Source organism: Cupressus sempervirens, chromosome 9 (assembly GCF_028749045.1).
Source record: "Cupressus sempervirens isolate cs-2001-9-10 chromosome 9, ASM2874904v1, whole genome shotgun sequence".
NCBI classification, from domain to species: Eukaryota; Viridiplantae; Streptophyta; class Pinopsida; order Cupressales; family Cupressaceae; genus Cupressus; species Cupressus sempervirens.
In genome coordinates this window covers 555952353-556096531 of record NC_143126.1, presented here as the reverse complement: position 1 = coordinate 556096531, position 144179 = coordinate 555952353, and the positions used below count along the sequence as shown (strand labels likewise).

At 34.1% G+C, this 144179-nt stretch overlaps 1 pseudogene; it reads right to left on the bottom strand.

The window, feature by feature from the left end:
- Nucleotides 1-43394: 43394 nt before the first annotated feature.
- On the bottom strand, nt 43395-103846 carry LOC149539862 (uncharacterized; annotated as a pseudogene).
- Nucleotides 103847-144179: the final 40333 nt, after the last annotated feature.

The following is a 144179-nucleotide window of genomic DNA, read 5'->3' as shown; positions in this document are numbered from 1 at the left end:
CTTTGTTATATTAGAGGCTTAACAAGTGGTAGAGGTTCAATCTTGATCATTATGTTAATGACTAAAATGAATTATTCCATATATACTAAATAATGTTAAAATAATATCCATCAAATCAAATTTATGAATTTATTTGAAATATGGTATTTGACAACTTTATTACACAACTTGACTTTAATACACAACAATATTGATAAGTGATGGAAGGAGAATGTTGATGTATATTTTAATGGCTTAAATGAACAACTTCATCCATACTACGTAATGTTCAAATAATTTCCATCAAATCAAATTTATGAGTTCATTTGAAATTTGGTATTTGACAGCTTTTAATACATCACTTTGTTACACCATGCCTTTGACCAATGATAGATTTAGAATCTTGATGATTATACCAATGACGACAATGAACTACTCCATCCATACTAGATAATGCTCAGATAGAATCCAACAAATTAAATTTATGAATTAATTGGAGATTTGGCATTTGGCAACTTTGTTATACTAGAGATATTTATGTGTATGGAGATATGGAGAAGCGTTGGCTGCCGGCTGGGCTAGGGTTTTTCCCCTAGCTTGTTCTTGGTGTTTGATCTTTACTATTTTTCTGTTTTGTTTGGATTGCTAGCTACTGGACATAATTTGCGTCAGTGTTTTTTGAGATCTTCTGCAGTCAATTTTGGATTGGGGTTTTATTGTTTGCATGGCAGGACCTGAGATTTCTTCTCCGTTGGTGAGAACAAATGGTTCTTCTCCAACTATGCATGCAATGCGATCTGAATTGTTTTATTTAGGGGAGAGCTCCAAGCTGAAAAAAGTTTATGGTTGTTTTCCGCGTAGCCATGATCGCCCTGTTCTGGTTATTCCTCCAACGGCTGTAATGGAGGACATTGATTATTGGACCAAGCATGCTTTGATATGCAAATTTCTTGGAATCCGAATTTCCCTATCTGCTCTTGAGGCATGCATCCGCCGCTCTTGGTAGGTGGAAGGCGATATGGAGATTATGTTGGCAAGGAATAGTTATTTTTTTGTTGTATTCTCTTGCATGTCTGATCGTGATCATGTTTTTGAAGGAGGCCCTTATTTCTACAACCATGTGGGGTTATTTGTCAAACCTTGGCATTCAGGTTTTAATTCTGCTGAGGATCTCCCTTCAACAGTGCCAGTTTGGGTTTGCTTGCCTCGTCTTCCCTTGGAATTTTGGCGTGAAGACATCCTTCAAAAAATTGCTGCTTTGTTGGGGAAGCCGGCTGCAATCGCACATCAATCCCTCGATAAAAAGGTTATTTCTTATGCTAGAATTTGTGTTGAAATTAATTTGAATAACCCATTACCAGATTCTTTGGAAATTTGTCTGGGGGATTCTTCTTGGGTGCAGCAGTTAGATTATGAATCCCTCCCTTTCCGTTGCCGGATTTGTCATGAGTATGGTCATTTACTATGGCAGTGCCCCCGTAACTCGAGTTTCAAAGGAGTGGATCGTTCTACAGCTGGCAATCCTGGTGGTTTGGCAGATACTACAGGGAAAGGACAATCTCAAATGGTTAATACTACCAAGGGGATGAATCCACAAGATGCTATAGGTAAGGGTAAGGCTCAAATGCAGGATAAGGATGGATTTACCCCTGTTCACCCTCGAGCCTTTGAAAGAAAGATTATTTGATTCAGGTTTTAACCGCTTTGAGGTGCTGGATAGTATGGTTCTAGAGGAGGGTATTCCTCCTATCTCTTCTGATCTAGTTTGCCCAGATGAGAGATCTGTTCCTAATGATGCTTGTGGGGCATCTCAAGTTGTAGTATATCAAAACTGTGAGGTTCCTGTAGCTCCTGTGATAGAGGCTTTGGTGACTCCTGCAGTGTTGGAAGATGATGATGTTGTTTTGGCTGACTTGGTTAAGGATGTGCTACCATCAGGTAAGGGCAAGGGATCTCCTCTCCCCTTGGGGTTGCTGCCTCAACCCTTTAAGTGGGCTTCTTCTACTCCCCCTCTAAGGAGTGGGCACAAAACAGACCAAGAGAAGATTAAACTCACAGGAGATATATTGATTGAGTCTGGTTCAGTAAAACCTTTGGATTCTCATTTTCCCAATTCTACCCAATGATGATTATTCTCTCATGGAATGTAAGGGGGTTGAATAGCATCCCTAGACAAAAGGCTATTCATAACTTGGTGGTTGATCATAGTCCTGATGTTTTTTGTATCCAAGAGACTAAGCTCTCTGTGGAGTCTATGGTCCAACATGCCTCTAGTATTTGGTCTCGTGGCCAATGCCAGTGTGTTGGGGCAACAGGCAGTGCTAGTGGTTTAGCTATATTTTGGGATCCTCAAAAAATTTCTCCTCTTGGCTAGATGTCTTCTCGCTCAGCTCTCTCTATGGTAGCTTTTTCTCTAGACTCAAGAGAGGTAATCATGGTTACTAATGTGTATGCACCTATTGATCTTGTGGGAAAGGAGTAACTTTGGGAACATATTCAATATGTTAGAAATTGTCATCCTTATCATCCTTAGGTGTTAGCAGGGGACTTCAATTCAGTTTTAAGTCTGGAAGAGAAGCATGGTGGTTTGGCTAGATTGGGGCCTTCTTCTGCTCTTCTTCGGCAACACATATCTCTTTTGCATCTCTCTGATGTTAAGCCTTCTAATGGCCTCTATACCTAGAATAATCGCAGGACTGGTGTTGCTGCTATCTCAGAACATCTGGATAGATTTCTTGTTTCTTGCTTCTAGCTTAGTGGCACCCTTACTATCTCTTCAGAAATCCTTGATTGGAGGGGTTTAGATCATTGGCCAATCAAATTTTCCGCTATAGGGGCTTATGTTCCGAAGCATCCTCCTTTTAAGTTCCAGTTGATGTGGCTTCGTGACTCCTCTCTTCATGATTTTGTTTTTTGTTGGTGGAAAGATGGTGATCCTGCATATGGTACTGCAATGTTCTCATTTTCTAAAAGGCTTCAATATGTTAAAAGGCAGCTCAAGATATGGAATAGGGAATGCTTTGGGAACCTTCACTTTATGAAGAGGCTTGCTCAAGAAAATCTTGATGTCATCACAAGGGAGATTAGAGATCGAGGTTTCTCAGAGGATCTTGGCCAGACTGAAACCCTTGCTTCTAGAGCTCTAGAAGAATGGGAACTTCGAGAGGAAATTTTTTGGAAGCAAAAGGCTCGAGTTGATTGGCTCCAGGAAGGTGATCGAAACACTGCCTTTTTCCATAAAATAGTGCAATCTCGTCGGAATCAGAGCACTATCTCTTCTTTGGTTAATTCTCAAGGTATCCAATTGAATTCCTTGCCAGCTTTGTTCCAGAGGCTATTTTGTACTTCTCTACCCTCTTCTCTGAGGACTCTCCTCCTACTGATAATGAAGAAAATATTTTTTTGTCCTGTATTCCTTCCCTTATCACTCAGGAAATGAATGATTATATCATGCGTCCTATCTCTTTGGAAGAGCTGGAGGAGGTGGTCTTTGGCATGCCTAAGGGGAAGGCTCCTGGTCCTGATGGCTTTCCAGTTGAATTCTTTCAGGAATTTTGGGACATCATTAATCATGATTTGTTGGAGGTGGTTAAAGAATCCTATGCTAGCAAGCAGATGCTTCGAGCTTTGAACTCTACATTCTTGACTCTTATTCCTAAGAGAGAGGGTGCTAATCAATTGGAGTTTTTTAGACCAATTGCCTTATGTAATGTGGTTTACAAAGTTATTACTAAGCTGATTGCTGAGAGACTGAAAAGGTGGCTTCCCATTATTATCTCAGAAGAACAAGGTGGTTTTGTTGCTGGCAGAAATTTTTTGGATGGGGTGGTTATTGCTACTGAGGCTATTCACTCTATGGCTACTTCAAGGGAGAGAGCCATGTTTGTTAAGCTAGATATGGCTAAGGCCTACGATAGAGTTAAATGGAGCTTCCTAAGGAGTATTCTTCTTTCTTTTGGATTTAGCTCTGACTGGGTGAGTTGGATTATGAGTTGTGTTACTTCTGCCTCTTTTTCTGTTCTTATTAATGGTCAACCTTCACAACTATTTGGTGCTTCTAGAGGCCTCTGCCAGGGTGACCCTCTCTCCCCATATCTATTCATCATCATGGCTGAAGGCTTGGGCAGATTCATTAAGCATCAGGTGTCCCAGAATTTTATTCAAGGCTGGCGGTGGGGTAATGGCTTACCTTCTCTTTCCCATCTTCAATTTGTTGATGATTTTGTTCTTGCCGGTCTTACTAGGATCAAGGAAGCTGAAGCCTTTCAACATGCTTTGGACGTTTATTTGGCAGCTTCAGGCCAGAAAGTTAATGAGCACAAATCTTTCATTTACTTTTTTAACACTCCTGATTCTATTCAGCACAGGATTGTTGGTATCCTACGGTTTCAGATAGGTTCACTTCCTTTGACTTATCTTGGTATTCCTATTGCTGTTTCCAGGCAGCCACATCTCTTCTGGAAAAATTTGATTACCAAGCTTCAGGATAAGGTAAATCATTGGACTCATAGATGGCTTTCTACTGCTGCCCGGGTTACTCTTCTTCAAGTTGTTATCCAAGCTCTTCCTACTTATAGAAGCATGGTTCATGCTGCACCTATTTACTTTCTCAAGGAGTTTGATGCTCTTTCTCGACAATTCCTTTGGAGTGGTAATTTGAGTAGTACTAAATGGAGCTTGGTTAATTGGGCAACTGTTTGTAGGCCTAAAAAGGAGGGTGGTCTTGGTCTTCGATCTTCTCTATTGAATAGTCAAGCTTTGGCTGCTAAACTTTTTTGGCGATGGTGCTCTGGACAACATCAACTTTGGGCTCGTATTATCACTCATAAATATTTTCATGGTGCTGATCCTTGCTCTGTTTTTGCTCTTCCTCTTGAAGGTCGTGGCTCAATGGTTTGGCATACTTTGAAGACAGGTGCGATGTTGGTGAAGAGGGGTCTGTTCTAGATATGTAAAGGAGGTTCTCAGGCTTTGTTTTGGTCTGATGCTTGGGATGGATTCCCTTCCATTTTATCCATATACCCTCATCTTCAGCCTCTTTGTGACTCTTTTCTTGCCGCTGGATGGGATAAAGTGGCTCATTACAAGACTCCTTATCAATTGGGACCTGTTGTTGGTTACAGATGGAAGCATTCCTCTGATTGGCCTCCTGGAGGTACAGACATGGATCGTCAGGAACTTTCTCAAATTTTGGCCTCTAGAGAGTGTTCTTCTTTGCTTGGTCCAGATGTTTTGGCTTGGGGCGGTACCTTGTCTGGTAAATATCATGTCTCTGCTGGGTATCAGGAGATAACTAGACAATTATTTGGGGATGCTGAGGTCCCTTGGTGGAAGCAAGTTTGGAATAAAGTTTCTTGGTCCAAGTGCAATTTTTTCATGTGGCTAGTGGCTCACAACCATTGTCTTACCTGGGATAATCTTTGTAAATGTGGATTTCAGGGCCCCTCTTATTGTGTTTTGTGTGGTAATGGAGAGGAGTTTGTTTCCCATCTGTTCTTCCATTGCTCCTATTCTACTCAAATATGGCACCTTTGGTGGAGCGCTTGGGGTTGCTCTTGTCGACATGCTTCCTCTTTGCCTGAGTTCTGGGCCCACTTGGGTAGTGCTCCCTCCAAGTCTTCTTCTCTCCATGCTGCTTGGATTGCTGGCCCATCTTATATGCTTTGGCATATCTGGTTGGAGAGGAATCATCGCATATTCCAAGATGTTTGGCTTGGTGTTTTGCATCTTTGGTGGAAAATATCACATTCTCTTCAGGAAACTATTCTTGTGAAGTGTGAGCTTGATGGGGGTATGGATCCGATTGATCTTGCTATCTGTAATCGCCTCAATTTTCATCTGCAGGATGGGGTTGCAGCTCATAGGTTTCCTTCTATGTCCAGGTAGCTTCACCATCAGAGGAAGGGTCGGGTTAACCAGGATGGGCACTGGACTCCTCCTCCCTGTGGAGTTCTGAAAATTAACACTGATGGTTCTTCCCGTGGGAATCCTTGTCCAGCTGGTATTGGCGGAGTGGCTCATTGTAGTTCTGGGGATGTTAAATTTTTCTTCTTAGTTCATAAGGGTGATTATACTAACAATCTCATGGAAGCTCAGGCTATTTTATATGCTGTGGAACAGTGTTTCTTGCGGGGATGGAGTAAGATTATTTGTGAGCCTGATTCCCAGGTGGTGGTGAACATGCTTTCTTCGCAAGAGCTTGAGGATGTTAGTTGGCAGAAGGCCACTGTTGTTAAGAAGATTCTTTTCTTCTCTTCCTCTTTTCAGTTCATTAGGTTCATGTATATTCCTCGTGAATGGAATAGAACTGCTGATTGTTTAGCCAAATGGGCTTCTAGTCATGATCCGGGTTGGAATATTAGGGATAGAGGGCAACTGTCCTTTGAGATGGTGCAAGAATTTGATGATCTTGTTGCTCAGGATCGAGCTCCTTGTTGAGCTCTCCTTGTTGTATTCCTTTCTGTCTTAATAAATTTTTACCCAAATTTTTGCAAAAAAAAACTTTGTTATACTAGAGGCTTAACAAGTGGTAGAGGTTCAATCTTAATGGTTATGTTAATGACTAAAATGAATTATTCCATCTATACTAAATAATGTTAAAATAATATCCATCAAATCAAATTTATGAATTCATTTGAAATATGGTATTTGACAACTTTATTACACAACTTGACTTTAGTACACAACAAGATTGACAAGTGATTGAAGAAGAATGTTGATGTATATGTTAATGACTTAAACGAACAACTTCATCCATACTACATAATGTTCAAATAATTTCCATCAAATCAAATTTATGAGCTCATTTCAAATTTGGTATTTGATAGCTTTTAATACATGACTTTGTTACACCATGCCTTTGATCAATGGTAGATTTAGAATCTTGATGATTATGTCAATGACTACAATGAACTACTCCATTCATACTAGATAATGCTCACATAGAATCCATCAAATGAAATTTATGAATTAATTGGAGATTTGGTATTTGGAAACTTTGTTATACTAGAGGCTTAACAAGTTGTAGAGGTTCAATCTTGATGGTTATGTTAATGACTAAAATGAATTATTCCATATATACTAAATAATGTTAAAATAATATCCATCAAATCAAATTTATGAATTCATTTGAAATATGACATTTGACAACTTTATTACACAACTTGACTTTAATACACAACAATATTGACAAGTGATGGAAGGAGTATGTTAATGTGTATGTTAATGACTTAAGTGAACAACTTCATCCATGCTACATAATGTTCAAATAATTTCCATCAAATCAAATTTATGAGTTCATTTGAAATTTGGTATTTGATAGCTTTTAATACATGACTTTGTTACACCATGCCTTTGACCAGTGGTAGATTTAGAATCTTGATGATTATGTCAATGACTACAATGAACTACTCCATTCATACTAGATAATGCTCACATAGAATCCATCAGATGAAATTTATGAATTAATTGGAGATTTGGTATTTGACAACTTTAAATACACAACTTGGCTTCAATAGACAAGTTTGACAAGAAGTGGAAGTGGAATGTTGATGTATATGCTAATGACTAAAATCAACAACTTCATCCATATTAAATAATGTTCAAATAATTTCCATCAATTCAACTTTTATGAATAGATTTGAAAATTGGTCCTTATTAGCTATAAATACATGACTTTGTTACACCACAAGTTTGAGTATTGGTAGAAGTTGGATCTTGATAGTTTTGTAATGACTAAAATGAACTACTACATGTATACTAACTAATGCTTAAATTGTATCCATTAAATAAGATTTATGAATTTGTAATGTCCCCATATTTTATTTAATTAATTTAAATAATAATTGTATTACAAGGGAGAAGCTTCTAGAGTGTGTATTAATTATTGGAGAGAGGGAAGCATCTGGTAATTTAATTTTCTAGAAGCACAATTAATTATTGTATTGCAAAGGAGTAGTTTCTTGAGAGTCCATTAATTATTGGAAGGGGGAAGCTTCTAGTACTTGCAATTAATTAATATTTGATTTTCTTCTAGAAGGGTGTAGGAAAAGTATAAATAGAGGTGGGAGAGTCATTTTTGAGCAATCAGATGATTGTGAATTGCATTTGATAAAAGCTTGGAGTTGTGAGTTAGAGATTTGGTCTTGGCATTAGAGGACGTTCATCCTCTCTTGTAACATTCTAGATGTCATTCCCTTGGGGTTTGGCCTTTGGAATACATTACTATGTATTTGATTTTATCATTTTGAGAACTAATATTAGTCCAGTAGTAGTTCAATCTTCAATTTGCATAAATTCCTTCTTGCTCATGTTATGTGGATTGTGAAAAGACATTAAAATCACTTTAGACAATTGATTTAATTCTTGGGAATTTCTAGGGTGCCCATTACAATGGTATCAGAGCTTGCTTGCAAAGTGTTTCATCAAGTTATAACCAATAGGTGCCCATTATAGTGGTATCAAAGCTATTCCTAGGATATTCATTACAATGGTATTAGAGCTATAAGTCTTGCCATCCTGTGGAGATCTTATAGGAAATTTGGGATAGCCGAATAGAGGGAAAAGTGTTTGACAAAATGTGTATTAGTCCAAATCAAGAAAATGTAATGTTCAAGTTACTAGATATATTAGAGGAGTAGAATAGACGAATGGATATGATGCGATCGGAGTAGAATAGGCGAATGGATATGATGTTGTAGCTAATGGCTAGATAGATGGGCATCAATATTGAAGATTTGTATGTTGCTCCAGTATGGGAGGTACTTGCTTCCTTAGGTGGGACCAAGACAAGTATAGAGCCACCTAGCTATGATGTTGGTGATGTGGGCATTTCAGCGGAGTCAATAGATGTGGGTTTATACTCTAGTATTATTGATTTGCAATCTAGTGTTGAGTCATGTATGTAGAGTCAGGAGCCCACATATGAAGATTTGTTAGGGGATGGTGATGCAACAATAATGGAATTAGGAGAATGCAAGGATACTGTCATATCAACAACCACTTTTGTGTCAGTTAAACCATCCAACGAGGAGTTTAATAGTATGCATGTGGTTTATTTCTTAGAAATGCTTGGTTACACTAAGAAAGTTTAGAAGAACAAGTTACACAAAGTTTGTTTGCAAAGCTTGACCAAGTGGATAATAGGTTCCAAGAAAAGTCAATGCAAGCTGAGCAAAAAATTAGTTGGAACCAAGTAAAAGTCTATTCTAGTCTATGCCGAGAAAAATAGTGGTTGTTGAGTAAATTTTAGTTGATGCCGAGCACCAGTAAACTTTAATTCTTGCCAATTAATTTTATAGAGGATGTTGAGCAACATAGTATGTGTCGAGCATCAGAAGCCAGATAAAGTTGAGTGGCTGCATTATTTAAAAGATAGTGAATTTGATGGATCTGAGCTGACACATTTGTTTTCTTGGATTATGTGAACCAGGTGGAAGATAAGATTGATGAGCTGGTGGCGCATAATTCAATGTAAACCATTTTTAGGTAAATTCAAAGAGGATTCAAGGAGAATTTTTTAGAAGAGATATGGAATATGGGGTAGATTCATTGTATCCTACCTGATCTGTCTTAACCCTAAATTGGACGATGGAGAATGAGCGGCAAAAGATCTTAATTTCCTATTTATAGGAATGGCTAGTCAAAAGCAAAGGTTGTCATGTGCAAGAACCTAAGGAAGACAAGAAGTTAGGGGTTTTGCTTCATCAAGTGACCTAAGAAAATATTTTGCATTGGCATGTTAAGAAAGAAGGCTTAAGGGTATGAATGCTTGAAGGGTGAACAAGCTATTAGAGCTGAAATGTGTGAAGGCTAAGCAGAATGAAGGACTGAAATAGAGATATGTAATCTGCAAGTGGAGTTGTAAGTTGTTATCAGATCAAGCCTTAGTATTACTCTCTAATAATTGTATTAGTCTAGAGTAAATCCTTTGGATTAAGATTAACCTAATAGTCATTTGAAAATCCTTTAACTGGGTGACATTCCTAGTGAATGGTCTAAAGTCCTCTAACAAGGCTCACTGTTAACAAGGTGATTGAAATTCTTTAAAAAGGTCACATTTTAATAATGTGTATTTTAACCTTTTTAAAATGGTTTGCCTTTCATAGGGCATCACTTCAGAAGAATGAAAAAGAGTAGTATGTTACTAGTGGTTTTTCCCAAATTGGGTTTCCACGTAAATCATTGTATCAAGTGTGTTGATGAACCTATAATATTTCATGTTTACATTTATGCAAACTTTGATTTGATGGATGCATGCATGATGAATAATATTTTATGGGTTCACCAAGTTGTGAAAAAATTTATTTATACATCTAGACCTTGGATAATTGATTCACCCCCCTCGTCTTAGTTATTCTAAAGTATTCTAACAATTAGTATCAAAGCCATCTACTTAAGAGCACTAGTTTGAACGTACTAGAAGCACAAAGATCAAGATGTCAAAAAGAGAAGTACCTAAGCTCAATAGAGATAACTTTCCTACATGGAAAATTTTGATAAAGCTACATCTTAGAGAACTTGGAGATCATGCACAATCTATCATTACTACTAAGCATGTTAATCTTGTTGGAGCCCAAACTGTTAAGGATATGAAAAAGTAGAAAGAACACAACTAGGCAAGGCTAGAGATTGCCTCTACCCTAAGATATGCTTAATTTGATGATATCAAAGGTCTTGATAGTAAAGAAGATGTGGGATGCCTTGACCACCATCCATGGAGGAGATGCAAATGTTCTAAGAGCCAAAGTTGAAAGTCTCAGAGGTAAGTTTGATGATATGAGAATGGAAGAAGGTGAAAATGTTGCTCAATATGTTGCAAGGATAAAAGTTGTTAATGCAATAAGGGGAGCTACTAGTAATATAGATGATGAGACTATACCAAGCAAAGTTTTAAGGACACTATTGCCTATATATTGTATTAGAGTTTTTGCAATTCAAGAACTGAGATGTATACCAAGGAATAATCTATCACTTGAAGGTCTGATAGGTAGACTCACTACTTTTGAGTTATCTAACTTTGATAATTACAAACATGAAAATATTGAACTTGCTTTCAAGGCTAAAGTGCCATTGAAGGAACCTGATGAGAAGAAGAAGAAGAAAAAGATAAAGTATGTGTCTAGTGACAATGATATAGATGAGGAGGATGTAGAACAGCTGTAAGCACTACTGGCAAGAAGATTCCACAAAGGTAAAGGCAAGTTCAAAGGTAAATTACCTATCATTTATTTCAATTGAAATGAGGTTGGTCATATTGCTACTAGATGTCCATAGAAGAAGAACTATAGAGGTGATGACAAATACAAGAGTAGAAAAGATGAAGATAGTAAGGACAAAAGACAAAGGCAAAAAGTCATGCTATATTGCCGAAGAGGGAACAAAAGATGAATTTGATGAACATGATGATGAAGTGGCATATGTTGCAATGAAGGATGAATCTGATGAAGATGAAGCAACTACAATTGTGACTTGTGTGAACAAGAATCATAGATGGATCATTGATAGTGGTTGTTCACATCACATGACTAGAGACAAAAGTAATTTCATTACATTGAATTGTTATGATGGAAACAATGTAAGATTTGGTAATGACACACCATGCTTGATAAAAGGAAAAGGTTCTATCAAACTCACATCTAAGATTTTATGTGACAATGCTTACTATGTTGAAGGAATTAACTATAATTTGTTGAGTGTGTCACAATTGAATAATTTAGGATGTAAGATTGAGTTTGAAAACAAGATTGCTAAAATATATGAAACTGATAGAAAATTGATTGGAAAAGGTGATCAAACTAGAAGTAATCTATTCTATCTTGACATAGAGGATGCTACTTGTCTATTTGTAAAGTTTGATGATGTATGATTATGGCACAAGAGGTTATGTCATGTTGATTTTGATAATTTGGTTAGCATCCGTAACATGAGAAAAGTTAGAGGTTTGCCTAAGTTGAAGAAGCTTGATAACACAATGCGCAAAAAATGTCAGTTAGGCAAAATGTCAAATTCAAGTTTTAAGAGTAAAACTCATACCTCTAAATGAATACTAGAGATTGTTCATACTGACTTGTGTGGACCAATTGATGTGCAAAGCTACAAAGGAGATAAGTACATTATGTTGCTTGTTGATGACTATTCTAGAATGATGACAGTTATGTTTCTAGAAATTTGATGTTTTTCAAATGTTTAAGTGGTACTTAGCAAGAGTTGAGAAGGAAACAAGTAAAAGCTTGAAGTGTTTGAAATCTAATAGAGGAGGAGAATTCACATCACATGAGTTTGAGATGTTTTCTAATGACAAAGGAATGAAAAGATAGCCATCTGCTCCTAGAACACATGCACAAAATGGAATAGATGAAAGGAAGAACAGATCTATAATGGACTATGCTAGAACACTCATGATGGAGATAAATGTTTCTTTAAAATATTGGAGAGAAGCTGTAAGTACAACTGTCTATACCTTGAACCATGTACAAATCAAGAAACCTACTTATTCAACACCTTTTGAACTATGGTATGGATACTCACCTAAAGTAAAATATTTTAAGGTATTTGGAAGAAAATGTCACTAATACATTTGGCATCATTTTGCAATGGCTATATGTCGCAATTATGACAGAAATGTGTCACCATTGCGACAGTCATAGACGTCGCTATTTTTTAGTTGCAAATTATGATGTCTATCCTATACGATCACAATTGTGATGCCTATCCATCACTATGCAACCACTTTATTGTGACATTAACCCCATCGTAATTCTTGTGGTTGATGTTGCAATTGCGACGAACACCTTGGCAATTGCAATGATAGTTGGGCGTCACCGCTATATCAACCCCTTCGCAATGCTTGTGGTTGTTGTCGTAATTGTGATGGACACCCTGGCCATTGCGACGACAGTTGGGCATTGCCGCTACAGAAAAGCCATCGCAATGCTTGTGGCTAACGTCGCAATTATGACAGACACCCTTGCAATTGTGGCGGCAGTTGGCTATTGCCGCTACAGCAAACCCATCGTAATTTGTGTGGGTGACATCGCAATAGTGACGGAGACAAAGTAAAAAAAAATAAAAATTTGTTGGCTTCTAGCTACGTCAAACCAAATCAAACCTCCTATACCCTGTGTAACTTCATTTGGTCACATCTTATATTTGGGCAGGATGGTGTCTTATTAGTGCTCCTTCCATTATTTCATGATATATTATTATCAGGCCATCCAATCGGCTATAGGACAAAGATGATTCCTGAACAATCAAATTAGCAATATGGTCAATCTGCATTGTATTTGGACACTTGGTTTGAGGTTCATCTCATCGATTCTTATTCATCATAGGATCTTTATCTGATTAGACCTCGATAGAAAACATTGAGATTTCCCAAGCCCAAGCCCAAATCGTGCAGGCTTCAATCTCCACATATCATAAAGCCTGTATATAGAGTTGAGCATCCCATAGATAGAAGCTTCACCTACATCAGCTCTTGGATGGTGTGAGAACGCTCAACTCTATATACAGGCTTTATGATATGTGGAGATTGAAGCCTGCACAATTTGGGCTTGGGGCTTGGCAAATCTCTATGTTTTCTATCGAGGTCTAATCAAATAAAGATCTTGTGATGAATGGGAATCGATGAGATGAACCTCAAACTAAGTGTCCAAATGCAATGTAGATCGACTGTATTGCTAATTCGATTGTTCAGGAATCATCTTTTCCCTATAGCCAATTGGATGGCTTGATAATAATATATCATGAAATAATGGAAGGAGCACCAATAAGACACCATCTTGCTCAAATATAAGATGTGACCAAATGAAGTTGGGTAGGGTTTAAGAGTCTTTATTTGGTTTGATGTTGGAGGTAGTTGAGAATGATGTAGCTAGAAGCTTCACCTCCCTTGTCTCCTCCCTTTGCCTCACTCCTTCTCAAGCCTTAATATGTCATACTTATGTTGCTTAAATCATTGAGTACTAAATTTTTTTCTAAAATTGATTCCTTACATTTCTCTTTTCAGAAGCTTTCTTATAAAGATAAACTATGATAGAAACAATCTCTTGAACATGCACACATTTTTTCAGCTATGGTGGACTAGGAATGTGCAATATATATTTTGTGCACTACAATATCATGTAGTGAAACTGATTATACAAATATAGAAGTAGTGAAACCATGGAAGAAAAAGCCATAAAAGAGCATAACATAAAAACCATTATTGAACTCTTGTTATAATTAAAAATTTCATTAATACTTACTTTTAAGGTTTCAGAGGTGTGCAACAATTCAGATCCCCTATCTTTTATTTCCTGAGTAGTAGGCTTTATGTTTTCCAAACGTATAATTTCTCTGCCAATTTTCTTTAACACCTTTTTAATTGAACCGATCAGGTCATCGATCTCTGCTAAATCAATATAGAAAGGGTCTTCCTTAGGGGGGGCTGCTGAGGGACTTCAGGTTCCTTTCCCTCGCTTCAACCACTGGCCCTCTATGACAATAATAGTATTAGTATTATCAAAATTACTCCAAAACAATGAAGAAAACAACATTAAAAAAATAGCATTTTGCTTCTATCTAGTTTGCACAATTACAATGAGTTTTACCTACTCATGTGTAGATGAGCTGGGAACATCGCTAGCATCCCCTCCGGGTGGTTGCTCCATATTGTGCCCCTATGTCAAAGATCAAGTATAAAAATGTTAGCCAAAAATTTATTGACTAAATGGTATGTTGGAGTCATTGATTAGAATTTGGTTTAATAGTATGTACCACCCCCATGATAGTAGCCTCATTTGTATCTATGCAATTCAAATTGTAATCAATAAGAGCTTTTCCCTTACACGTATTGATTTTATCGCACAGATGAATACACAATTTCCCTCACGCGCCTCAAATATGCAATTGGGTTGCTTTATAGTGGAACCAGGTCATGTACTATTTATAAAACCTGCAATATTCCTTGTTGCTTTTGGCCTTCCATCAATGTATATAGCCACACTTTTACTTTGATTATTGTCTTGCTGTTGTATATAATTTGTCGAGAGGACATACCTACGCATACTTTTTTAATATTGAACAATATGCATCCAACTTTTGTAATCATAACATGGTCCAACATACTCCATCAATTTAGAAACTTTGTTGTAAGACACCTTTATGCCGTCCATAGAAAATAGGCCCAAACCATGTAATGCTGATGGTGCTATGCGATATATCCTCTCGTTAACACAAAAATTAGTGTTTATTGGAGGAAGTTCCTTGGGTACCCAATGTTTCTGTAGATGTTGGTACCTCAAGGACACCTTGATGTCACCTTCCATCTCATCATCATAAGAACATGACCTCCCTTGAGCAAGGAAAAATTTCATGCATTTATTGAATTTCCTTCTAGTCCTTTGACCTCTAGTTAATCTCCCTATTCTAGATAAACTGCATGTCTCACTTTCCTCTTCTATTCCTATATTTCCCTCACTCGAGGAAGATACTTCTGACAAATACCTATTCGTTGGTACTTGCAAATGGGAGAGATCTTAGAATACATCAATCTTACTATTGATAAGTGTATTAAATAGACTGTCTATAACGAGTATTGACTTATACCTAACGATCCATGAGACTGTGCGGGATGCTCCTGAAAGGGGTTCAGTTTCCTGCAAATATAATTCAATTATCGTGAGCATAATCACATCATAATTATAATCACATCCATCATAAGCATCACATAAAAATTAAAAACATTAAAAGGTACACAATATAACACTTAAGTCAGGCTCACATTATAAACCTACTATGGAAGTAAGCCTAGTGAAGGGCTAAAACTGGGTTTTTGTATCAACTGATGAGTTGAGGGCTTAGGCACCTTGGGGACATGCTATTTGAAGTTGTTTGATGTGTGTGGAGGTGGAGGAAACACCTAGTTAAGGTGAAGTCAAGTTTGGCGCCTATTTAGGCATTGTGAGCATTTAATAGTTTGTTGATTAGATTGCTTGGATGAATCCATTGGATAGATTGAGGGACATTCATGGGATTATTCCAAAGATGTAGAACCTAAGGTGGCATAAGGATTTGGTGTGCACTTTGATAGGTTATGGAGTTGGCTTGGATCAAGGAGAGGGATCTTATGAAGATGCTTGGTTGGTGTTGTGAGAACACTATGGAAGTCCCTCTTGTTATGAATGATTGCAAGTCCACCTAGGGTCTCTACATCACCTATAGAGGTAGAATTATTAACCAAAAAATTGGGTAAGCACTTATATTATGTTTTTCCTATGAATTTTATTCTAGGTACAACTCCCTTTTATAGATATTTAATGAATTCCCTTTTCTAAACTAAACACTTACAAATGCTTTTGACCTAAAAGAAAATAAGGCTCAATACATTCACGCATCAATATGTGTTTTAAATAGTTTTATTTAATTAATTTAGATTAATAGTTAATTTAGATTAGCAGTATTCTATTTGTAGTTGAAACTTGTAGCTTTTAAATAGATAATGAATAAACTATGTAACCATATAAGAAAAATATATTTCTATCAAGAAATGAATACTAAATAGATTAAGGATTGATGGCATACCTCTAAATTTCATCATCATCATCCTCCTCCTCGTCATCATCATCATCATCATCATCATCATCCTCATCATCATCATCATCATCATCATCATCCTCGCCATCATCATCATCATCGTCGTTATCATCATTGTCATCGTCATCGTCATCATCAACATCATCATCATCAACATCAACATCATCTTCATCATCATCATCAGTAGCAGCAACATCGCCATCATCATCTTCTTCTTCTTCATAAAAATTTGTGTCAGGAACATCATCCAATAATTGTCGATTGTGATCACCATCTACATCATCTTCTACTTCTTCGGTATCTTCTTCTTCCATCACATTATACTTTATTGGCCTTCCTCTCGGTTCATGTCTAACAACAAATGACCAACCTGGTTTATGTGGAGCCTCTGAGTAAAATACCTGCTCACATTGGCTTGGAAGAACATATGGCTCATCCCCAACTGGCTCAAACAACCTTGTATTAACCATTGTAAATCCATTATCATGTTCAATAATAGTTCTATCAGGATCATTTGGATTAAGTCATAGCCTGTACCATTTGACAATGAAGAGTACTAATTTGAAGGAACTAAAGTCACACTTAGGTATATCATCCAAAATTCCATAGTATCAATTTTTAGACTCTTGAGGATGTAAGTCATTTCTAGATGAAATATTAGTCACTTGAAAGACTACAATTATTCCTGAATCACAAGTTTTCTTCGTGTCATCCAATACTTTGATGCAAAATTTTTGACCATTACAGAACATAGCCTTGTGGTGTTTAACCTGCAATAATATGTGAAAAATGTCAAAATTATTGTATCGTGAGTTGATAAACATACATGTGATTAATAAATTTGTACGTACCTGGAAATCTCTTAAACCATGTGCTAACATTGGAATCTCCATTACAATGAGCTTCTTTAACCAATGAAGATACACCTTCCCATGTTAATGTGTGACCAAAATGTTGACATCATTCAATCCATACCGTCATCCAATCAAGATTGTTTGCAATATACAAATGTAGTGCATCCCACTCTCGAGCACCTGTACAAAAAAAAAAAGACAACTTAAAACCGATTTATTTTGAAGATTAAGAAATAATTTATTACAATAACATCTTATAATTTATTACCTCTCACTTTCCTCAATGTACCTTTGCCCATCAAGTACTCCCCTTCTAATTTTTTAAAAAGCTCGAGATCTCAAATGCGATCTACATGGATATTTGATGCAAACTTAGGAAGATATTCAGTAATGTACACCATAGTCTGGTATACCATATAGCCCTCTACCATAGAACCCTCAGGATGTGCTCTTTGTCGAACCAAAGCCTTCAAAGATTTCAAGTGCCTCTCAACCATCCACATTGACCTAGTATGTACAGGTCCACACAATTCAATCTCCTCAACTAGGTGTATGAGGTAGTGTTTCTGTGTATTGAAAAAAGTTGGAGGTAGACACTTTTCCATTTCACATAGTAAATGAGGAATTCTTATCTTCCAATAGTTTATATCTTCTTTATGGATTTCTTTAGATGACAACCACCTACATTAGGAGATTCAAGTCACAAAAAATATATAGATACAAGACTTTACAAAATAATATACAATAGATTACATAGCAAGAAAAAAAAATTGCAAATATAATAAATATATACAACAAATTGAATAGATATTACTGCTTACCTCATGTATTTTCAAAGATCATATATCACTTGTTTGATGTTATTGTTGAAGTGCTCTAGGAGAGATAGAGGAAGCATGTACTGCAGTAATTATAAACCAGTCATTTCATTGTTTTCTAACATAACATAACGAACAATACACGTAGTTTATGAATATATTGTAAATACAGAAGAACATAACTTACCTTGACGAAAGTATGCCAATCATGCATTTTGAGCCCTGGCCCAAATTCACTTTTTTTATATATGAGATTGTTTATGTTCGCAACAAATCCTGTGGGAAATCAAATTTTTCGTATGACTTATTTTATGGCATCACTTTGCTGCTCCGTTAATAACCAAGGAAGGGCACTTATAAATTTGATCTCTGTTGCTATTTGAGTGAATGAAATTCTTCAATGCATTATTGGATTCATGAATTTCATTACAAATTTTGACAATTTTTTTTGTCACGCCTTCCATCCAATACTTTCCACAATGTCTCTGTTATATTCTTTCCAATATGCATAGTATCAAACAAATGCACAATTTGTAAGTGCTCGTAGTAGGGCAACCTACTAAATTGTCTGGGATAGCTTTTTAGTCCCTTTGGAAGGTTGTCAGTACTACCTTGACGACCTTCACGATCATCAATTACACAATTAGTAAACAAAAATCACAATAGAAATATATAAATTACGAACATAAACTATTAGGTGGAATGACATTACCTTGACGATCAATTCTATTATATTCCAACTTCCATAGGCGAGGTGTCATTCTTTGTGGCTTTGATGTAGTCTCTTATTTCCCATTGAAAAGATGGTTTTCCATACTTTGATACTTATGATTCCTATGGAGAAAGTGTCTACACTCATCAAACACCTGCTTTCTTAAACTTTTTGAAGGATGAGATTTCATCTTTGGACCACAAACTGGACATGCAAATTTTCCCTTTGTTTGAAGACCTACAAGATAATGATATAATTGGATTATTAAATATGTTGATTTTTATAATTAGAATTATTGTGCACAACTTGAATTCACTATAACATACCACAAAAATGTGTTAGCCCTAGGGCATCATATATTGTCCATGCAAGTATTGCATGGAATTGAAATTGTCTTTGTCATATTGGTCTAGACACATCATACATAGTGACACCGTTCCATGACTCCACCAACTCATCGATAAGAGGCTCAATATATACATTCATATCTTTTACTTGATATTTACCTACTTGAATGAACAGTAACATTACATAATTATTGTGACCGTTTTACTACAAGATTTGTAAGTACATGTGAATTAATAACTATCAAATGATAAGATACCTAGAACAATCATTGCCAACATAATGTGCTCCCTCTTTATTTACATCCACGGAGGAATGTTATTGTTGATAACAAAAATAGACCACATCGAGTAAACAGATCTCATCTCTCCAAATGGATTGACACCATCCGTTGTTAATGAAAGCCTGAGATTTTGAGGTTCTTCTTTGAAGTGTTGCCACATTTCCTCTATGTGCATAAATGCCAAACCATTCATAGGGATTTGAATAATTTCATCTTGACTTCTATTGCATGCATGATAATCCATAAATTGAGCCAAGCTACTACACCTAAATAATTGTCGCATCCGTGGAATAATAGGGATGTAATGAAGAACCTTTTGAGGCACCTTTTTTGTTAGTCGATCTGTTTGATATCTACTCGTATGACATACAGGGCATTGTGTTGCAAATTCATATTTTTATAATATATAATATGATCATTGGGACAAGCATGTATTGCTTCATACTCCATTCCAATATCTTTCATAACAACAAATAATTCTCGATATGAGCGAGGTAGAATATTTGATGGTGGTAACAGAAACTTGCCTATCAATCTACAGCAAAAAATACAAGTTGTTAATATAAACAATATTAGTGGTACATTATTCACCCTTTGTTAACTATAAAGACATATATGACATACCTTAACATACGTGACATTGTTATGTTGGATAAACCATTCATAACCGTGAAGTTCAACAACAACAATACAACAGAGAGAAGAGTTGTTTGGGAGTCTTTGTATAGGGGCTTGTATGCCTTCTCAAGTAGAGGTACATCGAGGCTATCATCATCATCATGATTAGATACGCTTGGACTAAATGTGTCATGGATCAATGTATTTATACCATCATCTTCAATTGTGTTTTTTGGCGCATGATCATCATCTTCCATGGGATCATTATCTTCACCTTGGATATTCGCACCTCCATGTTCCTCCACTTTGAAAACCATATTCTTTGGATTGTTGTGGTTCATATCATGTACTTCCCTAGGGAGATCAACCTATATAAAATTGATTAACATAAATAAACCATGATCATCAACTCATCATCAAGTGATTTTATATGTATATAAATTTTTAAAATGATATAATGAACAACTTACCAGTGGATGATAGTCATGCCCCACTTCAATGTGACCATTCTCCCTACAATGTCTCTTAACTATTTTGATTAGCATTCTTCTACAGTTTAAGCCCTTACAAATTTTGCAAGGACAATAACATTTTCCATCACCTTTTCTTTTCAAGTTAGACCAGAATCTAGCGATTGTCTCCCTATTTTGTTCTTCAGTTATATTATCTGACATGATCATTCTTTGCAGGAAGCAAAAATTGGGCTATGAAAACTTCGGTCTACAACTTTCACAAACCAAGCAAAACTGTCGAAAGTACACAAATCTTCTAAAAATACTTTCTTTGACTTTATTCCTAAGATATTTAACCCAATCACCTTTTATAGCATTCAGTCAATTGCTCTAGGAAAATTTGTGGATAAGATTATTTGTAAAACTTTGACCAACCACCTGAAGGTCTTATTTCAAGAGACCTTACAACATTAAGCCACTAAAAGCAATTTCAAAACATATAAGCTAAAAGTCTAGTTAAAATATACATTAGATTAAAAAATATACAATTTTCATACCCGAGCACGCGGCTATAACTCATGCAACGACCTTCTTGCTTAGCTGTAGAAGCTTTCCAGCAATCAAATTATACAAGCTACAAGGCCTAATAGCAATTTCAAAACATATAAGCTACAAGGCAAGACATATTACATGACATGGAAAAAGGAACAAAATTTACAAGCTTTAGCAAGACATATTAAACGACATCATAGTGCTAGAGAGATCACAATTATATGAGTCAAACATAGTCATGAAAAAGAACATAAATTAGTTATTATATGCAATTAAAAGATATATAGTTAGATAGGGACATCCATAGGGCATATTGAAAATGGAGCAATCAGATCTAGTAGGGGTGAAATAGGTGGCCAAACACAAAGGATCATCATAGTAGTGACAGATGCAGATGGAGATGTAGACGAGATGGATCGATGGTGGGCAGTGTCAGTGGGGTTGCATTTTGGAGTTGGATTTGCCATCATGATTGCAATGTTGTGCTTTCACCTAAAATCAAGGTACAAGTGTTTTACTTTGATGGATAGTTTTATCCAATATCTTTTTGAATGTTGAATTCATGAAGGTTTTTATGTTGGTCTTGATGTATTTGAATTTTTATATTTAACTTCTTACATACAGTTAGAAGTCCCACGAAGTAGTTGTTATATGGGTTGAACTAATTCTTCCTCTCCTTTATTTTATTGACCAAACTTCTCAAAATTAACTGTTCACATATTGCATTTGATTCTAGTTTTCCCTAAATGCTTGCAATTGAATATTAAAGATATAACATTTTGTTAACAATCAAGATAATTCTGTGCAATCAGATTTTATTCAAGAAGCAACTTCTTATCACTTTGAAAGGTGACCAATATTTGGTGGATCTACACAATAAAATATATAATTCTTGCATAATTTCGATAATGAGTAGAATGTATTTGAGAATTTCAAAATACATTTCAATTGCCCTAGATACATATTCTTGATAGAATCTTCTTAACAGTCTGCATTTCAAGAGTGCAAACATAAGAGCTTATTTGTACTAAATTAAATATGATTAATGTTGTTTGTTGATATTCTTTCTGCTGAAAATTGTTTTGGAGCTTTGGTTAGCAATCTGTAGCAATATATTACAAAGATTACAACAAGTAAAGCATGGAGGCTCTTCAATATATTTCCAGTGACACGAAATTTGCAACTGTCTTGTTAACTGGCTCTATTAAGCTATCTATATGTCTTGCCAATAATATTTTAGTATTTGTGGAATTTTCAAAGAATGCACTAAGTGATGTCACTCCTACAAATCTGGTCAGATGTTCTCAATTGATTATTTTGAATTTGACTCAAAATTATTTCAAAGGTGGGGTACTAGAAGAGTTAGGGAATCTTCCTCTACTTGAGACACTAAATCTGAGTAAAGAAAAAATTGCAAGCTATTATTCCTCCTCCTATTGCAAATTGCACAAAACTTCGAGTATTTGACTTGCAAAACAAAATTCAGGGGTGTATCTCAATTTTGATTGGAGAACTAGTAGAGTTATGATTTCTCAGCTTGTCTTTTAATGAGTTGTAAAACATTCTCTCACCAAAGTTGTTTACATTCAAGAATCTTCAAATTCTAGATTAATCTCATAATAATTTATGAGGACTGATTCTTGAGAGTTCAGGGATGTCGAATGATACGGAAAATGTGACACAAAGTGAAAAACATAGAGACAACATTTAGAATCTCAGACTGGATTTCACGTTGGCTCCATGTTTCAAATAATGTTTATGAATCAAGAAACATTTTGGATTAAAGGACTAGTAATGCCATACCCTAAGATTATCAATGCCTTCCAAATTCATTGACTTTTTTTTACAAGAAGCTCCCAAGAAATATTCCTAAGGAAATGGAAGAGCTGAAGGATATAATTGCTCTGAACATTATAGGATTGTTTTATTCAATATATTTTTCAACATTGAATCCTTGAAGGATATATTCTGGATACCATTTCAAGTTTGATACCCTTGAACATCTTCACCTCTAATGACTAGGTGTGTGGAACAATTCCAGACACCAATTCCAATTTTTGTCAGATTAGAAAGTTTGTTGCTTTGCTCTAATATTGTTCCTTCCATATTAGATTTTCTAAAAATCAACTTACAAATAACATCTCTTGCAGTTGGATTCCATAATTTGCACAATTGCAATAGTATCTAGTGTTGAGGTGTTTTAATAATATAATAAAATGAAAAGATGAAACAAGGGAAGTGTGGATACTCACAAAATAATACAAAATGAATGGGGGCAATCCCCATGTACAAGAAATTCAGAGTTGGCTAAAGTGTTTGAATGTGTATAAGAGAAGGGATCCAAAATACTAGTTGCACATTTGTTATGTCATATTCCTTCGTAAGTCTTGTCCAATACCAAAGAACAAGAGGCCTTTCTGATGGATCCCTCATGGCTTCGAAGAACTAGTAAAATAGGGCCTTCCTTTCATTAATGCTCACATAACCAGAATATTGAGCAAAACCTACGAGGGGTTGGCTTGGGAGGCTTTCCACTCTGTCTGCTTCTTTAGCAGCTCCATTTCTCCCCTTCACTAGCAAAACCAAAGCCAACTCAAGTCAGAATGTGAATAGGAGTCCAAAAATGGCCTCGCCTCAAACTTGCCCTAAATTATCCATCCATCCGACAGTGCGTCTGGTAGCGGAGAATAAGACAGTGGTGAGCTGAATGAGGTGATGTTGTATAAAAAATTAACCAAATGAGCAATTTTTTTGCTTTTTTTTCTCTTATATCCCATTAGTGTCGCAATTGCGATGTCATCAGGCTATAATTGAAAAAAAAAAGCCAAAAATACATTACATTTTCCCGTCATCGCAAATTGACCCCTAATATATTAGTGTGTTACATTCTTAAAGACTTTAGGAATGGTAAACTAGATGCAAAACGTGAGAAAAGTATATTCCTAGGATATTCTACAAGAAGTAAAGCTTACAAGTGTTTAAATACTAACACTAACAAAGTTGTGGAAAGTGCAAATGTAAATTTTGATAAATATACAGAATTATATGAGGCTGGACCTATGAAAGAACTAGAAGAATACAAATCATTTGTATACTTTTATGAAGGTATGCCTACTGAAGAAGATGCTGGAAATCAAGCTACAAACCAACAATAAGTTTCAGTGACTACCGAGTCACACACCGTGAATGTCGAGTTGCATTCAAGAACTAAGCTACACTCAGATGCCGAGTTACAAAATGAAGTTGAAGCACATTCTAATTTTGATATTAGTGTACATGAAAGAGATGTTGAATTACCTGACCAAGATGTACATAGTGACTCTGAAGTTGAAAGACAAATTGAAGAAACTAGAGCTGAACCGTTATTGTTCAAATATGTCAAAAGACATCATCCTACTACACAAATTATTAGAGATAAAGATGCTAGACCAATGACAAGAAATAGATTAAGAAATGACACATGTTTGCTAAGCATGAAGGAACCCAAGTCATTGAGAGATGCATTAGAAGATGTGGACTTGAGTAAAGCTATGGAAGAAGAGATTGAACAAATTGAGAAAAATGAAAAACGGACTCTAGTTCCTAGACTAGAAGACAAAAATGTGATTGACACTAAGTGGGTATTCAAAAATAAGCTAGACAAAAATGGTGAAGTCACAAGGAAAAAAGAAAGATTAGTTTGCAAAGGATATGCACAAGAAGAAGGAATTGATTATGGAGAGACATTTTCTCCTGTTGCTAGATTGGAAGGAGTAAGAACTCTACTTGCTTATTCTACATACAAAGGTTTTAAAGTTTATCAAATGGATGTTAAATCTAAATTTTTGAATGCCATATTAGAAGAAGTTTATATAGAACAACCAAAAAGTTTTGTTGATGTTAACAATAAGAACATGGTATGTAGACTACGCAAAACTCTACATGGTTTGACACAAGGACCAAGAGCATGGTACGAGAGACTTCATAATTATCTTGTGAAGATTGGATTTGAAAGGACTGATGATAACAACAATCTGTACATGAAGATAGAGAAAGGAAAAGGTATTTTGTTATCTAAAATTTTTCTTTGATGATATAATATTTGTAGGTCAAGATGCTCTATGTAAGACTTTTTCAAATGAAATGAAGCAAGAATTTGAGATGTCTATGTTTGGAGAGATCAATTTCTTTGTGGGTTTGCAAGTATATTAGATGAAACATGGTATATACATCACTTAGTCAAAGTATGTCAAGGAAATATTGAAAACTTTTGGATAGGAGGATTCCAAACCAGTAAGTGCACCTATGGTGACATGACACAAGTTGTCAAAGAATGATGATTCAGTTGAAGTGAATCAAACATTATGTAGGTCTATGATTGAAAAATTACAATGTGTAGTACATAGAAGACCTAACATTGCATTATTTGCAGGGATAGTTGCAAGATTCTCTACTAATCCCAAGGAGAGTCATTTGATGGTAGTAAAGAGAATAATGAGATATTTGAAAAGAACATAAGAGTTTGGTCTATACTATAAGAAAAATGAGAAATTTGAATTAAGAGCCTATACTAATGACGATTGGACTAGAAACATTGATGACAGAAAGAGCACCAGTGGAGGAGCATTTTTCTTAGGCAAGAGGTTGGTTACATGGACTAGCAAGAAACAAAATTGTACCTCACCATCTACTCCTGAAGTTAAATATTTTGCTACTGCTGTAAATTGTACAAACATTGTATGGATCAAATAACTACTCAAAGGTATGAAGGAAGACATCATAGATCCAATGACACTTTATTGTGATAATACAAGTGCTATCAATATATCAAAGAATCTTGTGATGCACACAAAGACTAAGCACATTGCAGTCGAGTATTATTACTTGAGAGAGTTAGTTCAAGATAAAGAGATGAAGATGGAATATGTCAACACAAGAGAAAATTGTTAAGATCTTCACAAAAGCATTACCTAAGGATGCTCATGAGTATCTAAGAGGTAAACTAGGGGTGATACCCCTATCAAAGGCTATCTAAGTAATAAGAGGAGTGCTCTACATCAAACAAGTTGATTTTCATATGATACAAATTGATGTAGAGGATCTTTCTTTAGGAGCTACCTAAAATAATCAAAGAGCTGAAACTTCAAATCAATCACAAGCAAGGTGACAAAGGAAGAAATTGAAGAAACTTATATCTACATGTTAAGATGACTAGTCTTTGGCATTGTTGTCAAAGAGGGAGATAATTGCTGATCAAAGGAAATATAAGAAAGAGGGAGATAGTTACTAATCAGAAGAACAAAGAAAGAGAAATTCTAACATCTACCTTGTACAAGGGGGATACAAGAAATAATTTAGAGGGAGTTATAAGAAAGAGTTTTGTAACCTATTTAGAAGATGGAAGTTGTTGATAGAGGGAAAGATTTGTTGCTAATAGAGCGAAAGATTTCAATACAAGGGAATTATTTTCTTCTTGTTATTTTGTTGGTATTACTATTTTAACCTAGTCAGTTTGGTTGAACAAATTTGGTTTTCCATTTGGTTGATCAATTTAGTTTGCCATCAATGCCAAAGAGGGAGATTGTTGAGAATAGATTTCAAAGAAGACTATTGTTGAGAACATACAAGTATGATTAATATGTTTCTATAATTTTTTTCTCACTAATGTCAAACTTTCTATTTGCTAGTAAGATAATTTCTTAAATGATTTAAGTACTATCACTTATTTGATTGATGAAGAGGATTTGATCAAAAGATGTAACAATAGTACGTAGAATAAAGGTTGAGTTATGATTATGTAAAGGAGTACAAGGATTAGTTAAGACAATGATAACATGATGTATTGATAATCTACTTAAGGTTACAAAGGCTGGTTACACTAAGAAAGTTTAGAAGAATAAGTTACACAAAGTTTGTCTCCAAAGCTTGACCAAGTGGATAGTAGGTGTCGAAAAAAGTTAGTGCAAGCTAAGCAGAAAATCAATTGGAGCCAAGTAAAAGTCTATTCTAGTGTATGTCGAGAAAAATAGTGGTTGCCAAGTAAAGTTTAATTGATGTTGAGCACCAGTAAACTTTACTTCATGCCGAGTAATTTCACAGAGGATTCCAAGTAACACAATATGTGCCAAGCATCAGAAGCCAGATAATTTTGAGTGGCTACATTATTTGAAAGATTGTGAATTTGATGGATCTGAGTTGACAAGTTTGTTTTCTTAGATTATGTGAACCAAGTGGAAGATAAGATTAATGAGTTGGTGGAACAAAATTCAAGGTAAACTATTTTTAGGTGAATTCAAAGAGGATTCAAGGAGAAGTTTCTAGAAGAGATATGGAATATGGGGTAGATTCATTGTATCCTACCTAAGTTGTCCTAACCCTAAATTAGACGATGGAGAATGAGTGGCAAAAGATCTTAATTTTCTATTTATAGGAATGGCTAGTTAGAAGAAAAGGTCATCATGTGTGAGAACCTAAGGAAGAAAAGAAGTCAAGGGTTTTTCTCCATCAAGTGATCTAAGAAAAGAGTATGCATTCACATGTTAAGCAAGAAGGCTTAAGGGTATGAATGCTTGAATGGTGAAAAAGCTATCAAAGCTGAAATGTGTGAAGGCCAAGAAAAATGGAGGTCTGAAACATAGATCTATAATCTACAAATGGAGTTGTAAGTTGTTATCAGATCAAGCCTTACTATTACTCTCTAATAATTGTATCAGTCTAGGGTAAATCCTTTGGATTAAGGTTGACCTAACAGTCATTTGTAAATCCTTTAACTGGGTGACATTCCAAGTGAATGGTCTAAAGTCCTCTAACAAGGTTCACTCCTAATAAGGTGATTGAAATCTTTTAAAAAGGTCACATTTAACAATGTGTATTGTAACCTTTAACAGGGTTGACCTTTCATAGGACATCACTTCAAAAGAGTGAAAAAGAGTAGCATGTTACTTGTGGTTTTTCCAAAACTGGGTTTCCACACAAATCATTGTGTCAAGTGTGTTGATGAACTTGTTATGTTTCATGTTTACATTTTTGCAAGTTGATTTGACAGTAACCTCAATTATTCTAAAATATTCCAACACTTAATCTAGACTAAATAATCTTCAAATAACTTGTATTAAATGAAATGTATGAATTCATTTGAAATTTGGCATTTCATACTTTCAATGAATGAGTTTTGTTACACCAAAGGCTTGGCTTGACCAGTGGTAGAAGTTGAATTTTGATGGTTATGTTAATGAATAAAATGAGTTAACTACTCCATCCATACTAAATAATGCTCACATAGTATCCATCAAATCAAATTTATGAATTCATTTGAAATCTAGTATTTAGGAACTTTAATAATCAACTTGACTTTTATACACAACAAGATTGATTAGTGGTGGAAGTTTAATGTTGATGGATATGTTAATGACTAAAATCAAAAACTTCATCCATACAAAGTAATGTTAAAATAATTTTCATCAAATCAAATTTATGAGCTCATTTGAAATTTGGTAGCTTTAAATACATGACTTTGTTACACCCCAAGTTTTCTCAAGGGTAGAATTTGAATTTGGATGGTTATGTTAATGACTAAAATGACCTAGTCTATTCATACTTGATAATTCTCACATAGTATGTATCAAGTTAAATTTATGAATTCATTGTAAACTTGGTGTTTGGCAACTTTTACATACTCAAATTGATTTTAATACATGACAAGTTTGAAAGATGGTGTATGTGGAGTGTTGATGGATACACTAGTGACCAAAATGAATAACTTTATCCATAATAAAAATCTTCAAATAATTTCCATAAATGCAAATTAATGAACGCATTTTAAATTGGCTATGTCACACCTTTCAAAATACATGAATTTTTTACACCACAAGTTTGAATATTGGTAAAAGTATAATCTTGTCTATCCATACTAAATAATGCTCAAATAATATCCATTTAATAAAAAAAAAAAAAAAATTCAAGAAACTTGGTATTTGGTAACTTTATATACACAACTTGACTATGTTTAACAAAAAGTTTGACAAGTCGTAGAAATGGAATCTTGATAGTTATATTAATGACTAAAATGAACTAATCCATACTAAATAGTGCTCAAATTATCTCAATCAAAACAAACTCTTGAGCTCATTTGAATTTGTATTTTTCATATCTTGAAAAACACAACTTGAATTTGTTAAACAAGTTTAACAAGTGGTAGAAATTAAATATTGATGGTTATGTTTATGAATAAATGAACCACTCTATCCATACTAAGTAATTTTTTGATTACTAAAAGTGAGATAGGTCTTGACCCATTTTTAAAAAATAACACCAAGTCTAGTGGGTAGAAACTTCAGGGTTCACAAGAAGTGAGACTAGCCAAAACCAACACCAGGACCTAAATAAAAAATAAACTAAGAGCAACACCAAATACAAAAGAAATAAAAAATTGAATTACCAAACCAACCGAGATGAACCAACTAAAAATGCAACACCTAGCACGAGCCAAAAACCTACAAACACACACGAAAACTAAGCTCCATCACTGCAACCATACCCATCACAAGATCTCTACTTTCTTAGCTCCTTGAGCTTCTATAGGATGAAAGGATTCTTAGAAGAATGAGAGGAAGCCACAACCCCTAGGATACCCTCCTACTTAGTAATAATATAAAGACTATCCTCTTTACCACAAGTTTCCTCTCTCCTTTTTTATTCCTTTACTCTAGCTAGCATTGAATCTTGCAATGGTCTTTTCCATTCTATCCAAGGAAGCCCTCTACTGGGTACCTAAGTCCTTGATTTGATTTCCCAACTAAACTTGGGACTCTTTCATAGACACTAGAGCAATGAGGATCTCAATATTCTCTTCCTCTAAAGGCACTATGGCATGAATTTCTAAAATGTTCTCTTCCATCATTTCCTAATCATGCAGTTTCTCCTTGAAATATCTACCCACTTCCCCCAAAGCCTCATCTCTCTTTCCTTTGGTCTAGTTCTCTACCTTACATTAATTTTCTAGAAGAGCCTCAAATTTTTTTATCTTTTTTCTCAATTTTGTAGCTGAAAGAGAAGCCACTTTGTAACAAATTTGAGTCTATTATGGCACATGCACCATGTATCCAATTTAGGGGCCATGACTCCATGATCAATACCTCCACCATTAGCTTTAGGTAGTAGGATAGGGGAAGTAGACCAAGGGATATGACAATCCATAGGATAGTTGAGTAGATTTTGTGGGGAAAGAGGAAAAAATGAGGTGAAAGGCATATTGGGTACATAATAAAGGGGAGAGTTGTGTAGGGTCAAAGATAACTCCATAAAATAGGAAGAGGCATAGGATGATTCATCTAATATTTTCATAATGCCCTATTGTTTCTCTTATTGAGTGACATTCCTATGCTTAGCTTACGATCCATAACTTCACCTTAGTACCCAAAAGAGAAGGCATATTTTATAGGCCCTGTGGAGCCTACAACTATATGGTTAGGGAAGAAACAAGTGTAAAGTCCAAAATATTGATCTCAATAGATAGAGTAGGGGTAGGACTAACTTGAGGGGTCAAAACATAGTGAAACTTGTAAATCCTAAAAATAAATATTTTGTGAATAACAATTCCACCCTTAACCTTAGCCAAGTATAAATCGACTAAGGGAAACAAAACTTCACAATTCTTTCTAAAGTAATTAAACATGGGAAAAATCTAGGAATGAAAATGCTTGTACCTTACTACAAAAATGACAAACTTGATGACAATTCTAGCCACCACTTTCCACTCGCAATTCTAGGAATGAAAATGCTTGTACCTTAGCTACACATTGTTGAAACCACTTTGTAATTTTAAAATTTGCTCCCCAATCCACGCACAACCAGAAATATTCTTTGAAGGACATTTTTCTTTTCCTAGGTATTTTTGAAGCCTCCATAAATTTTTTTATAACTACCATAATAGATTTCAACATCACCAAAAATGAAACACCCTCAAATGTGATGTTACCATCCTCCCAAGTTTCAACAATTTTTGTTGACAACTCTAGGTTAAATTACTTCATTCATTCCACAGAATTCATCATTTTCTATTTTAATAATCTACTAGATCTTGGAGTTACTCTTAAAATTCTCACAACTATTAGGTTTAATTTGATACTTCTCCTCCCATGGTAACCCACAAACCTCGTTTCTCAGAGAGTGCAAAGACAAAAACTTAGAAAACATAATATACAACTAAACCAAGTGTTAGAGTACTAAATTTTTTCTTATTAATTAAATCATATTGATTTAATTATTAAGTCACCTATTATCTCTAGTTTACTTAAGCTATTATTTGGGCATATAATAATTAATTATTTTATTAATTATTATCGTGCAACCCAAGTTAGTTACATGTTAGGGTTTTGATCTCCTTTTATAAGGATTTATCTTTTTGCAATTTATTCATTCACTTTTGACTATAACAATCTCTCTTTTTAATTATCAACGATGTCTCATCTATAGATCTAGAAATTCTAACCTCCATAGCTTTTGCTTCTCTCTTTCTATGATAGGTGTTTACATCTAGGTAATTCTTAGGAGCTATGGGGTTGATCTTCCATCATCTTCAACATGGTAACAAAGCTCTAGATACTCATACCCCTATTTTGTTTATGAGAGGTTTGACTTGCCTTTCAAATGTGTTTTTTCTTTTAAAGGGGTTTTTTTTCAAAGTTTTTTTTTGTATTGGATCTGGGGGTCACCTTTTTTGGTGCACTTTGAGCCCAAATGAACCTCACCGTTGAGCTTAAAGCACCAAAAAAACCCCTATTTTCATATAAAATTTCTCTAATTTGGGAACAACTGGAATCTGAGGCAAAAAAATTTGCTCCCAAGTTGGGCACGTTTCTTGAGGTGGCAATTTTATGACTTTTTGGCATGAAAATTGATAATTTCTAGCACAAAATTTGAGTTTTTTTGGTACAAAATCAAGATTTTTTGGTACAGAAATTGAGACCATTTTTGGTACAAAATTGATAGGTTTCCCAATGTGATTTTGGTATAGAACCAACATACATCTCGAGCCACTGTTTGGTATGGAACTTACACACTTTTCAATATAGTTTGGGGTAAAAAATGGCATGCCTCTCAAGGTGATTTATGTACTAGTGGGCATGCTTCTTGAGGAATTTTGGCATAGATCCCAAGGCAGTGATTTTTTTGCCCTTTTGGCTCTTTTTTCTTCTACGTGTGGTTTTCTGGATTCAACTTGGTCATTCGGACTCCATTTTTTGCAAACAAGATATTGTCGAAAAGTTGATTCCTAGCCTATCGTGATGGTGCAATTAATTTGAAATTTTGATGTTTTTTGGTTGTCATTTTATGCAGTCAAAGTTAGAGGTTCTATTTTGCACTCTAGGAGACATATCTTGAAACATTCTATTTTCCAGAATTTGCTCCAAGCACATCCCATTTTGTTTTTTTTTTTGGTTTTTGTATTCTAGTGGATATCTAGGTTGTTTTAGATTTGAAGATTGATTTCTTTTCTTTAGATGATTTTTCATGGGTTGTACTCTCTCTTGTATTAGCCTTATGTCTCTTTTGATCTTTGTTGACATCCTTTTGTAGTATTTTTTACAAATGGATTGAGATAAAGTGCCACTCTTGCATTTCAAGATCTTGCACATCTTTGTATTTTGTTGTACTCACACTACATTATAAATTTCCTTGGGAATTTCATGTTGGCCATATTCACCTTATTCCTTTGTCAAGTGAATGTCCCTTCCATGACATTAGCCTCATGACATGTTGATGACATATGCCCTAATTATAGTTGTTTGTACTTCTTTTGCACTCTTGATGTTCTTGGTTCTTTTTTCTATAGTAGATATTGCATTCATTTTGAGTTTTCATGTCTCACCTCTCAACATTATAGAGGGGTTATGTTGGTTCTATTGCTTTCTTGGTTCGAAGGAATAAGCTACGTATTCCATTTTTTATCCTATGTACTAGGTGATTGTAGTGGCTAGATACCTATATATTTTAGTGAGATGGATCATTTACCATATAAACATTCTTTCTTTCTTATTTCTAGAGGCCATGAAGATACCTTCCATCTTCTATTGATCATCTCTTCAGATTTAGTCTTCTCTACCTAGTCATGTTCTATATATAGTGGAGGTTCTTCAAATCAATAGTTTGGCAATGTTTGCAGGTTCATGCTTTAGTGGTGTTCTTCATGATCATCTTTTGTTCCTATCCTCTTAGACATTCCCTAGTATGGAGGCTTCTTCAGTCCTTCACAAGTTCTTTTTAGCATTATTTCCATCTTTTTTTGGAGTAGGGATTTTCTCATATGGTTTTGTCTATTTCTCCCCTTTTTAGAGATTTGGTTATACTTGGGTACCTCATCAAGCCTTGTTGTTGAGACCCAAGTTTACTTTCAATAGTAGTTTCTAGGTTTTTAGCTACTCCCTAAGTTTATCTAAAGTGGGGGTGTTAGAGTAATAAAGTTTTTTCTTATTAATTAAATCATATTGATTTAATTATTAAGTCACTTATTATCTCTAGTTTACTTAAGCTAAACTTTAGGCATATAATGATTAATTCTTTTATTAATTATTATCATGTAACCTAAGTTAGTTACCTGATAGGGTTTTCATCTCCTTTTATAAGGAAATTGATCTTTTTGTAATTTATTCATTCAGTCTTGATTATAGCAATCTCTCTTTGGTCTCATCAAGAATGTCTCATCTATGGATTTGGGAATTCTAGCCTCCAAAGAATTTGCTTCTCTCTTTCTATGACAATTGTTTGCATGTAGGTGATTCTTGGGAGCCATCTTCCATCAACTTCAACACAAGGCTATACAAAGTTGTAGTCAAGAAGGAAATACCATAAACCAAGTAAATAAATAAATTTAAAAAAAAATAAACGAGGGAAATGTGAAAGGAAAGCCAACCCAAAACCTAAGAAAAAATATAAAATATGACCCCATTTACTATCATTAATTACATTATAATTATTAAAAAAAGGAAAATACCTTGCATTATTACTACATGAGCTTCCAAAGGAATCAAATGCATCTCTTCCCAAATATTAAGTATTTGGTGTAGTTCCCAAAAATATCAGCCTGTCTACAGTATCGTTACCTTCCCAATAGATGTGCTAATAGGTAACTTCATATGCTATATTGAATAACCAAAAAGTATTGCTAATGATATCCCTTCCATGTTAGCCCACATCATCTTTTTGATTCAAATATTTATTACATTGAGGGCATTTCCTTCCACTACAATTTTCTTGTAACCCTTTTCATGCACAATTTTGACACTATGAAAAAAGGATAACATCTCTGCCATATACAACATCAATATGCCTATATTAATAGCATACACAATTAGCACATTGCTTCTAGAGTTCTCAATAAGGCCACAACTTCCTACCTGATGCGCATTTCTAAGAAATAATCATATTCTCTTTGATATTATGAGTTAAAGTATCCAACAATGAATTATCTTCTTTCCTTTTTTCTCTTAATATACAATTGTTCCTTTATTTCCATATTGCCTAGCTCCTATAAATAAGTGAATTCCACTAGATTTATTTTGAAAAGGGATGGTTAGAGAGAGGATCCTAAGAATTGTCCACCTCTAAATGGTTATTACTCAAACACCATTAAAAATTAAAAAGGTCTAGAATTCATTATTTGATTTCCCAAGAAAAAAGATACAAGAAAAGAACATATGAGATATTTTATCCCTTATGTTCACATAAAACATATTTATTAACCAACTAAATTCCTCTCTTTTGAATATTATCCAAGGCTAGGATTTTTTAATGATAAACTATCCACTAAAAATTTGATTTAGGAAGGACCTTTAGCTTCCAGTTTTGACTCGAGTCAAACTCTTGAGGTCATTTAGGGTAGAGGATATCATATACTAATTTCATTATATAATCTTAAAAAGTGGAATTCCTCCAAATTATAATATCCTTTTAATCTAATATGTAGAACTCGAGTGAGGATAAAGAATGTATATGATGCAGAGGGACTAGGGCTCTAACACTTAACCACTCCTAATTAAGGATATAATCTTTGAACCATCCAATGGCTCCTATTTTCTTGATCTTTCCACCAATCTTATCCTCTAAGACTCTTACCCAAACTTGTCTCCTAGGTATAGTTGGGTTGGTGTAGATTTAATCTCCTTTATTAAGGCACTAGTCCTACTAGCCCTTTCTTCCTTCAGAACAATAACCCTTGCTTAGGATCTTTCTCTCTAACTTCTTTGGTTTCTACTAAAGTTGTAGATACCCTTCATATCCTTCTTGACCTAGCCTAGCACCTCTAGTCACATCAACAACCATTAAAACTCACTATCTTCAAATAGGGCTAATTAGGCCTATTTGCTTTATGTCTAGTAACATTGCTTTATTCCATTCTTCAAATTCTTCCAAATATCCCCGTGAAAGATCTTGGGATTCTAAAAGCTATCACCTAGCACTTCTAGAATTCAAATTTATAGAACCTCAAAACACACACAACCCTCACTAGTAAATTTGAACTCAATTTTTGACGTATTTTGGTAAAAATTTTGACCCAAGTTGGTTAAAATTTTGACCAAGCAATTCGTGGTAATTTTTGTCATCGAAATTTTGACCAACTTGCAGGTTGGTCAAAATTTCAACCAATACATTCATCAAAAAAATTTAATTTTTGCTAGCTCTGATTTGTCATTGTTGGTTGAAATTCTCACCAATGTTTGGTCAAAATGTTTTTAGAATTGGTGGAAATTTCAACAAATTCTTGGTAGAAAACTATCAAAAATTGATTGAAATTTCCACCAATGTTTGGTCAATTTTTTAAATAATTGGCAGAAATTTTGACCAATTCTTGGTAGAAAACTATAAAGAATTGGTCGAAATTTCCACCAATGTTTGGTCGATTTTTTTTTATGTCATATCAAGCAATCATTTCTTATCCAAGCAATTTAATTTACAACCTTTTAAATCTTTGTAAAGATAAAGTTGAAGCAGGAGAATTTTTCTTCTTAAAGGTGTCCTCTGATTGTAAAGTGTCCATTCCATTATTTGCTTCTTATTCAACAAATAATGAAATGGATTCTTTACAATCAAAGGACACCTTTGAGTAGAAAAATTCTCCTACTCCAACTTTATCTTTGCAGAGATTTAAAAGGTTGCAAATTAAATGGCTTGGATAAGAAACAATTGTTTGTTACTATTGGAAATATAGGAGTAATTGAGAGGGGGGGTGCATCAGTTACTGCTAAAATACTTCCCAGATCCCTTGGATGTTAACAATAAAATTGATTACTGCTGTTAGAAAATGTTGGAACTCGGTAAATGCAAATTGTGGTTTACTTTTAATTGATCTTAAACATTCACAGTGATTAACTTGCAAGCATAAGAGAAACAACGTGAAAACATGAGACACTAGGATTTAATGTGGAAACCTAATATGGGAAAAACCACCAATGTAACTAGTTACTATTTTCACTCTTCTAAAGTAAGCCCTGTTAGGAGCCAACTTGGTTAAAGGTTACAAAACAAACTGTTAGGAGTGACCTTGTTAGAGGATTTAATCACCTTGTAAGGAGTGACCTTGCAAGATGTCTTAAAAAAATTTAATGGAACTATCACCTTGTTAGAGGATTTACAACTAGCTATTAAACCAACTCTGTTAAGAGATTTTGGATCATTGCTACAATGGTAAGAAAGTAACAATGAAATGACTTGATTGTGATGCAACTGAATTGTTGATTATAGATCTCTATTCTACTTCATACTAGATCCTTCTTGATTGAATAAAGCTTTTCTGCTCCACAAGGATACCTATTTATCCTTCAAGTTTTCTCACACTCTTCACTTTCTTAATTCAATCAGCATACTTGCACACACATTAGAATCTCAACTTGACCTTTCATTTATACAATTCAAATTATCAAGTCAGCTCAATTACAAATTACAAAAACTAATAATCATCACCATAGTCAGCTACAAACAATACTTAAAATAATTAAGCTTCTTATGTCAAAACAACAAAATCCTTCATTGGCCGACCCTTCTCAGTAAATAGTGGTTCTGAGATGATTTCCTATGTTAATTAATAGAAGCTTGGTTAACACTGTGAACTTGCAAGATCCTTTGCAATCAAGTGAACTTGGTGAACACTGAATCTATCCAACTTTCCTTCACTAACTATGAGAAATTGGTTAACACTATTTCTTACCAGAATTCTTTCGATGCCTGAGCGAGCTCAGTAGACACTATCTTTGCAAACTAATCTTTCAGTAACACTAGGTAGACAAAAAAAGCTATCTTGTTGACCAAGTGAGCTTGATAAGCACTAACTAACAACTGATATGACATTTGGGTAACATCAATGACAACATACAATTAGACAATTGTATCTAACAATCTCCCTCTTTGGCATTGATGGCAACATAACATGTCATAACACAATGAAATTTGAGAACAAGACTTTTTCTGATAGAAAGTTTCTCTCTTTTAAATCTTTACCAAAAATTTCTTCTTTCATGCAGTAATCTCCCTTTGTGAAGGAATTACATAACTTCTTTTGAGACTATACTTCTCTCTTAAAACAAATTTCAAAAAGATATGACAATAAACATCTCCCTCTTTGACAACACATGCCAAAGACAACACATACCAAACTAGTATCAATATACCTTGAGTACTGATTCATATGCAATATTCTCTTTTGACTATGTTGCATCAACTAATTGATCTTCAACTTGGTTCCTGTTGATGCATCACTAAAACTTTATTTAGTGGGCTTCAGATAGGGGAATGACCCCTAACTTACCTCTTAGATACATGAATGCATCCTTAGGTAATGGCTTGGTGAATATGTCTGCAATCTATTCTTTTGTATGAACATATTCTAATCTGATTTCTTTATCTTGCATCAATTCTCTGAAAAAATGATATTTTATAGAAATGTGCTTAGTTTTGGAATGCATCACTGGATTCTTTGATATTTTAATTGCACTAGTATTATCACAATACATGACAATTGGTTCTTTGATCTCAACTTTCATGCCTTCCAACAACTATTTAAACCAAAAAATATTAGAATAATTCACCACTACTACAACATATTCTGCTTCTGCTATGGATTGGGATGTGCAGTTTTTCTTTTTGCTTGTCCAAGATACCAACCTTTACTAAGAAAGAATCCTCCACCACTTGTACTCTTTCTGTCATCAAGATTTCTTGCCCAATCAGCGTCAGTCAATACCTTTAGGTCTAAGTTACCCCTAGGTTTGTACCATAAGCCATAGTCTTCAGTACCTTTTAGATAACTCAATATTCTTTTGATTGCCATCATATGATTTTCTCTGGGTTTAGCTGAGAATCTTGTCACTATCCCAACTACTAAAGCAATATTAGGTCTTGTATGAACTAAATACTGTAATTTTCCAATCATTGATCTATATAAGGTCTGATCTACCTTTTTTGAATCATCATCTTTGATAAGCTTTAGTCTAGTACACATGGGGGTTCCAACTAGTTTAGAATCTTCCATTCCAAAATTCTTGAATATCTCTTTGATACTTAGATTGAGTAATGTAGATACCATTCTTGCTTTGCTATATCTAAAGTCCAACAAAGAATTTTATCTCACCAAACATAGACATTTCAACCTCTTTGTTCATTTTTTCTAAAAATTCTTTACATAGATCATCATTCCCTATAAATAGAGTGTCATCCACAAATACCTTTGCCAATACAATCTTGTTATCTAGTCCTTCCTTGATGTACAAACTATTGTTATCATTAGTTCTTTGAAAACAAATTTGTATAAGGTAGTTGTGCAACCTGTCATACTATGCTTTAGTAGCTTACTTTAGACCATACAATGCTTTGTTTAATTTGTAGACCATGTCCCTTTTTCTAGATCAACAAAACCTTCTAGTTGTTCAATGTAGACTTCTTCATCAAGAATACCATTAAAAAATGTAGATTTAACATCCATTTGATGTACTTTGAATCCTCTGTGAGTAGCATATGCAAGTAGAGTCCTAACACCTTCTAATCTTGCAACAGGAGCAAAAGTCTAACCATAATCAATTCCTTCTTCTTGAGAATATCATTTACACACCAATCTTGCTTTGTTTCTTGATACTTGTCTATCTTCATTTAGCTTATTTCCAAATACCCATTTTGTTCCAATCACATTTTTATCTTTAGGCTTGGGTACAAGAGTCCAAGTTTTGTTCTTCTCTATTTGCTCTATTTCTTCATTCATAGCCTCAATCCAACTTTCATTTTCCAATGCATCTTTAACATTTCTAGGTTCAAAATCAGCAAGTAAACATGTACCTTTTATCTTACTTCTTGTCACAATACCTTCTAATTTATCTCCAATAATTTGATCTAGTGCATGATGCCTTCTGACATACTTAGCCAATATAGGCTCTTTGCTTTTTGAATAAATTCCACTGTCTTCATTTTGAATTTCAACTTTTGGCTCTAGTTGCTTAGACTCAATAGGCATAGGCTTGGTAGCTTTAGAATGTGACTTGGGTCCTTGTGACTCAGTTTGAACTTCTTGCAACTTGGTAATTGAGAAAGACTTAGGAGTAGAAGTCTCCTTAATGATAAATGTGTCTGGTAATCTATCAGGTTTGATGTAAACAAATTTCCTATAATCTTCTGGTTCCTTTTTGTTTTCTTCTTCAGTCCTTTATGCAAACTCATCAATTCTTACATGTGCACTTTCTATGATTTTATGAGTAGACAAATTCAAACATCTATATGTCTTACTTCTACAAGAATATCCTAAGAATATACCTTCATGACCTTTCACATCAAACTTGCCTTTTCTAAATTCTTTTAAGATATAACATTTACTTCTAAATACTTTTAGGTAGCTTACATTGAGTTATAGCCATACCATAATTCATAAGGAGTTTTATATGAATCCTTCTTCAACTGTACTCATTTTAAAGTATGAATTGCAGTGTTGATGGCTTCCTTCTAGTATTTGATAGCAACATTCTTTTCAATCATTAGAGTTCTTTCACAATCTATGATAGATCTATTTCTTCTTTCAGCTATTTCATTCTACTCGAGAGTACTAGGGGCTGATACCTATCTCTTAATTCCTCTTTAAATGCAAAACTTATTGAATTCATTGGAGATGAATTCACCACTTCTGTCTGATCTTAGGATTTCAATCTTTTCCATGCTTCTTTATCTATTCTTGCTAGATACCATTTGAATTTCTCAAATGCTTTTGACTTTTCTCTAAGAAACATGACAGTCATCAACGAAAAGAATAAAAAAAATTTCTCCACTATACCTTTCTATTCCAATTGGCCCACATAGGTTAGTATGCACAATTTCCAAGACAACTTCAAACAGATAGTTTTTCTTTTAAAACTTGTCTTTCCCATTTTGCCAATCTAACAATTTTTGCATAAACCAACATTTGGTTTCTTCAAACTAAGATACCTCTCACTTTTCTAAATTTTCTTATCTTGACCATATTATCAAAGTTTACATGACATAATCTTCTGTGTCATAACCAAATTTCTTCTATTTGAGGAATAGAGCATGAACAATCACCCAAATCAAGATAAAATAGGTTACCTCTTGTTTGTTTGCCTGATCCAATCAGATTGCCTTTGTCATCTATCAGTCTTGCCTTTCCATGCATGAATTACACCTTGAATCTAATGTTGATTAGTTGTACCATAATCAATAGATTATGTTTTAGTCTGTCAACCCATTAGGCATTGTCACATACAAGTTCTTTGGTTAATGAGATTTGGCCTCTCCCTTTTAAACAACAAGGTTCATTGTTTCCAAACCTTACACTACCACTATTATAGTCTTCAAAGTGTTCAAACTTTGTTTTTTCTCTAGTCATATGATGTGAACATCCACTATCTATGATCCATGTGTCATTCTTATTGACATGAGAGATAAGTGCCATCTTATCTTCTTCTTCATCAAATTCATCTTTCATAGCAATGCATACTATTTCATCTTCATTGTTATTAGAATCTTTAACCATAAAAAAAGTCTTCTTACCTTTGTCCTTGAATGATTTGTGATTTTTGAAATCCTTCTTTCCATCACACTTGTGACTTTTCTTCTCATCCTTATTTTCTTTGTTTGGGCACTTGACATCAATATGACCAATTTCTTCACATGAAAAATAAATTACAAGAATTTTACCTTTTTATTTTCCTCTAACTCTAGAATATTTCCTTGCAAGTAAAGCTTCAACAACTTCAAGATCACTATCAAAACTTTACTTTGATTCTCCTTCACTTTTTGACTGAATGTCCTTTATTTTCTTTCCCTTCTCCTTAAATGAAAGCTTGGCCTCAAATGCAAATTCAATATTCTTTGAAGTTGGAACATAATTGCCATAGTTGTCTAGCTCAAAAGCTATCAATCTTCCTATTAAGGTATCTAAAGTTATCTTACGATTTGTCTCACACCTCCTTTCTTGAATAACAGATACTCTAATTGCATAGATAAGAAGTAATGTTTTGAGAACTTTACTTACTACAGTTTCTTTGTTGATTTCTCCTCCGGATGCTTTGATTGTAGTGACACTGGCTTTGATTCTTTCCACATACTTGGCAACATTTTCATCTTCTCTCATTCTCATATGATCAAACTATCCTCTAAGGCTTTCTTCTTTGACTCTCTTCACATTGTCATCACCACCATAGATGTCTTTTAGCTTGTTCCACATATCAAAAGTAGTTTTGTAGTCCTTAATCTCATCAAATTCATCATAGCTAAGAGCAAATGCGATATCTATCATCATGGTGTTATGGTTATTTTTCTCAACAATATCTCCAACAGGATAATGTACTAGTAGGAGTTGTGTATTCTTCATCAAGGTATTTCAATCCTGAATCACTAATGGAAGCTAGATGAAGTCTCATGAATCCCTACCATGCTAAAAAGTTATCTCTATTAAGCTTTGGAATTTCTCTCTTGTAAGACATCTTGATCTTTAGCTTAGGTCCTTGAAACCTTTCTTGCAAGCACCAAAAAATCTAATACCAATTGTTGGAAATATAGGAGTAACTAGGGGGGCAGGGGGGTGAATTAGTTGCCACTAAAATATTTCCTAGATCCCTTGGATGTTAACAATAAAATTGATTGCTACTGTTAGAAAATGTTGTAACTTGGTAAATGTAGACTGTGATTTACTTTCAATTGATCTTAAACATTCATAGTGATTAACTTGAAAGCATAAGAGAAATAACATGAACACATGAGACACCAAGATTTAACATGAAAACCCAATATGAGAAAAACCACAAATGTAACTAGTTACTATTTTCACTCTTCTAAAGTGAGCCCTGTTAGGAGCCAATCCCGTTAAAGGTTACAAAATACACTACTAGGTGTGACCTTGTTAGAGGATTTAATCACCCTATAAGGAGTGGCCTTGCAAGAGGTATTAAAAAAATTCAATGGAAATGTCACCTTGTTAGAGGATTTACAACTAGCTATTAAACCAACTCTGTTAAGAGATCTTGGATCATTGCTACAATGGTAAGAAAATAACAATGAAATGACCTAATTGTGATGCAACTGAATTGCTGATTATAGATCTCAATTCTACTTCATACTAGATCCTTCTTGATCAAATAAAGCTTTTCTACTCCACAAGGATACCTGCTTATCCTTCAAGTTCGCTCACACTCTTCACTTTCTTAATTCAATCAACATACTTGCACACACACTAGAATCTCAACTTGACCTTTCATTTATACCATTCAAATTATCAAGTTGGCTCAATTACAAATTACAATAACCAATAATCATCACCATAGTAGGCTATAAACAATACTTAAAATAAGTAAGCTTCTTATGTCAAAACAACGAAATCCTTCATTGGTTGACCCTGCTCGATAAGCACTTGTTCTGAGATGATTTCTTGTGTTAATTAATAGAAGCTTGGTTAACATTGCAAACTTGCAAGATCCTTTGGCAACCTAGTGAACTCGGTGAACACTAAATCTGTCCAACTTTCCTTTGCTAACCATGAGAACTCAATTAACATAGTTTCCTACTAGAATTCTTTCAATGCCTAAGTGAGCTTGGTAGACACTTTCTTCATAGAGTAATCTTTCAAGAATGCTTGGTAGACAAGGAAAACTATCTTGTTGATCAAGTGAGCTCGGTAAGCACTGACTGAAAATTGATATGACATTTGTGTAACATCAAAGACAACATACAATTAGATTATTGTATCTAACAGATACAACATTGAACAATTAGATCATTGGCATGAATCATTACAAGACACTTACCAATTAATATGTTGCTTATATTTATGGAACCAACTGCAAATGCATCGAATACAACTGAATCATTGAAGGAGAAAACCTAGGAATGGAGACCAAATCTAAAATTCTAATAAAAGAGTTCTTACAATTTTCTTCTTCATCTAAAGAATGATGATGTGCCTTGCAATAAAAAATAATCAAATCTTGATCACTAGTAATATATGTGTTATTTGTGTTACAATTTGGATGCCACAACAAATGGTCTTCGAATGATGTAACCAGCTCTCCTCAAAAATTCCATACAACAAATCTACAATTACAAAATGTCAGGAATAACTTATTTTCATACAAAAAAATGAAAGTTGACGGTGTCATAAACTATGTTCTACTTACTTCAATCAACTATGCATTTCGAACCTATCGGCCACTACCTCCATCAATAACTTATTTAAAGGCAATTTGCAATCAATGGGAAGAACATATCTAGAGTGAGCTAAACTAACAAACTTTTCTTGGAACAGAAGACACATTATCACTCAAAAGCTTACATCAAGTATTTGAAGGTTCTCATTTTCTTTCTTTACAAGAAGCTTCTTGTTGAACTGATCAATGAAATCAACTTTTTTACTGTGATGTGACAGGTGATTGAATTCTTTTAAAATAGTACCATCCTCTATGGACAAAATCTTGAGAGGAACATGCCCACTAGCTCTATTGAATATTAGTAACATAATCCCTAGACTATTAAGGAAAAGGAGAAAAAAGGATTAGAAGAATGCATGTAATTCAAACAATGAAAAAAGTAGAAGACCAATTCATCCACCACAACCATGCAATGATTTCATTTCCTGAGACTATTCAATTCAAAGAACTTGAGAGCTCTATTGACCAAATTAAATTTGAGAAGCAATCCTTACCTAATCTTTATCTCTTGGAGATGTTCATCTAATATTGAATACAAAATGGTATAGTTCTTCAAATCAAACACCTTATAAATTCTATTAATCATTGATACAATATCATTAGAGTTTAGGCAAAAGAAATTCAACCTAAAAGCCTTACATTGGTTTGATTTCAATCACAAGCTTACCCATCTTGAGTAGAATAGGTTAGGACCTTTCCATTGACATCATCAAACTCCACAAATCTAGGCAACTTCAAAGACTCTAACTTGAACAAAGTAAATCCTACATCTAGTTGACCGCTCTGAATATATCTACCAATTTTAATGTCTTTATGATTATTGAATAGATTACCAATTTATAATGATGCACTTGAATCTAATTAGGGGTAGTTATATATAATTATAAAATGTTCCATCAAACACTATGACTTCAGATCCTAGAGCAATACATACTCGATAGGTGTTGTTCTACATTTAAGTGAGCTGAAGTCATCTGAAACATATACAGAAACTATGATGAGTGAATCATTGTTCTTATTATAAAGGAGGTTGCAAATCACTTCATCTGGGCTTATGTTCAAGAAACATACTTTCTTGTTTTCCTCTATCAACACAAAACATTGTGTTAGATAGCATAGAGAAACAATCATGGAGAATTCCAAAGCTTAATTGGTATTTGGGTAAACACTCTACTCAGCTCTACTAAATGTTGCACAAACACCAGATTGTGCCAAAGAAAATACAATATCATGTGTTGCAACAATTTCTATTATTTTTTATCTCTTCTTTAGAAACTATAGTTTCAAAAGCCAATGTGCCTTGGGATCATAAGTTTCAAATTCTTCCTGCAAAATGGAGAAATGATTAATTTGGTATTTTACAAATTTACTGATTAGTTCTTTTTCTAGGGCAATGCATCTTTGAGCACTCATGATCAAAACTGATTACTTATAAAGTGTCTCACACTTGAGGATTCTCGCCAAATAAAAGTGAGCAATAGAAGCTCCACTACTTATAAATTTGTCATCCCACTACTATCCAAAAGAATCAAGTAATTTGTTTTCTATAGAAGAAGCATGGAGAAACATCAACTATTTCTTGCTGTAATAGACATTACATCAGTGAGTCATTTCTTACTCAATTTTAAACTTGAATTCATCTCAAAACATTCACATCTAACCAACCATAAATCTTCAATCTTGAGTACCTAAATCATTGCTCAATTCAAAAATATGGGACACTTGTGCTGAAACTTGTTGTATGGGCTTTTAGTTTTAGTCACATGGCACTAGGAGGGCTTCATATTACTCCATCTCCAATCTCTCCATAAAGGACCCAAAACTTTCGTATTCAGTTTTAAAAAGTAAATTAAGAAATGGAACTGCTATGCTATAGCTAAGAGACAAGTTGGTTCAAAAATATAAAAAATACAAATCATTACCTCTTTGTTGTCTCCTAATGCTACTCTTGCCTACCCACATTTTTTCCAAGCCTCGCTAGTTGATGAATTTGATTGTATTGCCTTACCAATGCAAAACCAAAAAATTAAATCATTCAATGTAGTGACAATAAGAATACTCAATTGGATGATAGTATGTAGTGTTTACTTTTCAGCCTTAGAAAAATCTGAAATTGCAATTTCAAGCTTTCTTTGAAATGCATATGCAGTTCCTCTTCCAATTAATACCTCAGTAGATGTTGGATTATCCCTTAATATCTGCATACTTCATGTATCATATATGTCTTTATACACTATATAGGGGAAGTGATATACCACTTTGAATAATCCTGCTTAGTTGGTCTTTATAACGCTTTCTATGCCATATGATACAATGGAGGAAATAGACTACTAATATCACGCCAATAGTCACACCAATGGAAATCCCCACAATCACCTTCTTGGATTGAGTACTCATTTCCCTAATTAGATCTAGGTTGTAGGAGACATAGAACTTAAGCAAACCTTAAATCTTCTTGTGACCTGTAATAAGAACAAAAATCAATAACATGACCATGATAAATATATAGCATTTCACAATATTTGAAATAATTAGGACTCAATGCATGTACAATTACTTGACAATCAATAATTGCTAACTCAGATAGCTAAGAAGATATCATGAAATTGACTATTTCCTTTCCATCAAAAAAGCTAAAACAAATTGAAACTATCTAAATAATAATATCAGATTTTCACAATCCATTGAAGATTATGAAGCTCACTTTTGAATTTACTTGAGTGTATTTTTTAGCATCGTAACTATCTCAAAATACACACAATTGAATCTAGAAGCAAACTCCATAATTATCTAAATAATTAAAGGTTAAACAATTAACAGGAATCATCCATTTTAGTTGCCACTATTTGTTTCAAACAAGGTCACTGTTTAGACTATTGATAATTGTAAATTTGTTAAGTGCATTAAATAATGATTTCAAATTTTATATAATAACAATTTTGGTAGAAAAGTCTTTTAGATTGTGGATAGACATTGCCAAAAATGCATACCCACATCCCAAAGGCATGAAAACATAGTGAGTCAATCTTGGAAACAAAGAAGGCCCTACAAAATTGGATCCATATGCAAGAATCTCATTGCAATAGATGAGATTTGTGCAAGACATTTTCTTTAAAAACCTACCTCTAAGTGATAGTCATACTTCTAGATAGCAATCATGTTAAAGACTATTTAAAGCAAGCAGTATTGTGACTAGCTATCCCTACATTTGTATACTAAAGAATCTGGAAAAGAATCCTATTTTGAGCAAAAAATGGCACCCATTAATTTCAAAGTCAATGTAGTAGGTTGCATCACTTATTTGACAATACACCAGTAAGAAACCATAAGAAATTACAAACCAGTTGAAAAATCCTTTTTTGAAACAATGTAGTGAATCTAAGATTGACTGCAATAATACACTTCACAAAGAATGTAGTGAATCTAAGATTGACTGCAATAATACACTTCACAAAGAAACTAATTCTTAATTTTCAAGATTCAATATGTATAAACACCCAAATGTTAAAATGCATAATAGTTCTCATACCAACACATACTTATAGAACTAACTCTACATTAAGAGAAATCTGCATTTATCATTCAAACCGCAATAAAGCATTTTTGAATCTTAAGATATTCGATTATGAAATTTAATTATACTTTTGAAATAGAGTTAATGGATCTCAAAGAGAGATTCTTATCTAGTATATTTGTCAATGCATGCATGTTGAGGTATTGCCACTATGCATGCATATTTGTCAATCCATTATGTGGAGATATTGCTGCTATACTTGAACGATTATCATTGAGCGGTAGTTTAGTTTATCATTGAGTAGTAGTTTGCCAAAATTCACCTAGACAAACCAAAATAGTTCTACTTGGTCTTTAGAAGACATCGCCACAAGAGAAGAGATATGAACTAACTTCCTGATTCTACTTCCAAGATGACCAAGAACTAAAGGTTTTGCTAGATGATCCTTGCACCTATGAAAAGGCTCAACACTCAAGGCTCAAATGCTAGCTTTTCTAACTTTCATAAAATGAAGTTTTCCATATAATTCCTACACTAACATAATATAGCTAACATGATGTTTGTGTAATATTAACTAGCAGTTGCATGTCTTTTTCATGTAGCAGTAAGCTGATAGGTTTAGGATTTTTATCTTTAGGAAGAGATTAAGTAGGAAGATTGAAAACATATCAAAATAAGTTTGTTTCTAGAATACAAAACAAAACTTCAAAGTTTGTAAAGGAAACTAGAAAAATGAGTTTTTCCCATGAATGCACTTAGCCTTGGGATAAAAAGTATTCTGGACACTGCAAGATGGCCATTTTGAGCATGGGCATGGAGAATGACACAGTTAAGTTTTTAATCCAGACAAACAACGCAAAGGCTGAAAAGCACACCATAAGGACTTGCATGGAGGGTATCTAAGAAGATGTATGTGGATATGTTTTTTTGTAAGTTCAGAATATACAAAGCATAAGCATACAATTTCTGAATATAAATTCAGACAATCGGAAATATTTAATGCAACAAAGATCAAAATAGCTAGAGATGAAAATCTACAGATAAATGAACACAAATAAAATTACTTAGAGTTGTTAAGCTACGAAAATCAAAATAGCTACATATGAAAATATTAAGACAAATGAACAAAAATAAAATAACTCAGAGTTGATAAGCTATTCAAAATAGGTGAAGATGAAATTATGAAAACAAATGAACACAAATACAGTTACTCGGAGTTAATAAACTATCAAAAAAGTTATATATATGGTGTTGATGGAGCTCCAAGCTTTTAAGATTTTATAGTGTATAGAAAAGAGACATAAAATTTCCAAATATAATATTTTTAAGTGAGCACAAAAACTCTTCAATAGTCGCTCTGAGTTTATTCAGATCCGATTTTACTGCATTCCAACTTCAAAAGCATAGAGTTCCATTGAAACAACTGAAATAATCTTATGGATGTAAGTCTTCAATAACATAGATTTATAGAAAGAAAAATAAAAGTTCAAGTATGATGGTTTCATAGCCAAGTGGTACTGAGGGTATATGCTATTCACAGTATAGAAGATTGTGAAATGAGATATAATTAATAGAAAAGCTAATTCAAACATTTGGGAGAAAATTAAAAAGCATTAATAGTCTTCAACAAAAAACACTCTTCTCTATGGTCTTCTGTGACTGCAACAAAAGAAGTTTGACAAATATAAAATGATGGAACATAGTCTAGTTGGATGAAGCCATCACATTTTGATTTTAGGAAGTGTCTCTTAGTCCAAGCATGGCACATGGCTATCTTAGAAACAAACTAAAAATTCCTTATTTGCAGGTCAGAGACCTCATTTGGAGTAGCCGAGTCTTTTTTAAAGTTTGCAGAGTGTCTCTTTTTACCAAGTCTAAATTGGCTTAATGTAGCGGGCTAGTGGGCTTGCAAAAGGGAAAACTGCAAAGAGCATGAATAGATTTCCAAACAAGAAGAAATACCTAGTTGTCTTCAGAAGTTTGCATGTAGTTGCCAAGGTAATGTGTAAAACCTTCATACACATGATAGAAGAATGAATTTGTGCAAAAGCCTCCTTTTGCTGCTCTTTCCCCAACAATTCTATATGTATGGGTGTTTCTCATCGTGGCAGTGGGTGGACGAAAAAAAACTCACCGTGAATCTGATTCTGTTCGACCATATCCCAAGATCAATTGTATAAACCCTATGTCAGACTTTGCAAGAACATGCAGATTTAGCTTCTTCTAGTGATATCTTTGCAAGAACATGCAGATTCACCTTCCTCCAGTGATCAATATCACTATAAAATTTATGAGCAAAGCCCCAATATTACCCGCATGTGGGCGAGAATGAAATAACATAAAACAATAATATCACACGACTATAAGCCTATAAGCCTGCGCCAATATATAAGATTAACATACTTTTTCTTTCTTATGACCTGAGTTGGTCAAAAATTTGACCAACTTGGGAAAACTTAGGACATTTTTGACCAATATGGGGATGAAAAGAAAAAAATAAAATAAATCATACCTTTGGTTGAAAATTTTGGCAGAAAAAAAAGTGCAAATGTACTAGTGCCTGTTCACCCTCGAGCCTTAGTTTCAGGCTATCTTTCAGGCCTCTGGATGAGTTTTCACCAAAAGACTTCTAGATCCTTTCAAACTTCAAGTAAACCTATCCAACCACTTTCTCTATCAAGGTAACTTCCTACGGCTTCTAAACATGTCATTGGACTAGCATGGTTTGATAATGGGTGTGCTCTGTAATAACATCTTTACACTATCCTATCTTACCTACTCCCAACAGTCAGCCTAGGGCATCACTTCATAACTTGAAAACCAATTGAATAAAAATGAAAAGGAAAGAAAAATCCATATCTATAGAGTCTAACCTATCATCCCACAAGGTTTCAAACATTTTCCACCATGGATGATTAGGTTAGAGCCCTTAATATGACAACCCTGTGAATGGAAACCATAGACCAGTCAACAATAAAACTTCCACAACACACCAACCTTGTAACTTCAGACTAAGTTTTTATATGAAAAAGAAAGATGAAATACCACTCTACAAAAACAAGAAGTCATATCATCTATCCCAATCCATACACAACTATACTAGGTCATTAAACTCTACAAAAATAATGAAAAACATAGTAAATTATCCATACAACAGGCTCACATGTGTGTAATCTAACTAAAAACATTATAAACTTCCAAATTATGATTCCTGTGCTCAAATACTTGAGCATGGGTGGTTACAACTTTCCAAACTATCATTTGCAACTTTTTTCAATAAATGCAAAAGTTGCTCAAGCAACTTTGCAACTTTTGAGCAATTTTTGCTCTTTACATATTTTGATCAAATGGGTCCATCTAGGACTATTCTAGGAACCTAGTTAGGATTATTAGGACCTATTAGTTACCCAAATACCTTATTTGCCCATCCCTAGCAACTTTTGACCTATTGAATAACTTTTGACAACTCTAGGACCTAATGAACAATTTTGATTCTTTTACAAACATATTGGGACTAGTTGAATTCCAAGGACCATTGGAATTTATTAAACACATACAACCTCTTAAATAAACCTTAAAAACTCAAAAGAATAAAAAGAAGGGGGTGCCCTACACTAGTATAAGATATAAATAAATCCTTATAAGACCATTCTCAAACCAATTAATGTCAATCTTCTACCTCAAGAGAGAAATTGAAGTATTACATTTTTATGTGATGGGAACACTAGGTATAATTCATTAGGAGGTTGATTGACCTAGGGATCCAGCCAAAAATCCACATTGCAACTATTAATTATTTTCCATAATTAATTTTGGGTTAAAGGAAAAATAGTTTTTGAAGATTATTCTAGATGTTGGAACCATTTGGTAGAGAAGCTTTAAGAATGATAGTAGACTTGTCTTTGGTCAAATATTTTTCCCTCATCATGCTAACCCAATCAACTTAAGAATTCACAATATTTGAGCTAAATTTAGTAAGAAAACTAATATTAAGAAGATGAGTATCTCTTACATCCATGCCTCTTTGATCCTTAGAGGAAAAAAAATATCCCAATTAACCAAGGATAGGTGTTTTTTCTCCTCTACGCTGGCCCATTTAAAAACTTCAATTATATAACATCCATCTTTTTATATTAAGAAATAGGCCCATATGAAATAGGGTCATAATGTAATGCAAAGTTCTTTGAATAATCTTAGTGAACATTTTGAGCTTTTTTACACTGCTAAGAAATGAATGTTTCCAAGTTGCCAACTTTTATTGAATTATCTCAAGGAATCTTGACCAAATGGAATTATTGCTTTTACTTATCAAAAATGGCATTCCTAGATAAATAGAAGTAAGGAAACCAACTTGGAACCCCAAAAAGATAGCAATCTAATTACAATATAATAAGAGTATTGCAAAAAAAATATTTTCTGGAGTTTAGGCCATTGACCAGAGACTAAGGAAAAATTATTCAAAAGCTCCTTCCAGCTATTATCTTCCAAAATAGTAGCTTCCCTAGAAAATAATGTATCATCAACAAATTATTGACAAGATATGATACTACCAATCAAAGAGGGTCTAATACCTTTGACAACACTAATAGAGATTGATCTGCAAAGATATATACCAAGAACATCAGCTAAAATAATAAAAAGATAACAGGAGAGAGGATCATCTTGCCTTAATCCTCTAGAAACCTCAAAAATCTATTTCAGGGAAGTGTTGATGAGTACCAAAAATTTATGAATTTTGAAGAACACTTCCAATAGTGTAAGAATATTTTCTTGAAACCCAAATTTCTAGAAATCTACCATAAGGAAGTCCCTTGACACCATATCATAGGATCTTACGATGTATGATGAGATTGTAGCTTCTTGCAGTGGGTTGGAGTTGTAAGGGATTGTAGATTGTAATCAGGTTGTAATCTCTAAATAATAAAAATATTAAACTTGTTGTTGATGAATGTAGCCCAGGGATTGGGTGAACCACATTAAATTTTTGTGTCTTTTGTTATCTTCTCTACAATTTATTATTTTATAATATTGGTTATATTTACATGTAATTGTTATTTCTGTCTCTTTAATCCTTACAAGTGGTATCAAAACAAGGTTGTTTCAATTCTCCTCTATAGGAAGGTCTCACAATTGAGTGGGAGTGATGGAAAATGAGGGTAAGGTGAAGGTTAGGAAGTTTTGTGGGAAAAAATTCTAGCTTTATATAAAAGGAAAAGGGAAGTATATCTTTATCAGAAGGATTTATGGTAGCTATTGCAAGGAAAATCCAAGAAACTTGAAACTATGATATATGAGAACTAAGATATTTTGGGCAAAAAGGCACTTGGAAGTATTCATAAATGCATGGCATAATTGGTGGCATTTACTTTTAGAAAAGAAAATATGAATGTGGAGTTGATGAAAACCCTAATAAAGTTGTATGAAAAGCCCTCCACTTCAAATAGGGCATTTTTCATGAAGCATTTATTCAATATGAAGATGATAGAAGGTGGATCAATTGCTATACATTTAAATGAGTTTAATAAAATTACCATTCAATTATGTTCTATTAATGTTAATTTTAATGACAAAATTAGGGCTCTCTTTCTTTTATGTTCTTTTCGAGAAAGCTGGAAGGACTTGGTAATGACTTTGAGTAATTTTGTTTCTCGATGTAATACCTTAAAATTCCATGATGTGATTGGTGTTGTTCTAAGTGAGGAAACTCATAGAAAAATTTTAAGTGGATCTACACCACAAAGTGTTTTGAATGCACAAAGTAAAGGAAGAACGAATGAGAGAGCAAATGATTTTGGAAATCATAGGAAATCAAGAAGAAAATAAAAGGGAAAGAGGACCAATAGATTGCTAGTACTATGGGAAACTAGGGCATAGGAAGAAATATTGTTGAATTTGGAAGAACAATGAAGGAAACAAATAAGAAGGAAAAAAGGAGGCAAATGTGGTAAGTAATAAATCCAAAGATGACTCTTTGCTTCTTTCATTAGAAAATGTTGATGATTCATGGGTTTTAGATTTAAGGGCTTCACTTCATGGTACTCCCCATAGAGGTTATTATCTTGATTATATCCAAGGGAATTTTGGAATAGTTTATTTGGGAGGTAAAAAACCTTATCAAATTATTATAAAAGGAAAAGTTAATATGAAGTTGTACAATGGGAATCATTGGCCACTACATGAGGTAAGACATGTTCCAAGGTTGAGTAGGAATTTAATATCAGTAGGACAACTAGATAATGATGGTTTCAAAATTAATTTTAATTATAAAAATTATAAGGTATCATCACTACAAAGTACTTAGGTGATGTATAGCTTAACGATGTAGGAGTTATTTCGGTAGTTATAACTAAGTTTGAGTGTTAACTAAGCTGTGTTAACCAAGTTTCAATGTTAACTAAGTAGTACTAACCGAGCAATTTTAACCAAGTTTTACTATTAACCAAGCAGTGTTAACTAAGATTTAGTGTTAACCAAGAAGTGTTAATCAAGTTCTAGTATTAATCAAGTTCATGTGTTAACCAAGTTGTAGTGTTAACTGAGTGTTCCTTCATGTGTCAAGTGAACCTAATATTTGTTGATACTCGGTAGTGGTTTTCTAATGCTTGATCATGTCTTGGTTCCAACTTTGCCCAAGTTGTCTGAGTTTAGTTTCTAGGGTGAGCCAATCTTGGCATTTAATTTGGTTGTATGTATTCAATTTATGTTGTAAGCTGAATTGTGGCTTAAATGTGCATTTAATGAAAGGGTTTATTTAATTTATAACATACTAAGCTAACCTATGGCTTAGTTGGGTATAAGTAGGCGGTCTTGTGGAGTCTTAAGTATTAATGATCCAACTTGGAGAAGGATGAAGTAGAGGAGAAAAGTTTGAAAAGAGCTAGTAGCTATGGCTTGAGAAACATGGAGATTTCTCGGTGGCTTGTGAGCACAAGTTTAGTTTTTCCTTGGAGGTTTATAACAAATTGTGGATCTAGACTAGCTAGGGTTTGGATTGGATCTTGAAAATCTTGTAGAACTATTAGTTTCTTTATTTTTGGTTGTAACCGAGAAGACCTTAGAGCCCAACACATTGAATGTAATTGGTTATTTTATGAATAAAGAATTGTGTTTGGTATCATATCTTATTTCTTGTGTTCTTTTTCTACTATATATCATTATTCTCTAGGGGCTAGGACATCTCCTTTTGGGATTCTCTTGCCTTTCTGTACATCATATGGTATTAGAGAAAAGGTTTTCCTGAGCATGTAGACGGATCATTGAAATTATGACAGTTTACACTAGGACCTCAAGTGAAGATTATTTGATCGAAGGTTGGATTTGGCTGATTTTTTATGAAGGATTTGCAAAAATATTGGAAGAGGCCTCTAAGATAATTGGACCCTAGGTAAATTGAAGATCTATGTGATGTTGTGGAAGAAAGGATCTCAAAGAAGATTAAATAAAAATTAAAATCTAAGATGGCACTGATGAAGAGTGATATGATTGCTGAAATCATAAGTGATATAGGTGTTGGAATGTCTTAATGGGAAGAGTGCTTCTGAGAGGGGGGGTGAATCAGAAGTACTAGCCTTTTTTAAAATCAATTTTAAATCCTTAATAACATATAACTAAAATTAATCATGCATGCATATAAACATTAAACAATCATGAGAAGCAAACATGCATCACCACATAACACTTGAGATTTTGGTGACCTAGAAACCCTCCAGGAATAAGAAGGTAAAATTGGGGTGGGGATGATACCCACAAAATTACTGTAGCAATTGATTTCAACCACTTCTAATGGTTTGCCTTGTTAAAGGCCTACCCTGTTAAAGGCTACAACACACTGTTAAATGTGACCCTGTTAAAGGATTTCTACACCCTGTTAGGAGTGTGCCTTGTTAGAGGACTTAAGAAAATTCAACTTAGAATGCCACCCTATTAAAGGATTTACATAAGGCTGTTAAACCCACCTAACTCAATAGGATTTCCAAATTCCTAATACAATTGTGAGAGAGTATTAGAATAATACACCTAATCTAATGCAATCTCTAATGCTGATCTCAGGCTCTTGATCTACTCTTCTATCACTGATCTCTACTAGATTTGATCTACTAATTGTGTTCCTTGTTCTTTTCTAATCAACTAGATGTGTAAATTTCATCCTTTCCACTAAATCTTTGACACCAATGTTCTGCAACGACCTTAATAATAGGCTATGATTTTCCTTCTTCTCATGACTTCAAATATTCCTACTCAAACCCTTGAAATTCACCTATTGGTTGCATGCAGTCTCCAATTTTCTAATTGGCTGCATGAGGATTGCATAGGTGGTTGGGAGGATTTGATCTTATCCTTTTATCCTGTCATGAGTTATGCATAACCGTTTTACATCTTGGCTTGTGATTGCACAAAATTTTATATTGATCTTGCATTACTTAGCACACGAAGTAATATTGATGCTCGGCACCATCTTTTTTGGATTGCTCAGTATCCACTGTGTTTCTTGCATTACTCGGCTCCTATAGAATTACTATGTCACTCGGCACCTATAGTATTCATGTGTTACTCGACATATATTAACTTCCTATTTTTCTTGGCACCTATTAACTTCTACTTTGCTCGGCACCTATTAACTTCTGCTTTGTTCAACACCTATTAACTTCTGCTTTGCTTTGCACTATTTGTAACTCGACATGTGTTAAATTTTTGGCTTGGCTTCCATTGTATACTCAACATGTATAGTGAAGATGGTTAAGTGTGTTGACACTCATTTGTCAATCTTATTTATTTGATCAACAATCTCCCCCTTTGACATGAGTGTCAAAAACACTTAACTGATCATTCATGATATAATCCTTATGTGTACATTCTTCACTTACAAATTTAAAAATAAATATTGTGAACAACAATATACCTTATGACTCCCCCTGAGTTGATCATGTCATGAATTCTAATGTCTTGTGCCATTATGCCTGCTGTCCTCTGTTTCTGACCTATTCTTACCTTCTGATCCTATTTAATATATCTCCCCCTTAGAATATTATCCCTTAGAATATTATCTCCTTCATTATCTCCCCTTTTTTGACACTTATGTCAAAGGGTTCTAAACAGTAATGCCATGCTTAGCCAAAAATGTTTTATTTACCTCAAGGAGTATTTTGAGAGCTGCATCCCAGTTATTCAATGCAATATCCAATGACTTGTGTTGGATTGCAAGCTTTGTTGCTAGATCAACAAGTCCTTCATGTGTAGAAATATTTGAATCCTTCTTGAGGACTGTTTCTACATACATTTTCTCCTTTTGTAATATCTCCAAGTGAGGAGTGATTGAGGCTTGTATTTGCATTAGCTTTTCTTTAATAGTGGCCTCTTCTACTGATAATGCAACTAATTCCCTCTAAGCGCGAAGCATTTGAGTAAAATGCTTCTCACTCTATGTAGGATTTGAGGGTAGTTGCATATTGGAGAGCTTAAGCTTGCTCTCAAGGTTCAAAATTTTGTAATTTATTTCTTGTGTGAACCTGGAAAAATCACACAATTTCCTATAAAGGGAAAATATGTTCTTTAATACAATCTTTACCTTATCCAATTTCTTGGCTAGATCAACCTGTCCCAAAATAATATTATTAGCTATCTTCTGGTTGACCTTGCCTAGAAAATTCTTTTCTGACCATTCCATGAGTTTTACATTTGTATCATGGTCTGCATTATTTACATGGTCAACTATATCAGATAGTTACTCAAGGATTGGCCTGCTTGAATCTGGAGGTTGTAGGCTGAAGGCATCCATGAATATATCTTTGATCTCATCCATTGCTTGCTTATATTTGAAGTCTTTCCTCAATGCCTCTTACCTCCTTCTCTTGTCCAATGCACTTTGTATTTCATTCATCTTTTTCTCAATTAAAGTGCTTGAATCATAATAGGGTATTTGAATTTCTTCATCAAGCTCGGGAATACCATAATGAATGGTCCTGGCTACTATAGTAGAACTTGAGCTTGGTGTACTGACTTGTACAGTCAACATGTCAATACTCAGCTGCTGAACAAATTTGGTAGGAGTACCTATTTTTGGCAATTCAACCAAAGTTTGTATTGCAGACTTCTCCTTATCCTACATTTCTTCCTTATCCTCTTCTTGTACCACTGCTATTGGGGGTGTACTTGTTATCTATACTGGTGTACTTGTGACTTTCCCTGCTATTGCACTCAGCTCCTGATGAGCTTGCATGGCTATTCTTGGTGGTTATGGAGGTGGTAACAATGAAAGTCTAGTAGTTTGAGTTATTTGAGGTGGTTCTTGTGGTGGCACCTCACCTTTCTTGATTTTATCTACTAACTTTTGGAGCTTATCAACACTAACCATTATGGGACTTGCACACAATTGTGCTTGAAGATTTGTTTGGTCAAGGATCTTAGTGAGATCCTCTACAGTTAATGGGTTGATGTTTTGACTTGTGGTGTCAGTAACATCCTTAATCTTTATGATTTTTGTAGGTGTGATGGAAGAGTGAGGAGGGCTAGGAGGTGGTAGTTGTGTGTCTTACACACTTTGATCTTGCTGCCAATCAATACCCCTATCTTCATCTTTTCCTTCCTCCTCTTCAACCTTTTTATCTACTTCTATCTTCTCTTCTCTTCTCTTTCTTCGCTCTTCTGGCTTTGCAGTAGCTTCTTCTTTGTACTCTTCTTCAAAGACATCTTCAATTTTTCTTATATAGATTCTTCCATGATCTTGTGATTCTCTGTACAACTTCTTCTATTTTGTTTTGGGGTATGGAGAATGCCCTATACTTAGGTGTAAACCTAGTGTTATGCCTTTTGACTGCTTTAGTTATATGTTCCCTTGTCAAATCAGGCAGTAAGCTTGCTAGGTTGATTCTCTCATCCCCTTCTCCATTTTCAAACAAAAATACCATCTGTCTTCTACAATTTTAGAAAATTCTCTTGGAAATTGTCCATCTAGTTCAAGAGGTGTATACTTGAACTATGCCATCATTGCATAGACTGATTCTTCTATCCTATTTTGTTCCTCTTTGGTGAACTTATTGAAATCAATCTTTTTCATGACACTTAAGTCTCCATTCCCAATTTTTTCACATAATGTATCAATTGAAGACTTACCTTTTCAGACTGATCTTCCTCATTAGTATTAGGTTGAGCCACATATCTTTTCATTTTCTTTGGATCTTCTTGTGCCTTCTTGGTTGGTTTCTTCTTTGTAGCTTCCTCTTTGACTTTTTGTGTGGAGGCCTTTTTTGTAGCTCTGGTTGTTGGCTTCTTGGGTGTTGGCATGATAGCTTTCTTTGGTTTAGGCTGAGGAGCAGGAGGTGTCTTTGCCTTTGATGGGTGCTTCCTTAGCTTCTTCTTCCTCATCACTCTCATCTTTTTCTTTCTCATCATTAGCTTCCTCTTCATCTCCACTAATTTCTTCTTCTTCTTCTGCTGCACTTTTTTCTTCAACACCAAATTTCTTCTTTATCTTTTTCACCAGCTTCTCCTTCTTTTTCACTGCTATGGCTGTTTTGAGTTCTGTAACAACTCTTGATCTGACAATTTCATATGTTCCAAATGCCTTTGTATTTTTATCCATCTCCTCTACAAGTAGTGCTATGATGGCTGCTGAAGCTTGGTCAACATCAAGCTCATATCCCAATGGTCTGAGCCATCTTACTCTTGGAAGGACTACTTGGATGTAAGTATAATCAATGTCAACAAGAAATCATATGTCATTTACATGTTTGTTCACCAATGAGATTGGTATCCTCATTCTTTTCTTCATTTCATTGTTGAAATCATCAAAATATATAGTCATTTGATCATCAAAACTATCTCCCATTTGTGCAATAAAATTATTGATTTGATCAACAATTGTTTTGTTTTGACTCTAGTTGACTTTTCCAAATGAAGGGAATTCCTTCATCACATAAAAGAACATACAAGCTAACACTGACCCAAATTTGCATTGCACCCCCTTGGATTTTCTAATAGCTCCAAGATTTTCATTAATGTATTGCAACATGAGCTCTGCAAGGTCATAGGTGTGGTCTTTCTTTACAAGCTTATATGCCACATCCACTACTATCTAGGGTACACTATTCAACCTGCTGGATTGATAAAATTTGTGTGATATGATCCTCATAGAAAAATCTAGAAGGGATTAAGTAATGGTGTCTATGGTCAAGCCTTTGTTATTCCATTTTGCAACTGTGTTTTTCTCAATGTTTTCCCTCTTGTCACTTCTGAGTGTCTTGGGCCATTTTAGGGTTGGAAAACCTGTTACCCTATGAACCATTTTCTTAGTAATCTTGACTAGTTCTTGCTCTAACAAGAATGATCCATCACGGATTCTACTAAGTACTATGTGTATCCACTCAGTTTTGAATACGATTGGAAAAACTAGGGGCTTGGTTAAACCCTTCTTCTCTACAACTAAAAATTCATCCTTCAATATATTGTTGTCACAAAGTTTGTCAAAAGCATTAAAGATTTCCAAGTCTCCTATGGCACCTATTTTGCAGTTATAACACCTTCACACATCCTGAACCATAACAACTTTATCAGGGATGGTGGATAGGGCACCAGTGGGATCATTTTTATATGCAACTTTTGGTATTGGCCTCAATTCGGGTTGCTTAACCTCATTGCTGACAAGTTAAATTTCATGGCTCTCTTTCCCTTTGGTGGACTTTAAACCAGATGCCATTTTTAATCGAACTATGGCTTGATGTTTAAAGTAAACTTCACAAACTGTACAACTCGAAACCTGAAGAAAATACTTCGTTAAATGCTTAAATTGCTTGGGTAGATGCTGAATCACTACAAATTGCTGGTTGGATGCTTGAAAATCATTCAGTCATGCTCCTAGTAATTGCTATTCATTTGAATGGCTCAAAATGAATCAATTTTCACCTTTAAGTGGCTCAAAAACCTTGCATTTAATGTATTCTTGTACCTGCACCTGCCACTCGACTTCCAAAGGTTTTTCAACTCGGCATCCACTTGGCAGCAATTCTCACTTGGCATCTTCTGATTTTGTTGATAACTTGGGAACCTTGTAGTTTTATTCAGCTCCCACTAAACTTCTTGACTCGGCATCCAAAGTAGTTTCACTCGGCAACCAAAGAAAGCTCGGCATCATTATTCAAGTTTTGTCTTAGCATCTTATCTCATGCAAATTTATACTTTGCAGTGCTTCATCATGGTTTAGGGCCGATGTATGATACTTCCTTATATGTATCAGCCCCATAGGCTCATCTTGTGATTAGTTGGATGAGATATGATCACTTGACCTCTTGGGTGAAGTGACCCTTTCATTGGATGTACTTGGTCCATCTTTTTTTCTCCATATCTTCTTCATGTTTTTTCTAATGTGTTCCTCATCAACTTTTTCTTTACCCTTATTTACTTCAGTCTTGGGTGCCTTGGCCTTTGTTCAACAATTCCTGCTGACATGTCCAATTTTCAAGCAACTGAAGCAAGTAGTTTGGTTCAACCATCTTTCATAGTTCCCTTTGAAATGTGTTATTATGTAGTTCTGGGGTATGTGACCATACTCTTGACAATAGTGACAGCTCTGCCTTGTATTGTAGTCCCAATTGTAATGGTGTACATAGTTGTCTCTTCTTACATGTTGATTTGGTGTCCATATAGGCTTTGATCTACATTCAAAGGATCTATGTCCATACTTCTTGCAATTATGGCAGTTTCCATCAAATCTTTGTGTCCTTGTGAATTTAGACCTATAGTCTTGTGTCATGTGACCTTGCATGTTGCACTTGTGATAGTAACCCTTACTTTTGGGTGTGTTTGGATGATTGATCCTTCTACTCTTGCAAACATTAGTAGTATGACCCTTTTTATTATAGTAATGACAAGTGGGTTTAGAATTCTTACCTTTGTCACTTCTTTGCTCAGCACTCTTTGATGATTCCCCAACTTCAGTGCTACTATATCCAACTCCTGATGTATCATGGGTTGATCTTGGGGATTTCAGCAAGTGTTCAAAGTACTTGATAGCTTCACTTGACTTGTTGAGATTATATAATATTTCTTTTTCTCTCTCCAATTCATTCTGCAGTTTTTCATTCTGCATCTTCAAAGTAGAGATCTCAATATCTTTCATATTAAGTTCATGGTGAAGGTTCATCAGTTGGGCAAGTGTATCCATTTGCATGTTTGAGATCCTTGTTAGTTCAGTAGACTTTTCTTCAAGTCTATTTGCAAGATTCCTTTTGTCATCTTCAATCATGACTCTGTCCTCAACTGCTCTTTTCTTTTGCTCAGTGATTTCACATAACATTATGGCCTGTGATTCATGTTCCATCTTCAGAGTTCTTATCTCTTCTACTTGAACTCTATTTTTCTCCATCAGTTTTGTTATTGCTGCATCAAATTCTTTGGAATCTCTGGCAAATACTTGTGTGGTGTCAATCTCCTTGTAGTGATTTTCAGCTATAGCTATTTCCTTCCTTCTTTTTAAGGATTTTCTTAATTCCTCTCTAGCTTCCTCTACCTTGTGTAGAGCGAGATGCACATTTATTACCTAGTTCTCAATGATCTTTCCAAGTTTGAAGACTTCCATCTTCAGATCTTTTCCTCCAAGTTGTTAGGCTTCTTCTTGAGAGAACTTGGCTCTGATACCAATTGTTGGAATGTCTTGATGGGAAGAGTTCTTCTAAGCGGGGGGGTGAATCAGAAGTACTGGCCTTTTATTTATTTATCAATTTTAAATCCTTAATATCATATAAGTGAAATTAATCATGCATGCATATAAACATTAAACAATCACGATGAGCAAACATGCATCACCACATAACACTTGAGATTTTGGTGACCCAGAAACCCTCCAGGAATAAGAAGGTAAAATTGGGGTGGGGATGATACCCACAAAATTACTACAACAATTGATTTCAACCACTTTTGATGGTTTTCCCTATTAAAGGCCTGCCCTGTTAAAGGCTACAACACACTGTTAAATGTGACCCTGTTGAAGGATTTCTACACCCTTTTAGGAGTGTGCCTTGTTAGAGGACTTAAGAAGATTCAACTTAGAATGTCAGCCTGTTAAAGGATTTACATAAGGCTGCTAAACCCACCTAACTCAATAAGATTTCCAAATTCCTAATACAATTGTGAGAGAGTATTAGAATAATACACCTGATCTAATGCAATCTCTAATGCTGATCTCAGGCTCTTGATCTGCTCTTCTATCACTGATCTCTGCTAGATCTGATTTGCTGATTGTGTTCCTTATTCTATTCTGATCAACTAGATGTGTAAATGTTGTCCTTTCCACTAAATTTTTGACACCAATGTTGTGCAACAACCTTAATAATAGGCTCTACTTTTCCTTCTTCTCACAACTCCTCTCTCTCTCTCTCTCTCTCTCTCTCTCTCTCTCTCTCTTTCTCTCTCTCTCTCTCTCTCTCTCTCTCTCTCTCTCTCTCTCTCTCTCTCTCTCTCTCTCTCTCTCTTTTCAATGGCATCAAGAGTCCCTTATAAAGATTAGTGGTTCATTATGCATCCTTGATTCAAATTTTCCCACTCAAACCCTTGAAATTCACCTATTGGTTGCATGCAGTCTCCAATTTTCTGATTGGTTGCATGAGGATTGCATAGGTGGTTGGGAGGATTTGATCTTATCCTTTTATCCTATCATGAGTCATACATAACCATTTTACATCTTGGCTTGCAATTGCACAAACTTTTATGCTGATTTTGCATTGCTCAACACATGAAGTAATACTAATGCTTGACACCATCTGTTATGGATTGCTCAGCATCCACTATGTTTCCTACATTACTCAGCTCCTATAGAATTACTTTGTCACTCAACACCTATAGTATTCTTGTGTTACTCAACATCTATTAACTTCCTATTTTGCTCAGCACCTATTAACTTCTGCTTTGTTCGGCACCTATTAACTTCTACTTTGCTCAACACTATCTATAATTCGACATTTGTTAGAGTTTTGGCTCGGCTTCCATTGTATACTTGACATGTATAGTGAAGATGGTTAAGTGTGTTGACACTCATTTTTCAATCCTACTTATTTGATCAACAATAGGTGGTGTACCTTAGAATTTAGGTACTAAAGATGGTAACGAGGGAGCTATTGAAGACTTTGAGGTTGCTAGATCAACTGGTGAGGACAGAACTAATTGTGTGGAGAGACTTATGGGAGATAGTGCTGGTCAATTTGCTAGACTTGGATCTCAGTTAAAACTAAAGCATAAGATGGAGCTTTCTAATTTCTTAGGTACTATGAATCCTAAACATGTGATTAATTGGATTGGAAAATTGGAAGACTACTTTGAGCTAGAGGATATTGGAAATGCACTGAAAATGAGGTTAGCATAAATAAAGTTGAAGGGACATGTTGCTCTTTGGTAGAAGGAATTATAGTGAGATAGAGAAGAGGAAGGTGAAATGAAGATAACTAGATGGACATTGATGGTGACTAAACTAAAGGCTAAGTTCATTCCTACAGATTATGAACTTGAGTTGTTTAAGAAGGTACAAAATTTGAAGTACAAAGGTATGACTATGAAAGATCATATAGAGGAGTTTTACAAGTTGACTATTCAGTTTGAACATGGAGAACTATCTAAGGAGAAGGTGGGTAGATATATTAATGGCTTGAAATTCAATATTTAAGATGAGGTTTGTATGTTGAATATTGATTTGGTTGAGGATGATTATCAGTATGCCCTAAAGGTAGAAGACAAGTAGAAGAGGTAGAATCAAGGTAGTTCTCGAGGGAAAGAGAAACCAAAGGCTAAATTAGGTGCACAAGATGAACCAAAACCTATCAATCAAAAGCGAAGGATAGGTAGAGGTGAGTTTAAGGTTACTTATTCTAGAGAACATGCAGAAGGACATAGAGCATATGAATGTGCTAAGACTACTGACAGAAGAGTTGCTATTGTGAATGAGGCTAAAAACCATATCAGTAAACCTGAGAAAGGAGAGAATTTATTGACTCAGTGAGTACTAGTCGGTAAGAGGACACTAAAATTTTGTTAGAGGAGTAATTTATTTAGGACTCATTGTAAGTTTGGTGGTAAAGTTTGTAATGTAATTGTGGATAGTGGTAGTATTGACAACCTTTTTTTTTAGGAGATGGTTCAGAAACTTGGTTTGAGAAGAGTGAGACATCATTGTCATTATAAGATTGGCTAGTTACAAACTGAACATTCTTTAGAAGTGAGGGAGTAATTCCTTGTTTCTTTTCTAATTGGGTAGTATAAGGATTAAGTGTTGTGTGATATTGTGGACATGAGTAGTTGTCACATATTGCTTGGTAGACCTTGGAAACATGATTGCAAAGCCATGCATGATTGTGTCAAGAATATGATTACTATTGAGAAAGGTAGCAAGAAGCATTGCCTGATTCCTTTGCAGAATGAAGATCTCTATAGGAGGAACCTAAGTATTGGCAACTGAGTTGAGTTGAAGGATTTTGAGATGGTTAGAGATCAAAATATAAAGAAAACCTAGAGCACACCAAGGATGGATATGAACAAGAAAAAGTGGAATAAGGGAAAGAGGGTGCAAGTTGAAGACTTGGAGAATATGAATGTGAAGAATCAGTTTGGGATTTATGTGGTGAATCCTAGAAGATGTTCTTCCAACTATTATAAACATCTTTTCATACCTAGGGTAGCTAATGTAGGAGCATCATGGGTTGCCTTGTAGTCCTACTCATTTTTGTTAATTAGGGAAGTTATCATTAAGTTCTAGTGTTAATTGAAGTTTAGTATTAACTAGGTAGTGTTAATTGAGTTTCAGTATTGATTGAGTGTTCCTCTATGTGCTGAGTGAACCTGATGTTTGCTAACACTTGACAGTGGTTTTTTGATGCTCAGTCATGTCTTGGTTATGGCTTTTCTTGAGTTGTCTATGTTCTATTTCTAGTGTGAGGCAACCTTGGCATTTAATTTGGTTGTATGTATTTAATTCTTGTTGTAAGCTAACTTGTGGCTTTAATGTGCATTTAATGCAAGGGTTTATTTATTTCATATAATATTAGCCCAACATGTGGCTTAGTTGGGTACAAGTAAGGGGTCTTGTGTAGTCTTAAGTAATAATGATCTAGCTTGGAGAAGGATGAAGCCAAGGAGCAAAGCTTGAAAAGAGCTAGTAGTTGTTGCTTGGGAAACAAGGAGATTACGAGCACAACTTTAGATTTTCCTTGGAGGATTCTACCATAGTGTGGATCTGGAATAGCTAGCATTTGGATTGTTAGCTTGCAAGTACAACTTTAAATTTTCCTTGGAGGTTTCTACCATAGTGTGGATTTGGAATAGCTAGCGTTTGGATTGGATCTTGAGGATCTTACAAAATTAATAGAGCAATGTTACCTGAGTTTCAGCGTTAACCAAGTTTTAGTGTTAACCAAGCAGTGTTAATCAAGTTTGCAGTGTTAATCGACTTCCTTTGTTAACCAAGTTCCTATGTTAATCGAGTGTTCCTTCATGTACTGAGTGAACCTGATATATGCTAATACTTATTAGTGGTTTTCTGATGTTTGGTCATATCTTGGTTGTGGCTTGTCTATGTTTAGTTTCTTGTGTGAGATGACCTTGGCATTTAATTTGGTTGTATGCATTTAATTTCTTTTGTAAGCTAGCTAGTGGCTTAAATGTGCATTTAATGCAAGGGTCTATTTAATTTGTAATATACTAGGCCAACTTGTGGCTTAATTGGGTATAAGTAGAGGGTCTTGTGGATTCTTAAGTAATAATGATCTAGCTTGGAGAAGGATGAAGAAGAGGAACACTGTTTGAGAAGAACTAGTAGTTGCATCTTGGGAAACAAGGAGGTTTCTTGGTGGTTTGTGAGCACAAGTTTAGATTTTCCTTGAAGGTTTCTACCAAAGTATGGATCTGGACTAACAAGGATTTGGATTGGATCTTGTAGAATTATTACTTTCTTTATATTTGGTCATAACTAGGAAGGCCTTATAGCCTAACACATATCTATAAATCTATATTTTTATATATTTTATTTTGGAATATTAAAATCATTTATGTTTTCTCTTTCCTTTCTATCCACTTATCCTTGCACCTTCTAGTACTACTAATACTAGTATAAATAATACATAGTCAAATATACTAAACAAATCTATTAAAACATAATAAAATCAGTATTAAATTTAATTTCATTTGTCGAACTAGTGTAAAATAAAATTGTCTTACTACCATTATATTGAGCTAAGTAGTCACTTCATCACATTAAGAATGCTTCAATACTTTACATTATAAAATTTGATGTTTGGATTGGTAGCTTATTAGGTTTAAATGAGAAGTAGCACTATGACCAATAATTTATTTCTACTTGCCTAAACACAATACACAATTTGAATGAATTAGTAAATTTTCTTCCCCTAGTGCATTACAGAAATTTCAAAAACTTAAACTAGGATTTCTGTATTGCATTTAATAAAACTCTGAAGATTCTAAAATATGTTCAAAACTTGACCAACTAAAGAAATAAATGAAAAAAAATTTAATTTGTAATAATAATGCTCATACGACATATCTCTTGTATCCACTAATTATATATATATATATATTTTAATGAAAAAATGCATCAATTTAATTATTTACAAAATATTACTTGCAATTTTTTGTGTTGAGCAAAGAAAAACTTTTAGATTAGAACTTCAGAACTGAAAATTTAGAGAATGTGTTCCTGAGTCAAAAAAAAATCAGCAAAAAAATAGAGCAGTATTTTGTTATGAAAGTCAACTATCAGAGTGGTTTTTGACCAAATAGTATCAATACGATAGGTTTTTACAATAAACAATGTAGACACCATATACATCAGCATAGATATTAGAACATAAATGTACAAAATCAAAAGCTTAAAAATAGTAAAGCTAATACAGCCAACAATGAGATTAGTAAATTTTAGTCTAGCTCTATATTGATTTACTTCTACTATTTTAGTTAAGGAAATTAAGTTTAATAAGGTTTTTTTCTCAATTTGGGCTTGATTGAGGAAAATAACAATTTTAAGAAATTCATTGAAAAACTAGATTTTCACAAGTTAAAGAAGATCATTATAGACCAGTCATCAAATTGATCACTTTACACTCCTTGTATTCAAAGCCATGGATTTCATTGAATGTGTCTACTATTTTAAGTTCTCTATGAATGCTTTTTTACGTACAAAATATATTTTTATAGATGAAATATATTTTCTTAAAGGATGGAGTTTGTAGTTTGAGAGGGTTGAGTTTTTAGTTTGTTTTAAGATTTCAATTCATTCACTTGTTGCCAATATGTTTGGTGACCATTCAAACATTTTTTTTTAATGGGCATTGCATTGATAATAAGTTGTTATGGGGGATTCCTTTTAGGATGCTTCTCTTTTGTTTTCTTTGTTTCATTTGAAAAATTGATATCTTAATATTAAACATTAATATAACAAATAAAATTTCTTAGTTATGGATTAGGTCCTCTTATATGTATATATAGATGACTTTATGAGATGGTTTTATGGTTTATAATTATAATTGAAGGAGATGTTTTTTTGTGAAGTGGGAAAAAAATAGTTAGAATAAAATGTTTAAGATTTGTATGAAGTTTCATTTAGGTATTATAATATAAGACATTCAAGGATGCTTGGTATTTTATTTTTGGTATTGTACAAAGGATGTTGCGATTAATTTAAATTACATTTGTGTATAATAACATTTTAAAAGATTTTTTTTTAAAATTTTTTTTGGAAAAAATGGACGAGCCACTATGTGTGTGTGTGTGTGTGTGTGTGTGTGTGTGTGTGTGTGTGTGTGTATAATAAAAATAGGTTGAAGAGCTCAACTAGGAAATAACCATAAAGAAAACTTGGCATCATCACAATTTTTACAATTGACTAACAACAATATTTACAATCTTGCTGTAATAGTGAACAATACTAACACCATAAAAAATTTAAGCTTGTCAAATTATACAATGTCATCACACATCAGGCATGGAGGACAAGACTCAAAATCAATCAAAACAAGATTTTCAACAATTTGCAAAGCATGCCTGAAATGTGGAAAATAATCCAAGAAGGTAGGAAGAAACCTCTAAGCTATCTTTCTTCCATTTCCTCACTTGAAGCACTAAAAGTAGGGGTGGGTGTCATGCTGGGATTTATAGAGAATCCCCATCTAAAATTTGGACATGATAGGGGAGCAATGTCCCAACCTAAGCTTGGACCTTTAGCAGCAAGATCTGGAGTACTGATAGAAAGGCTAGTAAAGGATGGTACACCCCAAACACTTGGTTTGGTAACATCTAAGTGGGGAAGCCGAGTAGACTCATCTAAGACATGATGGACAGATTTAGGAACATTAAAAGCCAAGAATGACCAAGCACCTGGTTCACAAACTGAATGTGTTGGAGTAGCCAAAGGTGTTTTCACCTGGGCAACTTTTTTTTGTGCATCAAAGATTAGCATACCCAAAATGTCAATCACAACAAATGCAACTTTCTTTACCTCCTCTATCAGCTGATAACATAGAGCACGTGCCATGAATTGTAGGGACTTGGTCAAAAGCTAAGGATTATGCTTTTCAAATGTCTTCTACATTGCTTCAAAGGTCATCATAACCTCATGGTTCTTCATTAGCATGGTTCTAGAAAATATTCCCCGAACCAAGGCATTACTGGACCATAGGTCATAATTTTGCATCGTGCCTTTCAACTTATTTTTGGCCCAAAATTCTAGCTGGACCACCTTGAGAGTGATAATTTCCAACCTTGACATAGATTGGAGGAGATCCATGGCATTAGAGAGGAAAATAGAAACCAAATTTAAAGGATATAGTACATTTCTTGTAGATGCTAAGAAAAGATCCTCCCCAATTATGGTTCAAATCGCTTGACGAATGATGTGAGAATGCACAATAAACATGATGTCTAGATCTACATTGTCAAGAGGATGAGACAAGGCATCTTCATCCAATTTCAGATGAAGCTTAAGTCTAAAATATTTTGGAAGCATGTTACGGTGGAATTGGTGATAGGATTCACATTTTATGCATGATTCTTGAGGAAATGACTTTGTGGAGGCAAGTTAAATGGAAAGCACAGTAAATTGGAAAAATGGAGGCTTGAGTTGAGGTCCATTCTGCACATTTAAATAAATCCCTCAGCTCACACACAAAGGAAGTGGAGTACCTACACTCATGTGTGTAATAAAGAGGACGCCATTAAATCAGAGCCCATTTGCAATTTGAGAAAGGCAAAGTACAAAATTGCCACCCCCAAAATTGAAGGATGAGAAAATTATTCTGTTGCTGTATGTGTTGAATTTAATCTTGCCATGTGCAAAGTACCACATAGCAAAACTGAGATGAATTCATACTCCAGTGACATCAGCCAAAATTTTTTTGCTCAGTTAAGAAGATTTAACACATGGGAGCTTGATTTATAAAGGTGTCAATAAATGTTCAATACCCAATTTGGATAGTGCTTGATGACCATTGAGTGATGTCAGAGTGTTCACAATGATTAGCTCGGCACATATAACACTCTGGCTTACTCAACATTGACTATGAATCAACACATATTGATCACACAGCACAAGAGGCATGCTCGACACCTAAAGTAGCTCAGTACCAATAAGGGTTTTGGCTCTACACCAGAAGTAACTCGACACCTATAAGGATTCTAGCTCAACACATATATTGAACTCAAAATCTATACATTATCCTATGTAGTATTCTAGTTTGATCAGCTCATATGACATAATATATGAAACTATCTGGCATACTTAGCACATATGGCATACTAGCTAGCTTGGCATCAACTCCATACTAATCACTTGGTCAGTGAAGCACACTCAACACCTAAAGTAGCTCAGCATGACACGTGAAGCTCACTTAGAGAATTCACTGAATTGCTTGGCATCAACTGTGACTCGGCACATATTTATCACTTGGCACAAGATGTACACTTGGCACCTAAAGTGGCTTAGTACCAATAAGGACTTTGGCTTGGCACCAAAGGTAACTCGACACCAATGAGGATTCTGGCTTGGCACATACATTGTACTTGACATCTATAGGTTAGCTTATGTAATATTCTAGCTTACTCAGCACATGTAACATAACACATGAGGCTATCTGGCATACTCAGAACATATGGCATAAAAGCTAGCTCAGCATCAGCTCCATATTGATCACTCAGCATGTGAAGCACACTCAACACCTAAAGTAACTCGACACCTATAAGAGTTGTAGCTTAGCACCTAAAATAACTTGAAACCTATAAGAATTATAACTCAGCACATATATTGTACATGTCATCTATAGGTTAATTCATGTAGTATTCTAACTTGCTCAGCAAGTGTCACAATTGTCATCCTAGATTGCTCATCATCAACTATAACTCGACACATATATAAATTACTCAACACATATAATCCGCTCAGCCCCTGAAGTCCCTGCCTTGCTCAACATCAGCTATGACTTGACACATAATAAATTCTCAACACATGACTTTCAGCATGCTCAACACCTAAAGTCACTAGACACCAATAGGTAAAATAGCTCGGCACAAACAATAAACTCTTCTTCTAAAGGTTAGTGACCATAAGTTTCTACAAGTCTTTATAATGCTCCATGAGTGTAGAAGGGTTTAGTGTAAAAGTTATAATCCCATTGTATCATAAGTTGGAAAGATAATCTGCCATTCTATTGCCTTCTCTATATGTATGTGAAACTCTGATCTCTTGAAATTGATCAATAATATTCCAAATTTTCTATAGCCAATATTTGAGTTTCCAAGAAGATGATTGTCTCTTAATACAAGAAGATATTATAACTTGAGAATCACCTTAATCTGTACTTGTTGGAAGTTCCCTTTCCTAGTAAGAATTAGCCCTAATAGAAATGACTGAGCCTCGACCAAATTGTTAGTTCCTACAGGAAGGGGAGTCATTGTGATTGCTAGGACTTTACGAGTACAATCTCTAATGCATGCTCCCAATCCCAATTGTCCTAGATTAGCTCTGGATGCTCCATCAAAGTTGAGTTTGACAAAGCTAGGTGAAGGGGGTTGCCATTTGACTGTAGATCTATCTATATGAGTTTGCAAATTTGAAGAAGTACCAGTGCCAAATGGGATGAAAATTGATTTCCATTCTCAAATGATACTTCCATCCTAGGAAGTGATAACTAGATTAAACTTACATCGATTGACACTTGCATTAGTAACTTCTGAGATCAATTTTTCAATGATTTGGAGCACTTTCTCTAAGGATGATACTTCTTTTCTAAAAATCCTCTTGTTTCTTTCCCACCAGATAGCCCAAATAACTAGAGCAGGTGTACACTTTTAGATTCCTACAAAAAGGGAATTGGGGTAAAGAATTGATCGAGCCTAAAAAATGTCTGAGACATTTTTTTGTAGTGGGGTGTAAAAATTTAACTTGTTTAAAACAAACATCTAGCATTGGTATGCAAATCGAAATCTTGCAAACAAATGGTCAATTGATTCATCTTCCTCACCACATAAAACACACTTGAAAGGAGAGGCAATATTCATCCTAGCTAGTCTATCACTTGTAAGAATTGTATGCTTGATTGGTAGCCACACAAAGCACCCAATGTTAGGTAGTACTACTTTATTCTAGCAAAACATGAATGCTTGAGAAGGTAGTTTTGCCAACTCAATTTCTCAAGAAGTTTGTAACCTTCTTTGATTGAATAGTTACCATTTTTGGCGGGAAACTACGTTAGTCGATCCTCAGCTTTTGAAACAAAAGCTTGTCTTTCTAATAAGATAGATTGAAGTTGTTGTTTGTGTTGAGGATCTAAAGGGAGTTGATCTGGCTCTTTCCATATTAATTTCCTTGAGAAACTAAAAATTGCATCCATATAGTGAATAGCAAGGTTGCCCCATTCTGCTTCTGTAACTAAGACAATATTTTTAATGTTTGGCATAGTATTTAATGGAGGATGGCCATTCCATGAGTCACCCCAGAAGTTAATCTTATCCCCATAGTTTAATTCCCATGAAATATAGTTAAGTACTCTGGATGCAATCATGAAGTCCCAAATGACTAATCCCTTAGGAGGATCTAGCATAGAAAATACTCTATGTGGCTCATTGTTATCTAGATATTTCTATTGCATAATTTGACATGAAACTAATTGTGATTTAGTATACATTTGCCAAACTAGCTTACCACCAAACGCTTTGTTCCTTGTTGTCAAATCATGGATTCCCGCTCCACCTAGAGTGGGATGAAATGCCATATTTTGGAGAGAGATAAGTGGAAGTTTCTTTTCATTAGTCAAATTTCCCAACCATAGAAAGCCCTTAATAAGTTAAATATTATAGATTTTGATATTTTATTTGTATTTTTTTTTAGTTTGTCAAATAAATAGTAATGTACACTTTATTTAAAGTAGAAAATAATAATGATAATGTTATCTTTAATAATATTTTATTTAAATATTTTATTATTTATTTAGTCGATCTATTTGTATAATTATTTTATCTTTAAATTTTGATGCATACAAATTCCTCTAGAATTATTTTGAAGGGAATATTCTTATAGTTGTTCTCTTACTACACATCTTAACTTATCTCATTTAATTGTGACCAATGTGTTAATGGTGGATAGAGAATACAATTTTTTTTTGTATTAATTTTTTAAGATTTTTTTAAAATTATATCTCCATTTCATCTATTTGTTCATTACTTGACTTACAATTGATGTTTATAGTTGAATTAGGTCTATGGTTAGGTCCATTAGATTATAGTTGGTATTATAAGATTGAAAATAAGGTTAGAGATAAGATGAGGATTAAGGTGGCTTAAGGTTTAATTAATAATAGAGTTAGAATTATTATAATGGTTAAATTTTATTATTTTAAATATTTTTCTTAGCGATATCAATGAATTACATTTTAATAGAAATCAAGAGGATCTATAGATTTACAATATGTTACATATTCAATATTGGTTTGTAAGTAACCCTACATCAACAAAAATTGAGGATTGGAAGTTGAGAACTTGGAAAAAAGCTTAACTAATCTAGAAAAAAAATACACAAATCCTTTTTAATAACATCAGATGTGATCTCATATTTATATTGTGTTATTTAGTTGTTTATTTTTTAAAAGTTATAATTAAAATATTCTTTTTTATTATATTGAAGTTTTGTGAAAATGAAAATCATTTTGTCAATATGGCTTATGAGGATAAAATTTGGTTGTGGCATCTTAGGTATGGCCATTTTAATTTCAATAGTTTGAAGCTTCTTGTTAAATTTCCAAGGATTTTCTACAAATGTATTAATACTACCATTGCATTTGGTTTGTGTTTCCCAAATGGCAACATCCTTGTAATTGTATGACGAATAAACCAAGAGAAGAGACATGGCCCTTCACAGGAAGTGTCTATTCATCAATGTGATTAATATAATAAAAAAACTTAATTATAGTTGTGTGCGCATATGAATCATTGTAATCATATTAATTTCTCTTTGATCTCACAGGTTTATCCTACTAAAGCTACCAAACATCAATACTCCCTCTTAGCTTAGAAGGATAACCACATAAGAATAAATATTACTTCAATGTAATATTTAAAAATAACAAATTTAAAGGAAATCTCATTTAATATCTCAGAAGATTTCCACCTTTTGATATCACATTTGATATCATGAGTATTGGTCTTTTGGAATATCAACACATGATATTAACCAAGTATTGAAAAGATTTTGATATCACGTCTGATATCAAGAGCATTGGTCTCCCAGAATATCAATGATATTCACCAAGTACTCAAAATAGGGTTTGATATCACATCTAATATCAAGAGTATTGGCCTCCCACAATATCAATGATATTCACCAAATAGAGAGATCAGATTTCCATAATCTATTGAAATTATTGGTATGATTTCTCAATTAGATTATGTTCAATTTTTCACCACCAATGTTTCCAATGCCATACAAAAAGGAAGGATTTTGACAATAAAGATTTTATGGGAAAGGTGTTAGGATTAGAAGATGCAATTAATGCTTCTCCTCACCTTGAAGATTTTTAAGAGGATTGCTCAAATGAAATAGAAGTTCAAAAGAGAGAACACTCCCAAATGTTAATATCTCAAATTGCCTCTTTTTAACTGAAGACCGACATAAAGGAAATCCAAGATGATGGTTTAGAACTGACTAAACCATTATTTATGGCACAAGAGATACCAAAGTTACCTATCCTTGGGTGGTCGAAAGAGGAGGAAGATGACATAATTTAAAGGACTAATCATGTTATTGAATGAACCAAATCTTGGGTCCTAAGAAAGAAACAAGAGGGAAAAAATAAAGTTTAGATATTAGAGTATACATCTTGTATACATCACCCTTTCCCTACTAACACTATTCTTTCTCTTGGTTATGCAAGTAAGTTTGTAGAAAAATCCATCTCAGTCATAGTAGATATTTAGCCAAAGATCCAGAGAACCAAGTTGAGTACCCAACACAGAAAAGGAGGAAATGACATCATATGAAATGGTTGAGGTGGACTCCTAAAAGTATAAAGAGAAAGAAGTGAAATTTGATGGTGAGGAACCTCCGATTCAAGGAACTCTGATAGTCTTCCACAAGTGGTTTAGGATTTTGAGACTCCTATGAGAGAAGGTGAAATGACGAGTTCTTCAACTATTGTACTTAATTGGCTTACAAACTTAGTGAGTAAGAAAAGGGGCTTCACACCACTTTTTATGCCAACCAAAGATGTGAACAATAAATACATAGTTAAAAACCCTAAGAAAAAGAAGGATAAGAATGTTCCTCACCTAAATACCAACCCAAAAATAGGGGAATTAACAACTGAAGTGGCTCTGTTTAAATAGAAGGAAGAATCAAGTGATTTGAGGATTGGTGATTTTTAGGTCACCAAAGTAGATTTGGTTATATTGAACCGTGAATCTAAAGAACACATGTTGGAACATTCCACCCAACATATGCTCATGCAATCTAAAAAGGATGGAAATGAAAAGAGAGAATCAAAGAAGATTATTGTTGCAATAGCTGACTACATTTAGTTCCTAAGTGGTAAAGAAACCATATAACTAGTTCATTCTTCTCAAAGCTTTGACCCCACTTCTCCTAATAGAAAGAATTTGATGAACCAAATTTTTAGGGCAAGTCAATGTGACTAAAAATGAATAAATGGGTTGATGAGATTATTAAAAAGGGTAGGAAGTTCATCTTTGAGTCTAGTGTAATACTCAATTAGATTGAGACCCTATTGAGCAAGGTTTAGATGCAGTTACCTGCTTGCGAAGTGGAAGAAGGAAAGTGGTTTGTCATCATAATACAAATCAGTGAAGTTGATAAGTACGGAACCACTAAGTTCCTATCTAAAAATATATTGAAACTAGTGGATACTTGCAAAATCTATTTCCTTAAATAGAACCTGAATTAGAGAGTTTCTATCACCAAGTCTATTGTACTCAAATATTAGTCTATTGAAGGAGAAATAAAGAACATGTATAGTGGGATTTTGGAAGATATGAAGATCATATTGCCAACCTATGTGTAGTAGGGTGAAGAACCACTTAGAGGTTTTTAGTTTTTGTCAAAGGAGTTCAAGGAGAATCTTTAGGAAATTAAAGAACTAGAAACCCCTTTGATAGAGGATTTCACTATATTCACTCATATTGAATTGATGCTTGTTCCTTGCATTGATCCCTTCTCAGGATATGCAACACATCTTGAAAGAATGAAGTGGGATAAAGAGGTTTGGCACATGATAAGGTTGTTGAGCCTGAAGAACCCAAGTTTGAATGCTATGTAGGAATTCATAAATGTCTTCAAGCCATAGAAGATTGCATGACTGTCCACTAGCAATGAATAACCTATCATGGATTCCAGGCGTGGAGCTTTCACCTAAGCTCAAATTCATTATTTTCTTTCTTTGCATATTTTAAAAACTTTTAGGACATGTGTCTTGTTTTGACATGTTTAGTTTTATTAACTATTTCATTGAAACTACTCGAGGATTGAGTTTTCAAGGAGATCCTCAAGCTAACAAAACTATATATTTGGAACTTGATAAGGATTCAGGGGCTAGAAAAAGTAGGAAGGGCTATAATGGTTGTGTTGATTACTCTATTTTTGAATTTTTGAAAGTGCCTTTTTGAACTTATCATATTTTGAACATATAGTATATGATACTACTTTTACGTCTAGCAACTGTGAATGAAAGATGATAATAGTCATTTCATATAAGGCATTTCTGAACTTTGTGTCAACTTGATGACAATTATAGTACTGTGTTGATTATGTTAATGTTTATGGTTGATCATTTTGTAGTAATTCAAATTATATGTTGAATTAGCTAGGAGTCACATTAGTTAGTGAATGTGCTCTTTGATAAATGATTGATTTGTTCATGGTATATCTCTTTGATAAGTTCATGTGTGATTTGAGATTCTTTTACTTGTGGATTCATGAAAGTTATGCATTTCTTTGGAATCCATTCTCAATTCATAAAATTTAACCTAAAATTGTCTCCCAACTCATTGCCTAAGTGTAGTAGAGGGTTGCTTTAATGCTTTCTACTAAAAATCAATTTGTGTGGTAATATAGGAGACTCATTGTAAATATTTAAAAGAGAATTTTACCTTAAAATTTAGAGGGAGGTCATTTGCTAGACCTAGCCAACTATTGTGAATCTTTTTGTCTTTCAAGGAGGCAATAGAGTAGTCCAAAGGGAAACAAGATTAAAGACAAATATGTTCACCAACACCATCCTTTGGTCCAATACGATTCATTTTTACTATAGTTGGAGGGTTTTCCATTTCTTGCAACATTACTACACATGCATATCTCAAAATTAAATGCCCTTTGTGCATTTCCCTCTATATCAGAATATTTTGAAAAGTTGATGCTCACTCTCCCAATTTTCTCAAGCTTGAATCTAGAAACCACACACACTTCTCTTGGGAACCCTAACCTCAAATGAATAAGGACAAATTATAGACCAGTTCTCATAGATAGATATAGAACAAAATTAAGTTTCTTCATCATTCTAATTACATCCTAGGTGGTTTTCTAATTCATATTTCAATTTTTAACCAAAGATAACTACAAATTTAAACAAGTTTTTGCACATGCTCAAATAAGGCCTTGACAACACATGATAAATTACTTATTTATTATCACAAGGCCACATAGATTATTTTTAAAGCATGCTCTCATAAAGGACACATCACATTTTCACCTCTTCCTATAAAAAAGAAAATAAAAGTATAATTACTATGGAACTGTTATCACTTGAAATTTCATAATGCTATGAAATTTTTTTAGACAACTAAGAGCTAAAATAATGGGGAAACAGTTTTCTTCAAGAGGTAACACAAAGTTTTTGAAACCAAGTAGAGACACTTGTAACTACTAAAAATCCTATTTATTAGAAATATGAAAATATGGTAAATCACAAAACAAAGCATGAAAACAAAATATTTGTGGAAGTCAAGAGAAATATATAAGAGTTGTAGAAATGAATTTCTTTCTTAGCTTATAAAAGACACAAAATATAAATGTTTTAGAGAAGTATAATACTAAAATAATTTAGGATAAAGGTTTCCATGGGAAAAAAGTTTTAAAAATCCTTTCACACATTTTAGCTAGCATCTTCACAATTTAAAAAGCTAGAAAACAATATTAATAATTGATTTTGAAATACACAAGGAGACTTCTTTATCCACTTTAGTTCCTATAAAACTTGGTAAGAAAAAGTTATAGCCAAGGATTTCTCAGTCATTTATGAAGACTATATCCTAAATGTTCCCACCTCCTTAGTAGTCACATATTCAACAATTTTTAGGTTCTATATGCTCACACAAAATATACTATTGGCCAAACTTCAAAAAATAAAAAATATAATAGCTTTTTCTAAAATTTTCAAGACTATGTTTTAGTGACTCTAGAAAAGAAAGTTTATTTTAATTTTTATCTTTAGTATATATTATCTTGAGCTTAGCCAATGACATTTTCAACTGGGTACAATCATATACATAAATATATAAATGCATCTGTGTCATCCCCTGAAACATTAAAGCATACATACATACACCTGATTTATTCTCACAGCCAAATTCGTATTGGTATCTGCACCCAAATTGACAACGAATCTATTATACTTGTGATTGGTTTTCTAGTCTAAGTTAGATACACTCCATGCCTCTTCTATTGACGCTACACTTGGAACTTTTTTCATCAAGCTATTCCTAATGCATATCTTAAAAAGATTTAAGAATATTAAATTTTTGCAATCCATATTATTGAATTTGACTGCAAGAAAAATTTAAAATCATATTGTATGATCTTAATTTTTTTAAAACATTATTGATACAAACATATCAAAAAAAAAATTGAATAATGAACAAATATCAAACTAAAGTCTAATATCAAACAACTAAGATCCAGAGTCAATTTTCGGTTCAACACAAATTGCTCCTCCCATCAAATTTTTGATAATACTTTGTTTGGAATTAGCTCAAAAAATTGAGTCTAGAATAAAATGCCAAATGGAAGATGAGGCATGCAAATGCATATCATTTTGTTGCTATGGGAATATTGGCACCGAATGATGCTTATGGGATTTTCATATGCCTAATCCATAATCATGTTCAGTGCATTGGAATTTTTATAGTGGTTTTGTAAGCTTCCGCTTAGTGTTAGAATTAAAGAATATCTATGGAAAAAATTGAAGAAAAAAGAAAAGGTTAGCATGCCCCAGAACATAGACAAATCTAAATTCCCATAAATCTTGACTAGCACATACAATGCAAACCATGTCGTGCCTAGTAATAAAAAATTCATAATACTTAGTTTATTGAGAATCCTTGATGTGGAATGATCACCTTAATGTGATGGATGAGACTCTTCTTTTCCTTATACTACTTGTAGCCTTTAATCTTCTAATTCACATTCATACTTATGCTCCTAACATATTACTTGCACATTTGGATATGACAAGATATCTTACATTTATACCAATCCAAATAATTATCTTCTAAAGTCGGCTACAATACCATATTCAACAATATTCACCAAGTCAACCCACTACTAACACTTGGGTTTAGAAGTCCACTCGGGTGATATATTGATACTCATCAATACAGTGAACTTAACAAACTCTGGCACTTGATTGAAACTAGTTCTCGATCCTCATTGATCACTTGGGAGTAAGTGTGAACTCAGTTAACAATGATGACTCAACAAACATTGTAGATCTCAATTGACACTGCAAAAACTCAATTAATGTTGTAGCTCGGTCAACACTACTTTTTTCATTGTTTGGCTAACATTACTTTTTGCTTGATTTACATTCCATTCTTCTCTTCTTAGTTAACATTAATTTCTTCTCGGTTGATACTGCAACAACTCAATTTACACTATCTTCAAGGTTTACTCTATGATGCTTAGAAACAACATAATCGACCAAATGACTACATGTTTTGGCACTAATTGAAAAAAAGTCTAGCCATAAGGTCAACAATCTCCCTCTTTGGCATTAGTGACAAAAGTACTTATCATTCCAAAAATTCTAAATACTAAAAATGATGAGTCAAAACCCCTCATCAATGTACTTAGGTTTGTAGCTCATTTTTGACTACTATGCTGATACTCGATTGACATTAACTTTTTTTTTTTTTTTTTCAAAATTATTTTTGTAGATTTCCTACTTTGCTATATACATAGATTCCTCTTGTATGACTATCTTTCCCCCTTTAAATTCTCACATATTGTACATATTTCCCCCTTTGACTTCTCACATGCTATGTTGTACTATATTTTCTCCTTGATTTTTTACACAAATGTCAAAAATGTATATTTACATGGTAACACCAAAATGTGAGAGGAAATCACTATGCACTTTCAAAATTGGAGACATTGTTTTGTACCAATTTTCTTGCAAAACTTTTGAAGTATGCAAAGCTATCTAAACTTCAATTGATAACTCCATCATATGATCAGTAATAAAAAAGTTATTATCATGGATTAATGTCTTTGCATGAGAAATGTGTTTCTACATTATATTCATGTTTGGAATTATCAAACTCTAAATTTCTGATAGTGTAGCCCTGATTCTTGATTCTTCTCTCAATAACTCTACCTATAAGTTAGTCAAATACCTAATCTTGACAAAACGTGTTGAGTTAGTTACTTGGGTCAAGTGACAATTGGTTTGCACTTGCCTTCATATTAGTACAATCTTTGACAACTTGTCTTTGATTTCATTGGTAAAGTTTGTAGTATCACTTAATTTTACAAACAAGAAAATAACATTATTTACAATGCTCTCAAAAGAAATAAGAATAGTGGATATTTCTACTTCATCTATGGTAATCTTCTGTGCCACCTTTTCCAAAACCTTATTATCAAATTTTCTCCATGCCATGTGTAGTAGTTTCTCTTGACCATTCAAATCTTCATTGAACTTCTGAACTACGTCAACAATTTGGTGCAAAATAGATATCTTTCCATCAATTTCAATACTTGGTACATCAATAAATATACCTTTGATATCTTCCAACACTTGATTTATTTTCTTCTTCTCTGCTCTTAGTTTCTATTGTTTGGCCCTTTTCTTCCAAAGTTCTCCAAGACTGTCCATCTAATTAGGAGTAATATTGGAGAGATCCCAATCTAGAATTACTATGTCTTCATCTAGATCAACTTCATCAATGAAAACTTCTATCTCTTTTCCCTTAGCCTTTAGAATAGGTGAATGAATGGTTTCCTTACCCTTACTCAGTTCCTTAGTGCTCAATTAAGGCTTAAATTTAACTACCATTGCACTTAATGTGGAATTACTTACAATAGAAACAACATGAGTGATTTTAGAAACAACAACCATTGAAAAAGTACTTATAGTCCCTTTTTGTAACTTGGTCTGGCTTGATCCTATGATGAGTGCAGCTTGTAGCTTAATGGATGAAGTAGTGGTAATAGTCCTCATCTCTAAACTTAGTAAGACATATCTAACAACCAATTGAGTGCTTGGTTGAATAATATTTAACCCAATGGTGCAAGACTCGGTTGTAGCCTCCTCTAAGCTAGATGTCACTAAGGCTTTTCTCGAAGAGTTGTGGAGGGAGGTCATTAACTCTGCTACAATATTTTTAGGATCTAAATCTTGAGTATTTTGAATCTCAAATTTATCCTCACTAATGGTTTGATCATCCCTAACTTCTTCATCATTGTCCACTTCATCTACTTGAAAAACTTCCTCAGTGTCCTTTACAACATGCAATCCATAAATGCTCTTGTTTGTTAGGAATAAGGTGTCTCAACCTTGGATAATTTCTATTCTTATTATTTATTTTGTAAATTTATTTTTTGCAAATAATGTAATTAATTGTGAGTGTAAATGTATAGTTGGCATGTTGACATGTCACTCCACTTGTATGTGTTGGCATCTCGAATTGTGTGTAAGGAGATCATGGCAAAAATGATTATGACAGATTCCTATGACACGTAAGAGCTATCTCTAGAAGATTTGATGATGGTGAAGATGTGAAGTCATGTGACAATTGATCATTTAGTACTCTACACTCGAGTCTTTATCTCACGTGCATATAGTAAAACCCTAATATGGTTGTTCTTTGGAAGTTTCCCTAAAAGTTAAAGCACATGATATAAGAATTTTTAGGGTTGTCATTTGGTGAGAGAGAAAGTGTACTTTTGATATGGTATGTTGCTACTGAATTGGTCTTCTATGTTTCGAAAGAACTTGCATTGCAAGTGTCTTGTAACTTTATGTGTTGAAGATAATACATTGTGTAGGTTTTGGAAAGGTGGGGTTGTTTTACCGAAAAGTTTTTCCCCACTGGTATATCTTTGTGTTTATATATTTTCTTGATCTATCTATTTTATATATTCATGGTTGACTACAATATTATTGTTTACATAATATTGAATCTAAAATTGTAAGGATTTAATTGGAATTTTTACCATATTTTCCTTAAGGGATTAGTGTAGGAAGTTATTTCCACACCTGAGTTTTCTTACATTGTTGTCACCTAGATTGTGCCCTTATGCTGAAAAGAACTTTCCAACAATCTAGTGAAACACAAGATGATCCTTGGCCTATGGGTATGCCATGTTAAGAATCAACCTTTAGTATGAAGGGTAAGCTTTTCTTGAATCACGTCTTAAAAATTAAACTAATATTGATGGGAAAAGAGATAGAGAGAATGCATTTAAAACATAACTTGAACTTAAACTACGGTGATTCACCAATGTTATGAAGGTAATGTATCTTTGAAGGAAAAACTCACAATTGAAATGAATATGTAACAACTTGATCACAAAAAGACCCTACTAACATTAAGTGCATAAAATGTAAAATGGTATGGGATTTAAAAGAATGAATCTTTTTCACAACTTTCAAACTTAAATTGCACACAAATTACACTTATTCTTCTAAAAAACAACCTCAAAAATCTCTCTCAAACACTTAAGCCAAGGTTTCATGAAAAACACACAAAAACACACTAACTTGAAGATGGATATTCTTAAAAGATAATGATGGATTAATAATAAGACCAAAGAGGATTAGTGCTGCATATTTATTTAGAAGGAGTCAAAATACTCAAAAATTGCATTACAAAATGAGACTTGAGCTACAAAACACTATCTCTCCAAGGAGGTAGAATTCAAGAACTCACAAAGAGGTAGAATGTAAGAGCCAGCTGAAATAATGCCAAAGGTAGGGGTATAAATAGGTTCACAAGACTTAATCTTCCCCATCCTCCAAATTGTAAATAGATCTATGATTTCCATCAAATCAGCTAATAGGTGAAATCTTTAATCTCCATAGATCACGCTGAAATCTGAAATCTAAAATCTCCCTCAAATCAGCTAGTAGGTATAATTAACTTCCCCTTTTATAAAAATTATCCTACCCATAAATTTGGAATAATTAAATCAAGTTATCCTCTCAATTTTTCATTTCGAAAATACATTGAAATGTAATTATTTATAAGAATATCATCCATTTAAATGTTTACATTAAATGCAAATGCAAAAGTTATAAAAGGACCCCTTTCTAAACTTGCATATTTTATCTTGCCAACTTCCCCAATTTGCATTTGAAGATAACATTTAAATAAAATGATTTATAAAATATTATTTGATTTAATATTTTACAATAATAATCAATGAATTAAAACCTCTTGAAATTTGAGCTTTTATAATTCAATTACCCAGTCATTTAAAAACATGCTTCAACATTCTTTTTAATAGGATAGTTTTTAGAAAATGGATTAGATGACCCCCTAAACATCCCTATAACAATTTCTAGAAAGAACAAAATTTGTTCCTAACGTCAATATCTAACTTTGCACCAATTTATAGGGTCATATAAATCAATATTTGGTCATACCAAATTTTTAAATCTTGATTGTAGGCTTAGAAAAAACTTCAAGGCAAGGTACTGTCACTAAAAGGAGCATAACTCTTTTCATGTTTCTTCATAAAAATGTCTCAAACTTGATTTAAGTGAAAGAAAAATAAGATACCTTTCATTTGAACATGATTTTTCATAATCAAATATCCATAGATGTTTATACCATTTGTGCAAAGTGTTGCAACAATCAAAATCAGTAACTAGTAAAACTTGTACACTTCCTATAGCACCTGATAACTTCATATTTCTTCATTCTTCAAGTTGAATATTATTATTTTTCTTGGTTATCCATTTTTACTTCATATAACTCACTTAAATTTCACATTAAATATAACCTCCTATAGCATTCATCTTGATCAAGCTTGCAAGGTGAAAATTAGATAACAGTTCTTCCATGCATTTTTATTAGATTGTACAATAGACTTAATACCATTTGAAAGAATAAAAAATGCATTGAACTTAGGAGTTAATTGATGTTCATGCTTTATCAATGGTTACTTCACTTCCGTTTTAGATAGGTTTGGCATTACCTTCCTCAAGGTTTGATCATGAATATCCTTGACAACCATTACTGCATTGTCCCAACGATGTGCTACTACCTTAAGTAGAATATCTTGAACTTAACTATTAAATTCACTTGGAGAGTATTTCCCTTTTTGCCAAATTTTCCACTAAGGCTTTTTCTATTTACATCCACTCTTCCTCATTTCTTGTTTCATACTTAAGAAATTTAAAATCTACCATACCACCACCTTCTTTGAATCATTTTAGTCTTTCTTCAAAGGTTGGAGTAGACCTTTTGAAAGATATCCACTGCTATTCTTCTTCATCTTGAAGTTTGAGATTCTTCCTTAATCTAGTGGGTTTGCTAGTGGTAAAAGAAAGTGAGGACCTTGTAGCTCTCCTTGTTATTGTTTTTCCCTTTTTCTTACGTGGTTCTTTTTCTATTTCTTATTCTTCTTCATTTTCCTCTATTTCTTCTTTATCTTTAATGCCATCACCACTACTTTCTGTGAGTAGAATAGGGGAATCATATATATTATTCTCCCTTTGAATATTTTCTACCTTCTTCCTCTCTTCAAAATTTGAGGAATCTTTATTTCAAGAGAAATCCTGATTTTTTCTTCATCATAGGTTCCAAAATAAGGTACTTTAGGGCCCGCAAGCTCATTGACAAGAGCCTCAATAAATGAAATAGGGCAGCAATCTTTGACAGGGTATATCTCAGCCCTCATGTGAGGTATGGATATAATTTTGGGTGCTACAGGATCATGTTTATGGCACCTACAATAACTGTGTCACTTTTTGGAGATTGGATTATGTTTTGATTTTGCGGCCCCATCTTGGGTGATGTTGAAACTTGTAGTGTTGGCCAGTATAAAGTCACCAACTAGTGAATCAATCTAACCATTCATTGTGGCATCAAAATATTTGTTCCATTAGCTTTGAGTGGCTAAGTAAACCCAAGTCCCAAGCTCATTCCATCCCATTGACCACTCGAATGTTTTGGGGCATGTCAAACTAAATTTACCTTAAGAGTCATTAAATACCATAGGGTAGCAATCATTGATGAGGCATATCTTAGAGCTCATGTGAGGTATGGATGCAATTCTAGGTGCTATGGGATCATGTTTTTGAAACCTACAATAACCTCTCTCTATTTTTGGAGATTGGATTTCATTATGATTTTGTGGCCCCATCTTGGGTGATGTTAAAACTTGTAGTGTTGGCTAGTACAAAGTCGCCAACTAGTGAATCTCTCTAACCATTCATCGTAGGATCAAACTATATGTTCCATTAGCTCTGGGTGGCTGGGTAAACCCTAGTCTAAAGCTCATCTTGTCCTATTTACTGCTCAAACATTCTCAGGCACACCAAACCAAATTGACCCTAAGAGTCATTAAATGCCACAGGGTAGTGATCTTTTTATGGGGCATATCCCAGAACTTGTATGAGTATGTATACAATTCTAGGTGCTACATGATTGTGTTATCAACACCTACAATAACCTCTCTCTCTCTTTTTGAAGATTGGATTTTTTTAAAATTTTGTAGCCATATCTTGGGTGATGTTAAAACTTGTAGTGTTGTCAAGTAAAAAGTCGCTAATTGGTGAATCTCTCTAACCATTCATCATGAGATCCAATTGGATATTTTGTGAGCTCTAGGTGGCTAGGTTAATCCTAGTTCCAATTTTTTCCATCCTATTGACCGCTCAAACATTCTTGGGCATGCCAAACTGAATTGACCCTAAGAGTCACTAAATGTCATAGGGCAATGATCTTTGATGTTGCATATCTTGGACCTCGTGTGAGGTATCGATGCAATTCTAAGTGCTATAGGGTTGTGTTGCTAAGACATACAATAACCTTTCTCTCTTTTTGGAGATTGGATTCCATTTTGATTTTGATCTTGGGTGATGCTGAAACTTGTAGTGTTGGTTAGTACAAAATCACCAACTGGTGAATATCTCTAACTATTCATTGTGGGATCAAACTATCTATTCCATTAGCTCTAAGGGGTTGGGTAAACCCTATTGCCAAGCTTTTCCCATCCTATTGACCACTTGAACATTCTTGGGCATTTCAAACCAAATCCACCCTAAGAGTCATTAAATGCCATTGGGCAACAATCTTTGACAAGGCATATCTCAGAGCTTGTATGAGGTATAGATGCAATTCTAGGTGCTATAGGATCATGTTTCCAACACCTACAAAAACCTTTCTCTCTTTTTGGATATTGGATTCTATTTTGATTTTGTGGCAATAACTCAGGTGATGATAAACTTGTAGTGTTGGCTAGTACAAAGTTTCTAACTAGTGAATCTCTCTAACCATTCATCTCGGGATCAAACTATCTATTCTATTAGCTCTGTATGGATGGGAAAACTCCAGTTCCAAGCTTGTCATATCCTATTCACCACTTGAATGTTCTCGAGTATGCCAAACCGAATTGACCCTAAGAGTCATTAAATACCATAGGGTAGTGATCTTTGATGGGGCATATCTTAGAGCTCATGGAAGGGATGGATGCAATTATAGGTGCTATAGGATCATGTTGTTGAAACTTATAATAACCTCTTTTTTTTTTTTAGATTGGTTTCTATTTTGATTTTGCGGCCTCATCTCGGGTGATGTTAAAACTTGTACTATTGGCCAATACAAAGTCACCAACATGAACTAACTTAATCCAAGGTAAAACTTCAATGTTTAATAAAGTTTCCTCTTTGGTCCCTCTCATGGAGATTGTGTTTGACATTCTTCTAAGTTGTCTAATTGATACTACTCATGCTCAAGTATTTCATAGATAATGTTGCATTTCTATTTCCTTTTTATATTATTGTAGATAAGAAGCCCAACATCGTGATTATTTCTCCATGTAGAAAGCCATGGATTCAACATACATTTTGTGTGCACCATTAGTTTATTGAAGACTTGAAATGAAAATAGGATTTGAATACAAATTTTCTCTACATTACAGTGCATTTGAATTTAGGTGGATTGATTAAGTTTCAAGCAAGTTAGAGCATTTTCTTTTTAAGTAGGTTTCAAAACCCTTAAATTGAGGGTTTCAAGAAAGATGTGGCCCTAACCTATATTTCTATGGCCAGTTTTCAATGGCCTTGAGGAATTTGCAAGGTTAGGGTAGGTAGATTAAGATTCCTAAGTTTTATAAATTTCTCAAATGATCTAAGGGATTAATGAACATGCCCTAGTGTGAAAATATGGTGTTTTTAGTCCTTAAAATGTCAATTTTGTGGACAGGGCTTGGAGTTGGGTTATGAAACTTGGAAAATAGTCATTCCATGTTGGGAAATGTGTAATAAGACCCTCAATAATAGAAAACCAATCCTCAAAACCCATTCTTGCACATTCTAAGTGGTCCAAGCTTGATTTGGCCAATTATGCCTTAGAGGCTTGCATAGGTTGGGGAGTTGAAGCTTTGGGGTTTTGTGTAACTTCAAAAAGGGTATCCAAATATCTAAATTTTTTTCTAGGTTCAGTGGAGAAAAGAAAAGTTTCTATGTCAAAACCACAAAAAGGGTTACATTGGCAATTAGGCGCATTAAGAGCAATTTTTCAAAATACATGTTAGGAGAATAAACCAGTTGTGGAGACCTCATCATTAGGTGTTCCTTGAAGTTTCTAAGGTGTTAATTTGAAGCAAGAAGCTAATTAGGATCTATTTCACAAATTTTCTCATTTTCCCCTTATTGCTTCCCAAGCCTTGAATAGGGAAAGTGATCAAGTAGTTTTGTGAAGTTGGGTAGAATTTTGTTCAATTTTGTAACCAAGTTGGAAAGATTCTTTGAAGACACTTACGAAGGTGGTAAAGGTAGTTTTCCTTAACAGTGTTTTTTTGGGAATCCACTAGCTTTTGGTGTGAGCACTCTGCATCATTTTGGATGCAAATTACATTAAGATGAAATGCATGAAATACTTAGAACATAAACAAGAAAAATAAGATATATATTATGATAACTATTTATGTCATACATGAAAAAACATATAATATATTATGATAAGCAATAATGTAATAAGTCTAATAATGTCATGCATCAAATATATATCATACATCAAATATAAAATGTCATATATACATCAAATGTATGTTGAATATGTCCACTAACATAAAATCCAAGATATATGTCCACTAATGTCTATAAATGTGTGTCTATGCATGAAGGGAAGGAAAAAATCCCTAGAGGTCTTCAGTCATTGCATGGAGTAAGATGATGGGGATGATGGGGTCTTCCTCACACACTCTCTCATCCTCTTGTTTAGGCTCCTCTCTAACTGGAGCTGATACAAATAGAGTAAATATGAGAAAATAATTATTAAAATCAAATATATATACACACAAAATAAATTATTTTCTTAGCATCATCAAATAGTTGCTCTGTACATTCACCTCAAAGGCTCACAAATAATTAGGAGTAACAAGGCCCTACAAAAATTTAATCAATATAATCACTTAGTCATACTTATAAATACAATTTGAAATTTCAATACTAAATATGATAAATAACAACTAAAACTATGAAAACTCTTTCATACCTTGGTCAATGGCTCTGAACTCACCATCATGGCAACAACTCCATGATCGATGGACTGGTGAACATGAGGAGGAGTCTTGGATGTCAACAACTACAAATCATATAATATAGTTTATAGGCAAAGTGAAATATGAAACAAATATAATCAAATAAATTAAATTAACATGAAATAAATGTACCTCTATGAAGTTTATATCATACCTAGGGTTAGAGTCTATTATGAATGCTGATGATCTTGTAGAGAACTAATGCACATGGAAAGAAAAAATTGTCAATCCTTCATATGATTACTTAATAAATATGTATTAATTTAAATGAGTAAATTGATACATACCTCTTGACTCATCAACAAGACATAAAATGTGGTCAGGGAATCTGTCCTATGGTGATCAACACTCTTACCCTAAATTTTGAATAATGTCAAGACATGCTAATTAATTAATCGTTCATTGTATATATGAAATGTGACCAAATTAGTTGATTGTAATTGTAATTTACCTGTGTGTCAATGCCAAATGTGCCACTCAGGAACTCATCAATGACTAGCCCATTATCCATAGTGTCTCCAACATGACTATCAAATGTGCATAAGGATCCACATGATGTGCACATCATGTGATTGTGACACAAAGTAGGCTCCTCCTCAACTAATGGACTAGTGCAATGAATGAGGGTTTGTGTCAAAGCATTGATAGTCCCTGGAGTATTGGTCTCTACATTTCCTTCACAACTAATGGAATAATTACATGCATGCCATGTGGCTTGAAAACAAGCACCCTAACTACATTAGGGTCATGAAGTGCCCCTGACCTCTCAAATGATGACCCCCCACCTCTACCTTGAGAATCTAACATATCAAAATAATTGGGGATCTCCCCAAGGAAAAATTCACAATACAATTTTGTTAAGAAATACATTGGAACCTCATGATTATTACAGGGAGGGGCATCAAAGACAATCCACCATCTATCCCAAAAGTTATTTCTAATATCATCATGTACGCACCAATGGATGAAGAACCTTTTAGTGGTATCTTTAATAGTGTCTTGTTCTCCAAGATTTTTTAACAATGCACATATGCTACCTTTTTCTATATTATTTTTTCTTACATCTTTATAGGATTATTTTTTTGCATAATATCTTTATTTTTCTTCTCTCTTAACATGCCAAATATCCAACTGACCACTAACAAAAGTTACATGGTTCATAATGGACTCAAGGGAGGATGCCAATTGTGCTTTCATAGGATTATGTTTCACACAAGCTTTCAACCTACCAATGATTGCTTCTAATTCATTTTTCCCTCTTTCTATTTCATTCATTATATTGTCTTGGGTGCCAAGAGGAGGTCTTTCAATTGGTGGAGGTTACCAAATTTCACACTCTTCTTGTGGAGGGTTTTCATTTTGATTTTGCTAATTAGGCTGGCAATTTGGTGGTTGATTATTCATATTTCCTAATAAGAAACCAATTGCATTTTAAATAAATAAATAAATTTGAAGTAAAACTGAAAAAACATACAAAACAATGAAAAAAGCATACAAAAAAATGAAAAAAGAAGAGTAGAAAGCATCCTTGACCATCCTGATCTTGAACTTCGATAACAAGGAGGCATTTTGAAGAGAAGAGTGAGAAAATTCTTCAACTTTGACAAACTACGTATGCACTTTTAAGGGGAAAGAAGAAACCAACACAAAGAAATAAGAGAAAATAGAATGGACCATGGGTTTGTAGCCCATTTATAGAGTTTTTAAAAAGCATGTGCACACTTTTAGAAATTTTAAAATTTTAGTTGTGTGTCATCTTTTTGGCACCACAACTCAGTAGCATTTTGCTAAGAATATCAATTAAGAAACAATATTTCAAAGCCAATGTATTATTTTACTTTTAAGAATATTTAAAAAGCTTTACCTTAGGTGTTCTTGCTCCTAGCCTCATAACTCTAGTAGAATGAGTACTATGTGGTGTTCTTGTACCACTTTTTGCACCCTGTATTACATATTGTCTTCACATATCAATCTAAAGTGCTCTATAAAATTAAAAATATTTACTTTTACAATATTTATATGATTAAATAATATCATGCCAAAACTCATGAGGTTCATTAGATGGGATTTGGGTAATGCTAGGAGAAATAGATGTGGATGGGAATTGGATGGATTCAATGAAAGGGATGCTTACAATGATGGTAGTATTGGATACAGCTGCCTAATTGTATGTTATCTTTGATGTCACACTAATGTCATATCAGTTGTCAATCAGTGCTTACCGAGCTCACTTGGTTAGCAAGATAGTTTCTCTTGTCTACTAAGCATTCCTAAAGTTTACTCTACGAATACAATGTCTATCGAGCTCACTTGGACATCGAAGGAAATTATGAAAGAAAATAGTGTTAACTAAGTTTTCATGGTTAAAAAAGGAAAGTTGGATAGAGTTAGTGCTAACCAAGTTCACTTGGTTACCAAAGGATATTTGCAAGGTCACTTTGTTAACTGAGCTTCTATTGGTTAACACAAGAAATTGTCTTAGAACCATTGTTTACTGAGAAAAGTCGGCTAATAAAGGACTTTGTTGTTTTGAAATGAGAAGCTTTATTATTTTAAGCATTGGTTCTAGCCAACTATGGTGATGATTAGTGGTCATTATAATTTGTAATGAGCTGACTTGACAATCTAGATGATATAAATATAAGGTCAAGTTGTGGTTTTCAAGTGTGTGTGCAAGTGTGTTGATTGAATTAAGAAGAAAAGAGTGAAAGTGAACTTGAAGGATAAGAAAATATCCTCGTGGAGAAAAAAAGTAAAAGAGATCTAGATTCAGCAATTCAGTTGCATCACAATTAGGTCATTTCATTGTTTCTCTCTAACCATTGTAGTAGTGATCTAAAATCCCTTAACAGAGTTGGTTTAACAACCAGTTGTAAATCCTCTAACAAGGTGGCAATTCCATTGAATTTTTTTATGACCTCTTGCAAGGCCACTCCTAATAGGCTGATTAAATCCTCTAATAAGGTCACACCTAACAATGTGTTTTGTAACCTTTAACAAGGTTGGCTCCTAACAAGGCTCACTTCAAAAGAGTGAAAAATAGTAACTAGTTACATTTGTGGTTTTTCTCACAGTGGGTTTCCATGTTAAATCCTGGTGTCTCATGTGTTCATGATATTTCTCTTATGCTTGCAAATTAATTACTGTTAATGTTTTAAGATCTACTAAAAGTAATTCACACTTTGCATTTACTGAGTTACAACATTTTTTGTGTGTTTATCGAGTTACAACATTTTTTGTGTGTTTACCGAGTAACATCAACAATCTGTTTTCTCAATCTAAATTTTATTGTTGACATCTAAGGTATCGTAGATTTATTTTTGGTAACTTATTCACCAACCCCCTCTTAGTTATTCCTTCTATATTTCCAACAATTGGTATCAGAGCTTTTGGTACTTGTAGGAAAGGTTTCAAGGACCTAATCTAAAGATTAGGATGTCTTACAAAGAAGAGATTACAAAGCTAAACAGAGACAACTTTTCAACTTTGTAGGAACTCATGAGACTTCATCTAGCCACCACTAGTGATTCAAGCTGAAAATACCTTGATGAAGAATACAAAACTCCTGTTGGTACATTATCTATTGGAGATCTTACTAAGAAAAAGAACCATAAAATCATGATGATTGATATTGCATCTACCCTCAGCTATGATGAATTTGATAAGATTAAAGACTGTAAAAATGCTTTTGATATGTGGAACAAGCTAAAGGACATTTGTGGTGGTGATGAAAATGTAAGGAGAGCCAAAGTAGAAAGCCTTAGAGGATACTATTGTAAGTAAAGTTCTTAGAACATTCCCCCCTATCTATGCAATAAGAGTATCTCCTATTCAAAAAAAGAGGTGTGATCCAAATCACAAGTTAAGTTTGGATGCCTTGGTAGGAAGATTGACAACTTTTGAGCTAGACAACTTTGACAATTATGTTCCATCTTCCAAAAATGTTGAGTTTTCATTTGAAGCTAAACTTTCACTCAAAGAAAAAGGAAAGAAAATAAAGGACATTCAATCAGAAAGTGAAGAGGAAATAGAGGAAAGTTCTAATAGTGATCTTGAAGTTGTTGAAGCTTTACTTGCAAAGAAATATTCTAGAGGAAGAGGAAAGTACAAAGGTAAGGTTCCTTTGATCTACTTTTCATGTGAAGAGATTGGTCATATTGCTGCTAGGTGCCCAAACAAAGAAAGAAAGGATGAGAAAAAGAACCATAGGTACAAAGGTAAGAAGGAATCCAAAAGTCACAAATCATACAAGGGCAAAGGTAAGAAGACTTTTTTTATGGCTAATGATTCTGATAACAGTGAAGATGAGATAGTATACATTGCTAAAAAAGATGAATCTGATAAAGAAGAAGATAAGATGGCACTTATCTCTCATGTTAGTAAAAATGACACATGAATCATAGATAGTGGGTGTTCACATCATATGATTGGAGACAAAACAAAACACTTTGAACACAATGATGGAGGTAGTGTAAGGTTTGGAAATAATGAACCTTGTTGCATAAAAGGGAAAGGCTGAATCTCTTTAACCAAAGAACTTGTATGTGACAATGCCTATTGGGTTGAAGGACTAAAACATAATTTGCTAAGTGCAGCATAGCTAATCAACATTGGATTCAAGGTAGAATTCATGCACTAAAAGGCAAGACTACTGGATGACAAAGGGAATTTGATTGGATCAGGTAAACAAACAAGAGGTAACCTATTTTATCTTGATCTAGGTGATTGCTCATGTTTTATTGCTTAAATGGAAGAAAGTTGGTTATGGCGTAGAAGATTATGTCATGCAAACTTTGATAATATGGTCAAGATAAGAAAATTTAGAAAAGTAAGAGGTATTCCTAGTTTGAAGAAACTAGATGTTGGATTATGCAAAAACTGTCAGACTGGCAAAATGGGAAAGACTAGTTTTAAGAACAAAAACTATCAATTTGAAGATGTCTTGGAAATTGTACATACTGACCTATGTGGAACCATTCAAATAGAAATTTATAGTGGAGAAAAATTATTTATTCTTTTTTTTTATGACTATTCCAGAATGATAACTATTGTGTATCTTAGAGAAAAGCTAGAAGCATTTGAGAAATTCAAATGGTATCTAGCAAGAGTAGAGAAGGAAATAGGGAAAATATTGAAATTCTTAAGATCAGATAGATGTGGTGAATTCATCTCCAATGAATTTAATAACTTTTTCATTGAAAGAGGAATTAAAAGATAGGTATCAACCCCTGGTACTCCCGAGTAGAATGGAATAGTTGAAAGAAGAAATAGATCCATCATGGATTGTGCAAGGACTCTAATGATTGAAAAGAATGTTGCTATCAAATACTGGAAGGAAGCCATTAGTACTGTAGTCCATACTTTGAACTGAGTTCAGTTGAAGAAGGATTCAGAAAAGACTCCCTATGAATTATGGTATGGTTACAAACCCAATGCAAGTTACCTGAAAGTATTTGGTAGTAAATTTTCTATCTTGAAAGAGTCTACAAAGGGAAAGTTTGATGTGAAAGGTGATGAAGGTATATTTTTAGGATATTCTTGCAAAAGTAAGGCATATAAATGTTTGAATTTGTCTACTCATCAAGTCATAGAAAGTGCACATGTGAGAATTGAAGAGTTTGCAGAAAAGACTGAAGAATAAAGCAAAAGGGAACCAGAAGATTACAAAAGATTTTTTTACTTCAAACCCAATACATTGCTAGACACATCTAACAATAAGGAGACTTCACCTCTTGAGTCTTCCTCGGCTTTTGAGTTACAAAATGTACAAACTGAGACATAGGGACCCAAGTCACATTCTGAGGCTATCAAGCCAATGCCTATTGAGTCAGAACGACACAAGCTAGAAGTTGAGATTCAAAATGAAGACAATGCAATTCATTCAAAAGGAAAAGAACTTGTATTGGCCAAGTATGTTAGAAGGCATCATGCAGTTGATCAAATTATTGGAGATAAATTTGAAAGTACTATAGCAAGAAGCAAATTGAAAGGTACATTTTTACTTGCTAATTTTGAACCTAGAAGTGTTAGAGATGCATTGGGAAATGAAAGTTTGATTGAGGCTATGAATGAAGAAATAGAAAAAATAGAGAAGAACAAAACTTGGGACCTTGTTCCTAGACCAAAAGATAAAAATGTGATTGGAACAAAAATGGGTATTCAGGAATAAGTTGAATGAAGATGGACAAGTATCAAGAAACAAAGCTATATTGGTGTGCAAAAGCTATTCTCAAGAAGAAGGAATTGATTATGGTGAGACTTTTTTTCCTGTTGCAAGATTCAAAGGTGTTAGGACCCTACTTGCATAAGTAGCTCACAGAGGATTCAAAGTATATTAGATGGATGTTAAATCTACATTTCTCAATGGTATTCTTGATGAAGAAGTCTACATTGAATAGCCAAAAGCTTTTGTTGATCCTGAAAAAAGTGATATGGTTTGCAAATTACAAAAAGCACTGTATGGTCTGAAACAAGATCCTAGAGCATGGTATGAAAGATTACATAACTACCTTATACAGATTGGTTTTCATACAACAAATGATAACAATACTTTGTATATCAAGCAAGGACCATATAACAAGATTGTGCTGGCAAAGATATTTGTGGATGACATTCTATTCACAAGGAATGATGATTTATGCAAAGAATTTTCAAAATAAATGAACAAAGAGTTTGAAATGTCCATGTTTGGTGAGATAAAATTCTTTGTTGGATTACAGATACAACAAAACAAGAATGATATCTACAATACTCAATCTAAGTATATCAAGGAGATACTCAAGAAGTTTGGTATGGAAGATTCTAAATTGGTTGGTACCCCTATGTGTACTAGACTCAAGCTCACAAAAGATGATGACTCCAAAGAGGTAGATTAGACCTTATACAAATCAATGATTAGAAAATTACAATATGTAGTTCACATAAGGCCTGATATTGCCTTAGTAGTTAGGATAATGGCATGATTCTTAGCTAAACCTAAAGAAAATGATATAATGGCAATCAAAAAAATCTTGAGATATTTGAAAGGAACTAAAGACTATGGCTTATGGTACAAGCTTGGAGGAAATCTTGACCTAAATGTATTCACTAATGCTGATTGGGCAGGAAATCTTGATGACAGAAAAAGCACAAGTGGTGGATCATTCTTTCTTAGTAAAAGGTTGGTATCTTGGACAAGCAAGACGTAAAACTGCACATCCCAATCCACTGTAGAAGCAGAATATGTAGCAGCAATAGTGAATTGTTCTAACATTGTTTGGTTTAAACAACTGTTGGAAGGCATGAAGGTTGAGATCAAAGAACCAATTGTCATGTTTTGTGATAACACTAGTGCAATTAACATATCAAAGAACCTAGTGATGCATTCCAAAACTAAGAACATTGCTATAAAATATCATTTTGTCAGAGAACTGGTGTAGGACAAAGAAATCATATTGGAATATGTCCATACAAAAGAATAGATTGCAAACATATTCACCAAGCCATTACCTAAAGATGCATTCCTATATCTAGGAGGTAAGTTAGGGGTCATTCCCCTATCTGAAGTTCACTAAATTAAGTTTTAGTGATGCATCAATAGGAACCATGTTGAAGATCAATCAATTGATGCAACATAGTCAAGAGAATATTGCATATGAATCAGCACTCAAGGTACATTGATACTAATTTGGTATGTGTTGTCTTTGGCATGTGTTGTCAATGAGGGAGAAGATTACTGTCATATCTTTCTAAAATTTGTTTTTCAAGAGGGAGATGTTATGTAATTTCTTCACAGAGGGAGATTACTACATGAAAGAAAAAGTTTTTATTGAGAAATCTAAGAGGAAGAAACTTTCTATCAGAGAAAGTCTTGTTCTCAAATTTCATTGTGCTATGACAAGTTGTATTGCCATCAATGCCAAAGAGTGAGATTCTTGGATACAATTATATAATTGTGTGTTGTCTTTGATGTCACACAAATGTCATATCAGTTTTCAGTCAATGCTTACCGAGTTCAGTTGGTCAGTAAGATAGTTTCCCTTGTCTACTAAGTGTTCCTGAAGTTTACTTTGTGAAGATAGTGTCTACCAAGCTCACTCGAGCGTTGAAGGAAATTATGGCAAAAAATAGTGTTAACTAAGGTCTCATGCTTAATAAAGGAAAGTTGGATAGAGTTAGTGCAAAATAAGATCACTTAGTTACCAAAGGATTTTTTCAATTTTTTAGTGTTAATTGAGCTTCTATTGGTTGACATAGGAAATTGTGTCAAAACTAGTGTTTACCAAGCAGAGTCAGCTAATAAAGGACTTTGTTGTTTTGAAATTAGAAGCTTAATTATTTTAATTATTGGTTCTAGCCAACTATGGTGATGATTAGTGGTTATTAATTTGTAATGAGACAACTTGACAATCTAGATGATATAAATGTAAGGTCAAGTTGTGGTTTTCAAGTATGTGTACAAGTGTGTTGATTGAATTAAGAAGAAAAGAGTGAAAGTGAACTTGAAGGATAAGCATATATCCTTGTGGAGAAAAAAATTATTATTCAATCAAGAAGGATCAAGTTTAAGTAGACAAGAGATCTAAATTTAGCAATTCAGTTGGATCACAATCAGGTCATTTCATTGTTACTCTCTAACCATTGTAGTAGTGATCTAAAATCTCTTAACATAGTTGGTTTAACAGCCAATTGTAAATCCTCTAACAAGGTGGAAATTTCATTGAATTGTTTTAAGACCTCTTACAAGGCCACTCCTAATAGGGTGATTAAATCCTCTAACAAGGTCACACCTAATAGTGTGTTTTGTAACCTTTAACAAGGTTGGCTCCTAACAAGACTCACTTCAGAAGAGTGAAAAATAGTAACTAGTTAGATTGGTGGTTTTTCCTTTATTGGGTTTCCATGTTAAATCCTGGTGTCTCATGTGTTCATGATATTTCTCTTATGCTTGCAAATTAATTATTGTTAATGTTTTAAGATCTGCAAAAATTAATTCACACTTTATATTTACCGAGTTACAACATTTTCTATGTGTTTACCGAGTAGTAGCAGCAATCAGTTTTCTCAATCTAAATTTTATTATTGACATCTAAGGGATCTGGGATTTATTTTAGTGGTAACTAATTAACCCCACCCCCTCTCTTAGTTACTCCTATATTTTCAACATGTAGGAGATGGAAGAGGATCTATAAGTGGGTTTTTAGTGTCATACCAATTAAGAAATAATATTTTAAAGCCAATGTATTAGTGTACTTTTAAAAATATTCAAAAAACTTTACCTCAAGTATTCTTGCTCCTAACCTCACACTCTAGCAGAATGAGTACTTTTTGGTGTTCGCATAATGCTTGTTGCACCTTGCATTGCATATTGTTTTCATATCAATCTAGAGTGATCTATAAAATAATTTTATTTTTTACTTTTATGATATTTAGGTGATTAAATAATATCATTTCAAAACTCAAACAAAAAAACAAACCTGTGTCCCTTGTCCACCTAAGACCATCACCATCAAATCATTTGTGAGTGTGAAATCCCCACCTCTGTATTAATAAAAATTATGCCCATAATATGGACATGGATGTGATGACACTCCATCCTTAGACACCTCCTTATCTATCCCATCACACATGTGCTAATAGCTAAACAAAAATGTTGATTGGGCCCCAAAGACTATAATGATGCATGAATGATGATGTAGGTGGCACAAGTGAGGATGACATTGGTGGTGTAAGTGACTCAAGTGGAGATGATGGTAGTAGTGTAGGTGACATGAGAGGAGATGACACTGGTGGCATAGGTGATGCTGATGGAGTTGTCATAGGTTGTGATGACCGAGGTGCCATAGGTGATGATGATTGAGTTGTCACATACTATGTTGACCCTAGTGCCATAGGTGATAATGATGGAGTTGTTGCATTTTGTGATGGCCCTAAAGGCACATTTGATGATGGTCATGGTGCCATAGGTGAAGGAAAACCACCTAACTATGAGCCATACAAAATGATAACATCTGTCAATGATGTAGCCACATGAAGAGTCTATAAATAAATAGACTCCTTTACAATTGATGGGGGCACAACATGACGCATTGGTTTTCATGATGTATGTCTCCTCTCATGTTGTGGTACCACCCTATGAGCCCCAGGTCTATCCTGCACAGAATCTCTTCCTCTACTCTACAACTGATGAATATCAAAGTAATTTGGCTTTTTGCTAAGGATGAACTCACAATATAGCTTTCTCAAAAAATATAGAGGCACCTCATAATTATTATGTGGTGGTAGGTCAAATACCATATACCACCTATCCCAAAAACATGATCTCATCCTAGTATGAGTGCATCAATGAATAGGAAATGTTTTGGTTGTGTGCAATAAGGAGTTGCCAAATACTCTATAATAAACTTTTTTAAAGAATTAAGAATTGAAACATTTGAACCATAATAAAAATAAATAAAACTAATTATTTATGTGTATTACTTACAATAAAAAGGAAATATTTACCTGGTGCAATGTAGCCAATGGATCCTTTCAGTGCATCTATAGAAGTCAAATCTATCGAATTTCAAAAAATAAGATTGGAAAGGCCAAAATATGCTATATATGAATTCATGTCTTCTCCTAATAAGACATTGTTAGGCTTGAGGTCACAATGAATCACTTGAAAAAAGAAATAATAGTGAAGATATGACATTCCTTTTGTATCTCTGTTGCTATCCTTATTTAATCTCTCAAATTTAATCGGCAGGTACCTCCATCATGAGGATACAACCACATCTCTAGACTTCCATTTGACATGAATGGAAGAATTAAGGCTTTAAAATCAAGGTTGGAACATGTTGAAATGATTTTAATTATATTTCAGTGTCAAACTCTCTTCATTACATTACATTCTTTCTTGAAACTTTTGTGAGCATGGTCATCTTGCAACTTCAGAACTTTAATAGCAATATGTGTACCATCATTTAGAATCCCTTTATAAATACATCCAAAACTACCAACTCTTAAAAGATTTTAATTATTGAACCCATCCATTGCCTCTACAAGTTCTTCATATGAAATATTTTGAGGCCATACTTTTAGAGGGACACTGGAATGTCTATAGAACCTATAGGAAAATATTGCCAATAAAAGAGACATTATCAAAATTGCTATGCCAACAACAATAGTAATTATCACCCTTTTGGAGACTAGTGGTTTTTTGTGACTAGAATGAGAGCATGGTGGCAATTTCATCCATCCACCACAAAGGCCTAGATTTCCCATGATTTCAAAGGCATCAAGTTTGGTAAATGCTCCTTCATTTGGGAGCTCTCCAAATAACCTATTTGAAGAGGGATTGAGATGTTGTAACTTTTTCATCTTTTTAAAAGCTATTGGTATTGTATCTAAAAAACTATAGTAAGAAAGATCTATGTACTTCAGATTTTGTAGATTTGCCAGTGATGTAGGGATTAGCCCCTCAAAGGCATTTGCTGAAAGATTTAGGTATTCCAATGCCTTGCAGTTTTCTAGCACATTAGGAATGGCACCAAAAAAATTGTTTTGTGAAACATGTATAGCTAAAACCATTGCCATTTTGCTCAATCCAAAAATAGAATCTTGCAATGAATTTCTAGAAACATTGAAATAGAACTGGAGATTCTGAAGACTTGCAACATCAAAAGGCATATTTCCTGTTGGCTTGTTGTGTGCCAAGTTGACCAATTCCGAAGTCTTGCATCTCCCTAAACTAGGAGGTATTTCCCTTGATAGTTGATTGTGATCAAGATAAAGGTCTCTTAATTGTTGAAGTTTCCCAAGATTGTCAGGAATTTTCCTTGAAAGCTTATTCTCACTGAGTGATATCAATCCAAGCCTTTTTTGATTGCCCAAAACTTTATGCAATTCTTCCTTGTAAATTGTTTATGTAGAGAGTTAATCTTTCTAGATTTGGAAGTTTGTCGATTGTAGATGGAATAATCCCATTGAATCAGTTTTCATCTAGGGTTAGTAATGTCAAGTTTGTTAGGTTACCAATTTCATATGGTATGCTTCCCCCAATTTCATTAGTGTGCAAACTTAAAATTGTGAACGACTTTGAAAGATGACCTATTGAAGTGGGCAAGACACCAGTGAGATGGTTAAATCCCAATTGAATTTCCTCCAAGATGGAATAATTAGTTAACACTATTAGAATAGACAATCCATTTCTTCCACTCAAAAAATGATTTTGCCACAAAGAGAGCCATTTCAACTACTACATTCTCCTAAGTTCCAAGGTTACCATGTCGCTCAATTGATTATTAGATAAATATAACATTTGCAGCTGAGTCCAATTGCCCACTGAGGTAGGTATTTTTCCAGTGAGTTGGTTTCTCCACAAAAACACTTGTTGCATTTCTAAAAGCCTTCCAAACTCCCATGGAACAAGGTCATTCAAGAGGTTTTGAAATAGCACCATTATTTGGAGATGAGTGCAATTTGAAAAGGTCAAAGGCATCAATCTTGTTAAATTGTTTGAGTCAAGATCAAGACACTTTAGCTAAGTAAGCATACTCAACTCAGTAGGAATACGAACTTGGAGTCTATTAATTCCCAAGTCAATAGTACTTAAAACAAACATATTTCCTAAGAAAGATGGGATAATGCCTATCAATTTGTTTACTACTAATAACATGGATTCTAAATTTGAAAGAAGGCTAAATTTAGAGGGAATACTTTCACTTAAGTGGTTAAGAGACAACTCAAGCTCTCTCAAGCGAAATAGCCTTCCAAGCTATTATTATAGAGAGAAAGTACTCTAAGGAAGGAAAGGTTTCCCAGAAAGGGAGAGATGGGGCCAAGTAATCCCATACTAGTGAGATTCAAGGAAACCATACATTGTCTACAAGAAGAGCAAGAAATGCCAGTCCAATTATAGAAGGTGTGATTGGGAGACCAGTTGAGCAAGGAATTGAATAGATCCAAAATTAAAGAAGCCTTGAAAGTAGTGAGATATTGTTGATCAAAATAATTGGAAGGCTTTGTCAAATGAGGCAAAGCAAAGAGACACAAAAAGAGGAGCAGAGAAAGTAGCATGGTCATCTTCATTCATAGACTTCGCAAGCAAAACCCCCAATAAATAAAAAATGAATAGTTGATTGGATTCACTTTTACATTTGTAATAAATAGTTCCTATGGGTATCACTTTTGGTTTGTGATCCGTTGATTAGGTCATAAGAAAACACAATTGAGCTATATGATATGTCTTATGATTTATCTGCCATCCATTTTTGTTTCAAATACAATTTTCTTGGCAACTCGTCAATGAAGTGAGGTGGTTTAAAATGATATGAGTGGAGTTTGGTAGCTTTGAATGCCCAACTGACTTTGTTATACACATGTTTGATGAGTGGTGAAAGTGGATTGTTCATATGATACTCCATTTGTTTTTGAAATAAAAGTAGCCAAAACAAGGGGGCTGGCCCATTACAAACTAGTTGGATGACTACCAGTAGATAACCATTAGAACACAACTAACTCCTAATGTTTTTTAAAATGAAAGCAGAAGTTTATGCTATAATAACTACAAGCTTTAAACAAAATGTATGTTAACAAGCAACATAAGTTGATACTAAAACCATAAAGATATCTACATCTTTAAATAAAATGCTTGTTAGTTGATAGAAGATATTTAACAAAAACAAAGGCGTGACAACCTTAAAACCAAAAAAGACTGTAAGCCAATGGATTAACAACATACAAGAAAAAAGAAGAAGGGGGGGAGCCCTTAAGATTTCTTGACCTCCTTCTTTCCTAGGAGGACATTCATCCAGTATTCCACCAAGAAGTCATAAAGTAGCTTGGAGTCCTCCCTAGGTAGGTCCCCTTTAGCATTCCTCAATAGGCACAGGGTGGTAGCTGCCGCATAAGTGAGTTTAACCATAAACTTGGTTAACAGTCCCATTCTTTTCTCCAGTGCCTAAATTCTCTCCCACAACAAATTACCAACCTTATTTGAAACATCAGGATGTCTATCCCTGCTAGCCTACGTACCCTACACAATAATGGGGTTAGTGGCCTTTTTAGAATCTACCTTAATAGGGGAGGAGATCGTAACGAGGGAAGACATCCTATCCACCATTTTGGAGAATTGATCTTTAGTAAGGTCCACACACTCAGGCACCACCATCTCCAAGACATGCGACACCTCCTTAGTCTCCTTTCCATTACTTGAGTTTGACTTGGAAGAATCATAAATCTCTTCTTCAACCCCCTCCATACCTCCCTTACCAAAGTTAATAGTTTTCTCCTTCATTCTTCTTTTGTGGTAGCCCAAATCCTCAGAATTTGATTCCTCCTCTTGTGAGGCTCCCTCCCTTAACTTCCTCTTAGCCTGAGACTAGGCCAACCTCCCTAACCGCCTCCTTCCCCCTCTCCTCATCCTCTAACTCCATTTTCATTTCTCCTTACCCTTTCTTTTTTTCCCCTTTAGGGAGGGATTAACTTGGGATCCACTAGGAGAGGGTTGAGGGGTGGGAGCTCGAGGACCAATAATCCTAAGGGGGACCATTTGGGGCCTAGGGTTCAGGTGAACAAGAATATCAACTTCCACAATCCTAGGGGGAACCAAGGCAAGGTGAAATTGGTATAGCCTAAAAATTAGACCCTAGTGTAGAATAGTAAAATTAACCCCCCTTCTCATTTTATCTTTCACATCCACAACATAATCTTCAAGATCATGCAATAGAAAGAAGGGAATAGAAAGAAAATCATAGTGTCTAAAATGATTAAGAAGAGGAAAATGGTAGTAGTAGAAAAATCAATATCTTCCTTCTAGGGTAAGATATTTCATCAAAATTAGACAAACCTTGTTCCACAGGTCAGGTAGCTTCTTCCTCATCAGACCCCCTCTGTGTTGAATCAGTTCCTCACCATCCTCAAAGAAATGGTGCAAATTGGTTTCATCAGTCTCCCATGTCACCTTCTGCCATTTTCTTCCCCTCATCGCCATGCCCGTCATCATAGCAATTACCTCCTCCAAAACATGAAATGAGATACCATTAATGGTCACCTTGTGATTCTCCCATGAGTTAACAAATTGCATAAAATAATTCTCATCATGCCTATTAAGGATCTCCATGAATGGGAAAAAACCGCCCTCTTTCAAAATGTACTAGACCAAGGGCTTCCTCACACTATCATCGATCATAGAGGATTCAATGCACAATAGGTCACCTCCCATCTCTGTATTTTTTTCCTCTCCTCTCTCTCTATTCAAAACCTAGGCCTTAAAAAATACTTCACTCTTAGAAAGGTAAACTCATAAACAAAGATTATAATTACATTTAATAGTAATAATGGAACCTGCCAAATTGGTGAGAAAGATCATGAGTTAGTTGCCACAATCTTTCCCCCAATCATTTCCATCACTCCCAACATGCTACAAGTCTATAAAATATAAATCTTTTTTTTGCACGACGTATGATGATCCATAAAGGGAAATGAATAGAAAATCCCCCATTTGAAACTTCCAATTTTTGGGCCATGAGTAATAATTATTGCCCATACTCAAGCCTTTTCTCCTTACCACATAAGCATCAAGTACATTTTAACCTTGCCATCTCAACAACATTATAAAATGTAACCAGCTAGGATTCATCATTATTTGTTTCCTTATTCACTATCTCCCTCACCAAATTTGGCAAAGCATTCAAATTCCTCCAACCTCTTAGCCCTTCCACTTTTAAGCCAACCATCGCCATGCTATCAGCCATGCTATTTCCCTCACAAAAAATGTGATTCAAATAAAATATATTGAGGATGGCTAATAGGTACTTGATATCATTAATAATATTTTTGATAGCCCATCCCTTCCACATATTGCCTTTAGCTATCTCAATAATGACTTTAGAATCACCTTCAACTTGTACATTCTACCATCCCAAATTCAAGACAAACTTTAAACCCCAATATAGAGCCATCACTTCTATAACATTATTTGAAACTTTCCCTAATGGACCAGTATAAGCCAACAACATCCTTCCCTTACAGTCCTTGACAATCCCTCCCCCTGCCGATCTCTCCTTTCTGGCTACACTATCAAAATTAAGTTTGACCTAGTTAGCTGGTGGGGGTTTCCATCGAGTTCTCTTTCTAGCCATAAGATTAGAGTTGTCAATCTCCATAATCCCATCCATCAACAATTAGCACTTCGCAATTCTTACCTCCAAGGTTGAAGGGGGGAATGCTAGTTTTCTCCAATTGTAGAATCTAATGTTATCAAATATCAATTTGGAGACTATATCAACCACAACCTTCACCTTCCTGTTATTTCACTCCTTCCAAATACCCCAACACACCTAGGGGGAATAATCTTCCACAAGTTGATAAGCAGGGGGTGGGTGAAGGGGCCCTGCCAGTTCATCAAATGCCCCATGTCTGCATTGAACACCCAATTCACCTCAAACTTTTGAAGGATTTTCCCCCACACCTTAGAAGCAAATCTGCAGTGTAGCAATAGGTCATTGATGCTCTCTTCCTCCCTCTTACACATACAACACCTGTTAGGTAATTGGAACCCCCTCTTCCTCAAGTTGTCAATAGTGAGAATTTTCCCATGGATAGTAGTCCACAAAAAAATGTTGATCTTTGGGATTAAATGGTTAAACCAAACATTTCCCCATTCATTAGGTTCAAGGGATTTATCAAACATTAGCCTATATTCAAATTTAACCAAGAATTCCCTAGCCGAGGTGACCCTCCAAATGAACTCATCAGTTCTATCTCTTCCTAGGATATTGTACTATTCTAGCAAAGAATTTAGCTCATCAGTTAGGGCCCTTCCTATCAAGTCATTTTGCTACAATCTCATCTTCTTCCATTTTCTTCCTAGGCCAATATAATCTACAACCATTCTACCCCCCATATCTTGGATGTTATATTGAAAGGATCCAAACTTTTTTCTTGAGAAAGGTTTATTTGTAAGCCATGGATCCTCCCAAAAATTGATCTAGTTACCATTCGCCACTGGCCACCTTACACCCTCCCTTAAAAGGGTTCTGTTTCTCATGATGTTACCCTAGATATTAGAGCCCATGGGAAGATCATTTCTCCAGGTATAGTGAGAGAAATTAAGATTACCAAGGTACTTAGCTCTCATTATATTACACCAATTAAAGTCTCCCTTCATTAGATTCCACACCACCTTTGTGAGAAGCACATTGTTCAAAGCAGTCATCTTCCTCACTCCCAAACCTCCCCTATGCTTAAGTTTATAGATTGTATCCCAACTAACCAAGTTTAATATTATCTTCTCGCTTCCCCTAGACCAAAGGAAGTTATGTTGAATTTTTTCTAATTTATTGGCCATACATTGAGTAATTTTGAATATGGAAAGGAAGTACACTGGTAATCCTTAGAGAGAGGAGATCAAAGGTTGCAATTTACCTACACTACTTAGATTTTTTCCTTTCCATCCAATCAACTTCTTCTCCATCCTTTCCAAAATGTTATTCCAAAAGTTAACACTAACCTCTTTCATAATTAAAGGAAGACCCAAATAAATATCTGGTAACTCAACAACATTACAAGCAAGAATATTAACAATCCTTTGTTGAAGGTATTGAGGGGTATTAAAGAAGAACACTTTACTTTTGTCAAAGTTGATCTTCTATCCTGCATTCATAGCATAAATCTCCAGCACCGACTTCCAAGCTATAACTTCACCCACTGAGGATTCCCCACTAAGGAAGGTGTCATCCACAAATTGTTGGATCACTTCTGGAGGTAAGGTGGGCACAGGTTTAATCCCTTTGATTATCCCCCCCTCCCACTTCCTCATGAATGCTCTCCCCAAAACTTTAGCCACCCTAATGAACAAGTAGGGAGAGATAGGGTCACCCTACCTAAGTCCTCTCTCCCCCTCAAAGTTTCCCCATGATGATCCATTAACCATCACAAAATAGTTAATAGTTTCCACCATTTATTTTACCATTCTAATAACCTTTTGACTTAGACCAATCCTCTCCATAACTTTATACATAAATGTCCAATTGACCCTATCGTAAGCTTTAGAGATGTCCAATTTCAGGGCCATACTAGGATTACCACTTTTCTCCATAGAGTACAAAACTTCATGCATCATTATTGTAGCATCCAGGATTTGTCGTCCTAGGACAAAAGCATTCTGGGTTTTCCCAATAAACTTATGCAATAGCGGCTTCAACCTATTCACCAAAACTTTAGAGAAAATCATGTAGGTGGTGCTACAAAGGTTGATCAGTCTAAAATTAGATAGAACCTCTGAGTCTTTCACCTTGGGAATTAGAGTAATGAAGGTTTTATTGAGTTGTTTGAGGAGATTCCTAATCCTAAAGAATTCATGGGCTGCTTGAAGGAGATTTAACTTGATTAACTCCCAAAAGTGCTAAAAGAACATTGGTGGGAAACCATCAGGACCAGGGGATTTATAAGCTTTCATGGAAAACACCGCTCTATGGACTTTCTCCTCAGTCACCATCTACACAAACATTTCATTCTCTTCTGTCGAGATCACCGAGGCCATAGACTCAATTAGCCATTGCTAATCCTCCTCTTTGAAGTCCATCTGTTCTTCCTTAAAGGAATTACTGAAGTAAGCTATCACCAAGTTCCCTATCTCTTCAAGTTTGTTCAGCTTCATATCATTGTCATCTCTAATGCTATCAATAGTGTTTCTCCTTCTATGGATTGAATTTGATCTATGAAAAAATGCAATGTTCCTATCCCCCTCTTTAAGCCATAACTCCCTTGATCTTTGTTTCTAGTAAATCTCCTCTCTACTCAAAGTTTCCTTCCAAACTTTCTTGTAGTTTCCCTCTTCTTGGATCATGTTATCCAGTGGTGTTCCTTCCCCCATAGCTTTCTAGAGTTCCACTAACTTCCCTTCCACCTCCACCTTGGTCTTAAAGATGTCCCCAAAAAACCTTTTTTTGCAGGGTACCACATTTCTCCTTACATTGTCAAGTTTAACAGAGAGCTGATACATCACTGTCCCTTATATTTGTATCCCCTACCACTTAGCCACTCTAGAGCTAAAGTTAGGATGGGAATGCCACATAATTTCATATCTAAAAGGTCTTGGGCCCCCCAAAGAATCTTCTTTCCAATTAAAAAGGATTGCGGTGTGATCCAAAACCATCATGGGTAGTCCTGTAAGAGAGGAGGAAGATAATCCTTCCCACCCTATCGAGACCAAAAGTCTATCCAGTCTGACTTGGATCAAGTCAACCCCTTTTCTATTATTTTACCATGTAAACTTCACTCCATGCATCTCCATTTCCAAAAGATCATTATCATTTATAAAGTCAGCCAAATCCTTCATACTATTAGTAAAATCAATCATTCCTCCAATTTTCTCCAAAGGGTACAGAGATGAGTTGAAATCTCCCATACAAAAGGTATTCTTATTTTGAGAAATAAAAATTGATAGCTCCTCCCATAAGCTATATCTACCATTTCTTGTGTTAGGGGCATAAACATTAATAATATTCCATTTCCTATCATGTATCCTATGCTCAATAATAAGATAAAAATTTGAGCTAGAGATAAGACTACCATTAGCAACATCTGGATTCTAGAAGGTTGCCACCCCTCCTGAAGCACCTTCTATTTCACTATAGCAAACCTTCACCCCAGGCCAAAAAAAACTTGCCATAGTAACCAAGTTAACCATAGACATTTTAACCTCCTGGACAAGTAGGAAATCAATTTTCTAGTTTTCCAATTGTTGTTTGAGGGAAAACTACATATGAGGGTTGTTCAACCCCCTCATATTCCAAGAAAGAAAGATCATTTCCTACCATTTTTTAAGGATTCCATAGTGGCTTTCCTACCACTTGCCACCTCCCTAGCCATTTGCTTATCTTTCTTAGTTTGTTTACCTGACTTCTCTACATCCAACTTCAACTCAATGATCACTTCTGATTTCCTTGAAACCTTTGTCAGTCTTCTTTGTGTTTTCCACCTCTCTTCTTTATCATCTATCTAAGCCACCTCCACCATCTTAATTGGCAGCTCCTCATTCCAGTAAAGCACACTGGCAACCTCTCTTTCAATCCCATCATTCACCTCTCCCTTTGCCAAATCCTTGTCAATACCCCCTCGAAAGACCTCCTCCATCACCAAGTTCCTCGAAGGGGTACTGAGAAGCTCCTCAATACCTTGTAAAAGGGGGAGAGAATCAATTTCTTCTTCCTCCAAACCCTCTGTCTTCCCTTCCTATGTGCAAAATACCTCTGACCTCCGAACCAAGCTAGGCCTCCCCTCCAGCTCCTCTGTTCTTACCCTCCCTAACCCATCATTAGGGTTATCACTCAGCACCCTCCTAGGAGGGGGAGTTAGTTCCTTATCCTCATCCTTATTAGGATTCTTTTCTTTGAGTTCCCTCCCTAGAGAGAGAGTCACCTCCTTACTTCCCTTAAGAGGCCTATCCATTGCCCCTGAGACCTTAGGAGGAGAAGGGACTCTTGTTACAAGATCACCTTAATTTTCTCCTCAGCCATTCTATCTAACCTTTTACAGTTAACAAACAAATACCCAAAATATGAGCATTTTTGAACAAACACATCCACATTCTCATAAAAAATTGGTTGAATCTTCTTACCCCATTTCGAGCTCAGGATGATAGGCTCAAGTAATGAGGTACCCACTATGACATTAACATTGAACCTTGCAAAGACAAGTGGGGAACTCTGCAAAATGACCAAATACACCATAAAGTGTCCAAAGGAATCCCTAATAGATTTCAAGATCCTTTCATCCCATAAATCATGAGGAAGGCTTGGTAACCTAACCTAGGATGGAGCCATCTTATTCAATTCTTTTTCTAGATCCAACATTGGATGCCATTTAGCCAACACCAAGCTATACTTTTCGTATGACCAGGAGCCTACCATCACCATTGTCATATCCTTCGATGTCTTAAACTTAAAATAGAATAGGCATCCCAACATTGTCGAGACCATAACACTTCCCTTAAACTTCCATCTCTGACTCACCCACTTCCTGAGTATCTCAATTGATGGACAAAAGGAAACAAATCTGCCAATGAGGCAGAGTTGCAGATTGGTAGACACGCTATCAACCAAGCTATTTGGAACCACAATTTCTACTCCCTTGTCACTGCTAATCACTTTGGGAGCTTCCACCAAGATGAGAGCCTCCTTCTCACCAAGAACCATTTCCTTCCAACCTAAAGCCTTGTTGTGACTCGTTTGAATCTCCTAGCCCACTGGCAAAGTTGTTGACTCCATTGGCATTCCCCCAATAGGATAAATGACATCAACATTCCCTTGGGTAACCCCAGTCATAGTTAGAATGAGAAGGAAGTTTGGGTAGGGGTACAAGGCTAGGCTCAGCCCCTCGGGAGCATCCACACTCATCCAAAATTCAAAAAAACTCCTTTTTTTTATAAATGATGTTCAAATAATGTTCATCGAATGAGATAATATGAATTCATTTCAAATTTGATATTAAACAAGTGATGAAAGTAGAATGTTGATGGATAGAGAAACTTAATAGCTTCTATCAAATCATATTTATAAATTCATTTAAAATTTGGTATTTGAGATTTTAAATGGATGACTTTTATTATACTGGAAGCTTAACAAGTGGTAGAGGTTCAATCTTGATGGACAAAAATGAATGATTCTATCTATACTAAATAATGTTAAAATAATATCCATCAAATCAAATTTATGAATTCATTTGAAATATGGTATTTGATAACTTTATTACAAAACTTGACTTTAATATACAACAAGATTGACAAGTGATGCAAGAAGAATGTTGATGTATATGTTAATGACTTAAATGAATAACTTCGTCCATACTACATAATGTTCAAATAATTTCCATCAAATCAAATTTATGAGTTCATTTGAAATTTGGTATTTGATAGTTTTTAATACATGGCTTTGTTACACCATGCCTTTGACTAGTGGTAGGTTTAGAATCTTGATTATTATGTCAATGACTACAATGAACTACTACATTCATACTAGATAATGCTCACATAGAATCCATCAAATGAAATTTATGCATTAATTGGAGATTTAGTATTTGGAAACTTTGTTATACTAGAGGCTTAACAAGTCCTAGAGGTTCAATCTTGATGGTTATGTTAATGACTAAATGAATTATTCCATCTATACTAAATAATGTTAAAATAGTATCCATCAAAAAAAAATTATGAATTCATTTGAAATATGGTATTTGACAACTTTATTAGACAACTTGACTTTAGTACACAACAAGATTGACAAGTCATGGAAGTGGAATGTTGATGTATATGTTAATGACATAAATGAACAACTTCATCCATACTACATAATGTTCAAATAATTTCCATCAAATCATATTTATGAGTTCATTTGAAATTTGGTATTTGATAGCTTTTAATACATGACTTTGTTACACCATGCATTTGACTAGTGGTAGATTTAGAATCTTGAAGATTATGTCAATGGATGCAATGAACTACTCCATTCATACTAGATAATGCTCACACTGAATTCATCAAATGAAATTTATGAATTAATTGGAGATTTGGTATTCAGTAACTTTGTTATACTAGAGGCTTAACAAGTGGTAGAGGTTCAATCTTGATGGCTATGTTAATGAGTAAAATGAATTATTTCATCTATACTAAATAATTTTAAAATAATATCATCAAATCAAATATATGAATTCATTTGAAATATGGTATTTGACAACATTATTACACAACTTGACCTTAATACACAACAATACTGACAAGTGATGGAAGGAGAATGTTGATGTATATGTTAATGACTTAAATGAACAACTTCATCCATACTACATAATATTCAAATAATTTCTATTGCATCAAATTTATGAGTTCATTTGAAATTTGGTATTTGATAGCTTTTAATAAATGACTTTGTTACACCATGCCTTTGACCAGTGGTAAATTTAGAATCTTGATGATTATGTCAATGACTACAATGAACTACTCCATTCATACTAGATAATGCTCACATAGAATCAATCAAATGAAATTTATGAATTAATTGGAGATTTGGTATTTGGAAACTTTGTAATACTAGAGGCTTAACAAGTGGTAGAGGTTCAATCTTGATGGTTATGTTAATGACTAAAATGAATTATTCCATCTATACTAGATAATATTAAAATAATATCCATCAAATCAAATTTATAAATGCATTTGAAATATGGTATTTGATAACTTTAATACACAACTTGACTTCAATACACAACAAGATTGACAAGTGATGGAAGGAGAATGTTGATGTATATGTTAATGAATTAAATGAATAGCTTCATCCATACTACATAATGTTCAAATAATTTCCATCAAATAAAATTTACGAGTTCATTTGAAATTTGTTATTTGACGACTTTTAATAAATGACTTTGTTATACCATGCCTTTGACTAGTGGTAGATTTAGAATCCTGATGATTATGTGAATGACTACAATGAATTACTCCATTCATTCTAGATAATTCTCACATAGAATCCATCAAATGAAATTTATGAATTAATTGGAGATTTGGTATTTGGAAACTTTGTTATACTAGAGGCTTAACAAGTGATAGAGGTTCAATCTTGATAGTTATGTTAATGACTAAAATGAATTATTCCATATATACTAAATAATGTTAAAATAATATCCATCAAATCAAATTTATGAATTCATTTAAAATATGGTATTTAAAAACTTTATTAGACAACTTGACTTTAGTACACAACAAGATTGACAAGTTATGGAAGGAGAATGTTGATGTATATCTTAATGACTTAAATGAACAACTTCATCCATACTACATAATATTCAAATAATATCCATCAAATCAAATTTATGAGTTCATTTGAAATTTGGTATTTGACATCTTTTAATAAATGACTTTGTTACACCATGCCTTTGACCAGTGGTAGATTTAGAATCATGATGATTATGTCAATGACTAAAATGAACTACGTCATTCATACAAGATAATGCTCACACAAAATCCATCATATGAAATTTATAAATTAATTGGAGATTTGGTATTTAGAAACTTTATTACACAAAAGGAGAGATGGGGCCAAGTTATCCCATACTAGTGAGATTCAAGGAAACCACACATTGTCTATGAGAACAGCGAAAATGCCAGTCTAATTGGAGAAGGTGTGATTGGGAGACCAGTCGAGCAAGGAATTGATTGGATCCAAAAGTAGAGAAGCCTTGAAAGTAATCAGAGATTGTTAATCAGAATAATTGGAAGGCTTTGCCAAATGAGGAGGCAGAGCAGAGAAAGCAACATGGTCATCTTCATTCTTAGACTTTGCATGCAAAACAAAAAAATTAATAAAAAATGAATAGTTGATTGGATTTACTTTTAAATTTGAAATAAGTAGTTCCTATGGGTATTGCTTGTAGTCTATGATCCATTGATCAGGGCATAAGAAAACATGATATGTCTTATGATTTATCTGCCATCTATTTTTGTTTGAAATACAATTTTCTTGGCAACTTGTCAATTAAGTGAGGGGGTTGAAAATGATAGGAATGAGATTTGGAAGCTTTAAATGCTTGATTGACTTTGTTATACACAAGTTTGATGAGTGGTGAAATTGGATTGTTCATATGATACTCCATTTGTTATAAATGATGTTCAAATAATCTTCATCAAATGAGATAATATGGATAATATGAATTCATTTCAAGTTTGGTTTTTGACAAGTGATGAAAGTGGAACATTGATGGATAGAGAAACTTCATAGCTTCTGTAAAATCATATTTATGAATTCATTTAAAATCTTGTATTTGACATTTTAAATGGATGACTTTTGTTATACTAGAGACTTAACAAGTGGTAGAGGTTCAATTTTGATGGTTATATTAATGACTAAAATGAATTATTCCATTTATACTAAATAATGTTAAAATAATATCCATCAAATCAGATTTATGAATTCATTTGAAATATGGTATTTGACAACTTTATTACACAACTTGACTATAATACACAACAAGATTGACAAGTGATGGAAGGAGAATGTTGATGTATATATTAATGACTTAAATGAACAACTTCATCCATACTACATTATTTTCAAATAATTTCTATCAAATCAAATTTATGAGTTCATTTGAAATTTGGTATTTGACAGCTTTTAATCCATGACTTTGTTACACCATGCCTTCGACCAGTGGTAGATTTAGAATCTTGATGATAATGTCAATGAATAAAATGAACTACTCCGTTCATACTTGATAATGCTCACATAGAATCCATCAAAGGAAATTTATGAATTAATTGGAGATTTGGTATTTGGCAACTTTAAATACACAACTTGGCTTCAATAGACAAGTTTGACAAGAAGTGGAAGTGGAATGTCAATGGATATGCTAATGACTAAAATCAACAACTTCATCTATATTAAATAATGTTCAAATAATTTTCATCAATTCAAATTTTATGAATAGATTTGAAAATTGGTCCTGACTAGCTATAAATGCATGACTTTGTTACACCACAAGTTTGAGTATTGGTAGAAGTTGGATAATGATAGTTTTGTTAATGACTAAAATGAACTACTACATGTATACTAACTAATGCTTAAATTGTATCCATTAAATAAAATTTATGAATTCATTTGAAATTTGGTATGGGGACAAATTTAAATACACAACTTGACTTTGTTAAACAACAACTTTGACAAGAAGTACAAGTGCAATTTGGATAGTTACATTAATGAATAGATTGTACTAATCCATACCAAATAATGCTCAAATTATCTCCATTGAAAAAAAAATATTATGAACTTATTTGAATTTGGTATTTTGTATCTTTAAACACACAACTTGAATTTTTTACACAAGTTTGATAGGTGGTAGAAATTGAACCTTGATGGTTATGTTTATGACTAAACGAACTACTCTATCCATTATACATGATGTGCAAATAGTATCCATTAGATCAAATCTATGGCAATTGAAATTTGGTATTTGACAACTTTAAATATATCAAAGAACTTTATTATAAGATAAATGTAATGTCCCCAATTTTTAATTTAATAATTAAATTAAATTAATTAATTAATTGGTCCCAGAATTTAAATAATATAATAAAAGACCTTTACTTAGTTTAATTAATTAATGGGCCCAAATTAATATTTGTGGTTCTGATTGATTTAATATATCTCAGACATATTTTAATTTTAGTGTTGGCATCAGCTATCTTTGTACACCCTCGGAAAGGTTTCCCCGATGGGTATTTAGGCACAACTTGTAGGTAGTAGTTGGTATGTGATTTGGATTATTTTCTTGTACTGTGAACTCTTGTTAGAGTTCTCTATTGTTCACTATTTTAGAAGTGAAAGATCTTTCCTACTTGGCTTTCCAGTTTTGGTGGGATTCAACCGTCACCCTATTCCATTACCTATAATACTTCACTCAGATTTGACAAGTCAGAGCACCATGTTTTTTTGTGAGTGTTGGAGAATATCAGTACTCAATATCTATTCATGCTTGGTATTTATTTGATGGAGTTGTGTTCTAATATTATTTGCATATGAGTTTGTATGATCTTCCAATTTGTGTAGAATAGCTAATGTACTACTCCATCCACATCCCTCCAATCATACTCCTCCATCCCTACTCCTCCCCCCTCCATACTCCTCCCTACGTTTTTTGTACTATCTCCTTCCATCCGTACCTCCCCTTCTATCTCTTGTACTACCTCCTTCCATTTGTACTCCTCCATCCATCTACCTTACTACCTCTTCCATCCATACTCCTCCCTCCATTTTTCATACTACCTCCCTCCATCCATACTCCTCCCTCCATCTATCATACTACCTCCCTTGATCTGTACTCCTTCATCCATCCATACTTCCCCTAACATCTAATGTACTACCTTCTTCCACTCGTACTCCTCCCTCCATCTATACCTTCCCCTCCATCCGTCATACTATAGTCTTCTTCACCATACATACACCATAGTTCATATATCCCTCTGTATTCACAAAATGTTTGACATACGGTCTTGTATCCACCACCACTTTGTCCGGACAAGGGACATTAAAATTAATTAACTCATGCTAAAATGACATCCATTAAATCAAATTTATGAATTCATTTGAAATTTGGCATTGGAAAACTTTAAATACACAACTTGACTTTGTTAAAAAAAAACTTTGACAAGTTGTAGAAGTAGAATTTGGATAATTATGTTAATGACTGGATTGTACTAATCAATACCAAACAATGCTCAAATTGTCTGCATTGAAAAAAAATTATGAACTCATTTGAATTTGGTATTTGTATCTTTAAATACACAACTTGAATTTGTTACACAATTTTGACAAGTAGTAGAAATTGAATCTTGATGGCTATTTTTATGACTAAATGAACTATGCTATCCATTCTATGTGAAGTGCAAATAGTAAGCATCAGGTCAAATCTATGACAATTGAAATTTGGTATTTGGCAACTTTAAATATCAAAGAACTTTTTTATAAGATAAATTAACTAATGCTGAAACAGTATCCATAAAATCAAATTTATGAATTCATTTGAAATTTGGTATGGGACAACTTTAAATACATAACTTGACTTTGTTAAATGACAACTTCAACAAGTAGTAGAAGTGGAATCTAGATAGTTATGTTACTGACGAGATTGTACTAATCCATACAAAATAATGCTCAATTTATCTCCATTGAAAAACCATTTATGAACTCATTTGAATTTGGTATTTTATAGCTTTAAATGCAAAACTTGAATTTGTTACACAAGTTTGACAAGTGGTAGAAATTGAATCTTGATGGTTATATTTATGACTAAATGAACTACTTTATCCATTCTACATAATGTCCAAGTAGTATCCATTAGATCACATTTATGATGATTGAAATTTGATATTTGACAACTTAAAAGATCAAAGAACTTTGTTATAAGATAAATTGACAAGTTGTGGAAGTGGAATCTTGATAGTTATATTAGAGTTTAAGTGCATCAAGATATTGGTTCAAAAAATGACTACATAAAAATTAAAAATAAACTAAATCAAAATTTTGGACATGTTGCAAGTTTACCCATTTCCAATGCCAAAAATGGTGGAAGAAAAATCCAAACAAGCTAAAAAAACTCATAACTAAACCATTTTTTAATTCATTTTCTTGGTGTTTAGAACAATTTATGACAATGACACCCCATTCGATAGGTAAGATTTTATTGTTTTCTTTTCTTTAAAAGATATTTTTATTGAAGTGAGATTTTTTAATTGATTTAAGTGTCTTTTTTTATTAATTTGATGTTAGGTTCTATAAACAATTCTTACAAATGAAATAGACAACAAAGACTTCCTCATGCATAAGCAACACAAGCTCTTCCACAAAGACAAAATCCTCAAAATCCTCCTCCACAACCATAAGAAACATAAGCTCCTTCATAACCATAAAATCCTCAAAAATTCTACCCATTCCCCATCCCAAACAAAACAAAAAACAAAATAGTTGATATGCTGATTGGATTCATATTTAAAATTTTCATAAGAAGTTCATGTGGGTACCCCTTGGGGTTTGAAATCCATTGATTAGGACAAAAAAAACAAAAATCATGTTATTTGAAATGTCTTGTGATTTCTTTGCCTTCCATTTCTATTTGAAATAGAAATGTCTTGACAACTTATCAATAAAGTGAGGGTTGAAAATGTTAGAAGTGAGGTTTGCTAGCTTTAAATGCATGACTTACTTTGTTGCACACAAATTTGATGAGTGGTGGAAGTAGATTTTTCATATGAATAATGTTCAAATAATCTTCATCATTTAATTAAATAATATGAATTCATTTGAAAATTGGTATTTGAGAGTTTTATTTGGAGAACTTGATTTTATTAAACAAAACAAATTTGACAAATGGTTGAAGTGGAAGATTGGTGGAAATGTTGATTGTTAAAATGAACAACTTAATCTAGACTAAATAATCTTAAAATAACTTGCATTAAATCAAATTTATGAATTCATTTGAAATTTGACATTTCATACTTTAAATGAATGAATTTTGTTACACCAAAGGCTTGGCTTGACCAGTGGTAGAATTTGAATTTTGATGGTTATGTTAATTAATAAAATGAGTTAACTACTCCATCCATACTAAATAATGCTCAAATAGTATCCATCAAATCAAATTTACGAATTCATTTGAAATCTAGTATTTAGGAACTTTAATAATCAACTTGAGTTTTATACACAACAAGATTGACAGCTGGTGGAAGTTTAATGTTGATGGATATGTTAATGAGTAAAATGAAAAACTTCATCTATACTAAGTAATGTTTAAATAATTTCCATTAAATCAAATTTATGAGTTCATTTGAAATTTGGTAGCTTTATTTACATGACTTTGTTACACCCCAATTTTGATGAGGGGTAGAATTTGAATCATGATGGTTATGTTAATGACTTAAATGAGCTAGTCTATTCATACTAGATAATTCTCACATAGTATGTATCAAGTTAAATTTATGATACATTGTAAACTTGGTGTTTGGCAACTTTAAATGTACTCAAATTGACTTTAATACATGACAAGTTTGAAAGATGGTGTACATGGAGTGTTGATGGATACAGTAGTGACCAAAATAAATAACTTTATCCATAATAAAAATATTCAAATAATTTCCATAAATTCAAATTTATGAATGCATTTTAAATTGGGTATGTCACACCTTTCAAAATACATGATTTGTTTACACCACAAGTTTGAATATTGATGGTTTTTTTAATGACTAAAATGGTGTACTCTATCCATACAAAATAATGCAATAATATCCATTTAACAATTTTTATTTTTTTCAAGAAACATGGTATTTGATAACTTTATATACACAACTCGACTTGTTTAACAAAAAGTTTGACAAGTATGTTGGAAAAATTGATTAACTGTGTATTAGCTTTGATGTTACACAATATCCTCGAGAAGCTGAAAAGATATATTCAATCAAGAAGGATCAAGTATAAAAGCTAGAATTGAGATCTATAATTAGCAATTCAGTTGCATCAGAAATCAGGTCATGTCATTGTTACTTTATAACCATTGTAGCAGTGATCTAAATCTCTTAACAAAGTTGGTTTAGCAACTATTTGTAAATCCTCTAACAAGGTGGCAATTCTATTGAATTTTCTAAAGACCTCTAACAAGGCCACTCCTAACAAGGTGATTAAACCATCTAATAGGGTCACACCTAATAGTGTGTTTTGTAATCTTTAATAGGGTGGCTCCTAATAGGGCTTACTTCAAAAGAGTAAAAATTAGTAACTATTTGTAATTGGTGGATTTTCCCAAATTGGGTTTCCATGTTAAATCTTGGTGTCAAATGTGTTCATGCTACTTCTTTTATATGTTTGTAACTAAGTTAAAATAATAGTAATCATAGATAGCATCTTAAGAGTTACATGTTGAGTATTTTTTGAGCATTTTTAGTTGTAGACACCTAAAATTTTCCAAACCTCTTTTTCATGACCAATTAAATAGATATTTATTATTTATTTAATTACCTTACCTTTAATAAAATAAATTTGCATTTATTTAATTATATTCGCCTTTCCTTGATTTAAATAAACTAAGGTTTATTTAAATCCTACCCTATTTCCCACTTTCATTCTAACCATTTCACTTTAATTAAGTAAAGCACTTCATTTACTTAATTAATCCCTTTTAATCCCACTTGGAATTAAATATTAAATTTAATCCTATTTGAGCACATGGCTCCTAACTTTAACCCTTACCCAACCTCACTTTCTTAAGCTAGCTCATCATTCTAAACCTACCCACTTCCTAATCCTGCTTACTTTTCCTAATCACCTTGCTAATCCACTTTTAATCCTAAGTATGTGCTCACACATGTGTGAGGAACACTCACGCTTCCCACACCCCTCATGCCTTCCACACCTCTTGCATATGTGTCCCTCTTCACATGAGAATCAAGGTGTCTCACAAGTGTGAGAAACCATGCTTCTCACACCTCTTACCTGTTAGATTGTGGTGACTGATCAGGAAAGTACTGCACATACTTCATAAATAGTGGGGTTTGGGGCATCGCCCCGAAATTTTTTTTTTGGGGAAGTAGCCGACATGGTAGCCGACATATTATGGCCGACATATGGCCGACATGTTATAACCCTAAAGCGGTTTAATACTTGTATAAAAAAGGGCTTAGGGTTGGGTATTTTTCATATGTGGTGATACAAAATTGGTTCTTGCAGCGGTATTGAGCTGTAAGGGATTACGGATTGTAATCAGGTTGTAATCACTGGATTGTAATAAGATTGGACTTGCTGTTTGGTGGATGTAGCCCAGGGATTGGGTGAACCACGTTAAATCTTGGTGCCTTGTGTTCATTTCTGTGTGTTCTATTATTTTCTATTATTGGTTATATTTGCATGTAGTTTTTATTTATGTCCGTGGTTTATCCTAACATTACCCATGTCACATCAAAGGTTTCTCACACATGTGTGAGAATCTTGCCCCCTTTGAATGGTCAAAACCCTAATCCACATGGTGTCCAATTGGCCTCCACCTCATGGACACCTCATTGATCCTAAGAGATCCTAGCCCTTCATCTTGCATTAAATCTCAACCATCCATTTCATCTCATTTCCTATAAAATGAGAGCCCTCTCCTCATTTCAAAAAAGCACTATCTAGCCCATTTTTATGTTGCAGGATTTGTGAGCAACCACATCCCACAACAATGAAATCATCAACCACTTGGTGATTTTGTGAGGTTTGCATTAATGCTATTTTGAGTAGATTAAGCTATTTTGATGTCATGTCTTCACTACTTACATGTTGTCTTTCATATTTGAGGTTTGCATGAATATGTAGGAATATGCATTAGTTGCTTAGTGTTTATTCCCTTGTTACATTTTTATGCAACACATTTTTGGCATGTTCGGTGGGACCCACTTCACGGGTTTGAAATAATCATCTAACATGTTTTCGAGTTTATGTGTGAGTTTTCAAGCTTGTAGGTTGAGCACTTGCACTTGAAGATCAAGTTTCATGAGTAGCCTCTAATCAAGCCATAAAGCTCATCATTTTGTTTGAAGCACATGAGAGAAGTCTTTTGACATATAACACTCTATACTTCTCACTTTTCTATTTCTAAGTTGTAGGAGTGCATATACATTAGGTATATGTCTTCATTAATAAGAAAATAGAAAAAACTATAAAAAAAATCTCCATCTTTGTTGACAAATAAATAGGTTACAAAAAAGAAAAAGAGGGAGTTTGTTTTATTTTACTTAATCTTGCTTATGTTTCTTTTATATATATATATATATATATATATATATATATATATATATATATATATATATATATATATATATATATATATATATATATATATATATATATATATATATATATATATATATATATATATATATTCTAGTATATATATATATATATTTATATAATATATTTATAGAATTTATTTTTAAAAGAAGTGTGTGATTAAAAGTCTAGGTGGGAAAATTTAAAAAAATTAATTTTTTTTAAAAAATAAATAAAAATAATTTTTAATTTAATTAAAATCATTTTGCAAGTTTAGTGTTATAGGCGCCACCACTGGCAACGCTTGCGAGCACCACCCCCACCTCCACTACTCCCTCGGTGACCCCCCTGCACTTACCATCATTGCCTCCTCTATAGTCTCTCCTGTGAGCATTGCTACTTCCTGTCCTCCTGCGCAGCCACCACTTGTAATCGCTGCTCAATCTCCCTTCAATCTTCTGTGACCTTTCCTTGCAACTACCCTCTCCCTCACCGCTCGCCATTCACACAACCCACCGCTACTCACCACTATGTCTCACCACTCCCATGCAACCCTTTTTCAACTTCCACTTGCCGCTACTTCTCTGCTCCCCCTCACTACCCATCCCGCTTCGCCAAACCCTGCAACCTCCACTCATCCCATGCAACCTTCCCTTGTAGCTGCCTCTACTGTTGCTCCCTCACGGCCACCGCTCCTTCCTCTGCCCTTCCCCACCTCCCATGCCCATCCTTCTACCATGCTACCTTTGCTCCACTCTGCTTCTCCCTCTACCTTGACTCTGCACTTCCCCCACTTGTGGCCATCACCAAAACCCCACTTTCCACTTTGTGAACCCTCCACTCCGCTAGCCTTCCACCGAGCTTCCTCCGCCTACTTTCCCTTTCTTCTAATTTTTTTTTTTTATTCATTTTTAGATTGACCCTAACGTATTGATTTTCTTGTCAATCTTTTTTTGAAACATAAAATGGATCCCTTGTTTTAATAAACCATCTAAATTTTGACCTTTTTATTAGCAAAAATGCGAAAAAAAAGAAAGAAAATTTCTTTACATGCATCTAAATGTCAAATTTAAGCCCACAAGTCATTGATGTCATCACTACACAAGAATTTCACATGCCCTTCTAGACCCTAAGGAGCAACCTTCATTTTTTTGCTCATAACTTGAGCATACAAACTTCGTTTTTTAAAAACAAAATATTGTTAGAAAGTTGATTCTGAGCCCATCATGATGGTTTTGGTTTCATTTGATTTTGATGCTATTTAGATCCCTATTTTTTAAGTCAAAGACAAAACTTTGTGTTCACATTTTATTTCATGTTTGTCACATATTTTCAATGCCCTAACTTGTGTTTTTGTAGGGATATTTTCTCACTTGTGCCTTGAAGGTTGGATAATTCTAGAAATCACTAATCATATTGTTTGTAGGTTTTGATTTAAATTTTTTTTGGGAATGAACTTGTATATTTAAACACTTGTCTTTGAATGCATGGTTAAAGCGAAAACAATCGAATTCAATCTTGAATGCCTTAAGGGAATGGACATGAATGTTTCAGATAACAAACATTTGGGCTTGGTGCTTAAAATGAATTGACAAACTCTTGAATGCCTTAAGGAAATCGACATGAATGTCTAGGCTAGCAAAAATTTGGAATTAGTGCTTAAAATGAATTCACATACTCTTGAATGCCTTAAAGGAAATTGATTTCATTTTTAGCATTTTGCTTATGCACACGCTCGATTTACTTCTTGTTGATGAATCCATGCTTTTCATTTATGTTAATGATGACTTCAAGTTGAAAAGAACATTGTATGTTATAAAAATGTGCGTCTTAAAAGTAGATTACAAAACCTAAAGCTTCATTAGGAACGGACAAGTGTCTTTTAAACCCCGAGGCCACTTACGTATTCTCTCCCCTCGCGCCTTTGGGTGAACTTGGGTGCACAAGAAATAAGTGGTCTTGTTTTTATCTTTATAGGAGGCATTCTTGGGAGTTTCATCACCCCTTGGGATGACCTCAACTCCAGTGTTCTAGCAGAGTATAAAAATTAGGAGGTGAATTGAAAGACACCTCTCCTGGAAGTAAAATCTTGTCACTCTTGACTAAGCTCGAAAAAAATTTATACCTTTGGGAAGTGAAGGAGGAGATTTGGGTTACCATCTCCCCTTAGCTGTGTGGCATTATTTTCTTTCATCTATAAATTTGGGCTTCACGTACGTTGCATATATTGAGGATGCCCTCTAGTTGATCCTTGTACATCGTAGTTGAAACCTTATAGGATTGTTGGTGTGTTTGACATGCCTGAGTGTTTGAAACCCTCCCCCGTTGAAGGGGACACACCGGCTACCCTTGTCTTGTATATATTTCCTTGTTTGATTTTGCATCTCAAATTTGAAAAAATTCAAAAACATCATAAAACATAAAAATCCAAAAAATATTGTAAAAGTTCAAAAAAATTCCAAAAAAAAAAAAATTTCAAATAAAAAAACAAGTCTTGGTTTAAGTCCTCTTAGTCAAGTTGTCCACATCAATTCCACATCACTTCTTCTTTCCATCAACTTCATCACCCTCATACATCTCTTTTCTTCATCATTCAAACCATTCCTTGACGTCTTAATCATCTCTATTTGTCCAAATTATTTCCTTGTCTTCCTAATCATTCAATCTAATCCATAATCTTCATCATAGTCATGATTCATAATCCAAATCAAGATCTAATTTCCTTAGCCAATCTCATAATTCATCCTTAATTCAATCATTCAAATCAGCATTCTTCTAATCAAAGTCCTTGTAAAATTTAGTCATTTCTAATCAATTCTTAATTCAATCCATTTACATCTTCATCCATAATCAATCTTTCTAATTTCATTCACGTCTTCTTCTAATTCAACTTTGCATCACATCTTCTACTTTGGACATAGGAGCATTGTCATGAAAGTTTGACTTTAATTCAAATTTCACATTCACTTGTTTGCAATATCATAGGGTTTTGATCAAATCAAATCAAACCCTTATCCAATCAAATCAAATCCAATATCAAATCAACTCAAATCTAGTCCAATCAATATCAAGTCAAATCTATTTCAAATCAAATTGACACAAAGTCCAAAATTTCTTCTAGTCCCAAGTTCATCTTCCATCCATCCTCAAATCTTTCATCACTCTTTGTCTAAGATCCATGGATAACAATTGGCTTAATAAAATGGTTGAAGATCTTCAAAGACAATTTGGAGTTATACCTTCCTTTCAACCTACATATCAAATCAATCCTCATAACTTCATATCCAATTTCATAGCCATCTCATGTTCATTATTCTTCTACCTTTGACACAGGAATTCCACCTCATTATCCCTCAACCACATACGATTCCATTCATAGCCCACACAATGCCTCAAATAGAAATGCCATTGCCAAAGAAATTGAGGAACTAAAAAATTCTATCCTAAGCCTAGAAAATCAATAGACAAAGTCCACCTTCCATGCCATGTGTCCTCCTTCTCCATGTTTTGAAGACCATAGTCCTCATGTCCCATCCAACCCCAACCCTCCATGCAATTCCCCATACTTTGAGCTTAATTTCAAAAACCATCACCCCAATCCCCTACCCATACCTCCACCTTCACACAATCCTAATCCTCCACAAACATCATCCCCATGTCATAATAATTTTTTCTCACCAGAATTCTTGTCTAAGTACAAAATTCAAAATAAAGTGATCCAATCACCCAAAGTCATACCCCCAATTCCATCTCAAGACCTTCCTCCAAAGCATGCCATTATCGATTCCTCATCTCCTCTAGATCTGAGCATTTCTCGATCCCATCCTTCCCTTATCCCTCAAGATTCATTTATCCCTCCTATTCCATCTCATGATTCCCTTCCTGATCAAGATCATGACATTGCATGTACCGGACACCTTACCAATTCCACTCCATCTCAAGAGTTAGCATCCATAGACCCTCCACTTTATGAAGAAGGTCCTTCCCCTCCATCCACTAATACTCCTCCATGTCAAGATCAAATCACTCCATCTCATGGTTCCATTCCCTCCACTCCATTATATGATTCTATTCCATCTCATGATCCACTCATTCCACTCCATGATCCTCTTTTAAGTCAAGATCAAAGTACCCCTTCATTTGCCTTTCATGATCCCCCTCCATCTCAAGATCCTATTATCCCTCATGATCCCCCTTGTGATCCTAATCCTCCACATGATCCTATCACACCTATCCAATCCACTCATGAACCCCATATACATGGACTTTCATCTTGTGTTGAAACTAATAAGTATCCCATGGAAGAAATCATGTCTCAAGATGTTGGTACACCTTCTACTCCTTCCAATTCCAAAATTCCTCCATACAAACCCACATGTTCCCATCTTCCATATTCCAAGTCCATTTTGGGTCCTTATGTTCCACATCCAAACCCTTCATCCCTTCCATCCATTTTGGGTCATTATGTTCCATAGCCAAACCCTTCATCCCTTCCTTCCATTTTAGGTCCTTACATACATCCATCCACCATATCCAATTCTTCCCCTTCATCCCCTCATGGTCCTAGTAAAGATCAAAAAATGCACACATCCTTGAATTCCTTACAACATTCACCATTCATACGCTCTCCACCCCATTTATCTTCATGCACCCATACCATGCCCAATGGAAGCAAATTGGATGCCAAAGAAAAAGAGAATAAAGCTAAATAACCACAAAAGCCCAAGGATTAACATGTCCCCTCTAAAAGACATGTCCAAGAAAAGAAAAATATGATCCAAAATAGAACTCAAAGGCCACACAGGCTAAAAATAAAAAATGCAAAATTTTTGTGGATCCCAAAGCTACTTAATGTAGCAATGAATCTCAAAGAAATATTCCAAATGACATCCAATTTTGCTAATCCAAAGGCTTCCCTCATTCATAAATCAGCACAGCTTCCATTTTCCAAATTGATTTTGGGTCCTTATGCTCCAAAATCCACCATCCTAAATCCATTGTCTCCTTCATCCATTTTGGGTTCCTATATCCCAAAATCTAAACTTTCTCCTACATATCCTCCACAATTTTCTCCTTTCCATCACCCTTCAAGGTGTGTGTCAATGATGATCTTTCTACCTCCTTCATCCACCCATCCATGAATCTTCCAACTTAGCATCCATCAACCATGACTTCCTCCCACCCACTCCACCCCCTTAATCCAACCTTTTGCATAAGTCATTATCCTCCATTCACCATCCTACCAACATCTATGAGAAAATAGCAAAGATTCCTTGAAAATAACAAAAAAAAAGAAAAGAAAGAAAGAAAGAAAGATATCAAGGGATACCATCCATGTATCTAGATGCTTGAGTCCTCCTTTCATTTTCCTCTCATATACCCAATGTCTTCCAATTCCACTTATCCATTTATTCACTTTTCTTCGTCCACTTGCACTCTACACTAGGGGCAAGCTCCATCCATACCAAACTTCCATACATCTCTTCCATCCTTCCTTCTGTTGTTCATCTGTTTCCATCTTTGATCTTGACTTTCACTTTCCTTTCACCCATCCATATGCTCACTTGAGATATCCCTTATCCTACATGCTTCCATCATCCTTTCACAAATTTGATCTTGACATGCTATCCATATCTTGCATCCCATAGTCCTTGTCATGTTCATCCATTTTCCATCCATACTCCTACATACTTCCATCTGTCTTTCATATGTCCTTGGTCTTGGTTTTCCACCCATCTCATCCACTTCATATCCCACATGTCATCCATACCCTCATATCATTACCCCTTTTCCATACCCTCCCTCCCATATCCCTTCTTCATTCCACTTTCATATCCCTACTCATGATCACTATTAGAGGTACATTACCAGAATGTTCGTATATGCTTTGGAAGACCACATGCCTTCTCTTCCTCCATACACTAGCCTTCATACCATCTTTGCATCTTTTCCCACCATATTTTCTTCCATTTTCCTATCCTCGGTATGAGTCATTTGGACTCCTTTGAAAGATGTCTCTTGGCTTTGCATTTTCTAATACCATATCATTTGGCCCGTCATATCCTTTCACCATTCCTTTCATCCATCGACTCACATTTCTTTTCCTCCATTTACCATGCCTTGCCTCTCCCTTTTCATTGGTCCCAATCCATTCTATCCCACATTCATTCAATCAATTCATTTCTATCCATTCCATCCATTCTATACCACATTCATTCAATCTAATTCTTCCAACTCACTTCAATCCAATTCATTTATCCTCTAATTTAATCAATTTTCCCTTCTTCTACTCCTTTCACATCATATCAATTCTACTCTAATCATTCTTCATCCTATCAACATCATTCTTCCAATCTCATCTACATTCATTCTTCTCCTTGTATTTCAATTCAATCTATCCATCACAATCTCCATTAAAAAAAAAAAATCTCAATCAATGTGTAATCAATACTAATCCAATCAATCTAATCTTGCAATCTTGTACATCAATCCTCAATCAATTCATCAATTTGACCCCATCAGTTGATAATCCATATTCAAACATTATCATGGGATGAATCCTTCCCAATCCTTGGATGTGCATTACACTTATTATTATCTTTTCCATCCTTAATCAATCATCATCAATCAATCCATTAATGGGTTTTCAGCTTGACTAGGGGCAAAATGTTGGTTTGCTTTTGGTTTTTTTTGCATGATTACTTGTTACTTGTGTGTATTAGTATTTTCTACATTTATCATGGTCTTTGCATCCTATTTTCCTAGGAATCATGGTCTTCCATATCATGGTTTCATAAGACATATGGTTGTATTAGACCCCTTTTATCACGTACTTGCCACACTATCATTTTGGTTCCTCATACCTTGGTGCATAGTGTTGAATACTATATCAAACTTAGGTTGTTCACACCACTGGAGCATAATTTTATCACTCTTATCCCTTGTTACATTTTTATGCAACACATTAGTGTTTGTCAAGTTACAACATTTTTGTGTGTTTGTCAAGCATCATCACAGTTAAGTTTTCTCAGAGTTATTTTTATACTAACATCTAAGAGATCTGGGATTTTTTTTTTGTGATAACTAATTCACCCCTCCCCTCTTAGTTAGTCCTCTTATATTTCCAACAATTGGTATTAGATATTTTGGTGCTTGCAGAGATGGTTTCAAGGAGCTAAGCTAAAGATCAAGATGTCTTACATAAGAGAGATTCTCAGGTTGAACCAAGACAACTTTGTAGCATGGCAAGGACTTATGAGATTACATCTAGCAACTATCAGTAATTTAGGCTATAAGTATCTTGATGTTGAATACACAACTCCCATTGGAACATCATCAGTTGAAGACATTGTTGAAAAGAAAAATCATAACATCATGATGATTGATATTTCATCTGCTCTTAGTTATGTTGAATTTGATGAAGCAAAGACTACAAAACAACTCATGCAATGTGGATCAAACTAAAAGACATTTATGGAGGAGATGACAATGTAAGAAGAGCCAAAGAATAAAGTCTTAGAGATCAATTTGATCATATGAAAATGAGATAAGATGAAAACATTACAAAATATGTGGAAAGGATAAAAGCAAGTATAAGTGCAATCAAAGCATCTGGAGGAGACATTGATAACAAAATAGTTGTAAGCAAGGTACTCATAAGCCTTCTTCCTATCCATGCAATTAGAATGTGTACTATTCAAGAGATGAGATGTGATCCAAATAGCAATATAACTTTAGATGCTCTAGTTGGAAGATTGACAACTTTCAAGTTGGATAACTATAATAATTATGTTTCTAGTTCCAAAGGTATTGAGTTAGCATTTGAAGTCAAACTCTCACTCAAGAAAAGAAGTAAGTAATCAAAGGCCAATCAATCAGGAATTGAGGAAGAAATAGAAGAAAGTTCTAATAGTGGTCTTGAAGTTATTGAAGCCCTACTTTCAAAGAAATATTCCAAAGGTAGATGAAAGTACAAAGGTGCCCAAATAGAGAAAACACAGATGAAAAGAAAAACAATAAGTACAAATGCAAGAAGGAATTCAAAAACCACAAAGACTACAAGGACAAAGGTAAGAAATCTCATTTTATAGCTAAAGATTCTTACAATAGTGAAGATAAAATGGTATATATTGTTGTAAAAGATGAATCTAATGATGAAGGAGATAAAATGACACTTATCTCTCATGTTAGCAAAAATGATACATAGATTATTAACAGTGGCTACTCACATCATATGACTAGAGATAAAAAAAAGTTTGAACATATGGAATACTATGATGGTGGTAGTGTGAGATTTTGAAACAATGAACCTTATTGCATAAAAGGAAGAGGATATATCTCTTTGACCAATGAACTTGTATGTGATAATGCTTATTGGGTTGAAGGACTAAAGCATAATCTACTAACTGTGACATAGTTGAACAACATTGGATTCAAGGTAGAATTCATGGATGGAAAGGCAGAACTACTGGATGGAAAAGGAAATCTGGTTAGATTTGGCAAACAAACAAAAGGTTACCTATTCTATCTTGATCTCAATGAAAGTTCATGTTTTATTGCTCAAGTAGAAGAAAGCTAGTTATGGCACAAAATATTATGTCATGTAAACTTTGATAATCTAGTTAAGATAAGAAAAAATAGAAGAGTAAGAGGTATTCCTAGTTTGATGAAAACTGATATGGGTCTATGCAAAAATTGTCAAATTGGTAAGATGGGAAAGACTAGTTTCAAAAGCAAGAACTATCATTTTAAATAAGTCTTAGAGCTTGTATATATAGACTTATGTGAACCTATTGGAATAGAAATTTATAGTGAAGATAAGCTTTTCATTCTTTTTGTTGATGACTATTCTATAATGACGTCTGTAATGTATCTAAAAGAAAAAGCAAAAGCCTTTCAAAAGTTCAAGTGGTATCTAGAAAGAGTAGAAAAAGAAATTGGAAAGAAATTAAAATGTTTAAAATTAGGTAGAGGTGGTGAATTCATCTCCAATGAATTCTACATTGAAAAAGGAATTAAAATACAAGTATCAGCTCTTGATACACCAAAGCAAAATGGTATAGCTGAGAGAAGGAACAAATCCATCATGGATTGTGCAAGAACATTGATGATAGAAAATAATGTTGTAATCAAATACTAGAAGCAAGCTATCAATGCTATAGTTCGTACCTTGAATAGAGCATAGTTGAAGAAACATTGAAACTGAACTCCTTATGAACTATGGTATGTCTACAAACCTAATGTAAGCTACTTGAAAGTATTTGGTAGAAAATGTTATATCTTGAAAGAATCTAGAAAAGGAAAATTTGATGTCAAACATGATGAAGAAATATTCCTAGGATACTCCTGTAGAAGTAAAGTGTACAAGTTTTTGAATTTGTGTACTCATAAATCATAGAAAGTGCACATGTGAGAATTGATGAGTTTGCATAAAAGAGTGAAGAAGAAACCAACAAAGAGACTGAAGATTACAAAAGATTTGTTTACTGTGAACCTAATACCCTACCAAATCTATCTGAAAGAAAGGAGGCTTCACCTCCTAAGTCCCCAAAATCTCCAATAGCTACCAAGTTACAAATAGTCCAACCTGAGTTACAGTCTAAAGGACCCAAGTCATAGTCAAAGGCTACTGAACTAGAGCAAATCAAGTTTGATGGACCCAAGTCAGAGATAGTGGGACTTGAGCTTGATATTAAAGCTCATGATAAAATCAGTGAAACTCATTCCAAATTCAAAGAACCTGTATTAGCAAGATATATTAGAAGGCATCATGCACTTGATCAGATCATTGGAGACAAATTAGATGGAACAATGACAAGAAGCAAATTGAAAGTTACATATTTACTTGCTAAATTTGAACCTAGAAATGTTAAAGATGCTTTGGATAATGAAAGTTGGATTGAAGAAATGAATGAAGAAATAGAACAAATAGAGAAGAACAAAACTTGGACCCTTCTTCCTAGACCAAAGGATAAAAATGTAATGGGCACAAAGTGGGTATTCAGAAATAAGCTAAATAAAGATGGAAACATTTCGAAAAATAAAGTAAGGTTGGTATGTAAAGGCTATTCTCAAGAAGTATGTATTGATTATAGTGAGAATTTTACTCCTATTACAAGATTTAAAGGTGTTAGAACTTTACTAGCATATGCAGCTCACAGAGGATTTAAAGTTTATCAAATGGATGTAAAATTTTCTTTCCTGAATGGAATTCTTGGTGAGGAAGTCTACATTGAACAACCTAAAGGTTTTGTAGATCCTAGCAAAAAGGACATGGTTTGGAAATTACACAAGGCACTATATGGTCTCAATCAAGTTCCAAGAGCTTGGTATGAAAGATTTCATAACTACTTGGTACAGATTGGTTTTTAAAGAACAAATAATAATAGTAGTCTATATATGAAAGAAGGACTAGACAAAAAGATTGTGTTGGCAGAAAAATTTGTTGACGATACTTTATTCACAAGAAATGATGACTTGTGCAAGGAATTTTTAGAAGAAATGAGTAAAGAATTTGAGATGTCTATGTTTGGTGAAATGAAATTCTTTTTTGGATTGTAGATTCAACAAAAGAAAGATGGTATATATAGTACTCAATCTAAATATATCAAGGAGATACTAAAGAAATTTGGAATGGAGGATTCAAGACTAGTTGGAACTCCTATGTCTATTGGACATAATATTTCCAAAAATGATGATTCCAAAGAGGTAGATCAGACCATATACAAATCAATGATTGGAAAATTACAATATGTAGTGCATACAAGGCCTGATATTGCATTAGCAGTCGGTATGGTGGCAAGATTCTTAGCAAATCCCAAACAAAATCATATGATGGAAATCAAAAGAATCATGAGATATCTAAAAGGTACTAAAGACTATGGTTTATGGTACAAAATAGGATGCAATTTGGACCTAAAAGCATTCACAAATGTTGATTGGGTAGGAAGTATTAATGATAGAAAAAGCACCAGTGGTGGAGCATTCCTTTTGGGTAAAAGACTAGTGTCTTGAACAAGCAAGAAACATAATTATATCCCTCAGTCCATAGCATAGGCATAATATGTAGCAACATCAGATGTCATTTTTTTAAACCAACTATTGATAGGTATGAAGGTAGAGATCAAGGATCTAGTAGTCATATACTATGATAGCACTAGTGCAATCAATATATCAAAGAATTTAGTGGTGCATACAGAAACAAAACACATTTCTATAAAATATCATTTCTTGAGAGAATTGTGCAAGATAAAGAAGTTAGATTGGAATATATAAATACAAAAGAACAAACTATAGACATATTCACCAAGCCATTACCTAAGGATGCATTTCTGTATCTAAAAGGTGAGCTAGGGGTCATTCCCCTATCTGAAGCTCACTAAATGAAGTTTAGTGATGCATCAACTAGAGCATGTTGAAGATCACTTAGTTGGTGTAGTATTGACAAGGGCATATTGCAAATGAATTAGTACTTGAGGCATATTAATGCTCATTGAACACTGTCTTCAGCATGAGATGTTAAAGAGGGAGAAGTTTGCTATCATATCTCATAGAGATTTTGTTGAGAAGTTTGTTGTCATAGAAAATTTTGTAAAAGAAAGAGATGTCAATGAGGGAGAATGAACTTGTCAAAGTTTGCTATCAGAACAATTTTACTAACAGAGGGAGAAGCTGGAGGTAGAAGGAGTTTACACTAATAGAGGGAGTTCTCATGGATGAGAATTAGAATGAAACTAAAGATATTTAAATTTAAATGTGTTATGACATGTTGTGTTGCCATCAATGCCAAAGAGGGAGATTGTTGGAACAATTTATTAATTGTGTATTGCCTTTGATGTTACACAAAATGTCATGTTATTACAAGTCAGTGCATGTTGAGCTCACTTAGGCATTGAAAACAATTTTTTGTCTCTATCGAGTAATCTACAGTTTTCCTAGTTTAGAAGGTAGTGTCTATTGAGTTCACTTAGGTGCCAAAGGAAAGTTTGAGAAAGATGAGTGTTAACCGAGCTCACTCAGTTAATAAAGGAATTTTTGGATGTTAATCAAGCTCACGTGGGTAAAAAAGAAACTTTGTGTATATGTAGTGTTGACAAAATTAACTTGGTTAACACAAGAAAATCATTTCTAAGTTAGTGTCTACCAAGCAGGGTCCGCTAGTAAAGGATTTTCTTGTTTTGGCATATTAAGTTCAATTGATTTGTTAGTTGGTTCTAGCCAACTGAGAAGATAAATATTATTTATTCTAAGTTATATTCTAGCTAACTTGACAATATTAAATAAATAAATAAAAGGTCAAGTTAAGGATTAGAAGTGTGAATGCATGGAAGATAATTGAAGATTTGATGATGCTAAGAGGAAGTGCATTAGAAGGATAAGCATAATATCTTTGAGAAGTTGAAAAGATATATTTGATCAAGAAGGATCAAGTATACAAGCTAGAATTGAGATCTATAATTAGCAATTTAGTTGCAATAGAAATTAGGTCATGTCATTGTTACTCTTTAACTATCGTAGCAGTTATCTAAATCTGTTAGTAGAGTTGGCTTAACAACTATTTGTAAATCCTCTAACAAGGTGGAAGTTCTATTGAATTTTCTAAAGATCTCTAACAAGGCCACTCCTAACAGAGTGATTAAATCATCTAATAGAGTCACACCTAATAGTTTGTTTTGTAACCTTTAATAGGGTTGGATCCTAACAAGGCTCACTTCAAAAGAGTGAAAATCAGTAACTAGTTGCAATTGGTGGTTTTTCCCAGATTGGGTTTTCACATTAAATCTTGGTCTCAAATGTGTTCATGTTATTTCTTTTATATGTTTACAACTAAGTTTTAAATAATAATAATCACAAATAACATCTTGAGAGTTACATGTTGAGTATTTGCTGATCATTTTCAGTGTTTACCAAGTTACAACATTTGTATGTGTTTGTCGAGCATCAACAGAGTTATGTTTTCTCAAACTTATTTTTATAGTGACATCTAAGGAATCTAGGATTTATTTTTGTGGTTACTAATTCACCCCTCCCCTCTTATTTATTCCTCTTATATTTCCAAAAAAGTAGTAGAAGTAGAATCTTGATAGTTATGTTAATGACTAAAAAGAACTAATCCATACTAAACAGTGCTCAAATTATCTCCATCAAAACAAATTCACGAACTCATTTGACTTTGAATTCATTAAAAAAGTTTGATAAGTGGTAGAAATTAAATATTGATCGTTATTTTTATGACTAAATGAACCACTCTATTCATACTAAGTAATTTTTTGATTACTAAAAGCAAGATAGGTCTTGACCCATTTAGGAAAACTAACACCAAGTCTAGTGGACAAAAAAGAGGGGCTCACAAGAAGTGAGAATAACGAAAACCAACACCAAGACCTAAATAAAAACTAAACTAAGACCAATGCCGAATAGAAAAGAAATAAAAAAATGAATTACTAAACCAGTCGAGATGAACCAACTAAAAATCCAACACCTAGCATAAGCCAAAAACCTAGAAACACACACCAACACCAAGCTCCATCACCACAACCATACCCATAAGAAGATCTCTACTTTATCAGCTCCTTGAGCTTCTATAAGATGAAAGGATTCTTAAAAGAATGAGAGGAAACCACAACCCCTAGGATAGCCTCCTACTTAGTGAAAATCTAAAGACCCTCCTCTTTACTACAAGTTTCCTCCCTCCTTTTTTATTCCTTTACTCTAGCTAGCATTGAATCTTGCAATGGCCTTTCCTATTCTATCCAAGGAAGCCCTCTTCTAGGTATCTAATTCCTTGATTTGATTCCACAACTAAATTTAGGACTCTTTCATAGACACTAGGGCAATGAGGATCTCAATATTCTCTTCCTTTGAAGGCACTAGGGCATGAATTTCTAAAATGTTCTCTTCCAAAATTTCCTAATTGTGTAGTTTCTCCTTGAAATATCTTTCTTCAAAGCCTCATATGTCTTTCCCTTTTTCTACTCCTTCACCTTACATTTATTTTCTAGAAGAGCCTCAAATTTTTTTATCTTTTTTCTCAACTTTGTAGCTAAAAGAGAAGTCACGTGGTAAAAATTTGAATCTGTTATGGCACATGCACCACTTATCTGACTTAGGGGCCATGACTCCATGATTAATACCTCTATCATTAGCTTTAGGTAGCTAGATAGGGGAAGTAGACTGAGGGATATGAGGATCCTTAGGATAGTTGAGTAGATTTTGTGGGGAGAGAGGGAAAAATGAGGTGAAAGGCATATTGGGTACATAATAAAGGGGGGAGTTATATAGGGTCAAAGATAACTCCATAGAATAAGAGCAGCCACAGGATGATTCATATAATATTTCCATAATCCTATGTTGTTTCTCTTATTGAGTGGCATTCCTATGCTTAGCTTTGCAATCCATAGTAACCTTAGTACCCAAAAGAGAAGGCATATTTTATGGGCCCTGTGGAGCCTGCAACTATATGGTTGAAGAAGAAACAAGTGTAAAGTCCAAAATATTGATTTCAATAGATAGAGTAGGGCTAGGACTAACTTGAGGCTTCAAAACATAGTGAAACTCATAAATCCTAAAAATAAATATTTTGTGAATAAAGACTCCACCCTTCACCCTAGCCAAGTATAAATTGAGTAAGGGAAACAAAACTTCACAATTATTTCTAAGTAATTAACTATGGGAAAAATTTGGGAATGAAAATTCTTGTACTTCCCTACAAAAATGACAAACTTGATGATAATTCTAGCCCATCACTTACCCCCAGAAGCTACACATTGTTGAAACTGCTTTGCAATTTTAATTTTTTCTCCCCAATCCAAGAACAACTAGAAATATTCTTTGAAGGACACTTTGGTTTTCCTATGCATTTTTGAAGCCTCCATAATTTTTTTAATAACTACCATAATAGATTTCAACATCACCAAAAATGAAACACCCTCAATTGTGACCTTACCATCCTCCCAAGTTTCAACAATTTTTGTTGACAACTCTAGGTTAAACTACTTCATTCCTTCCACATAATTCATCATTTTCTATTTTAATAATCTACTAGATCTTGGAGTTACTCTTAAAATTTTGACAACTATTAGGTTTAATTTGATACTTCTCCTCCCATGGTAACCCACAAACCTTGTTTGCTAGACAATGCAAAGACAAATACTTAGAAAACATACTATACAACTAAACTACGTGTTAGAGTACTAATTTTTTTCTTATTAATTAAATCATATTGATTTAATTATTAAGTCACTTATTATCTCTAGTTTACTTAAGCTAAACTTTGGAAATATAATAATTAATTATTTTATTAATTATTATCATGCAACACAGGTTAGCTACATATTATTATTTTGATCTCATTTTATAAGGATTTATCTCTTTGTAGTTTATTCATTCACTTTTGATTATAAACATCTTTCTTTTTTATCATCAAGAATGTCTCATCTATGGATTTGGGAATTACAACCTCCATAGCTTTTGCTTCTCTCTTTCTATGACAAGTGTTTGCATGTAGGTGATTCTTGGGAGCTATGGGGTTGATCTTCCATTAGCTTCAACATGGTAACAAAGCTCCAGATCTTCATACCCCTGTTTTGTTTATGAGAGGTTTGACTTGCCTTTCAGATATGTGTTTTTTTTCTTTCAAAGGGTTCTTTTTTCAAAGTTTTTTTTTTGTTTTTTGTTTTTTTTGTATTGGATTTAGGGGTCACCTTTTTCAGTGCACTTTGAGTCCAAATGAACCTCACTGTTGAGCTTAGAGCACAAAAAAACCTCTATTTTCATATAAAATTTCCAATTTAGGAACAATTGTGACATGCCCTAAAATTAGCCATCCATTAGAACTATCATAAATTTTGATGCCAATTATGCTAAAATGTCATGCAAAAAATTTTCACACGCTCAACCACATCAATTTTTTTTTAATTAATTAATTAATTAATTATTTTTTTACCATCATCCCTAATGTCATTTGCATTGACTTTAACATTAATATTCCTTATCTATTGTGATTTTGCCCATACTATATTGATTCGTTGATTCTCCTATAATCCCAATATAATTATATATATTTTTTTGTTATTACTAACAATGCTTAATTTTGAGCTATATCCTAATATATTAACAATGGTTCCCGCAATAATGACCAAGTGAAAAACTTATCTTATTCAACCCATCTAAAACAAATAATCGATCAATAAATGTCTAATGTCCCTTATCTAGATCAATATAATCTTAGTATCAAGTAGGTGTTATTCTAAACAAACATTCAACACATCCTAATAAATTTAAATTCTTTTTACCTTAGTCCATATTTAATTAAAAAACACATAAATTGAAATAAAACTATTTCTTTCCTATATTACAACTAAATTCTTAGATAGTAATCTAGACAATTACTCTTTCCTAGGGGACTACCTACCTAGGCTCATTGCTTAAATAATTAACTACATTTTGGTAACTAATCCAAACGTACCCACTAAACATTACATAAGACTTGCTTTATTTTTTGTTTGGATTTCTCAAGACATAAATCTGCACTAATAGCTATGGCCTACAAATTTTTCTTCTCATCTATTATTTTTTTGGAGGGGTAGAAGTTTGTCAAAGCATGTGCCCCCATCAAGTCAGCTTGCATTTAGCTGATTAGACCTTTAACTGCCTCCTCCTTTCTCAAAGGAAAATCAAATTCTCATGTCATATTAATGATGTTAGGCAAAAAGGTCCTTGGTAGGCGTACAACATGGTGAGGGAGGATGTAGTAAAGATAGATTTCAAACAAGAAGATTCAAGCACTAGGAAGGAAGGAGGATAACCTGACACATGTCAGATTTAATGCTTGTCACATAAGTTGTGATTCCCATGCAAGGTATCGCCTCCACGCATAGGCTAGACAAGTAATTTATTTGATTAGGGTTTTCGTTTTTAATTGCTTATGAATCAGCTAGGTGGGTGATGGGATTGTTTGATTACATATTTTTTCAAGACCAATACCTTCCTTGCTTATAGAGTCTAGATATATACATTCCATTTATTGCATTACATAAGTTAGAAATGATGGGGATTTTCTTCTTTGTTTTAAATGAATATTTGTCTATAAATTTATTATAGGAAATGGCATGAATATGACAAGTTCTGACATTTATTTTAATAGGACAATTTGAGATGACTTATTCCTACTTGCCAACAAGATATGAATATTTTAATTAGGCTATTATTTTAATAGACTATAATAGATTGACTATTTTTTTTGTGTTTTCCATACAAATTCCAGAGTGTAAAGTTTGCTTCTACAGGCTTCTTCTATATGTTTTTTTTTGAAGCTTACTTGTTGGTCTAGGTCATTCTATGTAATCTTTTAGGAATTTTGTTTAGATTCTTAATGATATTAACTTGATAGTTTATTGTTCATCATGCTCAACACAAACAACTATTGCAATTTGCATCCAAAATCTATGTAAATCTTTTATGAATTCTTAGTTAACAATCTGCATGAACCTTAAATGCTATGCATTTTAATGATAACCATATTACATAGTCTAACCATCTTTATATTCATTTAACTATCTATTATAATTGTTTGGGCACATAATTGAATAACATTTTAACTAAACTAATCTTATGGCAATTGAGAAAATTAGAAGATCAGGATGATAATGTTCTATTCATTCTTAACAACTATACTATCCACAATCCATTCACACATTTAATTTTACTTTCAAAATGAGCATCTATAACTAATGTTATCCTCATGCAAATCTAAAAAAATTAAGGTATCAAGAAGAATATACATGATACAAATTCTTCCCTTCAACACATGCTCACTTTTGCAGATAAACAAGACAACATCAATACAACATAACCTCCCTTCATAATCCATTCTAAATTACATTCCACTCAAGATTAACCATGCACTATATCAATCTAAACATAATGGAGGAACCATGCATTAGATAAATGTAGCAACTTCATGTTCTATGGGCATCTAAAATGGGAGCAACATTACACTTTGCTTTATAAATTCTTTTCACATAACTAATGAAGTTTATCTCTCCATATCAACACAATAATGATAATTCTCCTTCTATGCAGGAAAAAGACTTCATGACATCAAGCTTTCAATACTCTCCAAAAGAATACCTGCACAAAGAATAAATAGGGAACCATGGAGGCTCACCTCCCAACCTAGGCCTCAAGGAGGCCACCCATCGAGCTCGGGGAAACAAGGTATAAACAATTTCATGCTTCACATTCACATGCCATGCATATGCACAATAAAATTGATAGGATTACATAATATACTCTCAACACACCCCATCCCAAGGCTTTGCACAAAGATTCAACAAATGAATCAAGAATTGGGTGAAGGTGGGCTCTCATCATGAGGAGGATTTCATAGCCTTCAAAATTCACATCTTTTCAATATCAAAATGCCCTTTCGGGGCAATCAACATCTTCCCTTCCTCATACCACCTTATACCTCCCAAGATGCAAGTGAGCAAGATAATTTGCATGCCATAAACATATTCAACCATCTCCACACAAGGGAGAACTCCTCAACTCCATGTGTGAGCCCAACTAACCCCTTCACCCCAGGCATATCTTCCCTCCCAAGGGTGAGTGATGCCTCACACCCAAATTCACAAGACATATGACATGAACAAAAAATTCAAGAGAGACTCACACAACACTACCCACATGCAAGATAAAACAAGATCCATTCACAAATACACCACAAGACACCACAATCCCATCATGAATTGAAAACACCATTTCTAACCTACATTCAAAATGAAGAGACTTCATGGATCATGTTACTAACCTTCCTCCAAGCAAGGCAATGAATACTTGCAGTAGAGCTCCCTCCTTTTTTCTTCAACCCTATTAGTCTCTAAAAGTAGAGAGTTGCCAAGTGGGGTTCAATTTAGTCATGCCTCTATTTATAATCCTCTTATTTTCGGATTCAATCAAGAATGTCATTTTCATGGGGTCTCCTAAGTCCACTAGACACCATAGAGGTCATTAATAACCCCCTAACCTATAGTACTATCATGGGTAAAGTTAATTTTAATCACAATTGGCCTTAAAGTTACTCTATGACACTCCTTAAGGTAAGTAGTTCAAATTGCAATTTTTTTAAAAAAGGTGACAACCTTTTCCTCTCCTAACTAAGACAATAATCAAATTTCTCAATGGAGGCATATAATACGGAGCAAGGTGGCCACATGATCCATTGACAAACAACATGTCATTACCCATAACAAGTTCAAGTGCCAAGTGACACACACAAAATGCACTAAAACGTCACCCATAACATATTCAAAATCTAAAAATGAGAAACATACCACACACATGCATCACACATTCACAAAATAAGCATGTCACAATGAGGGTTACGAATCTTACAAAGATTCACCTTGGTAGAGTCATTAAACATGTGTCTATACCTTGTTTCCCCGTAAAGTTTCCATGGTTCCACTTCCCTGCACACTCAATTTGAACATTAGTAACCCAATATAATAATATAAGATACCTATAAACATGTACAACATAGATCCAATATCTCATACTTCTCATTAACGTATACAATTAATTGTCATCTAATCATTTATGTTCTAAGCACTATCCATAAACATTGCAATATCATATTCCATTTAACTTTCATCTAATTGCATATTTTCAAAACATTGCATTATCATTCTCATAAAATATTTAAAACATTGAATTATCGAATATGTGTATCAATAGTAATCTTTCTTAATATAAGTCATTTACAATTAGAGTATCATCACAACTCTTTCTCACATAACAATGAAACTCTAAGTCATCTTTAGTAAATCGTAAAACCAATATAAAATGGGTCTTAACATATAGGTTCTAGGTGAAAATCACTGATGTACAGAATGGTTAACCAGTAACTTTAGATCAAGTTAAACATAGTGATGTTCCAAGAAATATCCCTTTATCTCATTATGAAAGGTTTATGTGATTTTGCAGGTTTAACTCCACAGACTGTTAGAATATTTCAATAATTATGTCATAATACTTGAGAACCAATTTCAAACATACCCATATGTCTGATCATCATCATAACCTATACTCATAGTTGTTCTTGGTAGGCTGAATGTTATCTTATTCTTCCTAATTTCCTAGGAGATCATCCATAGTGTCTCATGGTCAGGTTCTTGTCTTGAACATTTAAATCTCATTTCTATGTGGTCTTATCTTATCGAACTAATGTTATTGGAGAGAGTATCAAAATCTACATTAGTCTCCTATAGGATCTCTTAAATTATGAGTTGTAAGAAGAAAAAAAATGTAAATCATAACTCAATTAACTCAATTAACTCCTAACCATCTTTATTTCATCAGGATCTAGAATAGGGTACTAGTGTGGGCCTTACAAATTGGAATCTAAGGCAAAAACATTTGCTCCTAAATTTGGCATGTTTTCCAAGGTGGAAATTCTATGACTGTTTAGCTCAAAAATAGATAATTTCTAGCACAAAATTTGAGGTTTTTCTGTAAAAAATCAAGATTTTTTGGCATAGAAATTGACAGGTTTCCCGATGCAATTTTGGTACAGAACCAACATGCATCTTGAGGCACTATTTGGTATGGAACCTGCACACTTTCTGAGATAGTTTGGAGTACAAAAATGACATGCCTCTTAAGGTAATTTATGTACTGATGGGCATGCTTCTTGAGGCATTTTGGCATAAATCTTGAGGTGGTGATATTTTTTCCCTTTCGTCTATTTTTTCTTCTGTGTGGTTTTTTGGTCAATACTTGGTCATCTGGACTCCATTTTTTGCAAACAAGATATTGTTCAAAAGTTGATTCTGAGTCCATTGTGGTGGTGTAGTTAATTTGAAATTTTTTAATTTTTTGATTATCATTTTATGTAGTCAAATTCAAAGGTTCTATTTCACACTTTGGGAGACATATCTTAAAATGTTCTATTTTCCAGAATCTACTCTAGGGACATCCCATTTAATTTTTTTTATTTTTTATTTTTTATTTTTTTTTATTTTTTTGCGTTCTACTGGATATCTTGGTTGTTTCAGGTTTGAAGATTGATTTTTTTTCTTTAGATGATTTTTCATGGGTTGCACTCTCTCTTGTATTAGCCTTATGCCTTTTTTTTAAATCTTTAGATAAAGTGTCACTCTTGCGTTTTAGGATCTTGCACATCTTTGTATTTTTTTGTACTCACACTACATTATAAATTTCCTTGGGGGTTTCATGTTGGCCATATTCACCATATTCCTTTATCAAGTGAATGGTCCTTCCACGACATTAGCCTCATGATGTGTCAATGACACATGTCCTAATTATAGGTGTTTGTACTTCTTTTGCACTCTCGATGTTCTTGGTTCTTTTTTCTATAGTAGATATTGAATTCATTTTTAGTTTTCATGTCTCACCTCTCAACATTATAGGGGGATTATGTTGGTTCTATTGTTTTCTTGGTTTGATGAAGTGAGCTGCATATTCCATATTTGATCCTATGTACTAGGCAATTGTAGTAGCTGGATGCCTATGCATTTTGGTGAGATGGATCATTTACCATATAAACATTCTTTCATCCCTATTTCTAGAGGCCATGAAGATAACTTCCATATTTGGTTGACTATCTCTTCATATTTAGTCTTCTCTACTTGGTCATGTTCTATATAGTGGAGGTTCTTCAGATCAATAGTTTGGCAGTGTTTGCAGGTTCATGCTTTAGTGGTGTTCTTCATGATCATCTTTTGTTCCAATCTTCTCACATTGCCTAGTTTGGAGGCTTCTTTAGTCCTTTACTAGTTCTTTCTAGAATTATTTCCATTTGTTTTTGGAGTAGGGATTTTCCCATGTGGTTTTGTCTATTTTTCCTCTTTTCAGAGATTTGGTTGTGCTTGGGTACCTCATCAGGCCTTGTTGTCAAGACCCAAGTTTACTTTCAATAGTAGTTTCTAGGTTTTTAGCTACTCCCTAAGTTTATCTAAAGTGGGGGTGTTAGAGTAACAAATTTTTTTCTTATTAATTAAATCATATTGATTTAATTATTATGTCACTTATTATATCTAGTTTACTTAAGCTAAACTTTGGACACATAATAATTAATTATTATCTTGCAACCTAGGTTAGTTAACTATTAGGGTTTTGATCTCCTTTTATAAGGTTTCATCTCTTTGTAATTTACTCATTCATTCTTCACTATAGCAATCTCTCTTTTTACTCATTAACAATGTCTCATCTGTAGATTTGGGAATTCCAACCTCTAATGATTTTCCTTCTCGCTTTTAGTGACAGGTGTTTGCATGTAGGTGATTCTTGGGAGATATGTTCCATCAACTTCAGCACAAGGCAATACAAATTTGTAGTCAAGAAGGCACCATAAACCAAGTAAGAAAAAACCAAAGAGAAAAATGTATACGGCTAATTAGGCCTATTTGCTTTAGGTCTAGTAGCATTAATTTATTCCATTCTTCAAATTCTTCAAAATAGCCCCATGAAAGACCTTAGGATTCTGAAAGATATCACCTAGCACTTCAAAAATCCAAATTTATAGAACCTCAAAACACCCACAACCTTGTTCACCCTTGAGCCCTAGTTTCTAGGCTATCTTTTAGACCTCTAGATGAGTTTTCACCAAAAGACATCTCGATCCTTTCAAAACTCAAATAAAAATTTTCCAACCACTTGATCTATCAAGTTAACCTTCTAATTCTTCTAAGCATTCCATTGGATTGGCATGGTTTGATCATGGGTATGCTCTGCAACAACATCTTCACACTATCTTAGCTCACCTACTCCCAGTAGTTAGCCTAGGGCATTACTTCATAATTTCAAAACTAGTTGAATAAAGTGAAAAGGAAAGAAAAAACCATACCTAAATTATATAAACTATTATCCCACAAGGTTTCAAACATTTTACACCATGGACAATCAGGTTAGAGCCCTTAATGTGACAACAGCCCTGTGAATGGAAACCACAGACCAGTCAACAATAAAACTTCC